The following is a 144,179-nucleotide window of genomic DNA, read 5'->3' on the forward strand; positions in this document are numbered from 1 at the left end:
ACGGCCAGTATGTTCTGTGTTGGGACGCCTTTCCGACCGTAATACGAAGTGGCGTACTCTTCCGAGACACTAGCCATCACGTGCGTGCCGTCTAGTGCACCGATGCAATCCTACACAACGCATCATTACGCAGAATATATAAATAAAAATTCATGGTATATGTCGCCACTGTGATATTTAAAATTATGTGAAACAGTCTCACCTTGAATGGCCGGTATCGCCGTTGCGATTGTAATTGTGGGTGGTGTAACATGCCCGGGGGGTACCCGCGCGCGTTAAACAGTTCGGACCCCCGAGATCTCTTTGATCTATTCTCACGAGTGCAATGTGAAACATAGATGAGAGTCCAGATTTGGCAACTTTTATTGAAAATCCATTTTATTGCAATTTTGTCAAAAATGGACTGCGTCATCAGATCTCAGAGTCGCCACCTAATATTTATTTTGGGAAAATTAGGAAACCCATAACTCGTGCCAAGGCCACTGTTCGTCGTAACCAAGGATGCTTGGCTCGGAACCTTAGGTATGAGAGGGGAAGGTCAATAATGAGCACCCCCGCCCACCCGATCAAAGATCGGCCTTTACTAACCATGATATGAATTTTATTTTATTTATATGTTCATGTTCTGATTAGTTAATAAATCCTAAAATTTACTATGTGAAGCATACAAGTATAGACTATGCCATTCATTTTGGAGTAATTTGATATCATGCATTTTGAAAGAGTTTTGACGATGTACAACCCAAATAAATTGAGTTTACAAGCATGAAAAATCAACATCATTCCAAATTAAGCGACACAACCTCCATCCACTGGCATTCATAGAGTTATATCACATAAGCAACTAGCCTCATGGTAGAATGCTAGACATAGTAAGAAAAACACACACACACGGGATGCTAAAGCATAAAAACTCACATGTTTGACGTCCCACGAACAAGCTGCAAAACAAAGTTAGTAAAATATGCATGATCTTATATACAAAATCCTAATGCAATTCACTCATGAGATGCAACTAAACATTCGGCTTCTAAAATATGATATGTGAATCATCTCAAGAACATGACGTAGCGCACATAATCACATAGGAATTGATTAAATCCACAAATGCAAACTTAGCCGAATCAAGATGCATGAAACATGGATGCAAAGCATAACTATGATGAAAAATAAATATGATGTTTATGTACAAATAAAGAAAGCGAGTAAAAGAACGGGATAGAAAGAAGAGGGGCGGGGAATTATTACAACATTTAAAGAATAATTACAAACCAAATTAGAGAGGGATGAGGAGAATATTACAACAAAATAAAAACCTCACAATACACTCAAAATAAAATAAATAAATAAAATAAAAGCTTCATGTTCTTTAGAACCGCCGGCGGAAATTGGTCAATATTGGGAGATTACGCCATCTTGTTCGGAAGAAGCTAACCGACCGGCCAAATAGGCCGGCCGGCGAACTAGGCCAAGCAAAACCTGTCTTGTTGCAAAACCAAGAAAAAGAACAAACAAAAAAATATGTAGGTGGCTCAACTAACCACTACCGATTAGATTAAAAAAGAAAAGAAAAATAAAAAAAAAGTGCAAACTCACAATATAAACCTAAAGCAATAAAACAAATATAAGATAGAACATGCAAGATTATAACGGAACTAATATGAGACTAATACACGAAAAAAAAATAAATAAATAAATATGAGGTAAAACATGCAAGATTACAACAAAACTAATATGAAATTAAAGTATGCGAATAAAAATAAATAAATAAATAATTATGAGCGAAACAAACCACTAGGATTATAACAACACACTATGAAATATAAAGTAAGAAAATAAATATGAGATAAACAAACTACTTGGATTATAACAAACACAATGAAATAAGAAGCAAGAATATAAATATAAAATATAAGAAAATGAAAGATTAAAAATTCACCTTCCAAAGAAAGATTGAACTTCTTGATTTCCAAACTTCCTCTTGATCACCCTCAAGTGTAGGAAGTGTGTTCTCAAATCCTCAATTCGAAATTATGGAGTTTATGGAGTTTGTGGTATGGAAAGTGGCTAACTCTCAAGTTTTTCTCACTTTCAATCACTAAACATTCTTCCTTATGATCGAGGCGATTGATCTTTGGCTATATCAGAATTTTTGGAGTGGTTTTGGTGTATGGAAATGAGGAATTTCAGTAGCTATGGAAGGTATGGGGTGTATATGGAAGATAGAAATATTTTTGGCTAAACAACTCAAATTTTCTCTCTTTTTTCACTCTTTTCTCACTCCTTTCTCTTCAATTTCGTGGTCCTCCTCCTCTCTTACAATATGATCATTCTATATAGGCAATGAGGGAGAGTAAAGGTCAAAAAGAAGGTGGGAGACAAGGTGGGAGACAAGAATGTGATAGGAGGGCAAATTTTCAAGGTGGTTGCATGGGATACTCCTTTATGGATGCAAACAAAATATCTTTTTGACTATGGAGGATGATTAGGTATAATGGAGGATGAGTGGATGCACTTGAATGGCTCAAAAAATGGGTAAATGGGTTGTCCCAACCGAACCAAAATCAAGAAAAATGGGCTATTGTTGTTTTGGGTCGAATCAACAAAATCTGCTTTTAAGCCCAACTTCAAATGGGCATATCTCCCCCATATGGACTTGGTTTTAGGCGGTTTTTTGGTCCAAATTGAAGCCCCAGAAGTCTACTTTCCAATGGTGGTGGCCTCACATTTAAATTCCAAGTGTACAAAGAGATATGCCTAATTTAGTGAAGGCTGTCTCGGGCTGGGTCAACAAAATCTGCTCTTAAGCTTAACTTCAAATGGGCATATCTCCCTTATTTAGACTTGGTCTAAGGTGGTTCTTGGGTCTAAATTGAAGCCCCAGAAGTCTACTTTCCAATGGTGGTGGCCTCATATTTAAATTCCAAGTGTACAAAGAGAAATGTCTGATTTAGTGAAGGCTGCTCATTTCCTTCTTAATGATTTGATACTCATCCTTTTCCTAAACCAGCTTTCTTTCATCCCCTCCTATTTCCTTCAACTCCAAACCTATAAAGAAGATATTTTTAAATATTTTTCAAAAATTTCACCTCCTTTCCATTTATTTCCACTTTGTCCTTACTCGGTTTACTGAAAAGTGCAATATTTTAATCGAAATGGGAGCCTCGGGACATCGTAGAAACATTTAAAAAAACATGTTTTGAAAAGAGGGTTTTAAGGTCTAAAATAGTTTGGCCAAAAAATGGGTGAAGGTTGGGATTAAAACTTAAATTCCATCTTTCTTACTGAGAATTTTGTGAGAAACACATTCTAATTGTCATCATCGGGTAATCAAAAGAAAGCGCCCAAGTCTTAGGGCCGGTCAAAAATGGGGTGTCTACAGTTGCCCCTCTTTGACAGAGCTCAAAGTCATTTCATGACGTGAGTGAATGTCAAAGCCCAAAGACGACCCTTTTGACAAGGCCGTAAGACTTGGGCAAGCAAACAAGATGCAATGCAAGTGGTTGAACCCGAAGGTTGCCTACGTATCCTTTTGCAAGGAATCAAACCAGCGTAGTTCAGGGGCAGAATGCAAGTGACATGCTCAAAATGCAGTTTGAAGGTTGGACTTACACGCTTCACGAAGCCAGTTGTTTGAAAATTCATGATTATGCAATGCAATACCATGCCCTGGAGTGATGATAAAGATATGAAGATGACAACAATGAAGAGGCAAGCTTCGTGCAAATGATATGAAATATAACAGGGGATGCATTGCATTAAATGTGCCACAAGATCACATGCAAATGTGTCACGGAGAAAGGGAAGGTTTTAACCAGAGAAAAACAATGGTGTAACCAACAGGCATACCTAACCGTATTTAATACAGAAAGGGGGAAGGTTTTAACCAGAGAAAATGACAATGGTGTAACCAACAGGCATATCTCAGCGTATTTTATACGGAGAGAGGGAAGGTTTTAACCAAGGAGAACAACAATGGTGTAACCAACAGGCGTATCTCAACGTATTTTATACGGAGAGAGGGAAGGTTTTAACCAGAGAAAATGACAATGGTGTAACCAACAGGCGTATCTCAACGTATTTTATACGGAGAGAGGGAAGGTTTTAACCAGGAAGAACAACAATGGTGTAACCAACAGGCGTATCTCAACGTATTTTATACGGAGAGAGGGAAGGTTTTAACCAGGAAGAACAACAATGGTGTAACCAACAGGCATACCTAACCGTATTTTATACGGAGAGGGGGAAGGTTTTAACCAAGGAAAATGACAATGGTGTAACCAACAGGCGTACCTAACCGTATTTTATACGGAGAGGGGGAAGGTTTTAACCAATGAGAATGACAATGGTGTAACCAACAGGCGTATCTCAACGTATTTTATACGGAGAGAGGGAAGGTTTTAACCAGAGAAAATGACAATGGTGTAACCAACAGGCGTACCTAACCGTATTTTATACGGAGAGGGGGAAGGTTTTAACCAAGTAGAAAATGACAATGGTGTAACCAACAGGCGTATCTCAACGTATTTTATACGAAGAGAGGGAAGGTTTTAACCAAAGAAAATGACAATGGTGTAACCAACAGGCGTACCTAACCGTATTTTATACGGAGAGGGGGAAGGTTTTAACCAAAGTAGAAAATGACAATGGTGTAACCAACAGGCGTATCTCAACGTATTTTATACGGAGAGAGGGAAGGTTTTAACCAAGTAGAAAATGACAATGGTGTAACCAACAGGCGTATCTCAACGTATTTTATACGGAGAGAGGGAAGGTTTTAACCAGAGAAAATGACAATGGTGTAACCAACAGGCGTACCTAACCGTATTTTATACGGAGAGGGGGAAGGTTTAAACCAAGTAGAAAATGACAATGGTGTAACCAACAGGTGTATCTCAACGTATTTTATACGAAGAGAGGGAAGGTTTTAACCAAAGAAAATGACAATGGTGTAACCAACAGGTGTACCTAACCGTATTTTATACGGAGAGGGGGAAGGTTTTAACCAAAGTAGAAAATGACAATGGTGTAACCAACAGGCGTATCTCAACGTATTTTATACGGAGAGAGGGAAGGTTTTAACCAAGGAGAACGTCACATCCTAACACGTTTCACGGGAAAGGAGTAAAGGTGGATTCGAAATCCAAACGCGTCTCACGCAAGTGGAAGAAGGTATGGTAGAATGACAAGGGGTAACCTCTACATGTAGAAGCCACCGATGCCGCTTTTCTTCCTGATCATATTCACAACTTTCCCTATTCTCCAACGGGGTGACAGACTAGGTTGGTTCAGTATCCAGAATTGAGGCGCATACATGCTACCTCAACCTATGGGGCTGCCATACAGATTTCAAGCCGGGGATACACCCCTGGGTATTTAAACCAGACTTTAGTCTCGGAAATTCCAAACCTTTTGCGTTCTAGGCATCGCCATTTGAACTCTAGTTTCCACCGTCGCAGTTGGTCTCCTAGGAACTCATTGCAATCACAGGCAGGTGGCTATACCAGACCATCTGAAGTCGTTCGGGCACGACAAACACCAAAGGAATTGCACCTTTAGAGGATTTAAGGTCTCCTAGACCATTCTTAGACCATTGAAGTCGTTCGGGCACGACAAACACCAACGGAATTGCACCTTCAGAGGATTTAAGATCTCCTAGACCTAGGGAGTGCACAAGATGGTGTGATGCGCAAGATAGTGCGATTAAATTGAAATTGTACAAGACAGTGCGATGCGCAAGATAGCGCAATTGAATTGGAATTGTGCGATAGATGCTTTATTATGCGTTAGATGCACAGAATGTAAGGAGGAAAGATGGTGTAAACACCAGGCACACCTGCTGTTTTTAACCGATTTGCAATCCTAACGCGTCTCACATGAGAGGAGGATGGTTGGTGTAAACAGACAGGCTCACCTGCTGTTTTTAACCGATTTGGGTGGTGTAAACAGACAGGCTCACCTGACTATATTCTAACCGGGGTGGTATAAACAGACAGGCTCACCTGACTGTATTTTAACCGGGGTGGTGTAAACAGATAGGCACACCTGACTGTTTTTAATCGATTTGAGTGAATGTGCAGAATAGCGTAATGCAGCACAATGCGGGTGCACAAGACAGTGCGATATGGGTGAATGCGCAAGATAGCACAATACGGGTGCACAAGACAGTGCGAGTGGGGGGTGCACAAGATAGTGCGATGTAGGGATGCACAAGATAGTGCGATGCGCAAGACAGGGCGATTGAATTTGATGCACAAGACAGTGCGATGCCCAAGATAATGTGATTGAATCTGATGATGCACAAGACAGTGCGATGCCCAAGACAGGGCGATTGAATTTGATGAATTTATGTGGTAGGTGCATGAAGTGAGATTATTGTGCGATAGATGCACAAAATGAAAGAAGGAATTATATGTTCGAACCAAATACCATATACATATACCATGTACAGACAAAATACATACAAATACGGCAATATACAGACATGCATGTACGGTATACATACATAGGTTCGGGGAATATTCTGTTTGCAGCCATCAACGGAAAGATACCGTTACTGAGAAGGCATATTCCGTTTGCTGACGTCAACGCACGTACGCAAAACACGCAAAAAAAGAAAGAAAAAAATGCAAAATGCATAGACACAGGGGTTCGACCCTCTTATCTCAAGTTTGGCCTTCGAGTCCTCGACCACTGAGCCATGCCACTCTTGTGACAAAATATTCAAACAAATATATATATATAGGTATACGAGACATATATATACATAAGACCAAAACAAAACAAAAGAAACATTTGTTTGTGGGGTTTGAACCCCTGACCTTGGGCTCAGCCTTCCAGCCTTCAATCACTGAGCCAAACCACTAAACCTAAGCCACTTTTGTGACCAAAACGTTCAAACAAATATATATAATACATAGATATACAATATATACACATATATGTATAAATATACAATTCTCCCGCCTCTCTCTCTGTTTTTGTCTCACTCTCTCTTCCGTCATCTTCTTCGAGCGTTGTATCTGGCACACGATTTCAACAATCGCGGCGCCTGACCGACAGGCTATCCCATCTTGCCCCGATTGTCAATGATCGTCTCGAGCCTTCCGCCCTTTTTGTTTTCTTCTTTGGCTTCATCCTCTTCTTAAGTTGAGGCCTGCGAAAGAGAGAGGCAGAGCAAAAGCCTGCAAACTTTCTCTGCCACCACTCTGCAACCTCTTTCTTTTGCATTACTCTCCTCTGTCATGGCCTCTTCACATGGTTCTCTCACTCTTTTTCCAGACCTGAACGAGTCCACGATAGAGATGACCAATTCTGACTCCCCTGAACCTCAACCACGGGCTCCTCCTCCTTCCCTTGTTTTCAACTTTCCAGCGATGTCAGTTGAACAAATCATGGCGGCACAGTCTGACATCGAAGCAAACTCGTATACGCTGAGGTCATGTGTGGAGACCGTGACAGCGGTCTCCAACTTGTCCCGTCGACTGCAGAACAGGATGTATGAGGTACATCGGTTAAATGCACAACTCTCCCTCCTCCAACGTATGTACAAAGACGCTCGGGTAGAAATTGGTGTGCTGAAAAAGCAGAACAAAGAATTGAAACGACTGACGACCTCCGTGACTCGATTCGGAGTTTCTTCGCACAACCAATTTGATGGCCGGCGAGGAATAATCTCCTTTGGAAGTTCTGCCAAGGCTGAGGCAGAGTCTTCAAAAGCTTCGAAGGAGTAAAGATGAAACGAGGCAGCTGATGGTAAACTGTGTGCAAATGAAGCTGGTTGTAATCTTCTCCGCCGAGTTGCTGCCGAAAAACTGAGAAGATGCTACTCTCCCTCTTTTGGTTTTCTTATGTTTGTTTGTTTGTTTGTTTTTTTTTTTTTTTTTTTTTTTTTTTTTTTTGGAGTGAGCACTTATAGCTTCAACTCCTTTTTGTACAACTTTGATCGGGGTTGATCCCTGGTATTTAATAAAACAAGTTTGTTCTACAAATCTGGATAACATGAATGGCACAACACTGAACATAAAAAATCATTTTGTTTTAAACTTGAAAATTGTTGCATTTTAGTGAATTCTGAACTGAATATTGAGCCTATCACTGACCAAAACACAAAACACAATCTTAATGAAATGAAAATGAAACAAAAACCATCCCAAAACACACCCTTTTGCGCTTGTCGGAGCAAAATGAACGCAAAACAGAGTAACACCGATCGATCGCCCGACGGAAAAAGATTGTCAGCGACAACTACTGTGCATTTTTTTTTGTGATTGCTTGATTAAGGTGACGAGAACTCGATAGTGTGGATAAAAGACAGAAAGCCTGACTCAACTGTGCCCCTAGTTCATCACTTCTCCTTTTTTTGTTTTTCCTTTTCTGCTAAAGCGATTTTGATCAACGTGAGAGGTAAATTAGCACACTTGTTCCATTTTCTACCTTGAAATCATATAAGCCAAATTATGAGCACGGAAAATTTTCTCTTTTTGGTCCAAAGAATGGTCTGAGTTTTGAAAAATGGAATAATTTTTGAGAAAATCAGTCAACTTCATTAAAAGTCCTCAAAATCTATTTTTGCAAATGACCACTACTCGATCAATATGAAATCAACCCTTGAGATGTACACTCGAATTCATCTTTTGACTGAACTCGTCTGAAGGAGAAATAGGACAACTGAATCAAATGGGGACGAGCCATTAAATATGGATAGCCGAGCCGAATAAAGATACACCAATCAAACATGGACGAGATGAGTGAGTTGACAAATGATTAAGGTCGAACTTCAAGATGAAGCTGCCTACGTATCCCAAAGATCGGAATCAGGCCGTACGTAGTTCCGGTTAAGGTTCACTCGGGTATTGACACTCTCCTTTTGTGCTCTAACTTTTGCCAAAGTCGCCCTTTCGGGTTTTCAACCTTGCGAGCTTTTCATCATTTTCATATATATCTTCTTTTTTTTTTTCTTTTTTTTTTTCTTTTTTTTCTCTTTTTTTTTTTTTTTTATATGCTCTAACTTTTGTCTGGGTCGCCCTTTCAGGTTTTCGACCCAATGAGCCTCTCAAGGGTAGTACTTCTTCAGCTTGTCCATGTTGATTGGTTGTGAAAACTCCAAACCATCCAAATCCATGAGAATGACTGCTCCTCCTGACCAGATTGATTTAATGATGTAGGGACCCGTCCAATTGGGTCTAAACTTGCCCCTAGGATCGTGAATAGGAGCTCGGTTGTCTTTCAACACTAAGTCCCCTTCCCTCAAATTCCTGGATCTAACCTTTTTGTTGAATGCTCTGGCAATCCTGCGTTGATACCCCTGAATGTGGTATAACGCCTTCAACCTTCGCTCATCAAACAAAAATAGTTCCTCAAATCGGTTCTGTTGCCAATCAGCTTCTGTTATCTGACATTCAGCCATAATCCTTAATGAAGGCACTTCCAACTCAATCGGCAAAACAGCCTCCATTCCATATACCAAAGAGTAAGGGGTTGCCCCTGTAGATGTTCGGATTGATGTCCTGTATCCCCAAAGTGCAAAAGGCAACTTCTCTGGCCAATCTTTATAAGTTTCTACCATCTTACACAGAATGTTCTTGATGTTTTTATTTGCAGCTTCAACGGCTCCATTGGTTTGTGGCCTGTAAGTTGATGACTTGTGAAAAGCCACGTTATACTTCTCAAGTAGAACTGCCACTTCTCCTTTGAAATGTGAACCATTGTCTGAAATTAATTCGTTTGGCACCCCGTATCTGCAGATAATGTTATTCTTGATAAATTTGGCCACATGTGATGTTTTCAACACTGAATATGACTGTGCTTCAACCCATTTGGTAAAATAGTCAATGGCAACCAAGATGAACTGATGCCCATTTGAACCTTTCGGTGTGACTGCCCCGATGACATCTATGCCCCAGACTGAGAAAGGCCAAGGCGAAGTCATGTTGTAGAGTTTTGATGGCGGGATGTTCACGCGATTGGCATGGATTTGACATTTGTGGCATCGCCTAACAAAGTTGATGCAATCACTTTCCATGGTTAACCAGTAGTATCCTTGTCTAAGGATTTTTCTAGCTAGCATTATACCGTTCATATGGGCTCCACACTCTCCTCCATGGATGGCTTCCATGATACGTTTTGCCTCTTCTTCTTCTACACATAGCTTGTGCATTCCTAGATGCCCTCTTTTATATAACTTATCTCCACAAATGACAAACTGAGTGGCAAGACGCCATATCCCCCTTTTGTCTTTGGTGTTTGCCCCTTGTGGATATGTACCGCTTTCCAGAAAATTCCAAATATCAAAGTACCAAGGGTTTTCATCTTGAACTTCTTCCGTTACGGCTATCATTTCATATGCGGGGGTGTACCTTTGTTCTATAAGGATCGGACGCATCTTGACCCCGACCGGTATATCTATCATCGATGCTAAGGTTGCCAACGCATCAGCAAATCGGTTGTTCTCTCTTACCAAGTGCGTAAAAGTCAGTTTTTCGAACCTCGGGATCAACATGTCCAAGGTTTGATGGTAGACTTTCATTTTTTCCTCTTTAACTTTCCAATCTCCGTTGGCTTGAGAGACGACCAAGTTTGAGTCCCCAATCACATCCAACCTTATTGCCCCTAGTTCCAGGGCTGCTTCCAATCCAGCAATGCATGCCTCATACTCTGCTTGGTTATTAGATACCCTGAATTGGAGTTTGAAAGCTAAGGGGATATGGGAATCATCCGGCGCTATGAGCAACACGCCTATTCCATAGCCAAATTGATTAGACGCTCCATCAAAGTACAACTTCCAAGTGTCTTCTTCTATCTGCATGACCTCTTCATCTGGGAATGAGTACTCCACATCTTCTCCTCCTTCAATTGGGTGATCAGCCAAAAATTCCGCTACAGCCCTTCCTTTGACAGATTTGCGAGTGACATACTTAAGGTCAAATTCAGAAAGCAAGAGTAACCAACGAGCTAGCCTGCCGGTAAGAGCTGGTTTCTCAAAGAGATATTTGATGGGGTCTAATCTTGAAACCAGAATTACCGAGTGAGCTAACAAGTAGTGTCTCAACTTCTTGGTGGCCCAAACCAAAGCCAAGCAAGCCTTTTCCAAGGAAGTATAGCGGATCTCGTAGTCAAGCATTTTCTTACTCAAGTAGTAGATGGCTTTCTCCACTTTCTCATCTGACTCTTGTGCAAGCATACATCCCATGGTTGATTCAGTCACTGATAAATACAAAATTAGCGGTTTTCCTGGCTCGGGCGGTGATAACACAGGTGGATTCCGCAGATACTGCTTGACTTCCTCGAATGCAAACTGACATCGATTATTCCATTGGAACTTCTTCCCTTTCTTTAGGAGACCAAACAGTGGTTCACAAGTCAAGGTTAGCTTTGAAATAAACCTCCTTATGAATTGCACCTTTCCTAGAAAACCCCGCACCTCTTTTTCAGTCATTGGTGGCGGCATTTCTAAGATGGCCTTAATTTTAGATGGATCAACTTCGATTCCCCGTTGTGTGATTAGAAATCCTAACATCTTACCCGCAGTTACCCCAAAGGTGCATTTTTGTGGATTTAGCCTTAGCTTGTATTCCCTAATTCTCTCAAAGAATTTCTTCAATGCAGTGTAATGGCTTTCCCGATCTTTGGACTTGACAATCATGTCATCTACATACACCTCAACTTCCTTGTGGATCATATCATGCAAAAGAGTGGTAGCAGCTCTCTGGTAAGTAGCCCCGGCATTCTTCAAACCGAATGGCATAACCCTGTAGCAGTATGTCCCCCATGGTGTGGTAAATGCTGTCTTTTCTCTGTCCTCTGGAGCCATGAGGATTTGGTTATATCCTGAAAAACCATCCATGAATGACAGTAAAGCATGTCCTGCAGTGAAGTCTACCAATTCGTCGATATGTGGCAATGGGAAATCATCTTTTGGGCTAGCCTTATTCAAATCCCGGAAGTCAACACAAACTCGAATTCTGCCGTCTTTCTTCGGAACTGGCACAATATTGGCTAACCAAGTAGGATATTCTGATACTAGCAAAAAACCAGCATTGATTTGCTTAGTAACCTCTTCTTTAATTTTTAAGGCCCAATCAGGACGAATTCTGCGAAGCTTCTGTTTGACAGGTCGGGCCCCAGGGTCGAGAGGGATCCTATGCTGTACAATCTCAGGGTCAATTCCTGGCATGTCTTCGTAGGACCATGCAAAAACATCTTTGAATTCTGTTAATAAAGCAACTAATTGTTCACGTTCCTCTGAAGACAATGTAGAACCAATTTGAATCAAGCGAGGATCTTTTTCAGTACTCACATTTACAGAAACAATTTCATCCACTAATGGCTTAGCACGCCTTTCTTCCTCCCAGTCGATTAAATCTTTCAAAGCCCGAGGGATTTCTTCCTCTTCGTTTTCATCAAAATTTTGAAAATTTTGGTCAATATTATGAACTATGGGCACAGAAAAGTAAGCGGAAATCACATCTTCATTCAAAGCCTCGGGCTCACAAGTTGCAACAGACTCAAAAGAGAAAGAAAAAGAAGACTCAGACATTTTAGACAAACTTAAATCTGCTTCTACCCCCACAGGCCCACCAAACTCAGACTCAACAGCCAATTCAGAACTCTCAATACAACTTTTTTCAAAATGCCAATTTATTTGTGAGCCATTCACCGCATCCATGATGAAGCTTGAACAGTCAGCAGGTACCTCTTCCCCGATCACGGCAATGGTCATATCCCCCAAATTCATCGGTTCAGCGTTAGTATGTGATTCTATCAGTAAGTCAGCCAGTGTTAGACCCAGAACTTCCTCTGTGCTGCTTTCGGAGCTGACCTCTCTATCTTGTCTGATGTCGATACTACGATCTACCCCCTCCTCATCACTGTCAGAAAGCTGATGATCGAAGAAGATCTCAAACCCAGGGTATCTCTTTTTCTCCACTTGATCAATCCAGGGCTCAGGGAAACCACAGAAAGGGAAGTCTTCTCCTTGGCGGACAAAGCGTCCGTTCAAGGTCCCACGAATTGGCTTATGAACTAACTCAAACTGCTGCCCGGTTCTCTTGGCCTTGATCCTCTCCCTGATCTCTTCAGTTTTCCTTTTCCAGTCATCAACTGTGGGTGCATACCCCAGTCCGAATGCATGTGGGTTATGAGGTACTTCACTGGCTGTAGTAATACTTTTCCTGCCACTTTGTCCCAATCCCATCCCTGGAATGTGACCTAGTTTACTCATGAAATAGATTGATTGGGCACTGACGTATACACCTTCATCTTCTGCCATGAGCGTTTGAACTAGCTGGGCCTCTGCCAATGTAAAACCTGATAGGAATACATCTTCTTCCCCATGCTGTATTTCTAGCAGTGGTGTTGTGACTTCTGGGGGAGGATGAATGGATGAATTTCCGAAGACAGTGGCAATTCCTCCGCCGTATGGGTACTTTACCAATTGATGTAATGTGGATGATACAGCTTTTATCTGATGAAGCCAGGGCCTTCCCAATAGCAAGTTGAATGTTGCGGGAACATCCATGACATGAAATTCAGCTTCGTGCTCAGATGGACCCACTGCTATTTGTACTTTGATTGTCCCCATCACTTCCCGACTAGTATTATCATAGGCCCGGATCAATTGAGTAGTGGGCGTGAAATCTGCCGGCTTTAGCCCGATTGCATAAGCAGTGCGTGTAGGGCAAACATTGATGGCTGATCCGGTGTCAATCAGAACAATCGGTATCCATTTCTTTCTGCATTCCAGTGATACGTACAGAGGCTTATTATGTCCCGATCCTTCTTGTGGCAACTCTTTGTCAGCAAAAGTTATTGCTGGGATTGTTTCTCTCGGGGTGATTAATGACACTAATTGCTCAGGAGTGGTGTCAATTGATAGCTTAGCCTTGCTCAACATTGACAACATTGCCTGTCGATGTTCTCGAGAAGCCATGAGAAGACCCCAAATAGAAATGTTTGCTTGGATCTTTTTCAGTTGTTTTAGAACCAGGTCTTCTTCTACCTCTTTTCCTTTTTCTTTCTCTTTCTCTTTCTCTACCTCTTTATCTTTGCCAGAGGGTTCTCCTTGGTCTAGATGTGGAGGCTTGAAGTAGCGCCCACTCCTAGTCAAATGATCAATTTCGTCTGCATACCAAGTCTCATCCGGCACATGGTTTACCCATTCATCATCAGTATGGGCCAGTTGTAGGTCATTATCATCCCACCATTCGCCTTCGTTGACTGAAAGGCAATTATCTAGCACTGCTTGAATCATTCCAACAGTATGCTCTAGCTGGCTTTCTGGTTCTTCTTCTCTTCCTTTGGACCTCTTTCCTTTGCCACATTTAACAGGTTTCCCGAGATCAAGTCTTTTTCTTTCAGTTTCCTCAGCAGAAGTTTCATCATTGCTTGACCAACTGTGACTGTAATTCTCCGGTTCCCACCATGCCCTCTGCACATTCTCAAGATCTAATTCTTCGAAGAAATGAAGATTAGCCAAGTCCTCCTCTGGGTCGGCCAAATCATCCAACCTCTTTTCAAGTACATCATCTCTGACAACATTGATAGAAAGTGAGTCAGGCAGATCAACCTCAAGCTTTAGTTGACCATCGGGAATAATATACTGGCTAGGATCATACTTTTTCTCTGATAGTTTGCCAGCCTCAAGCATAGGTACTACCACCATAGGGTTTTGGGGTTTTGGCTGGGTTGGAGGTGCATCCATCATGCATAACTCAATGCCTTCAGGAATATATACCTCAGGTTTTGGTAAATGAGTAGGTGTGATATAGATACTGGGGTTGAAGGTGGATGAAAGTGTATGGATGAGGTTAAGATGAGGAGGTGATGGAACTCTGTCATGGGGTGGCAACGGGTTGGTAGTGACGTTGGGTTTTGGCGGTTGTGGGGGAGCTATGACTTTATTGTCTATGAGATCTTGGATCTTATGTTGGAGACGAAAGCAACGATCCGTGTCATGTCCTGGTTGTTGGTGGAAAGCACAGTGTTTGGTAGGGTCATGTTTGGCTGGGAGAGGTTCGGGAAGAGGTCGGGGGTCCAAAGGTGTCAAGTACCCTCTTTTTATCAAGATGTTCATTGCTTTAGAGAGTGACATATAGAGAGGAGTGAATGTTCTACTTGGAGCTCGGGTTGTGTTTTGCAGGCCAGCATGAGCAAAGGGATCGGCTATTTTAGTGGTGGTGGCAACCAAGTTGATTTCAGAGGGTTTCACAGCTGTGCTACCACTGGTGGTAGTATTGGAACTGCGACCAAAAGGTTTCCGAACAGGTTCCTTGTCATCAATAATTCCCTGTTTGATGGCATCCTCTATCTGAACCCCTATCTCTTTTAAGTCATTAAAAGTGAAGAGTGGGAGGACTATCATTTTTTGTAACATCTTTCCATGTAGATTTCTGACTATCATACGAATTTGGTCCTTTTCAAGTGGTCTGTTGGTCATCATTGCTGCTTTTGCCCTCCATCTGGTGATAAAGGTCATGAAACTTTCATTGGGCTCTTGACGGGTGGCTTCTAATTCCCGAGTAGTCACTTCAATCTGGGTGTTATAAGCATACTGGGTGATAAAGGCCCCGGCTAACTCTTCCCAACTTTGTTTTACCGAGTCCTCTAACTTGGCGTACCAGATGGCAGCCACTCCTGACAAAGTTCGTCCGAATAAAGAGAGCTTTTGCGGACGAGTCAAACCCATAGGCTTTAAGACATCAGAGAATAGGCGAATGTGCACCATTGGGTCACCGGAGCCATCAAACCTATCAATGTGTGGCATTTTAAACCGTTCTGGCAACTTCACAGCTGTCTCAGTGTACCCGTCTTCGATGTCAGGGATTGAATTGACTCCTTGTGCCTTTTTGAAAAGTTTTTCCAACTTGGCCAGCTTCAACATAGTTGAGTCAGACTCAGGTGCTTCAGAGGGATGGAGCCCTCCCACTGGTTGTGGAAGAGGAAATGATCCTCCTGAAGTTTGTGCAGGAACCCTCAGATCTTCTGGTGAATTAGGTTCAGGAAACTCGTCAACCGGTGGAGGTGGAGGCGGAACTGGCTGAGTCACCGGAGGTGGTTGAGTAATGGATGCCCCAGATGAGCGTTGCAGTTCAGCAAGAGTATTGCCTTGAGCAGCAAGAGTAGTGCCTTGGGCAGAAACCGTAGTGGCAACAATATCCATGCTCCGTTGAAGGCCCAGTAGTATGTCTGCTATATTTTCTGGAATTTGAGCCATCACTGATTCTGGTGAGTTAAGTGGTGATGATCTAGCAGGTGAAAAAGGGGTATTCTGGACAGTTGATGAAGCTTTTGCTTTTCTTCGTGTAACCGGTGGCAAAGAAACTAACACTGGCTGACCCTGAACCAAATCTGTACTTTTGCAAAGTCTACCAACGCGGGTCCACAGAACTTGGGGGATATTAGACCTTTCGGAAGCTATAGTGCTCGACTACCTTGCTGAAACAAAATGGGACTCCCAATCAGAATTTCATCAGCATCCCAGCTCAACTGATTACTGCTAACTCATGTTGAAAAAAAAAAAAAAATTGAACTCAACCACACAAGCTGAAATGACTGAACCACTCATCTGAATCTAAGAATCCCCATACATTGCGCATAACACATAGCATGAAAGAGAACAAACACCCCTATGGGGGCTAGGGTTACCCTGTCCTAACTTTGAAATGATCTAGGGTTTCACTATTCAAACAAGCGGCATCATACATCCTAGAAATGGGAGAGCATCCTGTCCTAATTTTGGAAGGTACTAGAGCTCATTATATGTACAAGGTTGGCTCTACTTTACGGGTTGAAGCCAAGGTGACGTTACCAAAGAGTCCTTTGGGTCATAACCAATAAAGATCCCAGGAAATCAGAAGAGTCAAATAGCCTCTCTTCGGAGTCTGAGAACCTTAGATAGCAAAGCTAGATAGCAGGGCTACATAGCAAAGCTACCCTTTTGACAAATCTCAAAAGGTTACAACACAAGGCCTCAAAAGTATCGTAAAAATAGGTGTAGTGTCACAAAAAGCTTACCTGTGCTCCCACCAGTATCTGGGCAACACAAGGACTTGAAGTGCACCAATGTATGCAATGCAATGAACATATAATTGAAAATAAAGGTCATATCATGGAGTTCGAGTCAAGGTTTCATAAAATCCCCAGCAGAGTCGCCAGAAACTGTAACATGCCCGGGGGGTACCCGCGCGCGTTAAACAGTTCGGACCCCCGAGATCTCTTTGATCTATTCTCACGAGTGCAATGTGAAACATAGATGAGAGTCCAGATTTGGCAACTTTTATTGAAAATCCATTTTATTGCAATTTTGTCAAAAATGGACTGCGTCATCAGATCTCAGAGTCGCCACCTAATATTTATTTTGGGAAAATTAGGAAACCCATAACTCGTGCCAAGGCCACTGTTCGTCGTAACCAAGGATGCTTGGCTCGGAACCTTAGGTATGAGAGGGGAAGGTCAATAATGAGCACCCCCGCCCACCCGATCAAAGATCGGCCTTTACTAACCATGATATGAATTTTATTTTATTTATATGTTCATGTTCTGATTAGTTAATAAATCCTAAAATTTACTATGTGAAGCATACAAGTATAGACTATGCCATTCATTTTGGAGTAATTTGATATCATGCATTTTGAAAGAGTTTTGACGATGTACAACCCAAATAAATTGAGTTTACAAGCATGAAAAATCAACATCATTCCAAATTAAGCGACACAACCTCCATCCACTGGCATTCATAGAGTTATATCACATAAGCAACTAGCCTCATGGTAGAATGCTAGACATAGTAAGAAAAACACACACACACGGGATGCTAAAGCATAAAAACTCACATGTTTGACGTCCCACGAACAAGCTGCAAAACAAAGTTAGTAAAATATGCATGATCTTATATACAAAATCCTAATGCAATTCACTCATGAGATGCAACTAAACATTCGGCTTCTAAAATATGATATGTGAATCATCTCAAGAACATGACGTAGCGCACATAATCACATAGGAATTGATTAAATCCACAAATGCAAACTTAGCCGAATCAAGATGCATGAAACATGGATGCAAAGCATAACTATGATGAAAAATAAATATGATGTTTATGTACAAATAAAGAAAGCGAGTAAAAGAACGGGATAGAAAGAAGAGGGGCGGGGAATTATTACAACATTTAAAGAATAATTACAAACCAAATTAGAGAGGGATGAGGAGAATATTACAACAAAATAAAAACCTCACAATACACTCAAAATAAAATAAATAAATAAAATAAAAGCTTCATGTTCTTTAGAACCGCCGGCGGAAATTGGTCAATATTGGGAGATTACGCCATCTTGTTCGGAAGAAGCTAACCGACCGGCCAAATAGGCCGGCCGGCGAACTAGGCCAAGCAAAACCTGTCTTGTTGCAAAACCAAGAAAAAGAACAAACAAAAAAATATGTAGGTGGCTCAACTAACCACTACCGATTAGATTAAAAAAGAAAAGAAAAATAAAAAAAAAGTGCAAACTCACAATATAAACCTAAAGCAATAAAACAAATATAAGATAGAACATGCAAGATTATAACGGAACTAATATGAGACTAATACACGAAAAAAAAATAAATAAATAAATATGAGGTAAAACATGCAAGATTACAACAAAACTAATATGAAATTAAAGTATGCGAATAAAAATAAATAAATAAATAATTATGAGCGAAACAAACCACTAGGATTATAACAACACACTATGAAATATAAAGTAAGAAAATAAATATGAGATAAACAAACTACTTGGATTATAACAAACACAATGAAATAAGAAGCAAGAATATAAATATAAAATATAAGAAAATGAAAGATTAAAAATTCACCTTCCAAAGAAAGATTGAACTTCTTGATTTCCAAACTTCCTCTTGATCACCCTCAAGTGTAGGAAGTGTGTTCTCAAATCCTCAATTCGAAATTATGGAGTTTATGGAGTTTGTGGTATGGAAAGTGGCTAACTCTCAAGTTTTTCTCACTTTCAATCACTAAACATTCTTCCTTATGATCGAGGCGATTGATCTTTGGCTATATCAGAATTTTTGGAGTGGTTTTGGTGTATGGAAATGAGGAATTTCAGTAGCTATGGAAGGTATGGGGTGTATATGGAAGATAGAAATATTTTTGGCTAAACAACTCAAATTTTCTCTCTTTTTTCACTCTTTTCTCACTCCTTTCTCTTCAATTTCGTGGTCCTCCTCCTCTCTTACAATATGATCATTCTATATAGGCAATGAGGGAGAGTAAAGGTCAAAAAGAAGGTGGGAGACAAGGTGGGAGACAAGAATGTGATAGGAGGGCAAATTTTCAAGGTGGTTGCATGGGATACTCCTTTATGGATGCAAACAAAATATCTTTTTGACTATGGAGGATGATTAGGTATAATGGAGGATGAGTGGATGCACTTGAATGGCTCAAAAAATGGGTAAATGGGTTGTCCCAACCGAACCAAAATCAAGAAAAATGGGCTATTGTTGTTTTGGGTCGAATCAACAAAATCTGCTTTTAAGCCCAACTTCAAATGGGCATATCTCCCCCATATGGACTTGGTTTTAGGCGGTTTTTTGGTCCAAATTGAAGCCCCAGAAGTCTACTTTCCAATGGTGGTGGCCTCACATTTAAATTCCAAGTGTACAAAGAGATATGCCTAATTTAGTGAAGGCTGTCTCGGGCTGGGTCAACAAAATCTGCTCTTAAGCTTAACTTCAAATGGGCATATCTCCCTTATTTAGACTTGGTCTAAGGTGGTTCTTGGGTCTAAATTGAAGCCCCAGAAGTCTACTTTCCAATGGTGGTGGCCTCATATTTAAATTCCAAGTGTACAAAGAGAAATGTCTGATTTAGTGAAGGCTGCTCATTTCCTTCTTAATGATTTGATACTCATCCTTTTCCTAAATCAGCTTTCTTTCATCCCCTCCTATTTCCTTCAACTCCAAACCTATAAAGAAGATATTTTTAAATATTTTTCAAAAATTTCACCTCCTTTCCATTTATTTCCACTTTGTCCTTACTCGGTTTACTGAAAAGTGCAATATTTTAATCGAAATGGGAGCCTCGGGACATCGTAGAAACATTTAAAAAAACATGTTTTGAAAAGAGGGTTTTAAGGTCTAAAATAGTTTGGCCAAAAAATGGGTGAAGGTTGGGATTAAAACTTAAATTCCATCTTTCTTACTGAGAATTTTGTGAGAAACACATTCTAATTGTCATCATCGGGTAATCAAAAGAAAGCGCCCAAGTCTTAGGGCCGGTCAAAAATGGGGTGTCTACAGGTGGCTCCCCTGTTGCACTTGCTCAGGCGTAAGACTCCTACTATGAACCGCTGTGAACGGTATCATAACTTTCAAAACCTCATGGAAATGCCGTGACAATGTCTCCTTCGAGTGTTGGAACCGTTCTTGCAAATCTTTCATCTTCATTCCCTGCAAAGCACAAATGAAAATGGCTACCTTCTCTTCTAGCGGAACGCCATGCTCCCGCTGTGACAGTGTCAATCCGAAACTATGAAGAGTGTCGCATAACATCAAGAACATTGGTTTGGACATGCTGACAGCATCTTCAAACCGGCCTTGGTGACCGTTAAACAACTCATACATCCATAAACGTCCTGTAAGTATAGATGTATTTCGAGGCACTCTGTGATAATGGTTGTAGTAATATGTAACTACACTGTTATACGCCTCTAGGAAGTTGTGATCAGTTTCGACCACCATTTCCCGTGCAATTTCATCGATAGCTTCCCGGGCTGCATTACTGGGCACAGTGTAACTAGGACCTGCGTCGTCTGCCATTTTGGAAACCTATAACGCAGAATATACAGAGCCAAGCTGGTTTACCAAAATCTGACTTCGCAAGTACGAGGCTGCCTACCAAGAAAATTATTACGACTTTGGACAATGAAATAAGCAAATTGGGGCGAGGGTAAGAAAGGAGACAACCACACTGATTTGTGGTGTTCTCTAAAGAAATGAATGATGAGATGAGCAAAGATTGTGGTGAGACCTTTGAAGCTAACATGTCAACTAATTTGTGGTCTTATATAAAGAAATCAAAGATGAGCATACGCAAATATTGGGGTGGGACCTTTGAAACCAAAATTTCAACAAACCAACACAAACGGATTCTCTTCTTTGAAACCAAAAAATTGAGCATGCGTAAGAAAGGATTCTCTTTTTTGAAACCAAGATTGTGGTGGGACCGTTGAAACCAAAATTTCAACAACTTCACGTGGTGTCCATGCAAATTGGGCAACACACAAATTATTGGGGGCTTCAACAAAAAGGGGTTCTCTTCTTTTTGGTAATAGATACCAAATTATTGGTGTATATGAAACTGTGTGCTGGGCCGACAAAACATGTAAGAAAAACAAAAATCAATCCTCACTTGTCATTTTTCCATCACCCAGTTTAATAAAAATGGAGTATTCATTATAATATAAATAAATAGATAAAAACAAAACAACGGTTCGAATATCGTCCTTATATTTTTAACAACAAAAATTGAAAATTAGTGATAAATTATTACCATTTTTTGACCAAATTTTTTGTCTCAAAAAGTAAAAAAAATTTAGACCAAATTATTTTGTCCCAAAAAATCTATTTATTAATAACCTTTTAAAATTTGTCCCTAAAAGTCTTGTTTTTATTTTTCGGGACGACCCTAAAAATTATAAATTTAATTATTAATATGTATAAAACTTTTCGTTATTTTAATTTAATTTTTTAAAAAAGTAACCTGATGTGTAATCAACTAATTTCGTGCACTTCCTACCAAAACTAGTGACTTGTGTTTATGGAGGTTGTTTCCTCGCCTAATCAAAAGGAATAAAAAAATTACTCAAACTGATTTGAAACCAGTATATTATATTTGATTTGATTAATTTTGATTGAGATATCAAATATTACGTTTTCACAATTTCAAACCATTACATTATGTATTTGATTTGAATAATTTTAACTGAGATTTAAAATTTTACTTTTTCACTTTGTAATATGATAGATTTTAATACAAACTTTACAACTCTCTAGCAAGAAAGGTGAAGGTGAATCTCACCTCGTGTGATAAAATTATATCTGATTGATTTTAAAATTTTTGTTATTAATTTAACAAATTATAGATGGATGAGATTGACAAAGTGGTCCGAACCACCAAAAATGAACTCATCCATAAGGGCCGATAGAATGTATTTGTCATCACCATCACTGAAGTGACCAAAAATGAACTCATCCAAAATGGTCTATAGATAATGTATTTATGTTTCATCAAAAAGAAATGACAATAAACCTATTTGGCAGCAACAAGCATATACTACAATATCAACATCATCACACAAATATTATCAACTGATAATGTCCAAAAAATTCGACCAACAATGCCATCGTTTTGGGAATGAAGGATATTTGCCCAACTGTTTGTTCCAAGGGGGAGAAAAACAAAAGGTAACACACAAACATTACATGAGAAACATTACATCAATATTCATTACCAGCCACCACCCAAACATTAATAAAGAAGCAACACACAAACATTAATAAGGAAACACAAATTATTTGCTGGGAAATCTCAGAACCAGCCACCACCCATTCCGGGATTTGCTGCTGATGGGCCACGAATGCATTGCTCACGGGACTTCTTCGTTCGCAACCAAGCAATGACAGCCGTGTCTGTAGGAATCGACATCATTATAGATTGATTTGTAGGGTTGTCAAGTACCGATTGAGCAAAAGGAACTAGCGGGTCTTGCGGATCCAGCCCTTCCAGCGAATACAACCGTGTCATACACTTCTGAATTAGGTGCTATGCCGTATCTGCGTAATCATGTGAGATGCGGATTTGTCGTTGTTGTAATTTCACGGAGGATGCAAGGTTTTCCATACTACTCGCCAACAAAGAAGCTCCCTCACTCTGCCCTCTTTTCCGCTGTGGGTGTGTTGGGCCTGGCGATTTGCGTTTGTTCATGCCACTAGTTGGTGTGTCGTCAACGTTAATTCCCGACGACGCAGCGTGCACAGTTGCCGGCGTGCCATCCTCTTGTGCAACAGTGTGCTGCACAGTGTGTTCATGCTGCGCGGTAGGCTGGAAAGGGGGCAGCCCCCTGTTGTCCTCGCAGTCTTCGTCAGGCCCCTGCGAAGTACCGTCATCGGGTGCCACAGGTTCGAACGCTGCACCTGGTGTCCATGCATATTTTCCGGTTGCTGTAGCGCCTTCGTACACCCTTCGCATAAGGTCCATGTGCTTCAACGGTTTTGTTTTGAACTTGATTGCATTCTTGTCAACCTAGGAAAAACAACCAAAAACCCATCGGAAGAACTTCATGTCAGATAGTGAAACAGAGAATAATGGGGAGCAAACACAGGAAGCAAAGAAATAGGCTTATGTATCCATGTAAATGACGTACATAATAACGGTTATTTGTAGATTATTTATTAAAATAAAAAATAGATTGATTCGGTAGTCACATAATTTCAATATGTTTGTGTTAAAGAAATAGATAATGTAGCCCATAACCAACCTATTTGGATGATCTATTTTGTTCATTTTATGGACTTATATTTGTAGATTATTTATTAAAATAAAAAATAAATTGAACTAGACAGTCACATAATTTCATTATGTTTGTCTTAAAGAAATAAATAATATATTTTCAAAAGCATACCTTTTATTGGGTCAAAATGAGTACTATTATTGGGCGAATAATATTTTTATTAATAATTTACATACAGCGGATTCAAAGGAGCAACGGTTCGAATTATGAATTTGAAGGCTGTAGTGGGCTCAACAGAACCAACTAGATGGCTCAATCTTCTCCTCAGTTAACAGAGAAGTTAGACCCCATTACAAATATTATGTAAAAAATTGAAATGGAGATACAAGGTAATAAACAAACAACACGTACGGGTCAAAAAAAATTTCAAAGAAATACAAAAAGAAAGGCCTCTATGCTGATAAGGAGATATGAATTATAACTTCTTATTAAGGTACATAAACTCGTAACCAACGGATTAACTTATTATTTTATTTTATAGGCTACCTTATAAGGGAGTCGTTCGAGTATTTTGTCTAAAGTTTCTTACAAGCATTAAGATTGTGTTTAGAATATTAATTTAGAGAAGTAACTTAGAAAGAGGGGGAAAAAATGTGAGTGAAATGTTGTACTTTGTAATTCAGTGGATTTTGGAGAGAAAGTGAGTAGTAAGTTGAATATATGGCTTAGATATAATCATATAAGGCAAGAGATGATTATAGCGGTTTGAAATATGAGACTATGGTTCTAGATGTAGTAACACTTAACTTTTTTTGTCCCAATAAAGGATGATGTATAATAGTAGTTTTTGTTCTTCTTTGTGACCTCCCAAAAAGCAAAGAATCATTCACATTTATCAACCATTTTGTAATTTATCAAATTAAGTAAGCATAATGGAAAAATAATAATGTTAATAATCTAATGGGGAAAAAAATTAGGATAAAGAAAAGATGTATTCTTTCTTTATATTATTTCCATGATAGTGGAAAGTAATACTCTAGTCCCAGTCCAAAATGTTATTAGTTTAAGGTTCTAATCAAGTTTCATGTACTAATTTTATTTCTTAAATTATTATGTACATATAATAACATGAATTAGAGATTCCTATGGTGGTGGGCTACATCCACAAGGCTAAATTAGAGACACAGTACGAAATGTCACAATTATTTATGTTTAGACCCAACTAAAAAAACTAGGGTGTACGTAATAATCTACACAACGCGCCATTGAAAATAAGCTTAAGCATTGACAATACTAACGGTTTAAGTATCCATGTAAATGACGTACGTAAAACTCAATGGAAATGTTACCTTTTCGTAATGTGCCCACCAGTCATCAGATGCTTGTATCCAACCCGTGGCTTCATTGTAACTGATGCCGGTTGGCCCATGCCTGCTGTCCATCAATTTCGACCATGACTGCCAATCCTTTTTCAGCAACGCGTACTTGTTCTGCAGTTGCTTGACGTCATGCACCTTATTTGTACGGTCCAGAAAGCCCTTGCTTATAGCTCGATATCCATGCATTGTCATTGTATGGAAGCTCCCCTTGAAACCAACGTCCAACTCTTTGATAACAAGTTCCAAAAAAATCCGCACCGTGTCAGAGTCCCAAGATGCTTTATGCACGTTTGTGGATTGCTGCTGCATCTGTTTACTACCGCGTTTGCGCAAAGCTTTGGAAGGCGTCGACTGCGTTTGGGACTGCTCCATTTGCGTACTACAATGCAACAACAATTATGGTATATGTGGAAAAATTGAAGACATTGAAACTCATAATGCGAATAAAATAAAAAACATATAAACAATTGTGTAACACAAGCCTCCAATACAACCGTCTTAGAACATTGTTATTGTTTTTTTCATCGGCTCACACTACAGGTCTCCAATGATTTCCTCAAAATGTGTACCACAGAACGAACTCATTTGCGTAATTAAAAAGCAACATAGTGGACAATACAGAAACAACTTTACAACAGAAATCCTAGAGCATGTACCCTGGTCAATGGGATCTCTTCACAAACGAAATCAATGAACACTAACAATTGTATGCTAATCCGAACCTTCCTCAAAATATCTATTAGATAATGAACTTGTCTGTAAAACTAGAAGGTGATAGAGGACATTACAGAACAACTTTACCAGAGGAACCCTAAAGAATGTTTCCTGGCAATTGTCAATGGACCATTATCTCTTCACAAATGACATCAACGAATGCTCAAAACAATTTATATGCTACTCCAACCCCTTAATATAGGATTTTGGTTGCAATGAAGAGTGCCTTTAAACAAATATCTCAAGTATGAATATCACATTCCATGGCAGAAAACCAAATTCAATTAGAAAAGCTTCTCCATAAGAACAAATATATTAAAGATGGTAGGTCGTTTTTCAAAATATGATTCCAAAATTTCCATAAGATAAAAATGTGCCCAACCAAGACCCAGAAGGATCAGTGTCATTTTTTTGAAGTAGCTATACTTTATTTTTTGGACAGATGGGCTATAAAGGAATGCATTTTTACTAAACAATAACAAAATTTGCAAATCAGTATCCCAGTGGTTTTCTGTGTTCCATTTCTCCCACCCGCATCGTTTCCAGCAAAACTCTATGAAATAGAAAAAAAAAATTCATAACAAAAATAAAAAATTACAACAACAATCCGTAGACACACAACAATCACAACAACAACGTCATCGTCTTCCCTGAAGTTGGTCTTGTTCATCTTCAGAGACAGAGGGTTCAACTAATTGTGAACTTTGAACTGAAATCGTGGAGAGATGCTTAGATCGTGAAACAGATCGCCGAACCGAAATGAACATCTTATAACCAGATCTGTAGATCTGGTTTGGGTTCCGGATTCATAGAGGGTTTCGGTAGAGAGAAGAGAGGGTTTCGGTGTTACAGATAAGAGAAGAGAGGTAGAAAAGAGAAAAAGTTTTGGAACAAAATCAGAGAAAGGAGAGCGAGAGTGAGAAAATTAATTTGCGTGGAAAAGATGTTACCTTGTAGTTAGGGAGAAACCGGCCGGCATGGTGTAGATCTGGTCGAAAGTGATGCAAATCTAGGCGACGGATTGTCCGACAGCCGTCGGTTGCTGTTAAGTTGCGATCGAGTCGAGGTCAGACTTCCCCACGGCTGTTGCGGTGCTGGACGGTGAAGGCTACGACGGATCTCTGGCGTCGTTGGTGTGGATATCTCCGCAGACGGATTGTCCCCTTTTATGGCTATCTCGGCAGAACTCGACTGATACACAGAGAGAGAGAGAGAGAGAGAGAGAGAGAGAGAAGGGGATCTTCGGGTGAGAGGTTAAAAGGGTTGAGGAAGGAATAAAAAAAACAAGGGCAGAATAGTATTTTTACCCTCCGTAGGTCACACACAATTTTGGCCGCCCAAAACATGAAAGTAGGGTGAATTTTTGGCTTTTTTGATAACTTTTTGGCTTTTTGGCTTTTTCGCAGCATCCCAAACTTGGCCCAAGAAATGATGCAATAATCTCATTTAATCACATTACATTATCAAGAGGCATTTTCATCAATTCAATCCACATGCTCAAGTGTGATAAACCATTTTACTTAATATGGAATACAACATGAATGTTATAAACAATTAATTCAACAATTTATCAATCAAAAGCATTTCATGAGATGTATGCCAATATAATCCATATTCAAAAGATATTCAATAGGATAGATGCAATGTCTCTACAAACATATGATACTTCTTTTCATTTAGACATTGTTGATGGATCATAATCAACGAATTTCATAACTCATTCAAATATTCCAATGTGAAGCATATAAGCATGAAATTTTCATATTGAGCATATTCTTGAGATCATAAATGTACAATTCAAAATATAGATAGTATACATCTCAAAAACATGCTATGACATCAAAATTGATTCTACAAAGATATGACTCAAAAAGGAATTAACATATTAGTATGAAGTCATATATAAGATGTGAAAAGTATACTCACAAAAAATATTTATCACTTCTTATCTCTTTTTCATAGCAATGGATGACATGATATACAATGTTAATGAATACATGAATCATTCATATTCTAATAGGCATTCATCAAAATAATATAATTCTCATTTTTGAGTTCAATGAAGGTTTGAAAGAAACTAGCAGAACATGACTTAGCAAACTTAGTACAATTAGGTTGCATGGAAGCAATGATTAGACACAACCTACTGTACACAAATCACACCTTAAAGAATATAGAACTTTAAGCTTAAAAGTGTGTTAGGAGTTATACCTTCATTTACCTCTTTGGAATCTTCACCCATACATTACCTCTATTGTTCATCTTTGTGATTTTCATTTCATCATTCTTCTTCTTGTAGGAGCTGATTTTGCTCTTTAGATTGAACACTCTTGTTGTGCATTTCCTCTCGAAGTCTTTGGTGTTCTTTAATAGTTCACCTACAAAATATCTTGATTTCTTTCTTGGTACCCATACTTTATTAGGTCCATAGAAATTAGTCTCAAGAATATTTAATCTCATAAAAGGTTTAGGAGGATCAAAACCAATGCCTACTTTGTCAAAAACACATTTTTTATTTTCCAAGAAACTTGTTGAGGTTTTCTTTTCCTTTTACAAAATTTTCAAGAGTTTTGTTTAAATCCTCAACATTGTTTTTCAAAATGTTTTTCTCATTGGTAATAAACATAAAATCATTTTTCAAAGTAGCATTTTTCATTTTTAAAACATCTACATCATTTGAAAGAGAAGTAACTAATTTTTTTAATTTAGAATTCTCAACACAAACATTTCTAAATATGTCATGTAATTCATTGAAAACACTTCCAAGTTTAACATAATTAGAAATTACCTCATCTGGAGTGAATTCTTCTTCTCCAAGAGCCATGAGACACAGGTTGGCTACTCCATCATTTTCTCCCCAAATAACTTCTTTTTTGCTGCCATCTATCATTGAAAGTTCATGAGCCATGAGTGAGCCTACGAGTTCTTCAATGCCTAATTTTGTTAGGTCTTTTGCTTCTTGGATGGCTGTAACCTTAGCTTCCCATTCATTTGGCAAAGACCTAAGTATTTTTCTCATAAGCTCACCATTAGTATAAGATTTACCAAGAAATTTTAGAGCATTAATAATATTGGTAAATTTATAAAACATCTCAAAAATAGATTCAAATGATTCCATAGTAAAGAGTTCATAATCATGAATAAGCATGTTAATCCGAGACTCTTTTATTTAGCTAGTTCCTTTATAGGTGATTTCAAGTTTATCCCAAATCTCTTTAACAGTAATACACCCATAAATTCTATTGTACTCAGTTGCATCTAGTCCACACACAAGAATAAGTTTGGCTTTAGTATTAGCTTGAAGGAGTTTATAATCATGCTCATCAAACTCATCCTCAAGTTTAGGCACACTGATATGGTCTACTACCTTAGTAGGGATTTTAGGACCTTTAGTGATAATGAGCCACAAACCATAATTGGTAACTTGAAGATACAAAGTTATTTTTTCTTTCTAATGAATGTAATTACTACCATCAAAGAGAGGTGGCTTATTGCTAGTTTGTCCTACAACAGAGTAAGTAGAATACATGGTTGCTATGGATAAAAAATTCAAGATTGTTAAACCTAAACAAGAGCCCCAGGCTCTGATATCAATTGTTACCCAAAAAGCAATCTAAAAGGGGGAGTGAATTAGGTTTCTACAAATTAAAATTAATAATACCCCAATAAAATTAACTACTAGTACAACAAATTATTAATAAGCACAATGATGAACTTAGCAGTAAATGATCAAGCAAAATAACAATGAAGTATAACTAACGTACAAGGTAAATCAAATGATTAACTGTAGTGACCCTTATCCTCGTCTTAGTCATGTTCATGTGCATCTGCATGTTTTGTTTTGTTAAGCTTGCACTTATGGTTTGGACTTGTTTTGCCTAAAGTAAGGTTTCCGTCTTGTTTTGTACCTATGTGTTTTGGCTTGAGTATTGTTTGTATGTTTTGTCCCTTGCTTGGTGTGTGTAGCCGAGGTCATCTTAAGCCTAGGTCACGTCTTTGGACCTTTTACATCTAGGACCATCTTGGAACCACTTTGACTGACCTCCACCTTTACCCTGGCATATTGGCCGAGATGTTATCATCTAGGTCGAGGTGTGCATCACTAAGGCCGAGATATGTATCATCTAAGCTGAGATGTTATCCTTTAGGTATTTTAGATCTTTGATCCCTGCACCTGGTGATCTTGTTCCTGGACTAGTATGACCTAGATCGAGGTGTGGCACATCTAGGCCGAAATGTGACACAGCTAGGCCAAGTGTTAACCTTCCTAGTCAAGATCATTGAGACCTTACTTGCCGAAACCTTGTCCTAATCCAAGGTCCTTACCTGCCGGAGTGCCCATGTCACCTTACTTGTTGAACACCCTTGGTCATGCTTTTGTCTTGTCATTCAGTCACCTTTTTGAGGAAACCCAATCCGGTAGTGCTACGTGCCCCAGCAGAGGGTTAAGTCAGCCGGCAGTGGGAGAAAACATATCATTGTGTGTCATATTTTGCATGGTAGAGAGAGAAGCTCTAGGAAGAAGAGGAAGAAGTTCTTAAAGTGAGAATAGATTTTCAAGCTTGATCCTTAGAGTTTGAACCGTTGGATTCGTGTTTTGAGGTTAGATTCTTATTTTGCTCTTATTGTTTTTTATGTTCATCTAACTACATTGTATGATCTAGCATGATTCATGAGCCATGCATTGCTTTGAAATTCGGTTTTAGGAAGAGAAAATGATGTTCTTGTGTTCTTGAAAGAAAATCATGTTTTGATCTGAAAGTTTGTATCAAGATTCATATTTTTTGTGTTTGTTTTCATAAGATCTTCAAGTATGGGTGCCCAGATCCATATTTTCGAACTCATCTCATGAAATCTCAGATTTTGAATAAAGAAGTTATGATTTTAGCATTCATGTTCTTCATGTTCTTCAAAAGGAAACCCAGGTTTTCCCAACTTCATTTCCTCGAGTGTGGCTGTTGGGACCATACCTCGGCCAAGGGGTGTGGGACCTCAGCCAAGACCTGGTTGGTACCCAGCATGTTTTCCCCGAGATGAAAAACAGTGTTTTAACTTCCAGCATGTTTTACTTTGGCTTGACCTAGTTTTGAAAAAAATGCCGAGATCCTTTCCTGTCATGTAAAGCTTGTTCTAAGGGTGCATTTCATATCCATCTTTGAGCATCTCTTCTTGTCTTCTTAAAATGCATTCAATGAAATTTATTATGTGCTTGTAGGCCTTGGATCCTTACTTGTAATCCCCTCACCCGAAGAGCTATGTGAGTGGTATTTTTAATAAAATTATGTTATAAAGTTTTGATAAAACTTTGTTTCGTTTTGAAAAAGTATTTGATCAAGCATGAATGATTGTCCCTAGTTTTGTATCTAGTATTATATTTGTTTTGATGATATTCTGGAAAAGTCCTTAGTGTCAGGGGACTATAATGCAACTGCACCCTTGTTTTGCCACTGACGGTTTTTCGCGTGGGTTTGTTTGTCCGGAATGTCATCCCTTGTACTATATTGATGCTAGTAAGCATCCCTTGAAACTTTGAAAGATTTGACAGATGAACTTGGTTCATCCTTTGATTTTGTACAAGATATGCTATGTATTGTTTGGCAAAGATCTTGAATATCAGTCATGCAAACCTTTATTTCTGATATCATTCACTGAGTATCTAAGCTCACCCTCTATATATATATGTAGGTGACGAGCAGGAGGTCGGTGACGCCTAGATGTATTTTGCCTGATGTTTGGATTCATATTTTTGTTAGCATCTGGAAGATTATGCTTCTTGGCTTTGTATTTCACCTCTTTTGTATATGTCGACTTGAGAAACCTTTTGATCAAGATGTAATATGTACCTTATTTTTATCTGTATTCGAGTTATAGACCATGTTAAGATGTATGTCATTTCATTTAATCTATGCACAGCTCTTATGGACTAATTAGATCCAAATATATTGCTTCTGCACATGTAAGCCCCATATGTATACTCTGATTGTGTGTGAATCCTTATAAGTTGGCCTTTGGTAATTTCGAATTACTGGCCATCACGGCACCATTCTACTAGGGGCAAAATGAGGTCGTGACATTAACACATGAATATTAGATAGCTATAGCAGTAGTAGGAAAGTAAAGAGATTAGGAAAAATGAGACAAACAGATTTATAGTGGTTCAGCTTCAACCAAGCTTACATCCACTCCTCAAATTTCACTTGAGATTTTCCACTAACTTCTAGCTTCACATGGGTGCTATCAACCTCTTTACAAATGGAGCAATCCTTCACGGATTTTACACAGACTTCACAAGCCCAAACCCTTGCAAATCTTAGATGATTCACAACCACTCTCAAGATTTCAAGAACATAGTGTTTGCAACACTTTTACAAGATGCAATGGTATTTTTACTTTCGAAGAAAGTTTACAATAAATATCTCTCAAAGATAGATATATAAAATGAAACTTTGATTTTTCTATAAATCTCACACAGGAAATATGGGCTTAAAGCTATAAGGCTCAGTGTATAATTTCTGAGAATAGATGTGAGTGATTATAGATCAAAGAATATTTTTAAGTTTTTTGTAACTTGTTTACATTAGAGGCTTTGATATATATAATAAAAATTATAGCCGTTGTATTCATTTGAATTTAAAGCCGTTTATAGCCGTTGTAGTCATTTGAATTTATAGTCGTTATACTTCCATCATTACCAATTTGAATATCTTCTACTCCATCATTACAAATTTGAATATCTTCCACTTGAACATTTTGAACCTTTTGGCCTTTTAAGCCTTTATAGCCATTTATAGCTGTTGTACTTCCATCATTACTAATTTAAATATCTTCCACTTGAACCTTTTGAACCTTTTGGCTTGCTGCTGTGCTAGGTTGTTTGAACCTTTGTTTTGGGCTGTTTGAACTCTTGATTTAATCAAATATTAAATACATTATAATAACATTCAGGATAAAAGTTTAGGTGAGAAATAATGGGATAAAATAAATTTTAGATTCTATTTTTCTCTTTCAAATAAATTAAAACATAATTAAATAAATCATTAAAATAAATAAGTCTAACATAGATAATTGTATGAAAATAACGTGGGTGTTTGGGAAGTGGGTTTTTTTGTAGGTTTTTTAGTTGTAGAATATTATTGGAGAAATTTTTTTTTGTGTTTGGGAAGGTAGTTGAGTTTTTTTGTGGTTGGATGTGATGTTTGTGAGAGAAAAAATAAAACGATTATGGGGTTTAATGTGATATTTTGTTTGGATTTATTTTTTTGATTTTATAACCAATTTGTCTTTTAGTGAAAAAAAAAACCAAAAAAACCAGAAACAAACAAGCGATATACATATCTGAATTAATGTTTATTATAAATTATTGTGATATTTAGTTACATTTTATATAGGATAAATTATAAATACACCCTTGAGATTTACTTAAATTATAAATTATTCCCTATAGTTTTAAAAATTACATTATGTCTCCTAAGGTTTTTAATTTTATAACAATTAGGTCATTTTATTAATAAATCATTAAATTAATTAACAGTTTTTACTAATATTAAAATTTTATTTCAAATAATAATTCAGATAATTTTATTATTGTATAGGTGAACAGTTCGAAATTTCACTTTTTCAATTAGTCCTGTTAAATAAAAAATTCTGACAAAGAGGTATTTGTAATTTTCTAAATCACAGGAGGTAATTCGTATTTTAAGCAAATCTCAGGGGGTGTATTTGTAAATTATCCTTTTATTAATAAATCATCAAATTAATTAACAATTTTTAATAATGTTAAAATTTTATTTCAATTAATAATTCAAATAATTTTATTATTGTATAGGTGAATAGTTAGAAATTTTACTTTTTCAATTAATTCTGTTATATAAAAAATTATAACAGTAAGATATTTGTAATTTTCTAAATTACAAGAAACAATTCATATTTTAAAAAAAATCTCAAGAGATGTATTTATAATTTACCATTTTATATAAAGCAAATTACACTAATAGTCCCTATAGTTTAGGGCTCGTGTCACTGTGGTCCCTGACTTTTCAATTGTGACACATTTGATCCTGAATTTTGAATCTTGTTCCAAATAAGGATAATTGAAGATACCATTACTTAATTTCAAGGGTAAAATCATCAATTTGATAAAATATAAGTCAAAAAAATATTTTTAAAATTTTTAAAATTATTTCTACACTCCAAAGATAAAATTATGTAAAATTAATATATCTTTTAGACATTTATTTATTTATTTATTTTACCAAATTAATTTTTATTATATGTTTAGATGATGATTATGTAATGGGTAGCTGTTAAACTTTTTACGTGTAATCGATACATTTAATATATGAAATATTTTTAGTTTTGGTTTTTTTTTATTTAACGGATTGGTTTAATAATGATATCAAAGTTGTCGCCATATTTGACTTTTGGAAAAATAGAAACTAATTTAACTAAAACAAAAACAATCACTCATTACATGATTATCATCCAAACACATAATAAAAATTAATTTGGTAAGATAAATAAATAAATAAATGTCTAAAAGATTTATCACTTTTACATAATTTTATCTTTAGTTGGTATAAATAATTTTTAAAAATTCCAAAATAGTTTTTTGACATTTATTTTTTACAAATTAGTTATATTTTATCAAATTGACGGTTTTACCCTTGAAAAATCAAATAATATCTTCAATTGTCTTTATTTTGAATAAGATTCAAAATTTAAGATCAAATATTTTACAATTAAAAAGTTAAGAATCAAAATAACACAAGTTCTAAACTATAAGGACCGTTAGCGTGATTCACCCTTTTATATAATAGCGAGGGCAATAAATAATGAATTCAAATAGTGTTTGTAGTGCTTAGTAACGCCTTATTATCACAAGTATGCTTAAAAGCAAATATAGATTATGACTTAAATATAATTATAATGAAATTTTTATATTTAATTTTTAGGATAAATTATAAATACATCTTTTGAGATTTGCTTAAAATATGAATTGTTTCTTGTAATTTTAAAAATTACAAATATCTCTCTATCAGAATTTTTTATTTAACAGAATTAATTAAAAAAGTGAAATTTCTAACTGTTTACCTATACAACACTACATCCGTCCTAAAATAATAGTCCCCTTTGGGAAATTTAACTTTTTTTTGGTAGTATAATTATTATACTTTAAAAAAAATGATTTCCCAAAATTATCCTTTGATAGTACATTTTTTGATAAATAACAATGTCATAATTGTACTTTTATGTTATTAATGAATTTAAAAGAAGGGTAAAATAGAAAATTTATATTTTTTTTGTACTTAATTTTTGAAAATAGACTAATATTTTGGGACAATGAAAAATAGAATAAGGGATTAATATTTTGGGACGGAAGGAGTAATAAAATTATCTAAATTATTAATTGAAATAAAATTTTAACATTATTAAAAATTGTTAATTAACTTGAGAATTTATTAATAAAATGACCTATTTGTTATGAAATTAAAAATTTTAAGAGCATAATGTAATTTCTAGAATTACAAAGAATAATTTGTAATTTAAATAAACATCAGGGAGTGTATTAGTAATTTACCTTAATTTTTAAAATCCATCAATAATAGTCAAAATCCTATCATAATAAAATTTTAATGCATTAAAGTCAAGTATAAATTTTTCTTGAAAAATTTAACAAATATCACTATGATCAAAATATTAAACTTTAAAATAATATAAATGTCAATTTTTTATAAAAATTAATATTTTTAAAATTCTTTCATCAAGATTTATCAAGTAAAATTGATATTGACTATAAAATTCTTTAAAAAATAAAAAATTATTACTATTAAAATTGATATAAATAATAACAATAACATATTATTCTACTTGGTAGTTGTGTGGGTGATTTTCCGACCACACTGCCCGCTTAGTAACCAGCTGGAGAGCACTGGCAGAATAGATGGCACCTGACTGACCTGCAACAGAAATATAAGAATCTCGCGGTGGTTTCGACCACCCGGGGGCACTCCGACGATCAAGTCAGTATATCTCTCAAAGATAAATCAAGTACTAAACTCACAAGCTTGAGTATCAAAAAACATACCTTAGACCCATAGGGGTGTCTCTCTTTTATAGCCAATACAATCCTAGCCCCAATAGGAGCCTGGCCCTAATGGACTTAGGATTACTGCTAATCTGGGACTCCCAGTGGGATTAGGATAAACTCTCTAAGAGTCTTATCTTTACCCAAATTGAAGTCTTCTTCCAATCTAGGACTCTTGTCCATATCCAAGTTGAGTTCCCTCTTCATTCTAGGACTCTTGTCCCTTATCCGCTTATCTCGGATTCCGATATCTTCGGAGGCAACCTCGGCCTAGCCGAGATCACCTCGGCGTCACGACCAGGACACGTGGCACCTCGGCTGACACATCGGCGTCACCTTGCCACGTGTTGGTACTCAGAAAATATATCCCCACAACTGCCCCCTAGGTTCTATTACCTCGGCATTCTGAGGTGATGGAACCTACATTGTTCGTTCATCTGTGCCCCTCTGTCTGAGATCAAACTTGCCGACCTCAAAGTTCCCTGGACTTCGCTGTCCACTGGTGTCAAGAATCAAGTTTCATGCTTTCCAAGCTGCTTGAAATCGCACCTCCTAGCCGAGATTCTGGTTCCTTTAATTCGTAAACTCCAAGAGCTTTGCAACTGCTCCACTCACACTCTCTGGTGAGTTCCCGATTTCCAGTCACCTATTTGACTCCGACGATTTTCATATCGGCGTTCACTTCACTTTGTAGGTTCATAAACTCTTACTTTTTTATTAAGCTCAATCTTTCATAACTCTTCTGATTTACTTTGAATCTGTTTATTTGCCATCTATGGCCTTCTGTTCTCGTCTGTCTTCAATTTTTTGATTTCTTATTGCTAAAATGCCTGGAACTGTTCTTTGTCATATCCGCTTTCTGTTGCTAGCATCATGTCTGGTTCATTACTTTCTTGTTCTTCACATACTTACTTAGTGCCTGTGCACTTGGCTTTATTCTTGAACTTTGTCGTCTTCTTGACTATTTTTTTTCTTTTCTCATTTAATCCTCTAGCTTCTTCTCTTTCTAGCTCTTTTGCTTAAATCCGTCATTTGTTCCAAGCTTTCAAGCTTCTGCAACTGTCTTCGTTTCTCTCCTCCGGTGAAGCTTTACGTCATTATGTCATTGTCGTCAGACTTCGGCAATTCTTATTTCGGCTTCCCTCTTTCTGGTAAGCCACTGTTCCTCCTGGTTTTATTTCTTGTTGCTTTCCAAGAAGCTCTGCTTCATTGTTAATCACCATTGCTTGTTTTACCCGTTATTTCCAAATTATCTTCTTGACTACACACTGTTCACATATCTGTTGATTTCTGTCACTGTTCTTGGCTTGACACACCTGTGCAATCCTTTTGTCTTAATTTCCTGATAGCTTCATCACCATTTTTGATTTACGAATTACATTCTTGTTTTCTGTTTTCTGTGTCTTTTCCCAGATTTTTTACTTTCAATCCTTGCTTTCAAAACTTCAAGGTGCCAATCGCCAAGAAGAGCTTTGATCAAACTCTTCAGGAGGTTGATGCTGAGCTCGTGGCTGAGAAGGCTGCTGAGAAGTTCTTTCCAACTGTCTTCTGGGGGTGAGACATAACCTACCGCTAATGCCGAGTAGTTTGCTTCCTTCTTAAAATTGATGCCGAGGTAGCGGTAGAGAAGCTCCTCCAACTGACTGCCAAGGCTGAACCATTGTCGTCTGTCGAAGTAGATTAGTCCGACATTCTTGCTTTCAGTCCCTAGTTCTTTAAGGTCTTCATTTTTGTACTTGCCAACTTTCTCAGCTCTTAACAAGCTAGTTGGTCATCTCGGTTGATCATATCTTGGAAACGTCTTTCAGTGTTATCTCGGCTATACCAAACTTGTAAATTGCTACAAATTTCAACAAGTGGTAGACTTCATAATCTTCGGTTAACTCATTTTGTAATTTGCTCAAAAATTTCAACAAGTGTTAACATTCCTTGCTCCTTAATTATCATTCCTTCCCCCTACACCTTCTCTCTACCCCCTAATGTTAACGCAAGTTGTACTTAGGATCACATTAGGGAAGTGGGCTTCATGCTGTAGTCACAGACCTGATGTGTTCTTCTTTCGCCGATGTACTAAAACTTCTGGTATTTGATTCACCCCCTTTAGACCCTCTTTCTCTTGGCCTTTGCAAACTATCATCGCTGTTTCTTGAAGCATTTATTCCTTTTCACAATTCTGGTCACCATTTCTGGCGTGCATTTAGTGGTTCTAATCAAAACGACGTTTGCCGACATTTAACTTTGTGCACTCTTTAGCTTGTAAATTCTCTCAGAATTTCAACAAGTGTTAAACATCATTTCGGTTTAACTTCGGTTAAGTATCATCTCAGTTTAACTTCAGTTAAACATCACCTCAGTTTAACTTCGGTTAAACATCATCTCGGCTTAACTTCGGTTAAGCATCATCTCAGTTTTTGAAGTTTTTCCTTTTTTTGTCGCTTGTACTCTTGTACCTTTTTGTTCTTTAGATAATGTAAGCTCTGCATATGGCCGATGTGCCTCCTTGTTCTTCAATGTCTAATTCAACTTTCCTTCTCTGAATGAAGCGCTCTTCGTCGCCCTCCTGGACGAGGATTTTCTTCAGTGTCTCTTCATTCTTTTTGGCTGGCTCCTTGCCGACATCATCTAGGACCTCCATGTCCTCGTCTTCAATCTCTGCCTTCCCTGATTCCTGAATGTTGCAGGTAGTTTTCATTGCTGCCATGGAGCAATTCTTCGCCTACAGTTGATCCCCTCTGACTCTTTCAATCCCATGTTCTGTGGGGAACCGCAATAGTTGATGCAACGTTGAGGGAACTGCCCCCATTGCATGCAACCATCGCCTTCCCAAGATGATGTTGTAAGGTGAAGGCGTGTCAATCACGACGAATTCTGTTTTGATCTTCTTCTAACTGCTCTTGCAAGATTCTATACTTAGAATATTGTGCATGTCTTTCATACTTTGCCTCCTTTGTGCAATCTTCTCGGGGTTACATATCTCGGGTATAATAGCTACAAAACTTTTACTTCGGCAAGATACTGACCTGCAAACTTTTCATAAATTCTAACAAGTGTGAAACATATACTACTCAATGTTAACTTTGCAAACTTTTTCTCAAGTTTCAACAAGTGTTTAAACGGTGATCTCGGTCTAGCCTACTTGTAAATTGCTACAAATTTCAACAAGGATTAACATAACAAGTGTTAAACAATAATTTATTTGTAAATTGCTACGAATTTCAACAAGTGTTTAAACAATATACTTAGCTTTTACCTCAACCTGTAAATTGCTGCAAATTTCAACAGATGATCACATGTCGGCTTAACATTATCTCGTAAATTGTTACAAATTTTAACAAGTGTTAAGCATCTTCTCTGGTTTAACCAACCTGTAGATTGCTACAAGTGTGCAGACTATAACCTCGGCTTCACTTCGACTTGTAAATTGCTACAAATTTCAACAAGTGAAGAGAAACAGTAATCTCGGCTTAACTCCAACTTGTAAATTGCTGCAAATTTCAACAAGTGAAGATAAGGAATCAGCGTAACTCCAACTTGTAAATTGCTACAAATTTCAACAAGTAAAGATAAGGAATCAGCTTAATTCCAACTTGTAAATTGCTACAAATTTCAACAAGTGAATTAAGGAATCAGCTTAATTCCAACTTGTAAATTGCTACAAATTTCAACAAGTGAATTAAGGAATCAACTTGACTCCAACTTGTAAATTGCTACAAATTTCAACAAGTGAAGACAAGGAATCAGCTTGACTCCAACTTGTAAATTGCTACAAATTTCAACAAGTGGAGACAAGGAATCATCTCGGCTTAATTTCAATTAAGCATCATCTCGGCTTAACTTCGATTAAGCATCGTCTCGGTTTAACTTCGGTTAAGTATCATATTGGTTTAACCAACTTGTAAATTGCTACAAATTTCAACAAGTGTTAAACGCATTCTTCTTCTCTCTGCCCCCCCAGTGTGAACTTAAAATCCACTTGGGTTCTCATCATACATGTAGCTTCGACCTTGTCGCCAAGGTTTAATTCAAGCCGAGGTTGTCGGCCTTGGTTTCTCTATTGATCTTACTTGGCTCCAACCTGAGTTTGATTTTCGGCCTCGCATCGGCGAGCCGTTTCTCTTTTCTTGTTCTGATGCCTTTGTTCCCGGCATGTCCTCCTCGGCCCTAGCATACTTCTCAATTCTGGCCAACTTTAGTCTGATCTTGTGTGTTTCCTTTTTATCTTCTGGGATCTGAGATCTGCTCATTGTGCTCTTCTCTTCTCGGACTCAGGTGCCGAGATCTTATCTTCTAGAATCTTGGATTTGCTCACTTAGGTTGAACTCTCGTCTTCTCGGGCCTACTTGTCTAGGCTAAGATCATGTCTTCTCAGATCCGGGATCCAGGATCTGGAGTTCGGGATCTGTTCACTCAGGATGAGTTCTTCTATACTTGAATGTTATTTCCTTGGGAGCGCTCATGCCCCCATGTCTTTGCATCCCTTCTAGAAGGGTCTTCGTTCTTCCGCAGGTATCTATCCTTCCATACCTGGAGGTCATCTTCGTTGCTTTAATCTGTTGTCTTTGGTGCGTCACCTACCTGGCCGGCTTCTTTCACTCCGTGACTCTGGTCACGAGTTTTCTGTGTTGCTATTGTCTCCTTCAACGTCGAGGTTGATAGATCTCCTATTCCCAGCAAGAGCGTTGTCTCCAGTCTGATCCTTCTGTCCGTCATTGGCCATCTATTCTTCTTTCTTTCCCACAGACGGCGCCAAATTGTGTGGGTGATTTTCCGACCACACTGCCCGCTTAGTAACCAACTGGAGAGCACTGGCAGAATAGATGGCACCTGACTGACCTGCAACAGAAATATAAGAATCCCGCGGTGGTTTCGACCACCCAGGAGCACTCCGACGATCAAGTCAGTATATCTCTCAAAGATAAATCAAGTACTGAACTCACAAGCTTGAGTCAAAAAACATACCTTAGACCCATGGGGGTGCCTCTCTTTTATAGCCAATACAATCCTAGCCCCAATAGGAGCCTGGCCCTAATGGACTTAGGATTACTGCTAATCTGGGACTCCCAGTGGGATTAGGATAAACTCTCTAAGAGTCTTATCTTTACCCAAACTGAAGTCTTCTTCCAATCTAGGACTCTTGTCCCTTATCCGCTTATCTCAGATTCCGATATCTTCGGAGGCAACCTCGGCCTAGCCGAGATCACCTCGACGTCACGACCAGGACACGTGGCACCTCGACTGACACATCGGCGTCACCTTGCCACGTGTTGATACTCAGAAAATATATCCCCACAGTAGTAACGTATTATTTTAATTCACGGTAGCATATATCCTAACAATATTCACAATTTTTTTTTTGTTTTGCTTTGGGCATGTTCAGCGATATTCCCAACAATACCAGACTCATCACCTGCTTCACGCAACCTTGTCTTATTCAAGCTTCTTCCGTAAGGACATTTTCCAAATTAAATTAGTAATTTATTTCTTAAATTAGATTTAGTTTGGACAGAATTTTTAAATTAGGTTAAAACGTAATTGTGAATCACGCTCGCTCGAAAATTTTCTAAAATCATAAAAGCGTGGTTATAAATCATACTTTTAATTAAGAAGACGTTTTTTTAAGTTAATCATAAAATGTGATTTCAAACCACACTTTTAAGTAAAATAATTTTTTTTTTTTAAAAAATTTCTAACTACACTTTCTTAATTAAACTATATTATAAAAAAAACGTAGTTAAAAACCGTTATTTCAATAATGCACCAAGCACACGCACTCACAAACACAAACTCTCTCGCTCTCACTCTCTGACAGACACACACATGACTCCTACACAATCACACTTAATATATATATATATATATATAATATAAATTCTATTTCATAAAATTGAAATTAATATTAAATATATATAATAATAATTTATAATAATAAATAATAATTAACTATATAAAATGATTACTTTTTTATTTTAATTCTTAATTTTTTTTATTTTACTGTTTAGGAATAAATTTTTTATTTTATTTTAAGGTTTAATTCTTAAAATTTATTTATTTTTATTTTAGAATTTAAGATTTATAAAAAAAAATAAATTTTAAAATTAAACTATAAATTCTTCCGTATGGATAGATATGCAGAGAGCGAGGCATCGGAAATCTTTGTGGGGAAGAGAGAGAGATGACAATTCTTCAATTCAGTCTCGCTCTCTCTTCTTCTGCTGCTTCTTTTCCAGTATTGTTGGGAAGTAATTTCAAGATTCCCTCAAAATATATTCCCTCACTCTCACATTTCTTGAATTCCAAACACTCCCATCTTCTTCACTTACCCAATTCACGAGTTTCTGGAAGTCCCACCAACAAGTCAAGATTTTCCAAGTCCAAGATCACTTGCTCTGCCAAGTCTGTGGACCTAGAGGTGATGTATATGTGTTCATGTGGTTCTTGGTTCATTTATCATCAACACCCAACTTGATTTTTTATTTATTTTTTTAATTTTTTTGGACAGAGTTCTGAAATTGTTAAAGAGAAAAGTGTCTCTGTCATCCTTTTAGCTGGTGGAAAGGGCAAAAGGATGGGCGTAAGTCTCTTCTCTCTCTCTCTCTCTCTCTCTATATATATATATATATTGGTGTGGATTTCATATATACACATTGTTTTTAATTGTGGTTTGTTTGAATGGCTTCTTAAGAAATTGAATTATTGGATGTTTTTTCATTGAATTTGATTTATTGATTTTGAGCAGTTACTTAGTTCTACTTGTTGTAAATAGCAAAGTTTATGCTTTCTAAGGGTACCTCCAATCCTTGACTCAAACCTTTATCAATTTTAAATTTGAGTAAAAATCACTCAAAACACACTCCACTCCTTGCCCCAAACTTATATACTAAATTGAGTTTTACTCAAATCAAGAGAGGCTCAAATGTTTACTCAAACTTTTCAAGGCTGTTTTGTGGCTCTCTATTTTACTATGCCATTAGTGAAGCTTTTAGGGTTGGTTTGGGAAGTGGCTTTTTTATACTTTTTTGCTAAAATATGAGGTGAAAAAAATTGATCTGTTTGGTAGAGTTTTTGAAATTTAATTATATCCCTTAGTTTGAGTGTGTTGTTTGGTTATAGCTTTAGAAAATTAATTACACACTCACTTTTCAAAACACGTTTCAAAACATCCACTTTTCAATATCATATGTCACATCACTCAATTCAAACTCTTTTCAAAACTCATAACCAAGCAAATTTTTCACACTCAAATCATAATTTCAAAACACACAAACTCAAAATATAACTCTATTCTCAAATCATAATTCTAAAACTACCAAACACAAGGAAATGATTTTTTGGTTTTCTACGGAAAAAAGTGCAAAAAAATAAAGGGAATGGAAGGAATCTTTAACTTTTTTTATATATATATATATTTTTTCTTTTAGCTTTTTTAGTGGGTTTTTTTGGCTATTTTATTCTCTTCCCAAACAACCCCCCCTTCCTGGGAGTCTTCTCATTGTTGGAACCTCTTCTTCATTTTGAACTGCCTGAGCTAGATGACAAAGCTGAACTAGAAGGTACCTACCTTTTTTGATGCTATCAAAGTACCTCGCAATCTTTGCTTCCATTGCTGGGAAAGTCTTCCTCGGAATGTAAGTTGAAGCATTGAAGAAGTTGTCTCGCCAATCTGACTCTGGAATAAAAACCTTTTACTCAAATTTATGCTTAATTATGCCTTTGTCCATTGGGGTGGTTCATATCAAATGAAGCTTTTACTCAATTTTTTATTGAAATTTGAGTAAAATTTTGACTAAGGGCTAGAGATGGCCTAAACAGCTTGTCCTCATTTACTATTCATGGCAATTTGAAATATCACCTTATAACCTATAAGTAAATCTGTCAGGAGAAGATGGGTTTGCTAAATGGCCAGGAAATTTTATTGTTTTCTTGTTATCTACCTAGATTGATACTTTTCAGTACAAAAATAAAATTCAAGTGACTTCACAACTTTTGGTAGCATTTTTGTACAGACATTATTGCTATTTTCGAAGAAAATACCCATTTGTGGATTGAATGAATTAATCAGTGACTGCAAAATTTAAATTAATTCCCTTGTGAGTTACCACTTCCTCCCAAGTCTTCTCCACTTTATTTTTTTAACCTAAATCTCTCTCTCTCTCTCTCTCTCTCTCTCTCTCTCTCTATATATATATATATATATATATGTATATTCATCCTTACATGCAAACAAAATACCATAAACTTCCATCATTTGCTTACATGTGCATGACTGTGTTTCCAAGTCAGTACCCAATTTTGCAGTTCACATCTAGCATAAGATGTGCCATGTAGCAGGCAACAGATTGGAGAATGCCATACAGGGCACTCGAAAGATTTTGGGTTTATCAACTATGGAGGAATTTTCCATTAAAATTTTGCTATGAAGTTAAGTATTGCAATATCCGGCTACAAGTTTGAGCTTTGATATGCAACCCATGACATGGTGGAATTTCCCAAACTTCAAATTAGTTGGACTAGAGTTGAATATTGTGTGACAGTAGTCAGTAATTCAATATCTGGTCAATATTTTGATTTTGTCAGACAAGGCATATTTGATTGTTTGCTCCACCAAGGGTTATCTATTCTGTTGAGCATTGAATCTTTGAGCATGATACCTGTGTAGAACTTTTATATAAATGTAGTGGAAAGTGAACTTGCTCAGACTTATCAAGCCATCACAAGCAGCCAACATAGGGATTCTTCAATACCTAACTTCATAAGCTTCTGCATTGTAATAGAAGTTGAATCCTCTTTCCTTTCACTTTTTTTTTTTTTTGATAATATCTTGCAAAACAAGGGGTATTGATGCAGTTTTGACTTTCTGGGATGTCTGTGCTGCATGCATGAGTACAGTTGTTTTTATTAGCTTCACTAATTTTTTTTTTTTACTTGCTTTTAAGGAGAATGTAGTCATGGTTTGTATTTTGTGCTTATATATTTGTTGATAATTATATGCAAAACAATGTTTGCCAAGATGCTTATATATTTGCAAAGACATGTATATTTGTCAATAAGTATTCTTGAATTCTTCATTTTCTTCAGTTCTTGAATTTTCATCTGCCAGATGACGGTTTTGTTATGTTTGTGCGAATAGGCAAACATGCCAAAGCAGTATCTTCCGCTTCTTGGCCAACCAATTGCTTTGTATAGGTAACTTACAACAACTCAATTTAACTCTGGAAATTCTTATCCCCACTAATTGGATTTTGATTTAATATAGAAGAGTTTCCTATCACTTGGATGTCCCTCTTAAATGATTTATATATCATATCATATGTTAGTAGCATCCTTGAATCTTACAATGTGATACATAGAACTTGTTAAATCACCAATTGTTCCAAAAGCTTAAGCTGTTATGTTAGGCAAAGGGCCCCATATCAAGCTCTCCAACATCCTTCCTCACTTGCAACCCCTTCTTATAGATGGAGAAGCAATCACCCAAACACAATTCAAAATTTTTATTTTTTGGGTTCAAATCGTTGCCCATTGAGTTCAAAGGCAGAGGATTTATGAGTAGTGTTTGGGTACATTAAACCACATTGGTATGAATTGCCTAAAATGAATTTATTTTGTATACCTACTTATATGGTATGTCATGTCCTGCAGTTTCTACACTTTCTCGCACATGATTGAAGTAAAGGAAATCATCGTAGTTTGTGATCCTTCTTACAAAGACATTTTTGAAGGTGTGTAGACTCTTCATTATGGGTCAAGCAATATACATACATGTGGTGCATCGCCTTCTGATTGTGTTTGACTGTGCTGTCTATGTTTTACTTTCTTGTAGTGTTATAAGAGATATTCAAACTAAGTGGTTTGTCCTGTTCTCAGACATAAAAGAGAATATCCATGTAGACCTGAAGTTCACATTGCCTGGAAAGGAGAGACAAGATTCTGTATACAGTGGTCTTCAGGTGCATATATTATTATTATTTGCTATGATACGTGTTCTCTGTTTTTCGTGCAATATTTTTTATTTATTACAGTGCTATTTTTGTTAGCATAGTTGCTTAAAAATCATAATTGATTGCATCTGTCAAAGAAGAAAAAAATAATGAAAATAAAGAAAAGTTGATTGTGGTTTTTGAAGTGTGTAAGGATATCTTAGTTGTGCTCTTTTGTTTCATAAGTATACCTGTGTAGTGTCAGGATCTTTCCTTATATTAACTTGGTTGCTGAAATTATACTTGAAACCTATGAAGCACGGACACGGATACCAATACGGACACGGGACACGGCAATTTCTAAAAAATGGGGACACGGACACGGCGGGGGACACGGCGAATTTTATTTTATTTATTTTATATATTTTTATGTGTTATGTAGATTCATATTACATTTTTTCTAAATTAAAATTAACAAACACTAACATAGTAACATTAATTGAATAAACATAACCATTACATTTAAACAAATTAATAGATCATCCATACACAAAAAATTCACAAAAAAGTCATAATAAATGATAATAAGAACTAAGACGAGAAGGGGAAAACATTCAACATCCAACAATATTTTTCACAAAAGTACTAAATAAGAGAAGCAAAAGATTATTAAAAAAAAAAAAAAAAAGCCCTGCCGTGTCCCATGCCGTGTCCCCATATGGACATGTGTGTCCCTGCCGTGTCCCCTACAAAAAAATCATTAAATTAAAGGGACACGCCATCTGGGGTGTCCCGTACGTGTCCCCGGCATGTCCTTGTGTCCCCGGCATGTCCCCGTGTCGGACACTGCAATGGCACTAATTTTGAAGGGTCCGTGCTTCATAGCTTGAAACTGCTACAGGGGATGCATTGTTGTTTGCTTGAGAAATAAATTCAGAAACATTTATTTTTTAATGAAATTTGTCAATGGAGTTCTTATCTTTCATTCCTTCTCATGCTATTACAATGCAAGCTTTCATTGATGCCATGTGCTGTAAAATTCAAACCTGATGCTTAGTAGAGCAGTGAAGGTTTTTTAAAGTGGGTTTGTTCGCCACAGTTGTGGTCGCAGCATATCCCATATGAACTCTGTTGCTGATTTGACTCAGTTTCTGTCAATACTATGCAAAAATCAAGTGTAAGAAAAATTATTAAGATGTTAGAAATAATAAGAAAGCACATTATGACGATTTAATTGGTGATAGTTGCAAATGAACAACCTAGCACAGCTGACATGACAGAAGAGATAATTACAATCTTACGTGTGCCATTGTGTTTATGAGGATATTAAATTCTTTGCAGTCTTAAAAATTTTCTTAACTACTGTGAAAAGTAAACCATCTTCTGTCTCTACATTGAAGTTTATTTTGACAATTAAGTATTTAACCAACCCTAACGACCTTTCAACGTGACAAAAGGATTCATCTAAAACATTTTAAATGATATTGATAGGTAATGTTTAGTCACGGTTTGTTGCTATTATTCATGTTTTTAAATAGTTCTATACATTAATGTTTTTAAATAGTTCCATACAGTGTCCTCTACAACGTTATGACACCCCCATACAGTGTCCTCTACAACGGTCTGACACGACCATACAGTGTCTCCTATCCTCTTTTATTTTTTATGTATTTTCTTGTTTTGTTACTCTCTCCAAACTCAAGGGGGATAGGAACTAACAAACTTGAGTTTGGAGAGAGTAACAAAACAAGAAAATACATAAAAAATAAAAGAGGATAGGAGACACTGTATGGTCGTGTCAGACCGTTGTAGAGGACACTGTATGGGGGTGTCATAACGTTGTAGAGGACACTGTATGGTGGTGTCATAACGGTGTAGAGGACACTGGATGGCGGTGTCAGACCGATGTAGAAGACAGTTTATGGGGTCATGTCGGACCGTTGTAGCAGACAATGCTGTGACAGTTGTTGTGACAGTTTACGGAGTCTTGTTGGACCCTTGTAGAAACTAACCGGAATCAATGTCGGGACAGTTTACAGAGTCTTGTCGGACCCTTGTAGAAACTAACCGGAATCTATGTCGGGACAGTTTACAGAGTCTTGTCGGACCCATGAAGGAGCTAATCGGAATTAATGTCGGGACAGTTTACAGAGTCTTGTCGGACCCATAAAGGAGCTAACCGGAATTAATGTCGGGACAGTTTACAGAGTCTTGTCGGACCCATAAAGGAGCTAACCGGAATCAATGTCGGGACAGTTTACAGAGTCTTGTCGGACCCTTATAAAGTCGCACCCTCAAAAGGTGTGCCCAATCTATCAAAAGGCGTGCCATCAAAAGGCGTGCCCAATCCATAAAAAGACGAGCCATCAAAAGGCGCGCCAGACACGCGGTGATGCACGTGATCGACAGTGCGCGTGTCGGCCTCTTCGTCATGTTCTATATAAATCAATGCGGAGGCTGAGGCAGAAAACCTGCTAAAATCTTCTGAAAAAATCTTCCTTGCCTGAGAGAGAAACTCTGTAATACTCTGTAACCAACCCGTCTCTGAAACACTCAGCAACATGGCCTCTTCTTCCCGTCCAGCTACCCAAAACATGGCCTCCTCTTCCCGTGGGCTACTTACGCTCTTTCCAGAACTGAATGAGTCCACAAGAGAAATAACTGGTGCGGTGGCCAGTGAACCTCAACCAAACACCTCTGTGTTTGCTCCGTTGAACTTTCCGATGCGGTCGGTGGAGCAAACAATGGCGGTGCAAACTGATATTGAGGCCAATCAGTATACTCTGAAGTCATGCGTGGAAACCATGACTTCGGTCACAAATTTGTCGCACCGGCTGCAGAGCAGGACAAATGAGGTGCAACAGTTAAACTCCCAGCTGGCTCTGCTCCAACGCATGTATAAGGATGCGCGAGCAGAGATAAGCGTGCTAAGGGCAGAAAACAAGGAGCTGAAGCGGAAGGCCACCGTGATGTTCCGATTTGGAGGGACGCCATATGCTGCAGTGGAGGAGCAGGGAGTAGTGATCGTGCCCAGTGGAGTGGGAAACACGGAGGCAACACCGGCAAGGGCTGCTCAGGACGGAGGCAAAAAGAAGAGACCTGCGGCTGAGTAAAGAAGAAAAATCCCACTGTGGGTGTGGTTGTGTTGTTTGTGTTTTTTTTTTTTTTTTTTTTTTGGTGTAAAATGGTGATCGGGGTGAGCCCCGACATGAATAAAATGAGTTTGGTGTGCAGTTCGTCTTCTCTTCTTCTTCTTCTTCTTCTTTTTTTTTTTTTTTTTTTTTGTGCAAAGAAAGAATAATGAAAATAAGGTTTTGTGACCCACGGTTTTGTGAAAAACTGCAATGTTTTTTTTTTTTTTTTTTTTTTAATAATAATAATAATAATAATAGAATATAGTATAATAGTATGGTGGGAACAAGCCCACGAGTTGCTTTTCAAAAGATGGAGTAAAAAAAATTGAGTGGGGAACATGAGTGTGTGTGTGTATCTGCGGGTTGATGATGGAAAAGGGATGAAAAGAAAAAATAAAGAAATAAAAGAAGAAAAATAAAATGAGTTTGAAAAGAGAGAGAAATCGGTCAAGTGATGGAACCCAAGAGAGAGATTGGTTATCTTCTCCATTCAGGTATCATGTGTGTGATAGGAGAGGGAGACGAGGTGTTTGTTGACTGTGCCGACGAGGAACATGGAGATGATTTCCATGGCCGACGAGGAACAGGGAGACTTTGCCGTCAACAGCCATTGGTTGATCTCGGGGCCATCGCTGTGGACGAAGACGAGGCGGATGCCGACGCAGGAGAGGAGGACGAGGTCGGAGATGACGGAGGACGAGGATTTCATGGCGGCGGCACCGGATTTGACGATGATGGTCTTGCCACGAAACTTCTGGATGAAGGGCGGCGCCGGATTCAACCTCCATTTGTGCAGTATGATAACGTTCTTCCTCAGTTGGGTTAGATGCTGAGAACCCAAGCTTCCCTTAGTTACAGGACCCCCATCGGGAACCCTTTCTGTGCCACGGGATTGAATCAGACATCTCAGGATGCTGTCTATATGCAGTGGCCTACGGCTGCCATGATGGAGGCACAATCAGACGATCAATTGAGACAAGGCCCCTTAAAAGAGAAAATGCCCACAGTATACAGGAATGGCGCATTTTGTGACTAATTTTGCTGAGAAAGGTGATCCTGAATGTGAACCACCTGTCCAGAAGGGTGAAACTCCTGCACAAAGAAGGGCTAGAATCCACACATTACGGCTGGAGGAGGGTTCAAAAAAGGCTGCAGAAGAGCTTGAGAAATATGATCCAACTAACGACCCAAATATTTCTGGAGACCCATACAAGACACTCTTTGTTGCTAGGCTTAATTATGAAACATCGGAGAGCAAAATCAAAAGGGAGTTTGAGGCTTATGGCCCCATCAAGCGGGTTCGACTGGTTACAGATAAAGAGACAGGTGGATTTGGGCAATGATGGGAAGGTATGTGTAGAAAATAAGCGGCATAGGTTGAGGTCCGGCGGGCGGCCAAGGCAAGGTTGCCGCCCGCCGGTGAAGCGAAAAATACTAATTTCTTAACCTTGCTCTGATACCATGTAACAATTTATGTATTATTGATTGATATTGATTTGTTGTAATTGTTGAATTATTGAATGCTACAATGATTCCTATATATAGAAGAGTAGGTGGTAGTAGGTGGTAGATGGAGTAGGTAAAGTGGAGGTGGTAGGTGAAGTGGAGGTGGTAGTGGTGTAGTGGGTTAGGTTTAGTGGAGTAGGTGAGGTGGTAGTGGTGTAGTGGGTTAGGTTTAGTGGGTGAAGTAGGTGATAGGTTTTAACAGGTATCATCCCATACTTGAAGCAACTCTTCTGAGACATTCCTATTTGATTTGTGTTTGGCATGCATCCACAAGGATAGCCACAGTCTAATACTTCTAGCAAGCCAGAATGGTTTTCAGAAGTTTGTTTCTTGCCTGTAGTAAATTGATCGTGTACAATGTCTAAATGCTTGTGAATGTATTGGGTTGTAACCTGTGGGATTCGTTTGAATTAGTTTGTCATTCTTTCCATTTTTATTTTTTATTTTTTTTATCAACAACAAAATTAATTTTATTGACTAATTAAAAGGAAGAAATGAGGACATTCTTTCCAAATATTTATTAAACAAAGGCATTTTTCTATTGGCAAACTTTTTAACTGATACATACTGTTTTGTTTACAGGCAGTTGATGTAAAGTCTGAACTTGTCTGCATCCATGATTCTGCTAGACCTCTGGTGACCACTGGAGATGTCAAAAAGGTTTGCTGTCGGGAACTTTGTTCTACACATCTAGTGCTTTGAATGAAGTTGTTCTCAGAAATTATTTATTTGAAAAGCAAAGTTTCTAGACATTATGGTAGCTGTAGTTTTTCTTTTTGTAAGAGATAGATAGAAAAGGTTGCTTATCTTTATATTTGGCATCTGTATATGTGGTGTATATAGTTAGTCCTTAGTGTCATAACAACTAATTCAAGTTTGTTGCACCAACACGCAGCACAATTCTGCTGACTTAACATAAAAAAAATTCAATTTTCTTACGTTATTTTGTTGTGTTTTTATTAGATCTGCCACTTTGGCAGGGAATTCATGTTTTATGAAGTTAACTTTGTTAGGTATTTGACTGTTGTTCACTCATAACTCTGAGCTCTTCAGTTTCAGCCTAGGCTTATAATACCGGGCCAAAAAGTTCTATTGGATTTCTGAGATGTTCCCACTTTATGCATGAAGCATTGCATATTTCTGCTGATTTGTTATGTGCCAAGAGACTATAAAGGACGCTGAATCCTCAACAAACAGCGGCTATCAGTTTCAAAATTTAGATCATGTTTCTCTCCTCATAATGTTTTCTCATATTATAGTGCTTTTGTTTGTTCCTTTAGCTTTATTTTCTGTTCTTGTATTTTTACTACATAATTAATTGAAGTTCTGTTAAGAAAGATAAGGGATCTGAAATGCTTTTTCTTCTTTTTGATTTTCTGAGTGCACTGGATATGATTGTCTGGTTTACTTTGTGGATGAATGTGTTTGGAGAATATTTTGTCATTATTGGCCATCCTTACGATTTTTTTGACATGACTTTCACACTAATATAAGCACAAAATGAAAAGAAACAAAGTGATTTCAAAAACTCAAAACGCTATATTTAATTACATTGCTGATAATTGCTGGCATTTAGATGTTAAGATCTCACTAGAGTAGGAAGCATCAAATCTATTGCATCTTTGCTTACTTGTAACCATGTATGGAGATTAAATTTTAGTTGACGGAGATTCCATGTAGTGAGTGCAATTTAATTTGGATTTACTTGCTTGACATAACTAGAAAAGTTTTTATATTCATTCTATAGTATTTTTGTTGTAGTTATTGGAGGAACATGTTAATTAATGGGTTGTTGTGGTTTTTTTTTTTTTTTTTGATGATCTGGTGTCCAGGCCAGCTTACGCGCACCTCAACTAATCTTGGGACCTACACAAAGCGTCCCCTCCACGTGGATCGGGCAAATCTCGGGCAAAGCCTGCGGACGTGGCCCCAAGGAGCGGATTGCTCCTAATGGGAGTTGAACCTAAGACCTAAAGGGAGCACACCACTAGGCCAACCCCTTGGGGTTGGTTGCTGTGTTTCATGCAGGGATGGAACTAGGAAAAGACTACGAGGGGCCATGGCCCCCCTACTTTTGTGAAATATACTATTTGTCAAAATACTTTTAAAAAATATATATCTCATTCTTTTGCATTCTTTTCTTATTTTGTCCTAAAAAAGCTTTTTAATCTTATTAGAGATTGTTTCCATGGTGTTTGAATTTTTGTTTAATGTGTATATATATAATTTATGTATCATATTGTATATATATGTCTGTTTATGTATATGATGAAAAAAATTATTCGCCTTTTGGCCCTACCGATATTGAAATCCTGTTTCCGACATGGCATATGATTCCAAATATTTGAAGTGTAACTTAAATTATCCTGAATAGCTTTAGTTTTACTCTTTATTTCTTTCAGACAATTTTCCTTGACAGTTCAGAAATGTATCCTCAAGAATCAGATTTGCTATTTTGGGTCAGGTTCTTAAGGATGGTTGGCTGAATGGAGCAGCAGTACTTGGTGTTCCTGCAAAAGCTACAATAAAAGAGGTAATAATGTCAGTTATTTCTATATGTAATAGTTGAAGCTGGACTTCTATATGTTAAAGTCGTGCCAGGGATTGCAAATGTATATGGCTGATATTGAGAAATAAAACTATAAGCCACTATACAGGAAAAAATCTACATTGTATGCAGAATTCAAAAATGTATCAGGGGTTGGGTTAACCTTCCCAGTCACCCTACTAGGACTCAAAAAATATGTTTTTGTTGCGTAAGTTGGTTCCTTTACTACTTCAAAAGATTGCCAATTACTCTCTCCCCAAGTGCACCGTACTAGTGAAGAAAAGGAGCAGCAACTGATGTTGTGAAAACCCGCCATCTCAAACAAGGGCAACAATATAGATCAAGCCTCCTGAGCCAACCTACAACTTCTACAAAGGCTATTCTTTGATTTCCTTCCTTGCTTTCTTATGCATACCACACCAACTGGGGAAAATTTTCCTCTCTTCTTTGGTTATTGACTGTCTGAATCTTCCCAATGAATGGCTGACCACACAAATAAACAAGTCATACCAGAAGTTCCAACCAACACCTTGTAGTTAGATATCACCTCAAACTTTCCTGTTATATTTTGCTATTCAGCTATCTGTGCTAATATCAAATGCCATCATTTTATATGACTACAACTCATGTATTTTATGGCTGTCATCTCAATCTTGTATCACTATGACCAACCATCTTTACCGAATTGCTCTCTTCTTTTCATCAACTGCTACAGTGATCTTCACCTGATGTGAGTGAACAAGGAATGCGGCACCAGTTATTGTGCTTTTGAACTTCTCACTAGAGCCTTCACCTTGTCTCAGCATCCTCATCTAGCCACTAATTTTCACAATCATTTGTTTCTAGTTTTGTGATTTGGTATATTTTCTATTTGATTAGATATTGCTTTGCTTAAAAATGAGTGAACTGAGCTTCTTATTGTTAAATGGCAGAAAGGGAGTTGTTATGACGCTAACAAAAAACTGAAAGTTTGTATGTGGACTTATATTCATTAATATATTAGATACCTGTTACTATATTTTTTACTGATCAATGCAACTCTTGCATAATCAGTGGACAGCAACTTCATTGTATATGCAACATTTTCCGCGATAGACTTGTTGCATTGTCTACACATGGGAAATAGAAGAAATTATTCTGATAATCTACTGTCTCATAGTTTCCCTTTGAAATAGTTTTCATAATATGTATTGTAAACCATTTCAATTGAATGACTTTGACCTTTTTATCTATGTAATGAATTATGAAATTTATTTCCAAACTTCTGTGCAGGCAAATAGTGAATCCTATGTAGTAAAAACTCTGGACAGGAAAACACTTTGGGAAATGCAAACCCCACAGGTTTACTGTTGAAAACACTTGGAATTCACTTGATTCTTATTACCACAAATCTAGTTTTGAATTAGTGATTGACATAACTGCATTGTTTTCCTCTCTTTGTTTCCCCCAGGTCATTAAGCTGGAGTTGCTCAAGAAGGGTTTTGAACTTGTTAATAGGTTGTTTATAATTCTGTTGTTGTACAGCTCTCTGTTATTCTATTTGAAATTGCACTTGACCATTCCGGTTATTTTTTTTACAAATGTGCAGTAGTTTTTGGATTTCATGGGCTAGTATATTCTAACACATACCTGGCGTGTTTCTTCCTTCTTTGAATGGATGAGTAAACAAAGATTGAATCATGTCCAAGGTTTTTTTTTTTCCTACAAAGATAGCATTAGTATAATTAGATTACAACTAAAAGGGTTCGTTGCTACTCCATCAACTCGAATCCCTGATCTCCTCGTCACCACATCCTATGGTGTGGCTACTAGACCATTGGGCCAAACCCCAATGTGCATGTTCAAGCTTGATATTGAATTTTTATTACATGTGATTGGGATGAATATGTTGTCCATGTTTTTCTAGGCAGTCTACAGGAACCTAAAAATTCAATGTCAAGCGTGGACATGAAATGTCCTACATGTCTTTCTAGGCATTATATATTGTAATGAAAAACATTAACAGCAAGAATATGTGAATCATAAGTGTATACTATTGTAAATATTGCTTTTTACTGTGAAGATATTGTCAAGACCTTCCTAGTGCACTCAAGCAATGGGCTGAGAATTGCCATCTAATTATGATACTTGTTCTAAAGTTTATCAAATTTCTAATAATTTATTTGTAATAAAAAGATTGATATTCAAGTGTATCTGCAGGGAAGGCCTTGAAGTCACTGATGATGTATCTATTGTGGAGCACCTCAAACATCCCGTATACATAACTGAAGGATCTTACACCAACATCAAGGTAGTGAAATTTGCTCTATGATCTTGAGGGGAAAGGTGAACTAATAATTCAATACAGAACTGTTACCTTGTGGTTTCATACATGCAATTTAGACTCAATTCATTTTTTTCTCATTGTCTTGAAGCTCAATACATGACCGTGTTTTACTTTTCATTTATGAACTAATATGCAAAGTCTTTTATGATCTGCAGGTTACGACTCCTGATGATTTATTACTTGCAGAAAGGATATTGAATATCAGCTCCTCAGAAGCATCGTAGTAAAATTCCCCCCCCCCCTCCCCTCCCTGGGCAGATCTGGGCTGAAAAACACAGTTTTCGAAATTCATTTTTTTATATAGAGGGTTTTGGAATGAAACTACTTTTACTCATTGAAATGTTTCTAATGGCAGCTAGGAGAAAACAAATAAATGATAAAATTGATGGGAAAATAATAGTATGATTCTAATTAATGATGTCGAATTGTGAAATTGTTAAGTATAATCAGTAGTTGGTTGAAGTAAGGTACTGGGATCTTTATTGTCATGGTGGAAAGAAATGGACGAAAATTTTGTTGGAGATGAGATGCAATGACACGACCTGTCAATGTGGTAAAGCTGCGGGTTGGGCACTTTTAAGGTCAAACAGGTTGCAAGTAAACAAATATTCTTGATTTCCTAGTTTTTCACTTGTTTTGCAACTTTTTAACAGCTTAGAATCATAATTGTGTATTGCTTTCAATCTGATTATCAAACCAGTAAGCTCTAATACCATTTGAATGCTACCCAAATAGTAGCTATTTTGGGACTCTTTTTATTGCTCTTCATCCTGGGCCCTTATTTTGCACTTCTTAGGCTTCTTTCGTTGGGTTTTTGGTTAAAAGGAACTTGAGGCTTATTTCTGTTTGCCTCATCAAACAACAATAATCAACTACTTTTTTCATGTCATTACTAAGGTTTGGCAAACATCTAGCTAACCTGCCAACCTGTCCAATCAAGCTCAACTTGATCTCAAATGAACAATTTTAGTTCATCGGACAAACAGATGTGGGTAGCAAATATACAAATGCCAATCGACAAAACCTAATTGGATCGCATGGAATTAGATACTCTTCATATATAATGATATATAAATATTATTTATTTGTTCAATAAATAAAAAATAAATAAAACTTAAAAGCAACACTTCAGATTTTTCAGGAAAACTAAACCGGACTTCTCAATGTTTAGTCAAAAAATTAATATTCTCATAAAATAGGACTTGTTTTTTTCATTTTTGGTAAAATATTTGTTTAATCTACCAACCCAATTCACATTCACTTGCCCAACCCACTCAGTTGATTTAGAAACCATGAGTGATTAGATGTAGATGTGATTTTCTCAACTCGAACTTCAATCAGTTAGGTGACAGATAACAGCAATCCCCAATCACCCCTAGTCATTAATAATCCACTGTGGCGTGGCGTGAAATGTGTAAGAATTTGAAGCACTAGTGACATTTTCGTTCAGTTTCTCGTCAAGCACGACAAAGTAAATTTGTGTTTGTTAATTCTTAACTTAACAATCCAAAGTAAAACTACTCCTTGCAAAGAAGAGCAGTGTGATAAAAATCCAAACTAACTAACAATATCATAAAGCAATCATCTAAATTGCAAATATAAACCAAGCTTTTAAACTACTACTGAATAGACAGTTTCCATCCAGCCGACCATAATAGGTCATATCAGCTCCACTCATCCCATAATTACAGCCCTTAGCAGTTCGAGCATGAGCTAGAGTTGGTGCCCTAGAACAACTGAATAATTACCGGGTAGCTACATCAGGCACTGTCTGGAATCAGAATTTGTTTCCGGTCCATGAAACTGTGTTGTCCAATAGTTATCAATACAACCCTTGTTGTCCATAGCTAGAATCAGAATATGCCCTAGCAGCCCAAGTACTGAATAAATTGAGACATGCTTGGTGATCGAGAAATGGGCATTTCATCTCTGATCATGCTGCATATATACACATAAATATAATATGAACCGAAAATTGGAACATATGCCACTATTTCCCATTCTTACATCTTTTTCATTTCGTTCTATAGTCTATATGGAGCCAAACAAGGCCTTGATGATTTTTTTCTTTTTTTTTTCTTTTAAAGTTCATCCAAAATACTAGTAATGCAAGGAATTGTTCTTCATGGGGGAGAAGATGTCCCTTTTTCTTTTTCTTTTTCCTTATTTGCTTTCACAAAAATTGGCCGGATCTAGAGAACTGCAGGAATCCAGCTGCACAAACTTTACATTCTTCTCTTCAATACCCCGATTTCCATGAAAAATAGCTCTACACGAAAAGTAAATATTAAAAAAATATATTTTACGAAGGAGGAGAAACACATTGCTCTTATCCTCTGATTCTATTCTCAGTCTTCTTCGGCTTGGCACATTCTCCGAACCATGAAAATCGCACACCTTTGTCTGATCGAACAATAGTCCTTTGTTTAACCTGATTGCATGCATTACGTTTATAATATATGTATCATTTGATGAGTGAAACCAGTTCTAAACACATGGGGAAAAATATATAAATAAATAAAATTTATGTAACAGCATACCTTTGCCCTTTTATCAGGTTTGGTATTATTCCAACAGAAAAGGCCACTGCAACCCCCAGCTCCCGTCCCCGATTCGTATCCCCTGTAGAAACAACAAGACAAGCATATTGGCATTTTACAACATATAAAAGCCTACACACTTTGGCCAAGACTCATAAGACTCAATGTATCACTAAACAGCTATACCACACAAGTAATTTGAATGCCATAATTCAATATTTTGCTACGAAGTCCAAAATGGTTTTGCTAAATAAACAACTCATAAGAGCTAAATTGTGTATACACTAAGGCCATGTTTGGGATGTTTCAAAAAAGCTAAAAAGCCAAAAAGTTACTCAAAAAGTTAAAAAGTTAACACTATTTATCAAAAGTCAACAATTACGGCTGCACAACTCCCAATTCAAATTTTTCCCTACAAATCAATTTTTACAATTTTTTATTACACATTTTCCAATAAAAAGTCAAAAAGTTAACCCAAACATCCATATTTTCAACCTCAATTTTTTAGTCCAAAAAGACAAAAAGTGCACTTATTTAGTCTTCCCAAACTTGGCCTAATTATTATTCCTATATACCAATCAATATCATAAGTAATTAATTCAATAGTTTACTACCAAGTTCAAAATGGTTTTGCTCAAACAAACAAACAACTCGTAAGAACTAAACTTTATATACACAAACTATTATTCCTATACTAATAATTAAGATCAAAATTGTTATAATTAAGATCAAAATTGCTGGATTTATTCAGATATCAATATTAGGAAGAAGCACAAAGGTGTTGAGATGGTGTATGACTACTACATTTTCTTTTGCAAAAAGCAGACATAGTTGTTGACAAATTCATACTAATTCAGTAAAGAAGACATTAAAAACGGCTCAGATTTAGCATTTCTTTTCTTGAAATTTTATCTGAAGCCTATGAATCTTGTAAAATTTTTCAAGGCAAAAGCCCAACCAAATTCAATATCAATATGTTAGGTCTAGACTGCATCTTATAAAACTTAATTAGTTCATGCCAAAGAGTTTAATGTTTCATTTGTCAATATAAAGTTCTGTATGCTTAACGGAGGCGGTATATCAACCAGAAAATTAAAGACACATACTAGCAAACACACGTATAATAAATAAAAAGGATGTCAAGAACTCACATGCTCTCTTTGCTGAAATTGCCCAAAAAGCTGCTATCATGCAACAAGCTTGGTGAGATGGGGCAGTGATCGATCCTTTTACCAATCTGGTCCTTCTGGACTGCCTTTTCATCATTAATCTTCAAAATCTTGATTTCATGGTTTAATTCATTTTCCCAACGCTGGGATGTTAAATCCATGGAATTTATGGATTCCATCTGATTTTGAGGATATAAGCCTTCTTGAGGCAGGATTTGATTCTTATCAGGTTTCAAACGACTCAAAGATCCGGGAGTACCTTTCTCCACAGCCTGTAACCACGCAGTTTCTAACCTCTGCTCGTGGATAATCGATTCTATTCTCTGCACCGGAACCCTCTCCTTCGTACCACTTGTTTTAGTGTTCCCTTCTGCCAATGGGATAGGAGTATCATCAAAACTTCTACTAGATACTTTCAGCGGTTCCCGACGCAAATCAAGATCAGAAAGCCCATCCGTAGATTTTGAGCAAATTGCTTTTCTTTCCCTGTTAATCATCTCAGTTGTGTCCATCTGCTTCTGACCCAAAGAATCTAACAATGCAACTGTTTTCCCACTGTTTATGGAAGTTTCACCATCTGGCAACAGTATAATTCTAACCTCTACATTGTATCGCAAAACAATTTCAAATGAGTTTGTGATGCTGCTTAAAAATCTTTCGGCTCTGGCTTTAATGTCTTTATCCCCAAACGCAACATAAGCAATAAAAAGACCTGCAAACAGGACATGTTAGACACCACACAACAGCTTTGTAAATTGTAAGTGAAAGAATTATGTAACAAAACAACTGTCAACTAAAATTTCTAAGCAATGGCTTTGCAAATAGAAAATGAAGCTTAAAATCTTGTAACTCCTTGCTCTTGAAATTGCCAAGGCTCCGTTTAATTAGAAAGAACAAAAAAGAGGTGTGAAGTAAGAATGAAAGAAAGTGAAGTGAAAGAAAAGAAATGGAAAGGAAAATATATATTTTTTTGCAAACATTTGATTATGATGAAATTTTGGCAAAAAACAATTATAGAGAAATTTGAAATTTTAATTTTGGGTAACCTCTTATACAGATAAATTTAAAATTTCCTGTGTTTTTTTTTTTTTTTTTTTGCAAGAAATTAAAAACTTAGATATAATGCTAATATGGGTTGTACAAAAAAAATTAACCTTCTTGTAGTTTCCACTATTTTCATGCTAAACAAACTCAGCAAGTCTTTTTTTTTCCCTCCCTTTTGGTACACAACAGCTTAAGTATTGATGATAAAATGATGTTGTAAATGAACATTAACATAATATATGTCTCACACCAAATATTCTTCAACAAGTAGAAGATAAATAAAGCACGTAAAAGGGTGTCCTAACCTTCAACTTCGGAGATAGAGATGAGCTTCCCATGAGTGAGAAGCAGCTGCTGCAGTGTCTTAGAATGACATCTTTCAATACATCGCACCCATATATCATCCAACTTAACTGATTTTATGCATCTTGATATCAAACTACCGACCACAACATCATCGTGTGAGACAGCTGACTGATCACCACCATCATTCAAAAAACGGCATTGCGTTTGCTCAGAATTGATATTGGGACCATTAGTTAGTAGGAAATGATCCTCTTGATTGGTCAAATTTTGGAGAGCACCCTTAGGCAAGGAGGAAGGAGAAGTTGACTTTTGGGGGGTATAGTGAGAATCAAGCCTCTGCTTTTGGGACATAATAGTCTCTCTAATAGCACTAGATGGATCGTCCTCAGTTGTCTTTGAGCTCTGCCTCCTACTGCTTCCTGACTGAGTTGCATCTGATGAAGACACTGATCCTAGCTGTAATAAGGTTGCTGTGAACCATGTGGAACGCTCACTTGAAACTCTTAGCTGTTTCTCAGCCTCTGAAAGAAGCTTCAAAGCATTCTTCAGTCTGTCCAATTCTGGTTCAGTCACTGGAGAATATTCCAACCATAAAAAAAGGCTCCGAGTCACAGCAGTAAATATATCAAGTTACTTACAAATATAGGAATTCAAAATTGAACAGAAAAGGATGTTTTGAAATTTCTCTTAGGTTAGTGACCACAATAGCTGGTAAGTGTAGAATCTAATGATATCAAAACTGCAAGAAAGTCATTCATGCGTCACATGATATATAATCCATCAGAGATTGTGTGAGTTTTGACCTAGAATTGAGAATCCTATAATTTGTTCTATTTTCATTCGGCGCAAAAAAGGAATAAAAATCTGGGTCAATAAGGGCATGTAACTAATCTTACACGCTGACACAAACCACAATTCTATTAATTTGACTCCAATGTTGGTTACCAATCAATCCATGAACTAAATTCACGGCAGAACCCACAAATAATTGCAGAACTGATTAATTTATCGGTAAATAGTTAGAAGTCACCCAACTAAAGGCATTGCATGCTTATGGACAGTTTATCTCCATATTGATGGGAGATCTGCCCATCTCATGGATGCTGAATCCCCCATTGTGATCTGCATAGGATTGTACAAGTCTGCGTTGCTCTTACTAGAATTTAGATGAGTTCAACAGCTTTTATTTATGCTGCAGCTGCTTCATATAAAGGCAATTTAAAGCTTCCAAAGGTAACATGACCTGTCATTGTTACCTTATCTAGGTGGTCTCCATTGCAAACCATTGACTTTGAAATAAAAAGACGAATTGAACGCATGGACTGATATTAATATTGAACAACACCTTAAAATTTAGAAATCGACAATCTTCTATGTCCAAAAGCTTATAATATTGAAGAAAAAGCAGCATAAGAGTGAAGTGGGTGGTACTTACAACTTCTCCCACCAAAGGATGAATCATTGTACTTCGAATCTATGATTTGGTATGTTCCAGCAATGATATCCATAATGAGGGTGGCCAACTGAGACATCACAACCATTGGATCAACCCCCGAGTCCATTAACTCTCTGGCTCTTTTTACCGTTTCAGCAGTGTCCGATGACATGGCTAACTCTAATAGTTCCAGTAACTTTTCATCAGAAACCACCCCAACCTGCAGAAAACAAAGCAAATTAAACAATTTTAAACCACTTAACTAAACAGTGACTGAACAAAAAATAAAAAAATAAAAAATAATAACGCCCAACTAGTACACATTAATGTGTTTGGGAGGAGAAAGACTGAATACACACCTAACCTTTGGCATAATGCACAAAGTGGTGGTCCTAAGCCTTGTGGAGTTTCGGATTGACAAATGTAAAACAATAGTCATAATACTCATTAAAAAAAATAAAACAATTTGTGATGTTGAACGATTAATATGAAGAAAAATACACCACAATATATTTGCTGCCAAATTAAGAAGTCTACCCTATTGTATCATATTTTACAATGCCGTATTATGTTCCCGTTCCTCATCCTAGACCAATCAGCGCTCTAGGTAACATATCCGAACTACCAATCAGTGCTCTAGGTAACATATCCGAACTACGTTGGCTCATGCTAGACATAAAACAGCAAATTGGACAGAAGCCGTGAGGAGGATATTATTATGGAGACTCTATTTGGAACAAGTTCAATCATAAAAAAAGAGAAGCACTCAAAAGTAGATCATGTAAAGGAAGGATAGAGCAAACTTACAAGTTCATTCACAAGAGATGTAGTAATTCTCTTTCCAAGCAAACTCAACTGGTCTAGCATAGTTTCAGCATCTCGAAGCGAACCATCTGCATTCAATGCAATCAAATCCAGTGCATCTGCTTCGACATCTAAATTCTCGTCAGCAGAAATCTTTCTCAACCTGACCACAATGTCGTTATCCTTGATTTTGTTAAAGATGTACTTCTGGCACCGGGACAACACAGTACGGGGCACGTTGTCAAGATCAGTTGTCATGAATATGAACACAACACGTGGAGGCGGTTCCTCAAGAAACTTGAGCAATGCCATCCACGTCTTAGAAGGCAACAAATGACACTCATCAATAACGAAAACTTTGTATCGCAAAAACGCCGATGAAGGCCCAACTGACAAGTTTTTCAAAAGGTGCCTAACTCTTTCAATTCCCTTCTTACTGGTGCTATCAACTTCCCTAAGATCCCTGTTCTTACCAGAGATGAAATCCCCGCATTCTCTACACACCCCACATGGTTTAGTTTCTTCAGTGGCAAGACAATTCAAGGCAGCAGCAAAAATCCTGGCCGTAGATGTCTTCCCAGTCCCACGAGGACCTTGGAATAAATAAGCCGGGACAATCCTTCCCCTTGAGATTGCATTCATAAGAGATTGAACAACAATGTTCTGCCCAATCAATTCTTCAAAGAACATTGGCCTATATTTCTGGCTTAAGCTCCTGATATTTTCCGGTGTACTTTCCCCATCTCCTTCCCCATTTAGAGCTACAACCTCTAATCCTTCTTGACTTCTACAGCTAGCCGACCACCTCCTACCATCCAACCGACTCAAAGCCTCCAAATCTAACTCCCCAAAGTTTGTCGAGAGCTCATCATCACTATTTATAGACGAGCCTCCATGGCCATCACCACTATTGGTTAGCAATGGTATAAGTCCTCGAGCAGTCCTAGAAGCAAATCTTCTCTTTTTGGAACCGGATGATGATCCCCTACGTCGACTATGATACATACTTTGGCCACCACACAAAATGCTGCTTCCTTTTCTCCTCAAAGTATCAGAAAGCGAAGGCGAATAACAACTTCCACAAGCCCCTCTATGTTTTGGGGTTGACCTCTTTGACCAATAACAAGGAATCCCACATCCATTCCGACCCGAAAAATCCAACTGATCATCCACCTCATCATCCCCATCATTGAAGGACCCAGTTGTGGCATCCCAAGATCCAACTGTGCTTGGATTCCGATTCACATACCTATTGTAAGAACTTGTTGACAATGCCGGTGTACTATAAGAGTAAGACGAGTCCTCTTTTCGACTGTTTCTCAAAAATTTAGATGATGAGTGAGACCAATTCTTGTGCTTAAGCCTCGAAAGCAACGGCGAGGCAGCTGAATATCGCCGCAAATCCTCAGAGTTACAATAGTCCTCTGTATCATCAGATTGGGCAACCAGACTCACAGAGTCATCTCTACCCAATCCTAAAGCAATTTTAGGCAAACCCTCTAAAGCTTGCTTTGAATTCCTAGTTTGAACAATTTGTTGTCTTAATAAATTAGCTAAATGGGTATTTTTCTTAGATTTCTTCTTAATCGCATTACGTTTGATCGAATGAGTAAAGTTTGTGCCTTCGCATTTGAAGATCATAGAAGCATACCGATCAGCAATATACGTATCACTCTTGGAGTCTCCTCCTCCACCACGATTTCGCGCATCGCTCAAGCTATCTTCCATACTCTCTTCTGGAATCGAAGAAGACGATCCATCATTCCCATCATCATCACAATCTTCATCATCATCAAGCCGAGTTCTCTTCTCCGATTTCACAGTCGTCGATATGCTCTTCTCGCTCGACGATCTCTGAGTCCTCCAATTGTAGAGAAACACCTTCTTGTCTCTCGAATTGCCGCCATTGGTTTCGACTCGAAATGGGTCGGCGGTTATGCTGCTCTTGCGGTGGTGGTGGTGGTGGTGGTGGTGGTGATATTGGTGGTTGGAAGACGAAGCTGCTGCATTCATCGCCGCCGCGGATCTGGCGGAGCTGAGAGGGGACCGCCAGGAAGAGCATGTCCCTGGATCTCTCAACACTTTAGCAGCTTTTCTGATTTGGGTTAGTTCCTTCTTCAAATGTAGATTGCTCGGATCAAAACCACCGCCACCGCCACCGCCGCCGGCGCCGGCGCCGCGCATTTGTGACATTAGTGAAATTTGTGGGATTGAAAAGTTCAAACAACGAGGAGACTGAAACAGAGGAAACCCAGAAGACCCATTTTAGAGGTTCATTTGAGTGTGCTCTTGTTTTCAATATTGAAATGAGTTTTTGAGTTGAATGGAGAGATGAAGAGATGTGCAGATCTAGAGAGAGAGAGGAATGGGGATTCACATGACTAGGGTTTTAGAAGGAGCGGGCTAAAGAAGATGAAGAGGAGAGAGAGAGAGAGAGAGCTATGAAATGTTAATGATGATTGATGGAAACGGAGGACTTGAATGAAAATAGAGAAACTCCCTCCAATTCCGCCGAGACAAAACTTTCACACGCACGCATTTAGATTCTCGCACTCCTGTGTATTTGTGTGTTTTACGAGTGTGCTTAATGGGGAGTGTGTGGGACTAGGGATTTACCTCTTTAACTTTTGTCCCAACCCCAACACACGTTTTCACTCTTGCTGTCTGTTTGGATCACATGATTTGGTCAGAAAATAATGAGACAAGATTTATCACAAAATTTGTATTTGGCGTCATGGAAAATATTTGATACGTCTCTATTTATAAAGAAATGTATGATAGAAAGTAAATTGAAAAAAAAATGATAATTTATTTTTTTTTTATATGTATTTGAGTAGATGAAAATTTTTATAAGAAGATAATAAAATATATATATATATATATATATAATCAATGCATAGCAGAGAGAAATATGGACAAAAAGAAAAGATTTGTGAGAAAAAATAAATTTCTTTGTATATTTTGTAAGAAATTGTTAGCTTAACTAACAAGTTAATTTGAGTTGTTAATTAGCTTAACTTTAATTTCCAACTTTATAGGACACTCTATCTAAATAAATATATATATAAAAAAAAAAAACTTTTTCTTTTACTTTCTTATATTATCTATTTAAAGTCAAATTTTATTAATTTTTTTTAGAACTTTTTTTTCTTTGGCAAATTTCTACTCAAATTGTTGATCGAAATACAATCTAAAAGTGATGTGATTTGGTAAAAAATAAATTTTGTTGTAAAATTTTTATAATATCAATATGGTTCATTAAAATACAAAGAAAAAAAATCCGCCCATATTCTTTTTCACATATTTTGTTTTCTAACTCAGGCAAACATGATAATGAGATAATATAACTATTTATTTTCTTTTTACACTTAGATGATAAGTGCTTGGGGGAAGGATTTACCACACTCAGCAATGGTGGCGAATTGGCATGAACTAAAAGTTAGATTGCTTGAAAACCCTCAAAAAAGGAAGAATTCCGACTGTTAGTTGGTCAGGGGACTCTCCAATACTTAAATCAGTATGTGAATACTAACATTATGTTTGAGAACTTAGGAAAAGAAAAGAAATGATTACTTACGTAATAAGAAAAAAGAAAAGAAATGATTGTGATTTTTCTCCTTTTTGTTTGGATAAGGAATAAACAAAAGAAAAGAAATGATTGTGATTTTCTCTCATTTTTGTTTGGTTAGGTTTCATTAAGGGAAAAGAAAAGAAATTATTTTATGTTATATTACCAAAATAACCTTTTTATATTTTCAATCATTTTATTTCTTCTATTTTTATAGGGACAAAATTGATATTATGAAAATAGTGGTTTCTTTTCTCTCCCAATCTCTCAACTTTTGAAAGATTGAAAATGAGACTTATAAAAAAAATGATTTTCTCTTCATTTCTCTCCATTTCTTCTCATTTATCTCTATTTAGATTATCCAAACAAATAAGAGAAATAGATATCACTTCATTTCTTTTCTTTTCCCTCCAAATCACTCAATCCAAACATAGCGTAAAAGTTGAACGTAAAAGTGTAGATAGTTTTGTACCTTTGTTGGGTTGAGATGTTGTGCTTATAAGGGATATATATAACTGTAGGCGGCGGTTGAGAATTCTTTACCACTCCTCATGTTCGTTCTGTTTTATATGGATTCATATCCCATGTTCACGAATTTTTAAGAATGATAAGGTCCATGTTCATTGGGCTACACGTTGACCTCGTCTGGTTGTTTGAATTACCAATCTGAATCCAAAAGATAGTTTTAGCCTACGAGCTGCCTCTAAATCCTACTTGCTCCTGAAGTATTATAATGAATAATGTTTGAGGGCCCGAAATTAGGGGTTCGAATCTGGCTCAAAACCCAAAACGACGTCGTTTTGATTTTTTTTTTTTTTTTCTTCCTTTTCTTTTCTTCCTTTTCTTCCTTCTTCATTGAGTTGAATAGAGGCGAGAGAGAGAACACAGAGGCGAGAGCGAAAACACAGGTCGTCGGCGTCCTAGCTCGTCGGCCGATTTTGCAGCTCGTCCCTCGTCGCTCGTCGGTATCTCAGCCCCGCCTCCACCTCTGCCTCCGCCCGCCGCCACCTCCACCTCCGCCCGATTTTGTTGGCCCTCCAGTCGAGTTCTTCTTCTCCATCTTTTCCTCCTCTTCCTCCTCCTTCTTCTTCCCCCAAATTTCGAGCCAAATTCGAGCCCCTATATTCAGGCTCTGTATCATTACTGTATTATAATTCAGTCATTCCAATGAACTTTATCTTAGTTTGGTCACATGGCCTTGCTTTAATCATGTTCGGAAATTTTACCTCTCACAATAAGCCAAAATCTTTTATTTTCTTATCTCACCAGTTATACCGAATAAATATACAATTCTAATAGTTAAAAAACAATAAGTAAAATTTTATTTATTTATAAAAAAAAATGTATTATGTAGATTAGTTCTAAATGTTGACTTAAACTTTTGGGATAAACTAAGAAAGTCAGTTTATTAGCTTATTTGGATTATATTACTCTTCTATTTTTTTACACGTCTTTTCGTAATAATAAAAAATGTCAATTTATAAACCATATCCAAAACAACGAAATTCAAGAAAAAAGTAATAAGATTTTTATTCAATAACATAGTATATGATCCAGACTTTATTCTGAATAAAATTTTGGGTAATTTGTGGTACCTAGATTTTGTTGTTTCACTTTGGATAAGTTTCACTTAATTTTATTTTGATCTTCAATTTTTAATTGCAACAATTAAATCTTGAGATTTCATCCTATGTTTCAACTGATAATCTTGTGATTTTACCATTGAAAATTTGAGTGAATATTGAATATAAGAGATGAAAGTGAAACTTGAGTGAAAAGTTGTGTTTTATAATTTTTTTTCTAACGCTCATAAAACATGCTGACATGAATACTTTTCTGCTAAATATTTTTTTACAATGAGTGACAAAAAGATGAAATCAAAACACATGATAAAATTTGAGAGCTTACTATAATTAAAAATTAAAGGGTCTTAAGTTGAAAAGTGTAATTTGCCTTTTTACTTTTTTTTTTTTGGTTGCTACAATTACATTGCATACATCATTAATTGTAAATATATTTGTTAAAAGATGTAAGAAATCTTTTCATATTTTACCATTTATAGTTGATTTAAGTATAGATACTTTGATATTCTTTTTCTTCTTTTGTGCATTCATTACCACTGATGTTATGATTTTTATTTATTTTAATAAAAAATTTCAAAAAATTAATTATACATCTCAGCCAAATAAAATTAATGAAATAGATATTTGTGGGAAATGGTAATACAACTGACATATAAAGAAAATCTACATGAATTATGTGATGAAAATGGAAAGGAGAAAATGATGGATACTGCTCAATAAATATCCTAGTGGGCAAAGGAATGGTACAATGGAATGTGAATGGAAGAGTTGTTGAAGTAGAAAAATTATGAAGTATCTTCGTGGCATTACCCAACAGCCAAAGGGTTACAAATTATTTCTCATTAAAGCAACTTCTGAGAAATGTGTTATCTAAGCATTTAAATAGAAACTTGAGAGGTGGTGGACTGGTAAAAAATTTTAGTGTGTTAAATTCTAGGTCTCCTGATTGAATGCGAGCATTATCACACAAGGTTGATAGAATGAGCCTTCCAGATCTAGGTGAATTGTACCTAGTGTTTGGAATGTAGATTCGAATCACTATCTATAATTGAGTGACCCTGTTATATAACACCACTTAATGTGACCCCTAGGGCTTTGGCTTCCTTAGTTTAGCTTCCGTTCTCTTTTTTCCTTTACTTTTCTTGAAGAAAAAAATAAAAAATAAAAATTCACCACTTATTAATTGTCCAATAAATTCCTACAATGATCTTTACATTAATTCAAAAAAATAAACTTTTAAAAACCAAACCATTATGGCGTTGACATCGTGAATGTTCTCAAATGAAGGGTTTTGCTTGAATTTATTTGACAGATTTTTACATTAAATAAGGATTTCAGACAACCAACTTATAGTAAGCATATATATACACTTCTATTTGAAAGATCAGGGATCAATCAAACCTTGTGACAAAAAATGATATATTTTCCCTTGTTGTAAAGGCTCTTTATTAAATTAGTTTTTGGATTTTTACAGTAATTAGATTATGATTATCTAAATGTTATAATGTTCATCTTTAAAAATAATTTCCTATCAATTGAGTAAAAAAAATCCAAGAGTCAATACTCAATTTGACCATGAAATAGTGTGTTAAGATATGACATTACTTTCCATTGCAGTAGGATGACTCAATTTGATGGTGAGTTAAAACAAAGTACGATAGTATAAAAACGTTACGAAAAAATAAAGACATATAATAATATTATCTAATTATCCGGCTACCAAACATGTCACTTTAAAACATAGGGCCATGATAAATCAATGAGGTGAGGTAAAGGTATCAAATTTATTACTTTGTACGAATTTTCTTGGCGAATTATGAGTAAATGATATATAATAATAAATTTTTTTTAAAAAAAAAAAAGAGAGAAAAGGTATGAATTTTCAACTAAAACTTTCAACATTCCTTGTAAAATGTGGTTTTTAACCAGATCTAGCCCAAAAGACAGCTTTGACACAGCTTTTTTTTTTTTTTTTTTTTTTTTTTTTTCAAATGGTTGAAAGTACACAAATCTTTTGCATTAATATAACAAATTTTTATATAAAATGATTGTCAAAGTATAGAGAATTTGGTTTGATATTCACATAAATAATGGTCCATTTTCATATAATATGAATTATCTTGTCCTTTGTATTTGCAGTTGACAGGTAATGATGACATCAAGCAGAGGTGGTTTCAGTGCATTTTGACTTTTGCCAATTTTGCTTGTTGGGCCTCTTCTTCTTCCCAATTATTTGATATGGCATTAATGGTATGAACAAAAAAAAAAAAAATTTATCTGTACTTTCAATTTTTTTTTTTTTTTTTTTTTTGTGCATCTGAGTTCTTAATTTCTCATATTTCTTTATTTGATAACTTAGATTTACATAACAAATATCCTACATATAAAAGATTTATTATATTTAAAAAATAATCACCTTGCTTGGTTTCCAATTTTTCAAAACACTTTTCAGAAAATTTCACTTTCTTATTTTTCGTGTTTTTTTGTTTTTATTGAATTTTTTTAATATTTTAAGTAATTTTTTTACTTTTTAGACACACCTAACATAAATACACCTAAAAAGTAAAAAAATTGTAAAAAAAATCTTTTAAAAATTCACTAAATACCAAAAATACAAAAAAAAATACAAGAATTCAATACATTTTTTGTATTTTTATGTATTTATTAATTTTTTAAAATATTTTTTTACAAATTTTTTACTTTTTAGATACATCTAAGTAAGATGCATCTAAAAAAGTAAAAAAAAATATTTAAAATTTAAAAAATATTCATTAAAAACAAAAAAATATAAAAACTAAAAAAGTCAATTTTCAAAAAACTTAATCCAGAAAATTCAAACCAAACACAGTGAATATAACCCATTATTTGATATACGTTAAAATTATTGACAGAATACTGAATGAATTTGTTGAGATTTTTTTTGACCCCAACATAATAAATGTCATATGCATATATATCACTCATCATATGTAAAAATTAATTTTAATATTATTATAATGGATCATACATATACACACATAATTTATTGTATGGATCTAAAAATGATGAAATTTATTTAGTGACACGTATCATTTTCCTCATTTATAAAACGGCATATAAGGTCGACCCTTCAGACTAGCATAAAGTGGAAATTATTATTATTGAAATTTTATACAGTGTGCATATTTTATGATTTCAAGTGTGTACTCAATAGCAGATCTAGAACACGAGTAAAAAGCACAAATTATTTAGTTTTTAGAGGATACGGTGTAACGATTTGAATTTTTTACAAAAAGGCAAATAAAACTTTATTCAAATGCACTGATAGCTATTTTGATTCTGTTTTATTAAATGATGAGCAAAAACAAAATAAATTTGAATTTTCAACTTAATGATATTGCCTACAAGTACAAAACAAATTGTTCATTAAATATTAAAATCTGAAGTTGTTACCATCATAATCTCTCTCTACCAGACATTTCTTTCATCATGAAAAATAACAGGTTCATGATTCTAGATCAATTGTGGAACCTTGTAATCAAAAGAGATGATCAATCCAGAAAAATTCCCATAAATACTAACTTCAAGTATTGGAGTGTCTTTGGTCAGTACTTACTGTATCGATGTTCGATTGCTCTATTTTGTAAGTTGTTGACTCAGGAACTACTACACAAGATCTACATAATCAATGCCAATTTATGATAATTTTATTTTCTTAATCAAATTCTTAACAAATGTGCTCAAATTTTTTAATATTAGCATTTTATTTGCTACTAATATTCCAAACTCATACGCATCCATCCTATGTGTTAGAAATTGGGCGTCCATATGGCATGACTCTTAGAACTTTTTGAACCTTATCCAAATGGGTTTTGAATTTGAATTCAAACCTATTTGGATAGCTGCTCAGAATATATATCTATCATATCATGATATGGATAGATGATATAGATATCAAATATTATCTCATATAACAAATATGGATAAATGAGATAAATAGATTATATATCTGATATATGGGATATGGGTGATTAAGTGAAAAATAACGTATGTTTGAGTTTTTCCCATATACTGACTCTCTCCCAAAAACAATGATCAAAGCCATTTGCACTGTGGTTTGTGTGGGTGATATTCACTATTGTAATATCACCCCATTGCTGGGTTGATTGACCAGATTCAGGAAGCACGTGATTTACCCACGAGATCCTTCAATTCAGACTGTGTTTGAAAGGTATGACCATAATTTTTATTCCGCTGCGTTATACTTTGTTTATATTGGTATCAGAGCGTTAATGGATATTTTCGTGTTTCCTTTAATCATGTGTATATTTTTATATGTATATGTATACATTATATACATGAATGTTTGTAAAGGAGAAAAAAAAATCTACTTTTATTAGATTAAGAGCATAAATATTTTTTTATATTCATTAATGTCTTTTTTAATACCATAAATGGTTTTATTTTGAAAAAAGGAGTCCGGCAGTACAAAAATCGGACCAGAAAACACCCTGGAAGGCGGCGCGTGGTCTGCACGCGCCACCTGACGCCGTGAGCTGCTCCCACGCTCTTCCACGCGCTCCCACGCGCTCCCACGCACCGGATGCCCTGCCGACGCGCCTGCACACGCCATCACGCGCTTGTTAGCGGCGCTGTCCACGCGCGTATCCTCCGCGCCATGCGCGGGCACTGTGCCCTGAGCCGCTCACCGAGCCGCGCTCTGAGCCGCGGGCTGAGCCGCGTCGAGCTGCTCATTGAGCCGGGCTCGCTGAGCCGCACCGTTTTCCTTCGCCGGCTCGACTCGCTTGGCTACTGATGTATTAGGCGCTGTTTGTTTTGTTTTTAATTCTGAATCGCGTTAAATGGTCATAATTAATTCATTATAGATTTGTTTTATGCGTGGTTTGTACTGTTAGACTCATAATTAATTTTTCTACATTCTGTAAAATTTTGAAATTTTTATAAAAATAAAAAGTATTTTTCCTGTGATTATAATTCTGGTATTGCATAAATTATTTTCTGGGGTTGGAATTTTTATTGTGAACTTCTGAAAGGTTTTATTATTTACTGGTAATATTGTCTCAGTTTATTAGTTTCTGGATTTTTTATTTCTAATTTTATGTGTATTTATTAGTTATTTAAAATTTCAAAATATTTCAGTAAAATTCCAAAAAATTTCAGAATGATGTACATTTTAATTATGGCATAATCTGAATATTGTTTCTATTTATCAGTTTCTGAATTTTTTATTTCTAATTTTATGTGTGTTTATTAGTTATTTAAAATTCCAGAAAATTTCAAAATGATGTACACTTTAATTATGGCATAATCTGAATATTGAATACAGCATATTTTTGGGTTTTTAATATGTTGCAATTAAAGAAGCATGATTAGTTATTTTTTTTATTTTTTAAATGTAACATAGCATGTATTGATTGTGAATCTACATTATGATGCTATTGTATGGAATTAGAATTTTTTATCATGCTTTTAGGCATGTCATAGTCAGTGGGAGGTTATTCGGTTGAGAGAAATCTTTGTAGATTAACTCCCGAAAATCAATATTTTGCGCATAAATTAAATTGAATTTTGGATAATTGTCACCTGTGGCGCAAGAGATGATTACGAGCATAGCGGATTTTCAATCTTGCGACTTGTGTAATATTGTCACTATTTGATTTAGATTTTTGCAGCAAAATTATATTATGCTAATCAAATTAATCCCAATGCGAATTTCTCTCTAAATTGATTTAGCTTATGAAAGTTAATTGGTTGACCTAGACTTAGTAAAGATGTTCAAATGTGAACAATGTAATCCCATTCTTTAGATGAGCAAATGTCTTGGAGACTTTAAGTCAAGTCTTAATTGAGCCAAAGTAAGGAAACATGACTCAAAGTCGTCGTGGTTTTGTTGCCTTGTTTGGCATAATAAAAAGTAATGTGTGCGCTATGGTTAGCGGCACGCTACGTAGTTTTAGTTGGCGAGTTTTGGAGTTATGAAATTAGTAAGGCCTCAATAGATCTGTATATGATCTTGACTATTGAGCTGCGCGGATTGACTTTGTAATTTGACTTGTAAATAATGTTACATCATTGGATTAAGTAACATTCAAGAGTCACGTCATCCAAGAAATGCGAGCTTAAATAAATTAGTCATTAAGTGTAAGACAAGTAGCCAGTTTGAGTAGTGTTTTGCTCTCTACCCAATTATTGGGAGTGGATGGAGCAAAATTTCATGCACTATAATAGTGTGCATTGAAGTATCACTTGAAGTTAAAAGATTAGCACTTAGTAGCAACAAAATCTATTAACACTAAGTGAAAAGATTAGCGCCAAGTGGCTGCAAAATCTATTAGCATTGGCAACTTGTCTAAGTCTGGACACTTACTGTTTCCACACTTGAGTGTGAGACATGATGAGGGGCTTCTTTGTATGATTCCTTAGCTAGCCTAACGTTTTTGAATAACGTTTAGCACTAAGCGCAGACGTTGTGGCATAGTGATGAAAAGGTCAAGGCCGACAAGGTTGTTATGACTCTAAGAATTTGACGCATCGCTTGTGAGAGCATTGTGTTGAATTAGACTCTTTAGCCTAATTCGCGCTTAAGTTACTTTGGAGCTGTCATAGTTGATAGCTTATTCTCTCATTCTTGTGGATAGTAGAATTAATTACAAGTAACTATGAAGCGAGAAATAGATATGGCAGGAGGAGTATCGTCATCTTTCAACTAGATGCAGTAAAGTGTATGGAGAATAAAATTGACTTGAAGGTGCAGGGGATTAGCACTTACTAGTTAAATTTGTGACTTAGGCGCACTTGATATCTCCATGACATCCTTTTATGATCTAGTGAATATGAATTAGTCGTGAGTCATTACCTAATTGGGCCTAAACCTTTTAAACTTGTCTTCGAGAACTCACACATTAAGATGATTGGAGTTAGTTTATGACATTGGTCATGAACCAGTGACTTATTATACTTAATCACATTAATGAGATGATGACACGATGGTTTGAGTAGGCCTTTTCGGGCCCACTCACTTATGATATCCTGCTCTCATGTGAATGTGTAACTTTGTTCGCAATGGTTGCGCACGAGTAAGTAGGAAAGCCATAGAAGGTCATTTGTTTTGGCGCATGTCCACTATGATATTTGTGACTAGATATGTGTAAAGGTATGATAGCTAAGCCTCAATCTCGACACATTTATAGATTACGATATGCGTCTGAGTCAAGACTATTTGATCTCCCATAAGTTAAAAATTTTGAGATGATTTTTGACATAGCACATATGAGGTTGAGATCAATGAGATAATAGCTTTCGTGCCTTTAGTTTTGACCAAGGTGGCGAGTATCTATTTGAGTTATTTTAGAAAACTCTGTGAAGAGAGATAGATGCTTAGAAAATTGATTATTCCTAATACTCAACAACACAATGGTGTAGTAGAGATAAGGAATTAAGTATTGTTAATGTTAGGTGGATAATGGCGCAAAAATGTTTCCCAATTGGGAATTGCACTAGTTTGTTGCCTATATCCCTAACTAAGTGCCCTCCATATCAGATTTTACACTCCATTTTGAGTAATGGGTTAGCAGAGAGCCATCTATGGGCGATCTGTAACCGTTAAGCAGCTTATCTTTATTTTACTTCTCATAAGATTACGAAGTTAAGACCTAGGGTTCTATAGCGCATAATTGTATGCTGTCTTGTAAACACAAAGGGTTGTGTGGCGCATTATTGTATAAGGTCATGCAAACCCTCCGGGTCATGTGCATATAGGTAAGTAGCTTTGTAGTAGTGTAACTAAGTCACATAAAGTTTTATTAGTAAAGGTGACGTGAATAGAGTTTTTGGAACTCTATAAGATAGAGAATTCTAAGCATAGCGCTCTATGTAGCCTAGTTGAGAATGGAAAGAAATTTCCAATATCCTAGGGATAGTGGGAGCAATGTGCCTACTAATGGATTACTCCATTAGAGAAGAATACTCTACATTCTTAGTTGCGTGGTAGCAAATGTGAAAATTTTTCACGTCATCACTGGGTGATTGAGAGGGAAACATTCATGATTGCTCCGCAAGATGATAAAGAGCCTAGGATAATGCCAAAGGCTCTAGTCCCCTGTTTTTAGAAAGTGGATCAATGTTGCGCAGTTTAAGACAAAGTCTTTGAGGATTAACCATTTCTATAATTTGGTTGACTTTCCATTATGACGCAAAACTGTTCTAAATTTATGTGTAATTTGGATAGTCATTGTTGAGGCATAAGGCTCGCTAGATACCGAAAAGTCGCACTATTGAGGAAAGTGTAGACCATGAGAAGACTTCCTCATGGGGAGTGAGGTTATTTTGACTTAGGCTATGATTGACATAAGTTCGGAATATTGATTTGTGGACATTGTGACCCAACTTTCTCGTTAGAGAATTGGATAAGTAGATCCGTAGGGATTTACCTTCTGCTTTTATGGTGAAAAGTTAGGAGCGCAAAAAGGTTGCTAGTTCCAATAAATCTTTTACAGCCTAAAACAATTATCCAAATAGTGGTTCTTAGATTTCGTCAAGCTATGATAGGCCAACGATGATCGATGAAGACCACTGAGGCATGATTAATGGTCCAAAAGAAGTTTTTCCTTACTTAGTCATTATGAGCCAGGAATTTATAAGGTTGTCGTCATCTAAGGTGGGCAGTCCTCTATTTTAGATATGATGGACATGGGAGATGTAATTTATATGCTCGGATGTACGATCCTTAGGGATTGGTTTGGGAGAATTCATGTTTTGTCTTCGATGACTTACATAAGGAATATCCTAGAACGATTCTAGATGCAAAATTGCAAACCCATTGACTTACCTATCGGTAAAAACCAAAGCCTTAACTATTAAGTGAATCCTCGGATTGTTTTTGGGAGAAACAGATGACCTAGATTCCTTGATCTTTTCTTTATTGTAGGAGCCTAAAGGCGTATTCGGCATGATAAGTGTTATCTTTGGTAAATTGTCAACTGAGCTGTTTAGACATTGACATTGTTCATTAGACTGTGGATAAAATGCTTTACTAGTAGTATATTAACTTGCTTCTTGTAAGATTCAATGCGCTAGTTGGACGTATCTACGCTAGTTGGGCGCATCCAAAATGAACGCAAATTGGTCACCAAAATATCTTTAGAGAGGTAATTGCGCAAGAGGTAGTGATCTTGAACCATTTCATATGAGGCGCAAATGGTGGATTCCGTTGTATATACTTATCGCAAGAGGTGCTGATAAGGCTTATGTTTGGAATCTATAATTGCGCAAGCTGTGGTCATTTTTTTTAAATCGATCACTTATTTTGAGATGATGGGATGTTGACACTATTATGGTTTGTGCCATAATGATTAGCAGATGATGATATCAGCAGACAAGATTGGCTCACTCACACGAGCAATCGCCCTTGGCACTTGGGAGCGAGCAAGGATGAGACTAGTGATTTATTTTTATTTGGAGCCAAGAGAGGCTTAAATAATCCACTATGCATGTCGCCTTGGTTACAACCAAGATGAGGTCATGTTAAGGACCAAACATGGATGTTAGTACCCACTTTCCATGTTGTGCCTGTTATGATTAGCCAGATACGAGATCTCATTTGGCGCCTGGAAGGCGAGCAAATAGAGAATTCGGGTTAGGCGCTAGAAAGCGACTAAACTAATATCTGTACGGTGTATCGAGTATGACGTCACTCTTTATGGAAGAGTTACTCCACCGTAGCATGTATTCATACTATATGTGCTTGGCGACCGAGTAATGAGGTGAGAGAATAGATCCCTGTTTCCTCACCGTGTGAGTCTTACGTGTCATTATTGATATGACTTTCATTTATGCACCCTTTTTTTGACTTTTGACTATGTAACAAGGTAAGGGGTTGATGTTCTGCTACTTTGGTATGTTGCCTGCGGTCATGTATGATTCGGCCTTAAGGGACATTACTGGGAAAACGGTCAATCCTAAACTAAATGGCATGAGGGCAAAGGGAAGATCATCTAGTATTACACCACTGTTGTATATTCACTGCCGGCAACTCACATCGCTCTGTATGAGAGGCGAATTGAGTGTGAATATATTGCAAGAATTGAGAGGGTCAAACATGCTCTTTTTGAGGGATTAGAGATGTTTTTTGGACCGGTGTAATTAGATGGGTCTGTGGTATATGAGACACTATTTCTGTTCTTTTTGGGTTGATGTCTCTGTGCTGGCTCATTTTGAATTTTTAGTATAGAGCTCCCACATGCAGGTGTTCTCAGCAGTCGCACGGTGCAGTGGCTAGTATGAGATTGTTTATTTTTTGGGGAGATTGAGATAGAGACGTGGCAGTGTCATGCCAACTCATGTCCGAGTAGGAGATGTTAGAAATTGGGCGCCCATGTGGCATGACCCTTAGAACCTTTTGAACCTTATCCAAATGGGTTTTGAATTTGAATTCAAACCTATTTGGATAGCTACTCAAGATATATATCTATCATATCATGATATGGATAGATGATATAGATATCAGATATTATCTCATATAACAAATATGGATAAATGAGATAAATAGATTATATATGTGATATATGGGATATGGATGATTAAGTGAAAAATAACATATGGTTGAGTTTTTCCTATATACTGACTCTCTCTCAAAAACAACAATCAAAGCCATTTGCACTGTGGTTTGTGTGGGTGATATTCACTATTGTAATATCACCCCATTGCTGGGTTGATTGACCAGATTCAGGAAGCACGTGATTTACCCACGAGATCCTTCAATTCAAACTCTGTTTGAAAGGTATGACCATAATTTTTATTTCGCTGCGTTATGCTTTGTTTACACTATGAGTATGCAATAAGTAATAATAATAAATAAATAAATAAAACCCTATTTATTCAATAAGAGTCCAACTATTTGGAAGATCTTAATACCCTATGAGACTTTACAATGAAAAATGCAAATTGATAATGTACTTTATTTTTTTTTGTCAATTAAAGCTAGAACTTTCTTAAAGTACTTTTATAGCACTTATGTAGTAATTTATGGCCCTACTAAATTGTTTCTTTAAAAATAAGTTTATCGACACATAATTAAAATAGAAAGTGTATTAAGAACTCATTAAACATGATGAAGACATCAACCTATGAGAATATCTCGTGGGCCTATCATGCTAATATGTATATTTTTTTATACTTTTAGGTAAATTAATTATGTGCATATAGGCTTACTCTTTTTCCAATAATAATCAAAATCATGTAAATAATGATATAGATTAGTAAAAAATCATGATATATAAACATTTTTGTTTGAGTTATTAAGTATTTCTTTCTATATTCCTTTTATATAGGCACAATCACCACCATCTCATCTTTTTAATTAGCGTTAGATCTCTGTAAAATACATCTTGATAGTAATACTAAAAAATTGGCACAAAAAATAGGAATTCAGGTCTTCTATGGTGCACCGTATAGTGTCCCAAAATTACGTTTTGAGCCAAAACTTAAAAGAAAAAAGAAAAGAAAAGAAATCTCCCTCCAAAACGATATTGTTTTGAAACACTATAGGGTGCACTACAGGTAATACACTATAGAGGATCCAGATTCATAACTAACAATGTCAAAATTTGAAAACTAATGCCAACCTCGTTAAAATCCCCAACTATTATAATATCCGATTTGATTTGTCTCAAGTTGATCATCTTAATTTGAGAGAACTTTTAGACCTAATAAATTCATTTTGGAACTAATTTCAATAATTCGACTCATTCAAATAATAAGCATATTAAAACTGCTTTGAGTGCTTGTAGGTGAAGTCCACACGGATGCAAAAGTATAAACAGCACAATCTTTGCCCTTTTTAGGGCAACAAAATTTTTAATCAAACCATGTGAGTTTTCATTCTTAATATATAAAAATTTCTTCTTTTCCATATAAGCCAAGACCAACTTTTATGCTTTTACTGTTTGTGTTCTTAAATTCCATTTTGTCTCTTCATCTTGTAACATTGATGATGATGCTAAGTTATAATTCTAGTCAAAATGAAATATTCATTTGGTGTAGTGTTTTTCAATTTAAAGTTGATTATTAAAAGACAAAAATTAAAAACATTTCTTATTTAGCTTCCCAATAATTAACTTTTATTATTTTCCAAATTATTTTTGCTTCATAAATTGTATATAAATGTTGTGTTAAACACTCTGCCACATATTTTAATTTTTGTAAAACAAAAAAGTCGTACAAAATAATTTATAAATAAACTAATAAATCTTACAAGTTTTTTCTTACTAATGCGAATCCGTCACATTATTGTGAGCTCGTGTTCAGATTTTAAAATTTTCTTATTGCATGACACATTGATTAAAAAAAATTGTAAAACTTATTTGTTCACATAGAGAAGAGCTAATGGTATACAAAGTTTTCTCTTTTAAGATTGTCGCAATAGAAGGAAAAAAAAAAACAACAGAGAAAAATAAACAAGGGAAATTACCATCAAAAATACTTTCAGAAAATTATTATAGATTTATGAAATATTTTAAAAAATTAATCATTAATATTTGTAAAATTTACCATTCATCTGCAATTTTTTTTTAAAACTTGCACTAAATTGATATTTTTTCAAATAAAAATTCCATAAGCAAAAAGATAAAGGAATTGATGATGATGATGATACTACTTGTTATTTTTAGCTCTCATTATAAGGGAAAGTAACTTTCATCCACATGATTGGTTGATTGCATGTGTGTGGTCTTAATTTTAAGTCAAAAGACAAATTTAAGGTGGGAAGAAGTGGAAACACAAGAAATAATGAAAATAATAAATAAAGAAAAATGAGCCTGAGTTGTAAACTAATGATAACATTTAACAATAGCATCATTATCAAAGACATTTTTTTGGTGAAAAAAAAGTCCCTTTCACTGTGAGTATTGAATATATGTTGGAATTAACTTATCAATAAGTCATTTTAAGCTCCCACCAATCATGGAAGCTAATATAATGAATAATTTATAAACTTTAATTTCTTTTTGCATCACTCAACGTTAATTAGAAAACAACATTAAGACACTTTGCAAAATGTTTTTACACTTTATTTTAATCCATTCAACTTTATTAAAGCATGTTGAGAAAAGTATATAGGATATGGATCACTTGGCCATGTTCAACAAAGAATTAATTAATTATATGTGAAACAATAATGTTAGGTAGACAGAAAAATTAACGAAAACTTACTGATAAGTCTTATATATAAAGTTTAAAATCCATCTAGTTCCAAAATAAAATATTTGACCAATTAGTTTTATATATTTTCAATTGTTACTCAAAATTTTTTTTTTTACCACCGTCAAACTTCCGTCAGACGATCATTAGAGACTCGCTGAAATATTCAACATCACTGGGAAGTCGCTGGAATATCATCGAAAATTCGCTAGAATATCGCCGAAATGTTCTGAATGTCATTGGAAGTCGTCGGAATGCCTAGAATATTCGCTGGATGTCAAGAATATCATCGGAGACTCACTGGAATATCTAGAATATTGTCGAAAAAAGAAGAATAATAAATTGAAAAATAAAACTGAAAAAAATAGCAAAATGTACTAAAGATTGATAAACTGAAAGAAGAAGAAAACCTAAGAACAATAAACAGCAACAATGAAAAAAAAAATGTTATTTTCATTTTTTGCAGGGTTTAAGCAAATAATTTTTAATATTGATCAAACTAAAAAATAAGTTTTGAAACTGTAAAATATTACAGTTTCAAAGTATGATTCTATTAAGTATTTATCCTTATTAATCAAACTGAAAAACATGTTATGAAACTGCAAAATTTTACAATTCTAAAGAAATTTATGAAATTGCAAAATTTTACAGTTCTAAAAAATGATTTAATTCAGCACCAAAAAAATTGAAATTGTAAAATTTTACAGTTTTCACTACCTGTAATTAAAACTCGAAAATAACTTATTTAGAAATTGAAAAATTTTATCGATTATAACAAGAAAATAAAAGTGTATACTACAAAAAAAGTATTAAAACTGAGAGATTGAAGGAAAGAAACAAATATAAAGAGATGCTTGTACTCTGACAACTATTTTTTGGTTTAGATCCAGCCGAATCTAACGTAGATCTATTCAAATCTGATGTAAATATGAGTAGATCTACATTAGATTTAAATAGATCTACTCATCTTCTTCGTCGGAAATTCATCTCTTTCGCCGCCGGTGAGCACGAAGTAAAGAGTTGATGCTCGGTGGTTGCCTGTGAACCCTAATCAATGGTAATCGTCGGTTAATGGTGACTATAGATTAGAAAGAGAAAGAAAAAAAAATAAGGTGTGGTCGTGGTCGCCGCTGATATTAGAGAAAGAGAGATACAGAGAAGAAGCAAGGTGTGAGGAAAGATGAGAAGATAAATGGATATAGGACTTTCAGTGGTGCTAGGGACCCCCAGTGGGGGCACCCCCAGCACCCCTAGCAGGCCAAAAACATTTTTTTTTTCCTTTCCTTCCAATCACGCGGTGCCACGTGGCACTGGGGGGTCATTGGGGGTCACTGGGGGTGGGGGTCTCAAGCTTTATTCATAGGACTTTTGAATCTATCTAAAAGGTTTTAGGATTAAATAGAATACACACTTTTCAAAAAGAACTTGTGGGTAATTTGCCCAAAAATTAATATGAAAGGGGTTGTTTGGCATCTTTGATATTAGTATACTTTTTTATATCTTTTTTAGATCACATCACTTTTCTTCTTTTTTTGCATATCTTTTCGTAAAAAATCAAAATTTATATTTATTTAGATTATCTCAAATAATCCCTTAAATTCATTTTAGGTGTAATTTTTGTACATTTTTTGTGCACCTAACATTAGTGTATGCAAAAAAAAATGATTGATAGTTAAATGTAATATGAAGTAAAGAAGAAAATGGAGTAACATTGCTAAAAAAAAATGTTAAAAAATAATTCAGATCAAAATTAAGAGTCCTAAAACCCCTATGCTTGTTTAGTGGCATTTCCCTTCCGTTCTCTTAAAAAATGATTACATATAATAATAATAATAATAATAATAATAATAATAATAATGTTATGATGATCAATTTGTAATCTAAAAATTATCGGGAGAGGTTCATCTCCAGTCTACTATTAGGTCTAATGGGACTCACTACAACTCTTGTTTCAGTTATTTGAATAGTTTATTTTATATATTGAGTCTTATGTGTAGATCATTCATAAAAATTAAAAAAATTAAATTAATTTGATTATCAAAATCGCATTATTTCATTATATTTATGTTCAAAAAAATGGACAATAAACATAATTTTGAAAATAGACTTTCATTTTTTCAAAAATAAATATATAAAATTATACAATTATGATTATCAAATCATTTTTTATAATTTTCTTATGTAAATAATCTATATATAAGACCTGGCAAAATATAAACAAATTAGATTATTGAAACGTGTTCTGCAAGCCCAACAACACCATGTGAACTAGAGATAATTCTATCTCAAAACTATTTACTATTTCATTTGTCACTATTATGCTCTATTTTGCGAAGTAGGAAAAAAATTAATTTTTTGATTTTTTTTTACTTATTTTTTTTTTAAATATGTAAAAGAAAAAAGTAAAAAAATAATATAACTCAAATAAACTAATAAACTAATAAATTGACTTTTTTTTAATTATCAAAATAGACATATATTGAATTCATGGATCATACTATTCCTGTATGTTATCATTACAGTAGTAATACATAACAAATAAAATATATAATATCATAAAACATTATTGATATATGTAACCATATGGTCAACGAGCATGTAGAAAAAGATGTATTTTTTTATTTTTTGGAGGAAAATGATGATTGGTGATTAGTGCCAAAGCGGTACTTCTTCTATAATAGTTGATGATGAAAAGCAGCGCATGTGGTGAGGCCAACTCCCCCACACACACACACACACCCCTTTTGAGGCCACAAAACCGCTTCTCTCAATTACGTCCCTCTCAATTATATTCTCACCATCTATTTTTTTTTAATTATTGTTTTTTACAACTTTGACTAAACATATTATTTATCTATACTGTATATATAATAGAATGTAGTGCTGTTTTAAAAGGCTTCAAAATGTCATTCTAAAAGAAAAATGCTTGGGAGCACTAATTAGTGCTCCCACTAATTAGGTGGCAGTGGGTCCCGTCAGTAATGATGTGATGTTTTGGTCTTGGAATTGTATTTTTTTTTTTTTACTTTTTTAATGTATTAGTGCTATTAGTGGTGGTGTTTTTAGTGGGATGAATCATTTTTTATTCTAAAATTCTCATAAATTTGAAAAATACGTGGCACCTCTCTTTTGAGTTTATAGCTCTTTTCCTTCATTCCCAAAGACCTTCATAACAATAAAAACTCCTATCCTTCCACCTTTTTCTCCGACCCTACGTTTGTCCCTCACCCTCAAAGACTTTCACTCCCACTCTTCCACTATCCACAACTCCTATCCATAAAAAGTTGTCAACAAAAAAAAAAACAAAACAAAACAAAACCTATCCAAACAAATCTGTTACTCTCCTACCTCAAACAAATCTCTCATACCCTCAAACACTTTCAATCCCACTCTCTCACTATCCTACAACAGATTGATATATATATATATATATATATATATAAAACAACCCATCTATCCATATCCCCTTAAACCACTACTTCTAACAATCCACTACTGCAAATACATATACTTCATCTGTTAAAAACAAAACCTATCCAAACAAATCTATTACTCTCCTACCTCAAACAAATCTCTCCTACCCTCAAACACTTTCAATCCCACTCTCTCACTATCGTACAACAGATTGATATATATATATATATATATATATATATAAAACAACCCATCTATCCATATCCCCTTAAACCATTACTTCTAACAATCCACTACTGCAAATACATATACTTCATCAACTTCCTTCATCAGCAGTGAATGCCAGCAGTCCGCAATCCGCCATCGAATGCAAGTCTTGGTTTTTCTTTTTCTTTTTCTTTAATAATTTATTTTTTGTTACAAGCATTTGAGATTTTGTATTTTGACTACAAAGATTGCAGAAAATTGTAATCTCCAAATTTAATCTTTCATGTTTTATTTTGTTTTACAAAATCCAAAATATATATGTACATACTTGGCTTGAAAATCGGAAATATTATGTTTTGAAATGAAAATTCTATCATATTAAACATGATTTCAATTCTTTTGTTTTTCTTTATAGTTTTTAATTTAAGATTAAAATTTAATTATTTTCATTACTTCTTTAATTTCTTAGATTGCAAGAATCTATTAAATTTAATACTATATTTTGTTTATAATTTTAGTGGATAAATAATTCAATAAAAAATAAAGTTTAAGATGGTTAAAAGTATATTTTGATAGGTATTTGTAGTGTTTCATCAATAAGATAATGCAAGTTTACCATTATATTAACGATACATGTTAGTTTTATTTTTATTTTATGTTATGAAAAATAAAATCAATAATTTTACACAAAATACAACTAAATTTATTTTGGGTGGAGTAAGGGGAAATTAATTAATTTTATGTATATTATAAAATCATAACAATTATTAAGTTATTTGTGCATTAAACTCATAATTTTTTTAATTTTTTTTTTTTATAATTTTACACAACTTTTAAATTTACAAATAATACTCTATTTGGTTTGGAATTTTCAAAAATAGTTTTTTGAGTTTTCAATTCGTATTTTATATTTTTAGATCCACTTAATCTTGATATACTTAAAAGGTATAAAATTTGTACAAAAATCTTTAAAAGATTTATTGAATACAACAAAATACGAAAATGTATTGAATTTTCTTATTTTTTATTTATTTATTTATTTATTGGTGAATTTTTTTTAAAAAAAAAATTATATAAATATTATACTTTTTTAGTGTTTCTAGATTAGGTATATCTAAAAAAATTTAAAAACCTATCTAAAATATTAAAAAAATTACTAAAGAATAAAAACTTAATTTTCTAAAAAGTGAGTCAAATCAAAAGTTTTATATAAGAGAAACAAAATGATTTTAAAAAAAAATTGAGTACAATATATATGGACAAAAAATATTTATCCCGTGCATAGCACGGGTAAATGCTAGTATATATATATATGTATATGCTTTTAAAACACTAGATTTTTAATATTTTATTGTGTAACAGTATAAAAGGTAAATGAGGTGATTTAGGCCAAGTTTGGCATGATTAAAAAAAGATAAAAAGTTAAAAAGTCACTATCCTATTTAAGGCACATCATCTTATTTAAGTCACATCACCTCTCTAACACATCACTTCAAACCTAACCCAAATCCAACCCATATTTCATAAAAAGTCAAAAAGTGTACTTATTTAGTCTTCCCAAACTAGGCCTTAATGTGAACTTTTTACTTTATAATAAAATATTTAATAAAAATGAGTTTTATTTATTAAAATAACAATATCATATTATTTTTGTATATTTTTCTATATGAATAGAATTTTCTTATTTTTTTGGTTTACTTGAATGAATTGTAACTGTTCCATTCATTCCATGGAAATGTCTACTTTCAAATTTGATTCAATAAAAATTATTGAAAATTATATTACAAAGAAAATCAACCTTCACCATTATAAAGAAATGAAGATGGCAGATATTACATTACATGACATGACATAAATGATGAGATTCATTACTCATTATTTTGTAAAAGTGTAATGCTAATTGTAGCACTTGTATTCTTTAAACTATTGGAGAGCGTATTAAATTCCTTTATTTTTGTTTTGGGAGTCTTTAGAGTTGTTGTATTTTGGTTTTGGAGGAGTACGATTCGATTTAGACTTGTTGGGATTGTTCATTCGTGCTTATTTACGTTGAAAAGTTCTTTGAGAACTTGGAAAATTTGTTGTAGGGTCGATACCACAGTTCTGAAGGTCGACCCTTTTCTTGCCGTGTTGTTTTGGGTTACATTTTGAAATTTAGGGTCAACACCTACTAGTTCCAATGGTCGACTCTTGTCCTCTACACACATTAGTGTCTCAGCTTTTCTTTCTGAAGGGTCGACACGACTGTCTGAAAAGTCGACCCCTGTGAATAAATTTTCAGATTTTTGGTTCGATTTTGAGCTTTACTTTTTGGGGGGTTTGACTTATTCTTTCCTTTAACTTTAAGGCTATTATTCTACCACTATAAATAGGTCCTAAACACACTTTTCTCACGCATTTTTCTCTCTCTCTCTCTCTTTCTCTTCCCTTTTTAACCCGTGAATCCCTCTCTCTCTTAGAAACTTAACTTTTTTACATAGATCTCTAGATTTACTTGGTTAGAGGCATCTTTCCATCTTGGTCCTTTGAGAAAGGTTGCAGATCTTATCAAGGACTTTCTTTTGATCCAATAGTTTCATGGTTTCATCGACTTTGGTTTTCTTCGAGTTCTCCTCTTCGCTTCAAGAGGCAGAGTCTATTTCTTAAACTCAATATGAGTTCGGTAGCATATTTGTGCCGTATTTTGTTATGTATATTTGGTAGTCATGTGGTATGAGATTTACCCTTATTATTTGTTATTTCAAAAGGTCTATGGATTTAGGTGTTTTGGGTTAAACTTAGGATGTAAATGTTGAAATGTGAAAGAAAGATTTTTCAAAAGAGTTTTTGAACAAGGTTATGATTTTGTAAAGTTAGTTGAGATATGTTGACATTGTGACTTTCTTTTACTCAAAAGTGATTTTGAAAGAAAATGAGGTTTTGTAAAATTGGGGGATTGTTGGGTTATAATTTTGCTATTACAGTTATTTTTAGTAATCAAAATTGCATATGGATCTCTAAAAGTGGAAAAGCCGCAATTTGTAGACAATCCCTACATGATATTGTTTTGGGAGTTTGATTGATTTGTGGTAAATGGTTTGGTTGGAAAAAAAAATGGTTATGGGAATTTGGAAGTGGGTGTTGTTGCTCTCTTAGAAAATATATCTATATGGTTATCTTTTAATTCTTACAATACAGATAACTGTTTTGGCTATCGGTGGAAGTTAGCATTGTCGTGTGTTTGAAATTGCATATAAATTAGGCAATTTGAAATCATTCATATCATGGAGCATGTAATGGATTTTGGAAATTGAAACTATATGTTTTAAAAAAAGATTTTGGAAATTCTTACACTATGTTTTGGAACATTTGCATTATTTTGAAAAAATAATATTTTGAGTTACATGTATTGTACTATTAAAAAGGGTAAATGAAATGGTGAATCTAGGAGAAAATTGTTGTTACATCGAATAAGTTGGCCTGTATGTCTAAGGTGAAAGTCTTGAAAACCGCGCATATACATGTGTGTCGATCCCGCAGACGAAATTTCTGTGAAATGGCAATAGTAGTGCTTGTACTGCCTACGTTTAGATGGATCCCGGCTTACGGTTTCCTCCAAACGAAATTTCCGAGAAAGATTGTATTTTTTTTGGAGATTTACCCATTTATTTACTATTATGTTGGTTTCGGCACATGATGTTTGGAATATGGTTTTAACAAGATATTTGCTACTGTTTAGCGATGAATTCACATTTGATTTAGTAATGTATTTGCTGGTCGGTATTGAGATACCGGGATTGATTTTTTTGTAAAGGAATTTGATATCAAACAGATGATTTGAACTCAGATAACGTTTTAATTAAACGTAAGGTTTTGGTAATGGGAAATAAATAATTTTGTTGAGTAATAAAATAGATTTTGGAAATGCATTTGGGCATAAACTACTAATAGATCCTAATAGTTGGATTTAATTCCTATCAAGTCTTATTGAAAATAAGTCTTTGTAAATTGTCACTAAAAATAATTTTTTTGTAACAATATTTTATATGTGTCGCTAAAAATTAACAATAGTGACTTTTTTTATCATGATTTTTATAAATTGTCATTAAAACTTGCAATTAGTGACATTTTTTTTCATAGAACCTACTAAACAATAAGTCCACTTATTAGGACCTACACGTAAGTACCCCTATATGTATTGCATCATGATTATTTATGCTGGTGGAGCATGTTTTGTTTTTAAAATATTCTCTACTGACTTTATGCTTACCTTACGTGGCTGAATTTTTCTTTTCTGGTGTACATATATGGATGTGGATTGTGATGTGAAGTTATGTTCGAACCGTGTAGGGTGGTTCAGTTATTTGTAGGCGAAGGGCCATTTATGTTATTTATTGGTTGTGTGCCATTCTTTTATGTTAGATGTAAGCCTCAGGACGTTTAATTTGATTTTATAACATCTGTACATGTTTTAGTCACAGAACATCCATTCGACTTAGATCTTGTATCTAGGAATGTATAATATTGGATAAACGCATATATGGTGTGGCTATATGATATTCATTTGCATGAAAGTTGTTATCTATTGTTCATCATCAAGTAATTTATTCACGTAAGTCGGACCTTGTTAATTCGGGGCATGACACTAATGCCCCTAGAAAGTTCTTAATGAGTTTACTTTCATTAAATTCATCTTGAAATTTGTTAAATACTAGTTAATAATTAGTTTTATGTATAAAAAAATATAAAATATTATTTATAAAATATTGTATATAAATTCAAAAGTTAAGAAAATAATAAAAAATAATTAAATGCTAACTAAAAACTAAAAAGTTACAAAAATCATGATCAATAAATATAATTATAAATTCACCTTAACAAGTATTCCAGAGACACTCATTAACGTTAGTTTTTACGTGGAAATCTTAAATTATTAAGAAAGTGATCCAAACAATACATATAATATTAACATAGGGGAATTTCAAACACATGATTCATTAGTCAAAGGTGAGTATTGTATGGAATTAGGATCAGCAACGCTGGAAAAAAATATGGTGGAATCTAAATCCATTTTAGGTTAAGAAAATGCTCTATAACACATTCCAAGGTCACATGCTTTTTTTTTGAATAGTCCACTTGAATATATATTATTATTAAAAGTGCCATTATTATATTTTTAACAATAAAATTAAATATTTTGTGATAACATATTATTCTTTTGAGACTAAATTTTTTATTTGAGAAAATAAAAATTTTTTGGACCAATTTATTTTGTTTGTGAAATGTATTTATTAGCTTCATTTTCAAAATGTTGTTGCTAAAAGTCTTTTTCTTTTTTTTTTTTTGAAAAATTGTTAACAAGTCTAATCTAAGGAGGGTATAAGGCATTAGGTCCAGTGGATATTTTTTATTGTTGAGAGATCCACCCTTTGTGAAATAGTTTAGTGAGAAGTCATTTTATAGGTTTTGGAGGACATTTTATTTCTAATTTTATCCCTTAATTTATCTGTTAACTTTTTTTCTATCTGTTCAAATTTATATCTATCTGTTTAATTTTTTTCATGTATGTTCAAATTTATATCTATCTGTTCAAATTTTTTGCCTATCTATTCAAAATTTTCCCTCTATTTGTTTAATTTTTTCCCTTATCTGTTGAAAAGCTATTTTTTAAAAAATTTCTATCTGTTGAATTCTATCTATTTGAAATTTTTTTTCTTATCAAGCATACATCCACTATTTGTTGAAAATTATCAAGCATATATCAACATTCTATTTGTACAAATTGATTTCACACACAGATTTGCACAAATTGGTTTCAAAATTTTATTTTATCTATTAAAACTAACAATACAACCAAGCATATTTGTTGAAACAACTATTTATAATCCATAGGCCAATCAAACACTCTTAACCAAGCATTATCTGTTGAAACAACCAAGCGTTATCTGTTGAAGCCAGCACATAATTATTGTAATCTATTTCATCATCTATATCATTATAAATCTATTTGTGATATAGATGTGGTTTAATCTATGTGTTTAACAACAACAACAACAATCTAAACTTACATTACAAATAAATAAATAAATAAATAAGAACAAATCAGAGAGAGAGAGAGAGATATGGGACATTGCAATCACTATATAACTATAGATCTATTTGTGATATAGATAGACTCAGCCTTGTCCAGCTCTATATGTGATACTCAGCCTTGTCCAGACCTATTTGTGATCGACGACTCCACAATGACTCAACCTTGTCTAGATCTGATGACTCCGACTTCAAAGAATCTCGATTTCAAGGGCAAATCTAGAGGCAAATGGCGGGAGAGGAAATGGTCAGAGAGGCGGATGACACCAGAGTTAGATTGGGATTGGAGAGTGAAGAGCTTAACGACTATGTTAGATTCATCGTCGGATGAGGAGATGGAAAAGGAAGAAGATGAGGAGAGTCTCAGATCAATTCCACTTACTGAGATCGAACATCAACTCATATCTGTTCCATATGACCTAGGGTTTCGACCATTATCTAGCGAAATCAAGATAGTGAATATTTATAGATCAGAGAGTGTGTTTGATTGCGAGAACTTGAGGAACCTCAGACGTGGAGATGACAACATAAGGTTAGGGCTTGGTGTCTCTGGATTAGCCCTAATATAGAGAGAAAGATTTAATAAGAGAGAGAGAGAGAGAGAGAGAGCAATTCGAGGGATTTTGTCGTTGGATTTGGGTTTCGAGAAGAGAGACGATGGAGGAACGAGAATCAGAGATCTTACAACAACGGAATGAGTGGTTAAGGACGACGACGACTTAGTAAAGGTCAACGACTATTCTCTGCCAGCAGTGAGTGTATTGGTAGTAGTGATGTCAGAGAATGAGGAGAAAGAGAAAAAGAAATAGATGAGAAGAGGAAGAGTGAGACAGAGAGGTTTAGGGAAATGGGTTTGAAATATGGGTTTGAGAGATTAAAAGAGAGAGAGAGAGAGAGAGAGAGAGAGAGAAATGGGTTTCAAATTGATCTCCAAATATTTTTTACAACAAAATTTTCATTTTTAAGAACAAAATAATTTGGTTCCTAAAACTTTTATATGTTGTAATGACATAGAAAAAGTAACGAATATGCCACATCGATTATTATAAGTATACTATGTGTGGGTGTTGATTTCTGACCATACAACGAAATGGAGAACTCAACTGGAGAGCACCGGCAGAATAGATTAAGCCCGAACAACCTGACACAGAAAGAAAAGAATTCGAAGGTAGTTCGTCCACCCGGGGGCACTCCGACGATCAAGTTAGTAATAGAATATCTCTCAAAGATAGCAAATTGTGCTTAACTCACAAGAAATAACTTATTGCTCACAGTGAATTACACATATTTGAGACCCACGGGGGTGCCTTGCTTTTATAGCCAGCGCTGACCTAATCCCTGTAGAAGCATCACTTCAGTGGACTCAGGTTCAATGCTTATCTTGGACTCTCAACTAGATAGGGATAAACTCCCCAAGAGTTTTATCTTTATCCAGATTGAGGTCCTCGCCTGTTCTAGGACTCTTCTCCCTTATCCGCTCATCTCGGATTGCGGCATCTTCACAGATAGCCTCGGCCTAGCCGAGATCACCTCGGCGTCAGGACTAGGCCACGTGGTACCTTGGCTGACACTCTAGCGTCACTTCGGCCACGTGCTATCATTCTCAAAATATGTTTCCACAACTGCCTGCCCCTAGGTTCTATTATCTCGGCAACCTGATGTGATGGAACCTATATCACCTATTTGCATGCTATCGGCCAAAATTCATTCTTCCCTTCGACAGAGATCATGATTTGTTGGTTTCAAATACCCAAAGACTTAACTGTCCATCTTTATCAAGGACCAAGAACCAAAAACCAAGTTCTTTGAGTTCCTTAACCGAGATCGTTCCTCCAGTCGAGGTTTTCGCTTCATTAAATCAAGAACTTTAAGAGTTTTATATGCTTATGAGTTGTTATGCGCGGTTTCTTTTTTTCAACTGTTTTCGCCATGTGTCCTTTCCTTATTAGTTCGTACCTGGCACAAGCTATCAGGTCGTGTCGCTTCTACGCATGCCGCCTAACAATCGCGTCGTCCAAGGCATTTCTGTATGGTTTGTCGCATTTTCGAGTTTTTAACAACTTTTTTCTCCCTCCGTCTTTTCACTTTCACAAATTCAATTTGTCTAGTCTCTCTCTCAAACACTTTTTCTCTCTAACATTTCACTTCCAAACCGCCATTTTTCAAGCTTTCAAGTTCTGCAACTGTCTTTTCCGTCACTGCCGGCGCATTGTTCATCATTCGACTCTGATCGTTCAACTTGTTTGACTCCAGCGTATCTCACTCCGGCTTTAATCGGTAAGTCTCCCGATTCCTTTTTATTTTAATTTTAATTCTCCACTGCTGTTTACTATTCTTGGCCATGCTCATATGACTTCCTTTTGAATTTTGCTATACGCTTCCCCTCACACCTGTTTTTGTGGAATCTGTATATGCATTTGTAGTTGTTCTCTGTTTCTATGTTCGCGCTTTGGTCAACATTTCTCATTTCTTGAATATGTTTACCATAACATAATCTGTTCTTGAATTTGAGTGTGCGTATTGCTTCCAGTTTTTGTATACTACCTTGCACACACTCACTTATTGTTCTGTGAATTTATGATTTTTATGACCCTTGATTCTTGGTTGCCTTCTTGATTTTTGAATCATGCTTGTTTTTCTGTTTTTCTTGTTGTATTTTCAGATTTTTCCCTCAATTCCTATTTCTGTAGTTTCTAGGATTGGGATTTGCCTTAGAACCTTGTTCTTTAGGAAAATCGAAATGAATCCCTCTTAGATCTTCAAAAACCCTTGCACTAGTGCATGTTTAGATGTTAGTCGAGGTATCCAAACCTATATCCATCACTCTGTTGCCCAACCTCTTCTTGCCAAGATAATGGATATGTTCAGGTGAAGGGTAGACACCCCAGAAAAACTTGAGCATTTTAAAAGAAAGTTTTCTATCCCAGCCGACGTCCAGATTAGGTAAGCTAGGGAGGAGGACTATATCATGCCAGATAGAGATTTCATGCCCTTCCCAATGGTTACCTTTATTGAATACGGACTTCAATTTCCCCTAGACACTCTCTTTTGTGAAATCCTTCACTATTACAAACTTAACCCCATGCAACTTGCCATAAACTTATATAGGGTTATCAATGGCATAATCGAACTAGCACACCAAGAAAAGGCTAGGATCACTTTAGCTGACATCCAATTCTATTATACCATGTGTGGCCTTAAGTCTGAAAAAGGCTACATATACTATCTTAAACCCAGATCCACGGCCTTCAAACTAATAGCCGACCTCCCAAACTCCAACAAGGGTGCTGGAGATGATTATTTTATCGTCTCGGGTAACTGGGAGTTTGCTCCTGATGACGATCTTCATCTCTGTCCTTTACGCTGAGCAGATTTTAAAGAGGGTGATGGTAAAACTTAGTCATCCTATTGTAATTCCCTTTTTGGTTAAAGCTTGCCAACTCATTCATCTCTTACTAATGATTGCTCTTTGTTTTGGTTTTTTGCAGTTCTTCCTCAGCCAGCCAAGGGATTTCGGCAATCATACATCAACTCTTGGATCTTCCTATGCAAAAACGAAAAGCCCCTTTTCTATTGAATTACATACCAACATACAAATAGGTTTTTCCCGACGTCTCTCGCAGAAGTCAAACTCCACCGTCTGTCTCAACCCCTCCAGTCACCTCTTCAGCAAGAGCTGATTAAGCTTCCTCTTCTGACCCAGTTGAGTTGCCGTTAACCTCTGCTCCCCAACTTATCCCGATATCCCAATGCCGATGTCATCGTCGTGCCGCAGCAAATGTACCAACAGGCAGAACTCATAGCCGCAAACGTCAAGATTCTGAAGCGTCGGCTTACGATCCAGCAAACCCACCAATAGCCTTGCCAGCAATCCATTTTGGTACCAAAGTTACCCTCGCTGTTACTGCCAAAGACATGGGCTGAAAAGCCGTTGTTGAGGGCCTCCTGGCCGACTTGCCAAGAGTGGTCACTGTTGCCTCTTCTTTACCATCTCATTCCCAACCCAAACAAAAACCAAAAAAGGTAAAAAGGGCTAAGGCAAAAGCCTTTGGCACGCAAATTGAATCTGAAGATACAGTACCAATCTCCAAACTCGCCGAAATTGAGAAAATAGCCTCTGCTGCCGAAAAGAGGCCTGCTGAGGCTGATCCAACTGATACTGCTCGGTTAAAGAAGCCGAGGTCCGAAGCTGCAGCAACATCGGGTGCATTTAAAGCCGATGAACCCTGGGCCCCAGCCATCACAATTGGGGACCAACCAATCAGGGTCGGCAACAGTGCCATTGACAATATCGAGGTCGGTGTCGCTCTTTCCACAGTCGTTCTTCTCCCAACTGATCTAAATCTTATGGCCGAGATCACGGGGTATGAAAATTTTGCTTTAATGATGCAGCACTTTGTTCTGGTAAGTCTTCAACTATTGTCTTTTATGGGTTTTTACTTCAAGTTCTCATACTTCAAAATTTTACTAACTTGTTCATTCATTTTCTTCTAAGCGATCCAGCATGCTCATTCCTTTGCAATGAGAGTCGAGGATTTGAAGAAGAAATTGGTCCACAAGACCAAAGAGGCTGCTAGCTTCCTCACCTCCTTAAATAACGCCGATGCCAAGATCAAAGTTCTGTTGGATCAATCCAAGGCAACCAGATGAGCCTGAGACCAGGCCGAGGAAAAAGCTGAGGTGGCCGAGGCTGTAGCTGAAGTGCTAAAGTCTGAGATCAAGGATGCCGAGGCCAAAACTGCCAAGGTCAAGGCAGAGCTCCAAGAAGTACTGGTTACGAAGGAAGCCGAGATCAAGGCGACCAACGAGAAAGCTTTCTCAGAGGGGCAAGCTGCAGTTCGTGATGTGTATAAAGATCAAGTCAACCAAGCATGTAACCGAGGCTTCTATCTCGGCTGGACTATAGCTCTCAACAAATTATCTGTCCCTACGGACTCCAACCTCCGAGATGTTAGCAAACTCCAAGTGCCTTTCGCTCAAACTTCCAAAGAGTCAGACGGGGAGGCCGGCAGAGAGGAAACCGACGCAGAGGATGCCAAAAAAGAGGAGGGGGTTAATGTTGGGGCCAAGTCTCCAACATTGAATGATCAAGTCTTGGACTTGACTCATGATGAAGAAGACTTGGTTTCCAAGGCTGCCTTTCCTAAACAAACAACTTTTGAGGCCAAGGTCAGTCTAGTCGAGAAAAGCTTAGAACAAACACTTTTGGAAATTAACGCCAAGATAGCGGCAGAGAAGGAAGCCACCTTGTCAATCGAGGCCGACACAACGCCAACAACCGAGGTTGAGCAATCTGAAACCAATGCCCACAATTCCATTGCTTAGGAATTTTGACTTTGAACTTTACTTTTGGATAGTTCGTAATTTTCTGTAACTTTTGGACAAGTAATCCCTTTTGTCAGGACAAAATACCTTTTTTGTTTCTGAACAAGTTTTTCCTGAATGAATGTTTGCCTTCTTTTTCCCTAAGTGTTGAATGCTTTGCTTCATATATGCTTCATTGCTTTCCTTCTATGCCTTTCATGCTTTCATACTTAGAATATTTTTTGTATTCCTCCAAAGTACACCTTAACTTGTGTAATCACTTCGGGGTAAAGTACCTCGGATATGAATATTGACTGTTTGTCTCGATCAACACTTGAAAACACCTCGGCTAACACTTAAAAAATATTTCGAATATATATTTTTTACAAGTGATGTTTCTCTAAATTTATTCAGTCAAGTATTGCTCCTTTATTTCCACTTACTGTTTTCTATCAAGACTTCACCCTTCCAACCTTGACAACTTGGTTGGTCACCTCGGGTAATATGTATCTCTGATACATCTTTCATAATTACCTCGGCTAACTCCAACTTGTAAATTTCTCTGAAATTTCAACAAATGTTAAGCCCATTTTAACTTGTAAATTTTTCTAAAAAAATTCAACAAGTCCCAAACTCTTAAGTTAATTTATCATTCTTGCTTCCTGTCCCCTAATGTAAACCTAGTTCCATTTAAGTTCACATTATGCGTTTGTCGCCGAAGTCAGACTCAAACAAAGACTAACCGAGGTGTTCACCCTTGGTTTCTTAGTTCCATTCCGAGTTTAGCTTTGCTGACATGGCAAGTCTCGGTTAATTCAACTCTATTATATGCAAGTATAATTCAACTCTGCCACATAATAAGTCTAAGTTATTCGTCATGTTTCATTCAGAAATATTGCCAACTTAGTTAAACTCTATTATATGCAAGTATAATTCAACTCTGCCATATAATAAGTCTAAGTTATTCGTCATGTTTCATTCAGAAATATCGCCAACTTAGTTAAACTCTATTATATGCAAGTATAATTCAACTCTGCCATATAATAAGTCTAAGTTATTCGTCATGTTTCATACAGAAACATCGCCAACTTAGTTTAACTCTATTATATGCAAGTATAATTCAACTCTGCCATATAATAAGTCTAAGTTATTCGTCATGTTTCATGTAGAAATATCGCCAACTTAGTTCAACTCTATTATATGCAAGTATAATTCAACTCTGCCATATAATAAGTCTAAGTTATTTGTCATGTTTTATTCGGAAACATCGTCATAGGATTAGTTAGTTCTATCGTACAAATTTCAAATTCAAAAATCAAACTAACATTTTATTATTACTACAGCTAATAAAATTATGACATAAACTTTACAAAAACAAAAAACTAATGATAAAAAAACTTCAAGTTGCTAGTGTTCCAAGGTTTTGGCAAGGCTTTGCCCTCAGTGACTTCAAGCCGATATGCCCATTACTGGCAACCGAGATGATTTTATAAGGCTCCTCCCAGTTTGAGCCAAGTTTTCTCTCCATGGGATCCTTTTTGTTGCCGATGACCTTTCTCAGGACGAGGTCCCCAGCCTTAAACTCTCTTAGGTTAACCTTCTTGTTGTAAGCCCTAGCAAGTTGTTGCTGGTATGCCCCCAACCGAATTGTTGTTCTCTCTCTTTTCTTCTCCAGTAAGTCTAGATCTCGGGCTAGGGAGGCCTCATTAGTCCAATTCTCTACTCCCTGGGTCTTGATCCTAATGATGCTGACTTTTAGTGGGATAACCGCTTTAGTGCCATAGGCCATGGCAAATGGAGACTCCCCGGTTGATCTTCTCGGCGTAGTCTGATATGCCTAAAGTACATTGGGCAGCTCTTCCACCTATTTTCCCTTTGCTGCTTCCAGCCTCTTTTTGATCCCATCCAAGATAGTCTTATTGGATACTTCTACTTGACCATTGCTCTGAGGGAAACTTGGAGTAGAGTAGTAGTTCTAACTTTTATACTTTGCACAGAAGCTTTTGATTAGTTTACTGTCAAATTGTGTACCATTGTTTGCTACTATTGCCCTTGGGATCTCAAACCTGGTGATGATGTTCTTGCATATGAAGTTCTTCACATCAATATCTCAAATCTTCGCAAGGGGTTCAACTTCCACCCACTTCGTGAAGTAGTCAGTTGCTACCAGCAGAAACTTTCTTTGCCCAGCTGCTTGGGGCAGTTGTCCAATAAGATCCATGCCCCACTGGGCAAATAGCCAAGAGATGGATACTGGGTTCAAATCTATTATTGGTTGATGTATCAAAGGTGCAAACCTTTGACACTTATCACATTTTCTGACGTAGGCTTCAGCATCCTTTTGTATGTAGGGCCACCAATACCCCTAAGTAATGGCCCTATGAGCAAATGATCTGCCCCAACATGGCTTCCACATACTCTTTCATGTATTTCATACAAGAAATCTTCAAGTTGGGAGGGATGCACACATCTCAAAAGGGGACCAGTGAAGGATCTCATGTAGAGATGGCCATCTGCTGTTAGGCTAAACCTGGCCGATTTCAACCTGGTCTTATGTGTCTCTTTTCGGTCATCTGGCAGCTTGTCATCCCTAAGGAACATCACTATTACATCCATCTCCACACACATTGCTTCGTACTCTGTGATTAGTGGTTCTACACTTGAGCTTGATAAATAATCAACCATTATTGTCCTTGCCTCCCCTGATTTCATTGCACTAGCCAGGTTAGCCAAGGCATCGGCATGGCTGTTATCATCTCAGCTAACCTATTGTAGCTGACAATCTTGGAACAATGCTAGCAGGCTAACAACTTCTTTAACATAGGCTATCATTCTTTCATCTCGAGTTGCATACTCGTCTGTTGCCTGATTCACAATTAGTTGGGAGTCACAGAAGGTTACCACCTCATCGGCTTCCACTGTTGTTGCTAGCTTTAACCCTACAATCAGTGCCTCATACTCTACTTCATTGTTTGAGGCCTTAAACTCCAAACGAATAGATTGTTCTAGCATTCGCCCATCTGGCGATACCAACACTACTCTTGTCCCCGCTCCTTAACTGTTTGAACTTCCATCAACAAACAAGTAAAAGAAGTCGCCGATGTAGATGTCATAGGGCTTTAGTTTATCTTCTTTCTTTTGTTTTGCTTGAGTGGGGTTCTTTGGCCTCAGCTGGGTTTCTTCTTACTCTCTTGGGCACCCCAAGCCACGGTTCACTAGAGTCCGACATGGGATGGCACCAGGTGTGAACTTGACCACAAAGTCGGTCAAAACCTGGCCCTTAATTGATGTTCTGGGCCTAAACTCTAAATCATATTGGCCCAACATTACTGCCTATCTGGCTACCCTGCTTGTCAGATCTCATTGCTGCAATAGGGACTTCAAAGGACGCTCAGTTAGTACCACAATCTTGTGGGCTTGGAAGTAGTGATTTAGTTTTTTTGAAGCCATCACCAAAGCTAGTGTCAACTTTTCCAGGGGTAAGTAGTCTTTGCACTTGCTAGGGTTTTACTCACATAGTATACTACCCTTTGTTCTCCTTTCTCTTCTCTAATTATCACTGCACCTACTGCATGCTCTAAAACTGCCAAGTATAGGAACAATTCTTCTTCAGGAATTGGATTTGACAGAACCGGAGCTGTTGTTAGGTACTTTTTTAATTCGGCCAAGGTGACTTCGTACTTCTTTGTACACGAAAAATATGTGGCTTTCTTTAACAAACTAAAAAATGGTTTACACTTATCAGAACTTCGGCTGATAAACCTATCCAAGGTTACGGCCCTTCCAGTAAACATTTGTACTTGTTTTGTGGATGTCGAGCTTTTCAGGTCAAGGATGGCCATGATTTGGTCTGTACTTACCTCGATACCCCTTCTGGAAACCAAGTATCCTAGGAACTTACCAAATCCAACTCTGAATGTGCATTTCGAAGCATTGAGTCGGAGTCCATATAGTCTCAGGATATCAAATATTGCTTTCAAGTCAGTCAGATGATTCTCAGGTTCTTTGGTCGTCACGACCATGTCATCAATGTACACTTCTACTGTCTTGCCAATTAGATTTCTAAACATCTTGGTTCCTAATCTCTGGTAGGTTGCTCTTGCATTTTTCAACATGAAAGACATCACTCTGTAGCAGTACAGCCTTTTTGGGGTAATAAATACAGTCTTCTCCTCATCAGGGGGATACATTGGTATATAGTGGTATCCCCTGTAAGCATCTAGAAAGCTCATCATCTTATGTCTTGAAGTGGCGTCTACTAACTGATTAATCTTGGGCAGTGGAAAACTGTCCTTGGGACAAGCCTTATTCAGGTTGGTGAAATCAACAGAAACCCTCCACTTGCCGTTCTTCTTTTTCACTACCACAGTGTTGGACAGCCAAGTCGGATAGTTCACCTCGCGAATGGCTTTGGCTTCCAGCAATTTCTCCACTTCCTCCTCAACGGCCTCAACATGCATTAATGTCGGCCTCCTCGTTCGCTGGATGACTGGTTTAGCCAACCTGTCTACATTGAGCATATGGCATGTGACCTCATGGTCAATGCCTGGCATCTCGTATGCCATCCAGGCAAATACTTCTATGTTGGCCCGTAAGAAAGCTTCCAACTCCCTTTCCTCATCCTCGGCCAAGCCTAAGCCGAGAAGGAAGAAGCGCTCTTTATCCCCTTCTTAGACCAGAATTTTCTTCAAGGCTTCCTCACTTTTCTCGGCTGGTTTTGCCGACATCATCTATAACTTCCATGCCTTCATCTTTAATTTCTGTTGTTTCTATCTCTCTCACATTGCAGGTAAATTTCATTGCTGCCATGGAGCAATTTTTTGCTTGCACCTGATCCTTTCTAACTTTCTCAATTCCATGCTCTGTTGGGAACCACAACAGTTGGTGCAACGTTGAGGAAATAACTCTCATTACATGTAACCATGGTCTTTCCAAAATAACATTGTAGGAGGAGGGGGTGTCAATTACTGTAAACTCTATGCTTACCTTCCTGGTGCCTGCTTGCACCTCCAAATTTATTGCTCCCAGGGGCCATGTCGGCGTTCTATTGAACCCGATCATTGGGCTGTTGGACTGCTCCAAATCATCTTGATGAAGGCCAAGCTCCTTGTAACATCGGATATACATGATGTCACAAAAGCTGCCTTGGTCGATCAGAATGCGCCTTACCTAGCATTCCTCAATCTTAAGGATCACTACTAGAGCATCGTTGTGTGGATATTGCACCATGTCTAAGTCTTCCTCAATAAGGACACCATTGGCTCTTGGCACTCGTTTGTCCTAGGTCTCTTTTGCTGGACTTGATATACATGCTGTAAGTGTTTCACCTTCTGGGTCTATTTTCGTATATCATTCTCATTAACCTTCGAGTGGATCACATTGATCACCTGAGGTTCTGCTTGTTGTGGTTATGGTAGAGGTGGTGCAGACGGTGCTTGGGGCAGTCTCGCCTGCTCTTCTCTCATTCTAGCTTCATCTACTAGGTCCCTCAAGTGACCCTGTCTGACCAGGTCTTCCAAATGCATCTTCAGGGCTTTATATCCTTGAGTCAGGTGTCCATCTTCATTGTAGTAAGCATAGTGCTTCCCAAGGCTTCTCTCTATAAACTCACCAAGAATCTTCTCCGGCACTCTATAATACGGTTGGTTCCTGATCCTTTCTAGAACTTTATAAATCGGCATCCGAAATACAGTGGTGACTGCCTGTGTAGCCCTCAGCCCTAATTCTTTCCTGTTAAATACAGTATTACCTCAGCCTCTCTTTGGCGAGCCGTTTCTCTTCTCCTGCACCGGCGCCTTTGTTACTGGCGTATCCTCTTTTGCTCTGGCATATTTCTCAATCCTTGCTATGAGCTCCTCCATACTCTTTGGTAGAGTCTTTGCCAATGACTTCCGAAGCGTGCAATCATCTTGTAGGTCGTTCTTAAAAGACACGACCGCTAACTCCTGGTTGCATCCTGATATTCGGTTGAACACCTCATAATGCCTTTTAGCATAAGCCTTGAGGCTTTCACCCTCGCCAATTTTCAGAGCCATTAGGGAGTCTACCTTCAGTGGCTGCAACTTGTTTGTAACAAACGTAGCCACAAACATTTCGGCCAGGCCTTCCTAACTCCTCACAGTTCCTTTCGACAACTTGTGAAACCAATCCGAAGCGATTTCCCCAAAGGATGAAGGGAAAACCTTGCATAACAACGGTTCATTCCTGGTATACAAAGCCATTGAATTTAAATATAAGTCGATGTGAAAGTTTGGATCGGACTTATTGTCATATATTTGGAACCTCGGCATATGGAACCTTTTTGGGGCCTCAAACCTATCTAACTCCATTGAAAACAGTGTTCTCGGCTTGACGGGGGATGTGACCTCGGCATTCTGCCGCTTCCTCTGGAGGAAGTCCTCAAATCCTCCTTAGTAAGACCAGGAGCTCAACTGTCAATGGATTTTAGCCTTTTTGGTGTGTTACTTTCGGTGTCGTTATGTGTCCTCTTGGACTTCTTTTTATTCACTGTATCGAAGCAAAGTTCCTTCCCCTAAACGTGTCGTTGTTCTTTGACATAAGTTCCCTTGGTACAAGGCATCTTCTGAGACTCTCCTCTCACCGACTCTTTTCGCCTGGCATCCCGTGAAGGCCAATGTGAGTGTTCTTTCACCCTGTTATGCTGAGAGACTGTTGGGATTGCTTTCTGCCCCCTTTTCTGGGTGTCGTTCTTGGCCACTAGAATTGACGTGTCCTTCAATGGAAACGGTGATTGCATGAAGTTGTTCTGCATCATGAAGTTGACAACCGATTGTAGGTTTGCCAACTTGTTTTCCATTCCCTTTATCTCGCCGTCCCTCCTCAGGCATCTATCTTTCCATACCTGGAGGTTGCTTTCGTTATAATACTCATCTCGGCCTGCTTTCTTTGGTGTGTCTGCCTCTTGGTCGACGTCCTTTTCGTCGGGATTCTAATCTCGTGGTCCTTCATCACTATTTTCCTCCTCCATGTTAGGATCGGCATGTTTACCACTCCCACTAGGGATGCCGTCTCCAATCTTCTCTTTCTGTCTGTCGTTGGCCATCTATTCTCTTTACGTTCCCACAGACGGCGCCGAATTGTGGGTGTTGATTTCCGACCACACAACCAAATGGGGAACTCAACTGGAGAGCACCGGCAGAATAGATTAAGCCCGAACAACCTGACACAAAAAGAAAAGAATTCAATGGTGGTTCGTCCACCCGAGGGCACTTCGACGGTCAAGTCAGTAATCGAATATCTCTCAAAGATAGCAAACTGTGCTTAACTCACAAGAAATAACTTACTGCTCATAGTATATTATGCATACCTAAAACCCACGGGGGTGCCCTACTTTTATAGCCAGCGCTGACCTGATCCTTGTGGACTCAGGCTCAATGCTCATCCTAGACTTTCAGCTAGATAGGAATAAACTTCCCAAGAGCTTTATCTTTATCCAAATTGAGGTCCTCTCATGTCCTAAGACTCTTGTCCCTTATCCGCTCATCTCAGATGCCGACATCTCCACAGATAACTTCGGCCTAGCCGAGATCACCTCGGCGTCAGGACCAAGCCACGTGGCACCTCGGCTGACACTCCGGCGTCACCTTGGCCACGTGTTGTCATTCACAAAATATGTCCCCACACCATGTTATTTGGTAAACAAAATATCTATAAATATAAAATAAAGCTACACGTATTAGTTGGTATGGTAATCAATGTATTAACAGATGATATTACATAGTTTTATTAGCTTTGAGTCTTTGTAATTTGTATAACGGATAGATCCATAATTTTGAAATTGTATTGCTATAGTATGTATTGGTTTTGGCTTTTTTGTCTTTCGAAAGTTAAAAATGTAATTAGAGCGTGCCAGCAAGGATCAATAAGTTCTTACAAAAATAATAAATGCCAACTAATTAATCAAACAATTACTTCGTGATCCTTTTAGCCTCAATGAAAATGACTTTTACTGGTGACTTGTTTTAGGAGAAAATTCAGAAGAACTAATCACAAAAGTAAAAGAAAGAAGGAGAGAACAGTGTCAGAAAATAATTTTCATTAAGTAAACCAATGTTTACAAATGTACTTTCACACTTCCACAACCTCGAAGGGGATTACAGCATAAACAGACTAATTTAGAACTACTCCTAAGAAACTGAAATGTAGTGCGGGAAATAAAGGACAGGAATGTAAGGATCTGGAAAGTAAATAATTGGAAAATGTAAAGTAAAATAGACCGACTTTTGGATTTGGTTCTAGGTCCTGTAAATGTAGCCAACAATGGTTATATATAGGAAAAAAATTCCAGTAATAACTACTTGATAACTACCTAAAACTACCCATTCTTCCACCTTCATTCCCACAATGCCACATATCCCTCCATGTTTTCCACTAAGTCACTTTGTCCATCAAATTCTTCTCATGTGCTTTAACTTTTTCCACCTTGTCTTCCATGTTCCACCATGCAAGACCACTAACTTTGTAACTTCTCTTAACTCCTGATTGATCAAAAAAGTGCCACGTGTCCTGCAATAATAATAGTAATCGGTGTGTATAGCACCATTAATAAATATATATTGGTTTGGGTTAAAGAACTAAGCTTAGAATCAACTAGATAGAATCGAATCAACCCAATGCATTATATATAAACATTTTTTTTAAAATAGTTTGTAGATTTTTTGGGGAGAGAATCACGTGATTGGTTGTAGCAAAACTCACCATAATAAATATAAATAACCAATTATATATGAACCAACTTAATTGAATCGGTCATTTTTAATAGAATCATGTCATACAAATCAATAAATTTTATGAAATTTTCTTAATACTGATATAATAACACTTGTCTTTTTTTTTTTTGGGTACAACGGAATTAAAACAACAAAAGAGGAACTAAGTCCTCATTCTACCCAAGCCTATCATATCAGCAACAAGCAACTCTCTTAACTCAGCTGGTGGATCATTCATCACCAGTATTTCTTCAGGTTGATTGGCTCCCATTTTTGCCAAAAGATCAGCACACAAATTGCCTTCTTTCCATACATGTTGCACAGAGCATTCACACCCTCTGAGAAGAATCTGGGCATCCTCCACCATGTTCTTGAAAGGGCATTTGTCCCCTGGTTCTTCTTGTAGCAATTGCACTACCTGTTCGGCATCGGTCTCAATCATGACTTGGTTCATTCCTTTTTGTAGTATGACAGTCAACCCTTTGTATATAGCCCACAATTCAACTTCTAAACTGGTTCCACTGTGCAATTTTTCATAGTAGCCACACACCCAAGTTCCTCTTTCATCTCTGATTAGGCCCTCAAATCCTCCATCGCCACCAACTCTTCTGCTGCTATCCGTATTTAATTTTAGTCTACCTGCAGATGGAAGACACCAATTAATAACTCTGAATGCAGGTCTGGTCTTGGATATAAAATGAAGGAATGCTTGGTTAATCTCTCTTGAGTAATCCAAAATAAATTTAAAACTCTCTTGACTTGGAGTAGATTTTTGTTCAAAAACCATTAAATTCCAATTCTTCCAAATTTTCCATAAAGAAATAGTAAAAACAGATTGCCAAGAGATGGCGTCGTTAAAAAGTTTTTTATTTTTAGCATTACTCTTTAGCCAATCCAACCAAGGCATCTTCATCATATCTCGGTACCAATTTTGATTACAAATAGCTAGCCACACTTCCTTTGCTTTGAAACAGTCCCTAAAGAGGTGTGACATATCCTCTACCCCACAACAATTAGGGCATTTAGGATCATCAGTCAAACCCTTTTTTAATCTCATTTGATTTGTAAGCAATTTCCCATGGAACACAGTCCAAAGGAAGCCTTTGAGTTTTTGGGGTATTCGCATCCTTCATAACCAATTCCAATCCTCCTCATTCTCAGTCTCACCAAGGATGAGGTTATACACAGATGAAACAATGAAAGAACCAGTAGGTGATCCCTTCCAGAGGGGACTATCCATCTCCAAAGTACCAGGAAGAGGATTATTCAAGATCAAAGATGCAATATTAAAAGTACATAATCTGTGAACTTTGATCTCATTCCAACTGCCATCAGAATTAAGTAGCTCACTCACATTATTATCAACATTACAATTATTGTGTAGGTTTTGGTTAGTATTGGATTCAAGGTCCATAAAAGCCTTGTCTCCACACCACCAATCCTTCCACACATTCACATTGTTCCCATTACCAACAGTCCATTTCACACCCTTTCTGAGAATGTAGCAAGTTTTCATAATACCTCTCCATAAATGAGAGGCTCTTTTGTTGTTACGCCAATCATACAGAGAGGTGCCTCTCAAGTATTTGGTTTTGAGCAACTTACACCACATATCACCTTCGTTACTAAGTAGGTTCCACCCTAGTTTAGTTAACAAGGCCAGATTTTGATCTCTGGCCTTTTTTATGCCTAGGCCACCCTGACTTTTCATTCTACACACATCATCCCAATTAACAAGGTGAATTCTTTTTCTTTCCAAGGTGTCACCCCATAAGAAGTTCTTGTTCAGTCTGTCAATGCCATTGCTTACTCTTTTAGGAATAAGCATAGTTTGCATGGTGTAGGAGGGTATGGCAGAGCTTATTGACTTAATGAGAGTAGCTCTGCCAGACATAGATAACAGGTTAGACTTCCATCCTGCCAATCTTCTCTGCATTTTCTCCATGATGTCATGAAAATGTCTTCTATTAACTCTGCCATGAATGAGTGGGACACCCAGGTATTTCCCTAACTCAGAGGTTAGAGAGATACCACATTTGGTGCTCAGCTCCTTAGCCCTCCTTCTGTCAACATTAGAGGAAACAAACATCTTGGATTTATGGGGATTAACCCTTAATCCAGAGATATTGCAAAATTCCTCCATAACAGTCATAATTGTGTTATAAGTTTCCATAGTAGCTTGGCCAAACAACATGAGATCGTCCGCAAAGAACAAGTGAGTGAGGCTAGGACCACCTCTAGTAACTTTTATCCCCTTCCAACTCTTGTTCTCAGCCTTGAAGCTTATCATGCTTGATAGTCTCTCCATGCATAAGACAAAGAGGTAAGGGGATAAAGGGTCACCTTGTCTCAAACCCCTATGGGGTTGAAATTCCTCAAGATGTTCCCCATTCCAAATAATAGCAGTCCTCACAGTAGTAACACAACACATAACAATATCAACGAAGTTTTTATCAAAATCGAACTCGTCAAGGGTTTGTTTTAAGAAATCCCAAGAAATGTTGTCATAAGCTTTTTCCAAATCAACTTTTAAAATCATGCCCCCTTGCTTCCCTTTTTTAAGGTTTAAAGAGTGAATGATTTCTTGAGTTATGATTATATTATCACTAGTGTTTCTTCCCAGTATGAAGCTACATTGATTGGGTCTAACAATTTTACTCAGGAAAGGTCTAATTCTACTAACAAGGATTTTAGAGATAATCTTATAGGTCACAGTACAAAGACTAATAGGCCTAAATTGTTTGATGCTCTCCAAATTTTCAACTTTAGGAATTAAGGCAACAAGAGTTCTGTTAATCTCTACAGGAATATGCTTGTTGTGAAAACAAGTTTTAACAAAGTCACAAACAGTAGGACCAACAATAGACCAGTAGTTATGATAAAATATAGCTTGAAACCCATCTCTACCAGGTGCTTTGAAAGCACTAATATTTTTCACAGCTTTCCAAACCTCCTTATCAGTGACATTACAAGTAATAAGTGCATTCTCAGTCTCAGTCAATTTATTATTCCCTAGATTGCTCCAATGTTCAAGAGTACTAGCAGTGGATTGACTAAACAGATTTATGAAGAAAATAATGATCATGGTTTTTAGAAGGATAGGTTGGTCAATCCAGATGCCTTCCTCATTTTTCAGAACATCAATTCTTCTTCTTCTCCTTTTGGTCAGAGTTGTAAAGTGAAAGAATTTAATATTTCTCTCACCCTGGGTGATCCAGGTAGCTCGGGATTTTTGAAACTACAGCAGTTCTTCCTGATAGAGAATTTTGTTATACTGATCAACAAGGTCCAATTCTAAGGTGTGGAGGCTATGGGAATACATATTGGCTTGGGATTTTTGTAAGCCTTCAATCCGCCCAAGAAGCCACCTTTTTTTGCGAAAAATATTACCAAAAACTTCTTTATTCCAAACACTGGCTTCATGAGCAAGATTTTCAAGCTTACTTAAAAGAGAAGGGTGAAGATTGGTCTAGCTCTTAGTAACCACAGATATAAAATCATCATGAGTAATCCAAGCAGCAAGGAATTTAAACGTCTTACAAGTAAGATTAAAAGGAGACATACCTTGTGTGAACACCATCATAGGGGAATGGTCAGAATATGTGCGAGGCAAGTTGCGAACAGCTCCATCAGGAAAGCTAGTTCTCCACTCCGTATTACACATAGCTTTATCCAACCTAACCATGGTATTAGCCCAACCTTTCCGGTTATTAGACCAAGTTAGCCTCGGTCCTGAGCAGCCTAAATCCATTAGCTTACAGTTACTCATCCTCTCATTAAACTTTCTGCTTCTTCTGTGATCTTGACTCTGGCTCAGATTTTGATTACCAGTGAAGCTCCTTTTTTCATTACTGGTGGAGAAATCATTAAAATCCCCTGCAACTAGCCAAGGATCAGTCATATTCTGCGAAATTGCTTCTAGGTGCTCGCAAAGCTCTTCACGTTTGTTGTTGTTTGGGCTTGCATAGACAGCTGAAAGCAGCCAATCTGGGAAGTCATTCCTGGATATAGTTGTTGTAATCAATTGGGAACTAGCCTCAACTACTCTAACATTAACCACATTTGGATTCCAAATCATCCAAATGCCTCCACTGCGGCCAATCGGATCCACGTGAGCATAAACAGTGAAGCCCATGCAATTAAAGAACATTCCCATAGATGTAAATTTCACTTTGGTCTCCATAAGAGTAAGTAACTCTGGTTTATGGATTTGAACAAGTTCTTTCATGGTTCTCTTAAACCTTTGATTTCCTGCCCCCCTGCAATTCCAGATCAGCATATCCATGGAAGGTATGGTATGGCTTGGTATGGGGGACTGATCTTCAAGAGCCAGATAGCCCTTCACAGCTTTGTGGTTTTCTTCCATCGATTTTATGGGGGATATCATCACATAGTGCCGATTCTAACCTGCCTCCACTTGCCTCCATGGCTGGATTCGCACTTTTACTTCCTTGTTCCATCCTTCTGAGGCGATGAGGTGAAACATTTCTTTCCCTGGTGTAATGGCCACCATCACTCTGTCCTGAATCAATGTATGTTTCAGTGTTGGTAAGTTCTCCCCTTCCTCCTCCATTTTTGTCTGGCGGTTCTCTGTGTTGGGGTCTATTAATGTTGGTTTTCTTTTGGTTGGGTTCAGAAGTGTTGATGGTGGTGGGCAAGGGGGTTTTGGATGGTTGAGGTTGATCAATGCTGGTGGTTATCTAGGTGGGTGGTGTGATTATGGGGTTAGTATGGGTAAGAGTAATCTCACTTGTCCCTAAGACTGTCTTAGGATCGCGTATCTTCATGTCAGCTACTGCTGCTTTGCCTAGTCTAATCTCATCCGTTTTGTTTTTTCTTTCCTCTTCAGTGCTTCCTCTCATTTCCTGTTTCTCACTATTTGCTTTTGCCTTATACTTGAAGCATGTATCTAGGTGGGCTTTCCCTCTATGAGTTTTTTCCTTTCCTGCATGGGCTGTGTGGCCTTTAGAATGAGCTCCTCCTTCTTTGAAGACTTCAAAACTATTGCTACGTGGAATGGGTTGCTCATTTTGTATAGATGAGTTCTTTGGATTCTTTTTTCTTTTGGACACTGTCATCCACGACCCAAAAGTTCCTGGGTTGGCCTCCAACTTTTGTGTTGCATTCTTTGACTCTGGCCTAGTGTTAGTGCTAGTGTTGGTTTCCAGCTTCTGGTTGTCTTCTCCATTTGTTCCTTGTGTCTTCTCCAGCATCTGTATGGGGATCTCTTGGCAAGCTTCCCTCCGGTGTCCAATCCTGCCACAAGAAAAACATAGTGAGTGTATGTGCTCATACTCAATGCGATATGTGTATTTACCTATCGAGAAGTGTGAGATCAGAGGTTTCTGAAGATCCATCTCTACACAGACTCGTGCATATTTCCCTCGTGCTGCCATTGCTGTGTTGATGTCTATTTTTAGAGGAATGCCCAGAACTTTTGCAATGTGATATAGTGCCTTCTCATTATAATACTCAATGGGTAAAGTTGGGAACCGCACCCAGATTGTAGTGATATCCTCTTCTGGTTCATCAGACTTGAAGTCTTGCTGCCACTTCCTTACCGTCACGTAATGGTCCATCACAATCCAAGGTCCACCAATGAAAACTTTCATGTAATCATCTACCATATCAAACTTGACAATGAAAAATCCATTACCTATATCAAGTGCTTCAAAATCAGCCTGCAATCCCCAAATTTTTGTCATTTTTACCATAAACAATTTGTAGCCAATGCTCATCCCCAGCAATCTCACGATTAAACATTTTTTCCACGGTTCTCTGATTTTCTGTAGGAAAGCTTTGGGGATTTTAACTTTAGGAACCCATCTCTTTCCTCATCCATTGGTTCGTCTTCTACTTTAGAACTCTTTGCAGTGGATTCATCCTCCTCGTTTGATGAAATCTCTTCCACATCGCACTCGAAGTTCTTCTCATTTCTGCTTTCATTAAATCGCGATCGGGGGAGGGCTTGTTTAAAGGAGCGAGAAGTATTATGGTTGCCCTCTGTGATTTCCATCTGATCTTTGTCTGCAACTTCCTCCCTCCCATTAGGGTTTATAGCTTGCGATGGTTCTGTTTCAGCACTGTTTGCCCCTGATTCTGTAATCCCCAACAAGTATTCACACATCGATGCATCCTCTGGGACAGTGGTGCTCTTGATTTTTTTTGTACTTCGGATGAGATGGTCCTTCTCCTCCATTGAGCAACCATGTTCATCCCGTTGGTCTACCAGCCTCAGAGCTTCGTCAACGGTCATTTTTTCCTTTCCTGTTTATAACACTTGTCATATTATTGAAACAGATCTTGTTTTAGTTTATAAAGTTTAAAATTTATTCGTTTGTATAGCATTTTCTTTAATGATAATGCCACCATAATTTATTTACCAATATATACTCATACTTGTTAAACACTAATAGTAAAAAACAGTGACCATTCAACAACCAAACCAACTCATTTTGTTTGGTAAGCCCAAGTAGTGTAACATATTATTGTGATAAGTCACAATTCAAAGTTCTTTTTCAATTTCTTATATTTATTATTAATGATAATAATATTAATAGCTGTGTCCAAACAATAAAAGACAGTTTGGGAAATCGTCTATATCTCATTTGTTTGATGATGATAAATTAAATTGATTAATATTAATAATTCAACAGACAACACTAAACAATAGTAGGTCCATCACCATATATCACTGCAAATTATTTTGACTTATCATCTTCAAATTTGAGGTGATCAATGAATCTACGTGTGTGTATATATGTATATATATGCATGCATGCATGCATTTAATTTAATTTTTTTAAAAATAAATTTTGTGGGAACTAAGGAAGGACAAAGGAGAAAAACATCTGGAGATAGGCTGCTGCTACAGTGTTTGAATTAATGCAATGCATGTGCCCAGTGAAACATGGGCTCCAACTATGTATATGGTGTGATTTTAGATACCATATATCAAAAAAATGGTAAGTTTGCTATTGGGAAATTCTATAATACATATCTTAAAATGTGCAGTGTAATATATATATATATATATATTTCAGTTATGATCTTTTTGTAATCATTGGTTACAATTTAATATAATGTTGAGTGACTCGTTTGGGTATTAAACATTTTATTTCGTTAAAAAGGATCCATTTCGGTCCTCTTTTGTTATAACTGAAAATAGTTTGATTATGACACAAAGAAGTATCGACACTACACAATAATTTTCATACGGCAGTATATTGTAGAATCTCCCAACATTCTATATCGGGCGGTAAGTAAGACAATTTTTTTGTGCGAGAATGATAAATATCACGTGGTATCTTTCTCTGTGGTGATTGGCTTGCAAAGCTTCCATTATATCTATGTTGGGTACTAGAAAAACAACAATGTCCATATTAATTTATGATTTATGAAAAATATTACAAAACAGTGTCGTGTTTCTCAACACGTAAAATCATCTAATGATCAGTAAAGTCAATTTTAATGATAAGTAAATTAACAAAATTTATTTCAGTTTTTGAAAAAACCAATATCCAGTTTTACTCCTTATCAATCAATGATTATTTTTTCCCTAATTGACATGTAACAATTGAGGATGATTTTTGGGTAAATTAGTTATTTGCACCATGGAAAAATATGTGACACGTCACAATCTAACAATTGGATATTAGATGCACCTTTATGGTTTGGTATATATGTCTAGAGTGGGAAACTCCTATTTTTCCATGTCCTCATTAATTGAGTGTTCGTACATTGTCCTCAGAAAATTATTTAAGATAAAGATTTTATTAATGTGTATTTTTAAAGTATATATCAAGTAAATTTTAAATGATTGTATATTTTATTATTTTTTGAGTAAACACATAAAATTATTTTTGAAAAAAATTATAAAAACATCCCACTTCTTAAGGGTTAACACTTTTCACTCATATAATTTAACTTAAATTTAACTTTGATTCTTATTGTTTTAATTTGAACAATTTGATGGTCACTACAATTAAAAGTTCAATTTTAATTTGGTCTTTTTGTCTAAATTTTTGTTTGTTTTTTTCCGTGTGCACTTGAAGAGACTGACGAATGTCCCACAATCGTTAATTATAACTTCCAATATAAATGGAATGGGCAAATTAAAATTAAACTTTAATTGTAAGGATCAAATTATTTAATTTAAAACAATAGGGACTAAAATAAGTTGAGTCAAATTACAAAGGTTAAAAATGTAATTTATCCTTTTGAGAAACATTGAAAAATTTCAAAAATTATCTTTGTACAAATATGAAATCGATATATCCTTTGTTTGGGAAGATGGGTTGGGTTGGGTTGGGTTGGGTTTGGGGCTATTTTAACCACAAAAAGACAAAATAGGTTTTTTAATTCAATCAGATAAAATATCACATCCAGCCTATAATCATTACATTATTTCTTTCACAAAAAGTCAAAAAAATCAAAAAACTCATCCCAAATGAAACTTTTTAATCCCTGATTAAAATTGCCAAAAAACGAAACCATTTCCCAAATGAACCCAATAAAAGAAGATGTGTGTCTTCAAACTATTCATTGCTTTATTTTTTCAAACATAAAAAATGGAAACAAAAAAATTTGAAATTTTGAAAATGAAATCGCAAGAAGTACCAGTGTACTACCAGCGATTGGATCCTGGTAGACAAGGCCTGCTTTAGGGTTTAGGCCCACTTCTGAATGGCCCATGCCATCATTAAATTGTCCATCTAAATATTATAAAGTCAAAATATAACTCTGATTGATTGTGAAAAAACATCATGAAAATTTAATTACTTGCCGTAGTTGTGGCCCAATGTAGGGCCCTTTATTGGGCAAATTACCCACAATTCTTTTAAAAAAAATATATTCTATTTAAGAATGGTTTGACATGTTTTGAATAAGTGTATTTTTTAATTTTTTATAAAAAAAAAAAGTGTAAAAAAATAGAGAAAGTGGATAGAAAAGTAGAGAGGAGATATTGATTGATGTGACCCAAATAAGTCTATATATGCACACACAAAAAAATGTACTTTTTTAGTGCATGTCAAACACCTACTTCAAAATCTTTTAGATAGATCTAAAAATCCTATACTCATTTATCTTTTCTTCTTTCCTTACACTTTGTTTCTTCTCTATATCTCTCGTTCTCTAATACTAACCACGACCACACCGTCCTTTTTTCTCTCTCTCTTTCTAGTCTACAGTCATTGACGATCGGCGACCACCATTGATTGGGATTCATGGGCAATCATTGAACCCCAACTCCTTATTTCGTGCTCGCCAACGGCGAAAGAAATGAGTTTTCGACGAAAAATATGATAGATTTACTCAAATTTACATCAGATCTAAGTAGATTTACGTTAAATTCAGCTAAATAAGATAAAAAATAGTTGTCGGAATACAAGTATCTCTCTATATTCGTCTCTTTCCTTCGATCTCTCAGTTTTAATACTTTTTGTACTATACACTTCTATTTTCCTGTTATAATGGAGAAAATTTTTAAGTTCTGAACAAGATGTTTTCGAGTTTTAATTCCAGGTGGTGAAAACTGTAAAATTTTACAGTTTCAATTTTTTTTGTTCTGAATTGAATCAATCATTAGAACTGTAAAATTTTACAGTTTCATAACTTTCTTTAGAACTGTAAAATTTTGCAGTTTCATAACATGTTTTTCAGTTTGATTAATAAGGATAAATACTTAATAGAATCATACTTTAAAACTGTAACATTTTATAGTTTCAAAACTTGCTTCTCAGTTTGATCAATATTACAAATTATTTGCTTAAACCCTACAAAATTGAAAATAACATTTTTTTTTTCATTGTTGTTGTTTGTTATTCTTAGGTTTTTTTCTTCTTATTTCAGTTTATCAATGTTTTTATCACAGTTTACTATATTTTTTCACTTTAATTTCTCAGTTTATTCTTCTTCTTCTTTCAGCAATATTCTAGATATTCCAGTGAGTCTTCGGCAATATTCTTGACATCCAGTGAATATTCTAGACATTTCGACAACTTCCGATGACGTTCAAAACATTCCAGCAATATTCCGGTGAATTTATGATAATATTTCATTGAATATTTTGGTGAGTCTCCGATGATCGTTTGACGAAAGTCCGACGGATGTAGGAGCGCCTTTAATTTATTTTATTTTTAAAAAAAAAATGGAAAATTTACCCATAAGTCATAGTTTTTGAAACGTTAAACCATTTAGTCCTAAAAATTTTCTTATGCTCCATTTAGTCCCATTTTTACATCAACATGATGTGAATGATGTAAATGATCTGATGTTTCATTCTATAATTTCAAAATTTATTGAAACCTGATGAACATTAGATGTTTTTCATCCTATATTTTCAAACATTATTGAAATTTGATGAACATTAGATGTTTGAAATCCAATGTTTGTAACATGACTCTGATGTTATTAACATTGTATCTGATGTTATTAACATTGTAATGGGACCTTTCAGTCTATAAGAAAACTTTTAGGACTAAACAGTGCATAAGTTATTAATTTGGGATTTATTGGTGTATCCCCCAAAAAAAATTTGGTAACAATTAAAAATATAAAAGACTAATTGGTATAAATATTTTGTTTTGAGATTAAATAAATTTTAAATTTTATATATGAGACTTATCAATAAGTTCCTCCATTGTTTCAGTTTTGAACCTATTTTTTCAAAAAATAAGGGATTGTTTGGGATGACCTAAATAAGTGTACTTTTTGTCTTTTTACGAAAAAATGTGTAGAAAAATAAAGAGGTGGTGTGATGAAAAAAAGATAAAAAAATAAAAAAATAAATTATTTTGTATATGCCAAATTTAACCTAAATTAATACTTAAAATACACCTTCTATAGGACTAACATTAAAATCTGTACTCGGGAGTGTAGGAAAGTCACACATTGGTCTTCGGATAAGTGCAAGTCGTGTTTTAATATAGTTTTTATTAATTAAAAATTAAATTATTTTTATGGAATTAAATTAGAATCTGACAATGTCTGTGAAAACACGTGAGTTTCATTTGTTTTTGGTTGAAAAATTTTTAAAAAAATTTAAAAAGCGAAAGAAAAAATATGTGTAAAATTAATAAAATTTAATTATATTTTATTTACACTTTACTTATTTTTTTTATTTTTCTTTCTAAATCCCTCAACTAAACACGTTATAATAGTTACTAATAGAAAACACACATATATATATATATATATATATATATATAACACTAAAATCCTAATCTAATTAGTAAACTATTCTAATATTATTTTGGAGAAACAACATCAAATTTCATGCTAGTATTATATAACTAGCAGTTCAACCGCACAATGCACGTGCTATTTTTTCCAAAAAAATATTTGATGGTACATTATATGTTATAAAAAATAATTTTGATTCTAATTTAAAATTAAAGTATAATTTTAATTATTTAGTTTGATAATATTAACACTATCGTTCTATAAAATTATTACTTGAATACTTATATATATTAATTTTAGTTAAATTATTTGTGTATTTTGATCATTTTAATTATATTGTATTATAAAAGTGTAATTATCATATAATAATTTTGTATATATATATATATATATTAAATTATAGAATAGTAAAGTAAATACCCATTTTGATATTAAAAATAATAGTTAAATTAAAAGAAGAATTAGTAACATAAAATTAAAAGTAATTCTAACTATTTAATTTTCTTTTATATTTATTTGAAAAATAAAAATATACAGAAATAGATATTATATAAATTTATTTAAAAAATTAAATATAAATATGTTGTAGTTGGATTATTTAATGATTTTATATGATATATATATATATATATATTAAATTATAAGATTGTAAAATAAACACTCTTAGCCTCCGTTTGGGAAGTGGGTTGGCTTTTTAGTTTTTTTGGCTATTTTAGCTTGGGCTAAAAAGCTTAGTTTGAGAAAGGCTTTTTGACTTTTTGGCTTTTTTAACTTTTTTTGTGAGAGAAGAGTGTAATGATTATGGGTTGGATGTGATGTTTTGTTTGTTGTGCCTAAAATAACCTATTTTGTCTTTTGTGGCTAAAATAGCCCCAAACCTCCTTGCCAAACGAAGCCTTAATTAAATTAAAATATCAACTACATAAAAGAAATTTAATAATAACTAACCAAAAAGAATCACATAAAAACATCTAAACCCTAAAAGAAAAAATAATAAATATATCTAAACGATAGATACATTTTAATGCGTGAAATGATTAATTATTTGTAATATGATGTCAAAACATAAAAGAACTTACTATTCAACAATTGAAAAAGTAACTCAAGCAGTAAATCCAAACTATAGAGGTTTCTCGAAAGTATAATTGTTGTATATGTTTTTCCTCTTGTGAGTTATAATTATATAAAATAATGTAAGAAATGAAGTATAATTTCATACATAGAATCACCATAACATTTAAACAACAAATTCATAATATAGAATAATATAAAATTGATATTTGGTATAGAATAATGCACGAAAAAATAAGAAAGAAAAAAAAAAGGCAATTTAGTATTGAAAAAAATCCTAATACCCTTAAAAGAATTAAGAAGAAAAATGTGAAACACAAAATTGGTATTGGATTTGTAAATTATCTCAATCTACCATGAAAAACATATGAAAAGAAATACTTATCAAATAGAGTCCATATAAAATAGATAAAATTAGTATAATTTAAATTCAGTTTGGATTTGTGTATAATTCTATATATAATTAAAAAAATACATGCTGACATGCCTCTCTTAAAAGAAAAAGAAGAAAAAAAAAAAAACCTTATAATGTGATACCTAAATATGAAAAAAAAATATTGCTTTTAACATGTTAATATTATGTAATTAAATTTAGCTAAATAATAATAATTACCAATTATATTTATGGGACCATAAAGTTGTCGGATCCACATACTTTACTTTTACTTTTTAAATTCAATAATAAGTTTCCAACCAATCTATTGGTACACCATCAATTACATTGCATAAATGAATATATGAGTGTTTAAATAATTTCTAAAAGTTTTTTTTTTTTTTTTGTCATCAGAGAGTGAATCTTGATGTCCACTTTACAAAAATCCCTAACTATCTTACTTCTCAATCTTAGGCCATTTTGCAATTTATTGTTAAAATCTACGTTATATCATGAAAACGCGATTTTGAATTCAAATTGTGTTTTAAAAACACGATTTCAATAAGTTTTATAATAAGTTAATTGAAATCTTTTTGTTTGTTTGGTTGTTTGTTTGTTTTAAAAACATGTTTTTAAGAAGGGTATGGCTTCTGTCCAGTTCGGGATCGAACTGGACCGTGATGTTGGGCCTGTGGAGGCCTACCACGGATCCCGTTTTGATAATCTGAACCGTTTAATATGTGGAACTCGTCGAGTACTATAGGCTTGTAAAAAATCACGTTGATCGGATATCGATAGCTATATGATCAAATCAGTGTCGTATTAAAAAAATTGGACGGTGAACAAATTAATAGTTGACAAAAAACTGTTTTGATTACGTAGTTATCGATATCCGATCAACCTGATTTTTTACAGGCATATAGTACTTGACGATTTCTATATATTGAACGGTTCAGATTATCAAAACGAGACCCGTGATGGGCCCTCACGAGCCCAACAGCACCGGACTGGACAAAAGCCATATCTTTTTAAGAAACCAGTGGACTTTTGGAAATAAGCTAGAAACAATAAAGGGTTGTTTAACATTGACTTAATATAGCTACCTGTTTTAGCTTGAGATTTTTTTAACTTGATTTTTTTAATTTCGTTTGATTTTTGTTTTAGGACTTCTTTTATTTTTGTGAGAGAAAAATTATAATAATTATCGATAAAAAAAATGATATTTTGTTTTTTTATGTTTTTTTAGTTCCAAAATCTTAGCCAAACGAGCACTAAAAGCACAATCAACTAGCCCCAAGCCCAAACTAACCTGAATTTGTGAGCACTAATGAGGGATCCCCTCTTCAAACAAAGGGAGCATTTCAGTCATTTTGACATTGGCAGTTAAGTTAGTTATGGACATAAACCTTTCATGCCCACATTACAAACCACATTCCCATGTCACATTTGTTCACCACTTCACTGAAAGTAAGCAATCTGCACCACCTGAAACAACTCCATGCACAGATCATTCATCACCACCTCCACCACCACAACCACTGGGCAGCCCAACTCCTCGGCCACTGCACGTGCCTCCACGCGCCACCACTTTATACCCGTCTCATTTTCGACTCTGTACCGCACCCAAATGTCCTTGTCTTCAAAAACATCCTCAAATTCTACTCCCAATTGGGTGCCCACAATGATGTGATCACTCTTTTTGGGCAAATGCAAAAAAATGGTGTGAGGCCTGATGTGTATGTGTACGCCATCTTGGTCAAATCTGTTGGTAAAGCTGCCATTGAATTACATGCTCATTTGTTGAAAATGGGTTATGGCTGTGATCGCTATGTACGCAATTCGGTCATGGGTATGTATGCGAAATATGGGTCGGTTGAGATTGCACGTAAACTGTTTGATGAAATGTGTGAGAAGACTGTTGTAGATTGGAATTCCATGATTTCTGGGTATTGGAATTGGGGATATGAAGTCGAAGCGTGTCAACTGTTTGAATTAATGCCTCAGAGGAATGTCATCTCTTGGACTGCGATGGTCACTGGGTATTCGAAGATGAGGGATTTCAAGAGTGCGAGGCGGTTTTTTGATGAAATGCCTGAGAAAAGCGTCGTCTCATGGAATGCAATGATCTCTGGTTACGCTCAAAATGGGTTTGCCGAAGAGGCTATAGGACTATTCCATGAGATGGTGAACGCGGGGCTTCAACCAAATGAGACAACATGGGTTGCTGTTATTTCATCGTGTTCATCACGTAGTGATCCTTGCCTTGCAGAATCACTTACCAATATGCTGGATGAGAAGTGCATACATCTGAATTACTTTGTCAAGACAGCGCTTCTTGATATGTATGCAAAGTGTGGAAGCCTCAAGACTGCTAGAAAAGTTTTTAATGAGTTGGGTGTCCATAAGAATTCTGTCGCATGGAATGCAATGATTTCGGCATATACACGTGTTGGTGATCTGACCTCGGCTAGGGAGCTCTTTGATACGATGCACGATCGGAATGTTGTATCATGGAACTCAATGGTTGCGGGTTATGCTCAAAATGGGCAATCAGCTATGGCACTTGAACTCTTCCAGGAAATGGTCACAACCAAGGACTCAAAACCAGATGAGGTCACTATGGTTAGTGTTATCTCAGCTTGTGGACATCTTGGCGCTTTGAAATTAGGCAATTGGGTTGTGAATTTCATTAGCGAAAACCAAATGAAGTTAAGTATTTCAGGGTACAATTCTTTGATTTTCATGTACTCCAAATGTGGGAGCATGAAAGATGCCCAAAAAGTTTTCCAAGAAATGGCAATGAGGGATGTGGTTTCCTACAACGCATTGATCACTGGATTAGCAGCTCATGGGAATGGTACTGAAGCTGTTGAACTAATGTTGAAGATGAAAGATGAAGGAATTGAACCCGACCGCGTAACCTATATCGGTGTGCTAACAGCATGTAGCCATGCTGGATTATTAGAACAAGGCCATGAAATCTTTGAATCGATCAAAGATCCAGAAGTCGATCATTATGCGTGCATGGTTGATTTGTTAGGTCGGGTGGGTAAGTTGGATGAAGCAAAGACATTAATTGAAAGAATGCCAATGAACCCACATGGAGGGGTCTACGGGTCACTTTTAAATGCTAGCCGGATTTACAAAAGAGTTGACCTAGGGGAGCTTGCTGCAAACAAGCTTTTTGAGCTAGAACCACAAAATTCTGGAAATTATGTTTTGCTTTCAAATATATACGCTTCTAAAGCGAGGTGGGAAGATGTTGAGAGGGTCAGAAAGGAGATGAGAGAAGGGGGAGTGAATAAGACAATTGGATGGAGCTTTGTGGAATACGGTGGTAAGATGCATAAGTTCATAGTAGGAGAGAGATCACACAGACAATCAGATGATATTTATCGCTTATTGGGAGAATTGAGAAACAAGATGAGGGCTTTTGGATACATAGCTGATAAGAGCTGTGTGTTGAGAGATGTTGAGGAAGAAGAAAAGGAAGAGATGGTGGGAACTCATAGTGAGAAATTGGCTATTGCTTTCGCTCTACTTGTTAGTGAAGAAAAGGAAGTGATCAGGGTGGTGAAGAACCTAAGGGTGTGTTGGGATTGCCATATGGTTATAAAGATGATTTCAAAATTGGAGAGAAGAGAGATTGTTGTCAGGGACAACAATCGGTTTCATTGTTTCAGTAATGGGTTATGCTCATGCAACGACTACTGGTAAGATGTCTGGTTGTGTTTTTTCTTTCATTTTTAGATTACTAAGTTTGTTACATAGTTGTAAACCCAACCACTATATAGAGGAAAATTTTATATTCATTCTCAAGCATTTTTCCCCCTTCCCTAGCTCTTTTTGAGAGCCTAACACCTTGCTAAAGCAATTCATGACTAGAATCTTTGTCAGCTGCAATACAATGATAGCTATATGGCATCTAAGAGTGGAATGGTGCTTAAATTTTATTACTGTGAGGAAATACAATGACAAAAAAGGTTTGTACCCAATGCACAAGGCTTCTTATGGCAAGGTAACAAGAAAGATAATGAGTAATTGGGCATTTCAAGCTCCAAGCCGCTACCTGTAAAAAGTCGTGTGCTTGTAGAGTATGGCTCAAGTGTGCACAAAAGTTTCTCAAGACTCTTCAAAGCTCACAAAGCAAGACAGATGTCACTGAAGGGAGAAGGGATACCATCCAAGCAAATGGGTCTGCACATTAGAGATGGCCTCCAACACCATGTGATAATTTATGAATGAGTTTCATAGTTTTGTTTGTGAGGATATCTCTCAATGCATATTCTGTGTCTTTCTTTGCATGCATCCCCAGGGTTAAAACAAAATACATGGCTTCCAAATGACAGCTTATTCAGGAAAGAAAGAATAAAAATCCAAATATTGCAAGAGGCATTACAACCTATGTATATATATATATATATATATATGATCCCATCTCAATCATAGCATTCCTGTTATGGTGTAGTGGCAGCAGCAGTTGTAGTGATGGTGATGGTTGCAATAGCACGGTGGTGGTGGTTGTCTGGTGGAGATAGGTGCCAATTTAATTAACCATTGATTGAATGGGTTTAAACAAGTTTTTAAGTGGCATAATTGGATATGATTTGCCACCTCTAGGATGATCCCATCTCAATCATAGCATTCATGTCACAATGACACACTATTATAAACATGCAAGAAACATCTCTCAATATTAGCCTCTTCATTGAAAAAATTAAGAAAACTACAGCAATTTTCATTTTCTGGGGGCTAAAAGCTGAACCATTCTATTACAATATGAAACTGCCCAAGCAAATGCAAAAACATGGGTATGCATTATCCAATCTTGATCATGAATAAAAGCAGTGCATGTTCAATCAAACACAGAATGATAATGCACAAAAATTTCTTCCTAGCAACTGCTAAAAGCACAATTCCCAGAAAAGACTTTAGACAAACATGTAACATAAAAGAGTAGCATACGTTAAATCCCATCAAATCCCACCAACAGACATTCTAGTTGATTAACTTTCTAAGATGGGCCATCATCGTCTTGCCTTGTTTCACTTTAAAAAGTCACCAAAAAAAAAAAAAAAGTTCTAGACTTCGTCCTTTTTAATTTATTGATGTTTTTAAACTCGAGCCCTCTTGCTACTGCAGCTAGGGCACTTGTACTGCTTGATATGCTCGGCTTTTGCAGGTGTAATCTTCACACATTTGCCATGGAACCATCTCTCACATATGTCACAGCAGATCCAAAATTCATCGTTGGCATAGTTATCCCCACAAGCACCGCATAGTGTGGCTCCCTGTTCATCGTCTTCTTCTTCTTCCTCCTCCCCACTGTCATCCTCCTCTTTAGGTGGAGGAGGAGACATCTTTACTGCCTTAGGCTGGGGTGGCTCAGACCGAGACTGCTAAAAGAAAGCAGCCAAACAGCAAAAGACAAAAAAAACTTAACACAACAAAGAAGTAAACATGCAGAAAACTGAAAATAAAAACATTCAGCCACTTCTTACCGTCTTCCCACTTGATTTGCTTTTGTTACTGTTGTTTTGAGCACCGGATTGGTCTTTTGGCGGCTTAACATTTCCTGTCACAACTTCAAATACAGTTGGGAGTTCATTTATCATCTGGAAAAGTCTCTTCCTGTAAATGTCAATTCCAACAAAGATCAGAAACAACTCCACTATGAAAGGCTTTCTTCCCAACTTTATTTGAGACAAATGTCAGTAGTATGTAGGCTTGTTCCTCGATCATTACTAGGGCATCTAAATCATGTATGCCTCAAAGTATGTTCCCCCAACAGGAAGTTTTGAAATTTATGTGATTGGTATAAACACAATGGCAGAGTGTCCTCCCACATTGCATGATCATAAGCTCAGGTAGAGTCTAAAATCTTATCAGGACTTCAAAAAGAAGAAAACATGACAAGTTATGTACTCAATAATGCAACTTATTTGTTGAACAAAAAAAAGACTCCATTGCCAACTGAAGGATCCTATGCCACCATTGGCTGAACCTAACTTTAAGATAATTACCGGAGCAAGTAGAAGTGTAACTCAGGACAGTTGGGGAACTGCATGCAAATGTTGCATGAGATTATAAGATCAGCCTCTAAAACTACGAACATTTCATATTAGATTGTGTCTACCTGAGGAATGTAAGATTCAGATTTATACTCAAGAGACTCATATTTTCAGTCAAACATGTGTTACTATGACTGCCAGGCTCTGGGTAACAAGGCAGGCTTCCAAATTGAAACTTTTATATGGATTGGCCTCTTTCCTTTAGATATCATATCACAACAATATTGAAAATGATGGGGGATCATGAAGGCATTAGATGAAGATAAATTGAAGATTAGGGATTCAATGATTTAGTTTGTCACATTTTATATTATTAGGTTTATTAGGATTTAGTCATTGAAATTTTATTTTTGGTCATTTCAAATAGGGTTTTCTTGAATGCCAATAAATAGGCCTTTGTGTAATGGATTTATGAGACTTGACTTGATAGTGAAGAACATTGAATTGAGAGTTTTTGCTAATATTTAGGGCTGGTTTGGCAAGTTTCAAAAAAGTCACTATCATATTTAAGTCACATCATCTTATTTAAGTCACAACCTCTCTAACACATCACTTCAAATTCAACCCAAATCCAACCCATATTTCACAAAAAGTCAAAAAGTGTACTTATTTAGATCATCCCAAACAACCCCTTAGTTTCTTTTTATTTTCTATTTCCTTTGGTTTCTTTTTCTTTGGTTTGTTCCACTTTCCTCCACAATCTGGCATCAAAGGGTTTTTCTTCAAGTCTCAGATCAGAACTTCTTGTTAATACTGAAATCAATGGACTCCTCTACCTTTATAAGGTTTCAGTCCAAGTCAAAGAACTTAACTAGCCACTTCGGTCATGTTTGATTCACAAGACTAATAGTGAAGTATTAATAACCCTATTAAATTAGTGTGGTATTTACTATCCAATTGGATTAATATCCATTGGATTAATAATCCCACCCCTACCCCATTACTAATAATCTTACAAATTTGTTGGATTAATTATCCATTGGATTAATAATTCTAAACCAAAATGTCAAAACAAACATAAGATAATTGGGCCCACGGATTAATAATCCCAATCCCATGTTCTAATTCACCCAATCAAGCATGCCCTTCAAGTACATACGTTTCCAATACAGAAAATTCAGAGCAGTGGTAACCGACGCCCTCCAAAAGCTTATATAATATTAATTTAAAAAAACAAGAATGAAGAACCATATCCCTCCACTAAATAATTCATAGTTGCAAGCTCAACTAAAATTTTGTACCACTGTGGCTAAATAATCTAATAAGTCACTAACTCTTCATACATCACATGAACTCAAGATCCTCGCATGATATAACATGGATTCAACCAAAATAGCATAGAATTGTCTTCGGCATACAATCAACTCAAGATTACATCAAATCCTAAAGGAAGTCAAAATACTTGTTCATATGAAACCAAACCAACTGGCACCACAAACAGCACACAAGCACCTAATAAAATAGACGAACCATGTAGAAAACATGAAATTTGGTTATTGGAAGTGCAGTCAAAGAAATACGACAGTTGTTTTTTTCTCTTTTATAAGGTTATAACTTTTACCATTAGAAGGCACAAAGATGCACAACCAATGTGCATGAGATGCATATGAAGCCAAAATGCATACATTAACATAAAATGAAATGGTAAGCTTCCTCCCCCCATCCCCAGGAAAGAAAAAAAGAAGTTTGTTGTCTAACATTGACATCAAGTCCTAATTCATGGACCAATCAAACTTACAGAAGCTTTTCTCTTTTCCGCCCTTATATATGGAACTTAATTCCTAAGGAGACAATGCCATCAAAGAATGAATGCACTACACAATATGGCAGCCCTAATTGATCAGAAATCCCCCATTGGCCACAAATTTATGTACTAATGCTACATAAGAGAATGAAATTATTTTTCAAGGCAACGGCACCAAAAATAAAATAAAAGGAACACATACCGCAAGGAGAATAACCCTCTAGCAAAAAAAATGCCATCACCAATCTTAATATGTCAAAAAAGAAGAGATGGAAATGAATGGAACCAAAAAACACCACAATGCTAAGCTATGAATTCAACACCTGAAAATGTATATATATATATATATATATAAAGGCTCTAATTTTTACTAATTTCATAAAACATACTTGTTACACCAGTATCAGTCAATGTCAGGATGTAATAGAATGTAAGAATATGTTAGTGTCAGAACTCAAGCAGAAATGTTTTTCGAATACTTTTGTATAGAATTTCACGCTCACAAACAAAGAAACAGGCCAGGAACATGACAGGATAATCCCCATTTAGTTAGGGATTTCCATGGAATAAGGGCAGGATGAACCACGTTTTGTATGCAAGTACATGAACTAGACATTTAAAACGCTCTGGTCTACAAACCCTCAGACAAACAATAAAAAGGGAAAGCCCTTTTCATTCCCTTCACGTCCATAGGTGTTAATAACAAAACATCTAAAATAACAACTCTAAATACAAAAATAACAGTTTCATGGAATTCACCAATTGCAGTGCTATATATGTGGGTTCATCAGTGTCAATATCAACTGTAGATTAACTGCCTTTTTGCTCAAGGTACCAAGTATTACTTAACTGCACAAGGGATGGAAATGTTTGATGAGGCTACATACAAATACAAGGTAAATGAACAAATCAAGTGGAAAAAGGCAGACTGAAACAAAATCTATAGAAGGCAACTCTTTATCAGGAGACAAATAAGATGTTAAAAGAAAGAATTGATAAAATAGAAGCAGCCCAGCAAAACAAAAAAAGAGCCATATATTCTTCCCCACACTCCCATCCCCGCAAAACAACAGGGAAAAAAAGGTGCAAACATCAGAGCAATTGAACTATGCACTATAAAAATCATGCATGTTATCAGATGCCAGAGATTTTGGTACAAGATGGAACCATTCATTACAAAGAAACTATGAGGAGATCTGCCAATTCAAGTCTAAATTTTGATAAAGAATATAATCTTCTATAACCAAAGTACGTGTATAAAAAATAAATAAAACCTATAACTGAACATGAGTACATTTGAAGACAACTGAAGCTCCATAAGGGCTATAACCAAGGGTGGATGTCTGGAAAATAGACAATGGACAACAAAAGAAATAAGCACAATAAAAAGAGTCTAGGTGTAGCACCAGTGCAACACAAATATGCAAAATGAAAAATAAATGGAAATGTCCGGTGCATTGCATTTTAAACAAAGGGAAGAACAAAGTAAGATAGGATAAGCTGTAGCAAGTTAAATGATTCACAAATGAGAGAATTGGGAACTGAAAAGGGAAAAAAACAAAAGTACAAGGGCATAATAGGAACGGGTAAGAAAGCTACATAACACGCAGCCTAGTAAAATACTGTCACCCTAAATGTCCTGCAAATAGAACCACATCAAATGACTAATGCTGCATATCAACTATTCAGAAAGCAAACTGTATATACTTCTAATAATAATATTTTTTGGGTAGGTTCTCCAATAATCTTGATAACAATCATAATCATCAAGAAAGTGATGGCAACAACCAAAATTCAAACATTTGACCAGCATGCCTCACCAAAAAACATATGGAAATCTAACATTCCAACAAGATATGAAAATCTAGAATATCCCATTGATTTTCAGAAAAAAGTATTACCTTTCACTCTTACCAAACCCAAAGCGTGCACCAAAATAGAACGCAACAGCAAGCAACCATGAATCGCTATGAACTGCAACAAGTGATAACCAGTCTTTCTCTTGCATTCCATCCCTCGCAAAGTTTATACCTAATGCTGGCTCGGGAAGCTCAGGAGGCACCTCCTCAACAGGCAGGTTGACTTCCCATGTCTCATTTGGAAGTCCATATAAACACAAATTCTCCTTATCTGCAAGAAAAACATCATGGCTCAGACAAAACAATGTACTCCTCTATATAACAAGAATGATGCCCTTTTCCACCCACCAGCATATTCTTTTGAAGGTAATACAACAATGAATGTATTGTAACCATGAAATGCATCACCGGAAACTATAGAATATTATATGGAAAATGTCATTGTTAAAGAAACTTTGGTTTCTCATAAAAAATTATTAATAATAACAAGAAACATTGGCCAACAAGGACAATGTTGCATTGCTGCTTTAAGCAATGAAACCTTCTCTAGCAACAAAGACAGCCGTTTTTCTAAGATTTAAGAGAGAAGCAATACGTAACTTGAGTAAGGTTCAAGTCATCTTAAATCTTATAGTGCCAATTTCAGATATGTCCAACAATAAGCACAACTAACAAAAGAAATGAGCATTTAATATATTAAGCACTCAAGTGTATGGTAATCATAATTAGGGTGTTAATCTTATGACATATGTTACAACACATAAAAATTGTAAAATAATAGAACTAATCTACTACCAAATAAAACAACTATATGAAAATGGATAATCAGAATCAGAGCATCACGCATTACTTCAACAACTTGGAACATTGAACCAATACTGTTTCAGGGATAAAATTAATGAAATTGTTGAGAGAGCATTTAGAAAGCAAAATAAATAAATCACAATGTTAGGTGGTTACAAAGCCCAAGCCTCATAAAATAGTAAAATTAGTCACAATCATGCTCATCCTAGCTCTCCACTCTGCTTAAAAACTCATAACAATCATTGTGACACAATAGCTACACCAGCCAAAGGAGCATAATTTCCAATCCTTAGCTAAGGCACTTAAAATGTTAGAAATTATAATGTATTTATTATAGAACAGACTATGAAGCACACCTCTCCGGAGGGCAAGTACAAGTGTCTAACACGCGCTGGACACACTGGGACAATTAGGACATGCTGGGATACACTCAGGAAACGTTAAGGACACACTGAGGACTATTTTTTAAAAAAAATAAAATAAAATAACTTTAATTTTTTTTACTAAAATAGCATACTTAAGGTTGATAAATTTGATAAAATTAAATATTTGACATAAAATACATATTAAATATTTAAAAATATGACACATAATTAACATATAAAATTATATGTTTTGCACGTGTTCCCAACATGTCGTGTCCTGCATATTTTGAAAATTTGTGTGTCCATGCATTCGTGTCGTGTCATGTGTCCACGTCCATACTTCTTAGACTGCAGAGTATAGACTAGTACACCACTTGTTGTACCACTAAGACCATCTCCAATTCTTCACCTTTTCAAATTGATGAAAAAGTGCTCAGAAATCATCTTTAATCCCTTTATCAAATGTCATCAAATCAAGGGAGAGTCATTTTTTCTTCAGATCCTTTGTCTAATTTGAATTTGATAAAAAAAATTGTTTCTCCCTTGAATTGATGAACATTTTATGAAAAGATTGAAGATGATTTTTGAGCATTTTTTCATCAAATTTAAATTTGACGGAAAAAAAAAATATAGTTTTAAGGATTGGAGATGCTCGAATACACTTCATATCTTCTCATACTAAAAACAATCAAGACATAATAAGGGTCATAATGCATAATGCTTCTAAAATTGATGTTCAACACAACAGTTCACAATTACAATTAGAAAAATCACGTATGGAAAACATGCACCTTTTTATGGAATCCAAGGGAAATGTAACTGTTATTCTAATTATCAACAGTAACAAGTGTCAATTTAGAAATAAATCAGACATTCAAAAAGAACATCATTTACTCTCCTCAAAAATGATAAAGTGAATCACTCTCACTAATGACAGATGCCGTTAGAATCAAATCTCCGACAATATGTTAAGTTGGCCCCATGTTCACAAATATGACAAATTAAAGTAAGTTTAGAAAGTTCTTATTTAGTCCCAACTGTGTCGGCAATGATACATTTCATTCTCCTGATAAGGACACATTTCATTCTCCTAATAATAGATATTCAATGACACATCGATAAGATTTTCAGCTCCATTTGTTCAAAACATTCTACTAAGCAACAAATAGAAGGCAGCAATCACGTAAACAATCAAAATAATATAAACTCATATAATAAAAAAACCCAGAAAACCATACAGATGCAAAAGTCAGCTAAGAATTTTATCTGCGGGGAGGCACGGAGAGAGAGTGAAGGCGAGCCCTATAAACCCACAATTCAACTCTTTCCAGCCTATGAAATAACGTTATTATCATCTGAAAACAGTGAAAAGCACTCAAATTTAAAAACTAAAAGCACAGTTAATATCAGTAGTGGCTCTAATCAGTATCTGAATTCACACACACACACACACACACACACAAATATATATATATATATATATATATATAGAGAGAGAGAGAGAGAGAGAGAGAGAGAGAGAGAGAGAGAGAGATTAAACCCATGAAGATAGGGAAAACGGTAAGGGACTCACCAGGATCGCACTGCTGATAAAACTTCTCGACTTCTGCATATCACAATTAGCAAAACCAAATAATTATGAGAGAGAGAGAGAGAGAGAGAGAGAGAGTAGGTGATACATACATATATACATATGTGAGTGTGTGTGGGTGTATATGCATCTGTATACATTCAGAAAATCGAAGAAGGAAAGACGAACCAGTGGTGAGAGCCTTGATCAAACCAGTTCTTCTTCCTTTGAAGTCGGCGAACACTTCTTCTACAGTCCTCGGTATCGGATGCGGTATCCCCTCCATTCTCTCTCCTCTTTTCTCCCAAAATTCAAATGCGTATATCAACAGACCAACACAAATTTCTCCAGAAACTAATGCTGGTTTCACCGAATTGCAAAACGAAATCAGAGTAGAACATCCAATTAGGGTTTTCGATGAACTAGGGTTTCTCCTTCATGCTTCTCAAATCTATATAAACATATGTGTGTGGGGATACGAAAAAGGAAAGTAAAAGAAAATTGATGATATTTTCCGAGAAAGGGTGAGAAAATTTGGGATGTGATTGAAGAGGGAGAGAAAGAGAGGGAAGGGAAAGGGTTTTAGTTTGGTGTGTCTTTGATTTCACAATGCCTACAAATTCAACCATGTATGCGTGTGTATGGAGGTACATAAAATACTTATATAGGAGTCCTAATTGGAATTGGTACCTACGTGGCAGGAATTTATTGGTTTACATAAAGTTCAATTAGTAGAGGGACCCATATTTCTGTTTGGAAATTTACATGAAATTGATGGTGTGATCTACATTGAGGACTCGTTTTGCATAAGGTTGTGGTTAAGATAGTCATAATAATAATAATAATAATAATAATAAAATAAATTAAAAATTTAATAAGATAAAATATTATATTTAAATTATAATTATTTTATTTTATATTTTTATAAAAGTTAAAAAATTAAAAAAATTCATTCCAAATGAAATTTTTTAATCTTAAATTAAAATAATTCAAAAAATTAAAAATTCAAAAATTAACCCACATCGCAAACGAATTCTTAATGAAGTTTACTTGTAAAATTAATCTCTATATTAACTTTTTTGAGAAATTTTTTAGACACAAAATTTAAGGCTTCGTTTGGGAAGTTGCTATTTTAGTAGGCTATTTTAGGGTTGGTTTGGGATGTCCTAAAAAAGTGCACTTTTTGACTTATTGGTGGGTTTGGGTTGGGTTTGGGTTGGGTTTGATGTGATGTGTTAGAGAGGTGATGTGATTTAAATAAGATGATGTGACTTAAATAAGATAGTGACTTTTTGACTTTTTGGCTTATTTAGTACATGCCAAACTAGCCCTAAGTTTTTGGCTATTTTAGTAGGCTAAAATTTTTGTGTTTGGGAAGATGATTGGATTTTTTTGTGGTTGGATGTGATGTTTGTGAAAGAAAAAGTGAAATGATTATGGGTTTGATGTGATATTTTGTCTTATTAGCTATTTTAGCCTATTTTGTCTTTTTGTGAATTTTAGCCTAAACTAGGCTATTTTTTTTCTTGCCAAACACTCCCTAAGATTGGTCTATTATTTATCTATTTGTGCATTATGTTATGCGAAGTTTTTTATTTCGTTTTCTTTGATGATCGGAGTGTTCAGATCAATTTACACATATTTCGACTAATTTTGAAATCTATACAACGTACTTCTTCTATATAAATCAGATAAATCTTGAACAAATTCTGCAGACAGCTCCGTTTGGAAAGAGCTAGATTGGACTTTTTTTTGACTATTTTAGTCACAAAAGACAAAATAGGCTATTTTAGTCACAAAAAATAAAACATCACATCCAACCCATAATCATTACATCATTCTCTCACAAAAAAAGGTCAAAAAAATCAAAAAATTCTTCTCAAACCAAACTTTTTAACCCAAACTAAAATAACTAAAAAAATTAAAAAATCAAAAAACCAATCCACTTTCCTAACCAACCCAGAGTTGAACACTGAAAAAAAACACATCCTCAAACCCTACCTACGTTATGCCCGCCAGATTAATCCTTTAAATTTTATGTGAAGTTGGTCTCACATAAATTCCTACCCTTCACTTTCTATCAAAGTGAGAATAAGATCGCGAGTTTCATGATTTTCATGTTTGAAATGAATTGGAATAAAATTGTAATTCCTAATTATTCATTTTGAGTAAGGATCATTTAAAATGTATTTTTAGATTACTATTGTATGTTCAACTTTTATAATATTAAATATTTGCCATCCAAAGACACAAACAGTAACACTGTGTTTGGTTGGAGGATTTGAGAAGGGATTTGGAAAAGGAAAGGGAAAAGTTAGGTGAAATGGAAATAAAATGTACCTACATTTCACCTAGTTTCACACACCTTTTTCCTTTCCTTTTTCAAATCCCTCCCCAAATCCCCCAACCAAACACAGCATAAGAAAAATTACTCTAAAAGGCACAAACACTATTTTTCTTTCCTTTTTTTTTTAGAAGAAGACGGTTGATAGATAATGAAAATTGTAAAAATTGAAATGAAAGAAAGAAATATTAAATATTTTTTTTTCTTGTAATCATTTGAATAGATGCAAAATTTTGTAAGAAAATGATGAGAATCACTGCATAACAAGGAGTTGTGGAGAGAAATATAGACAAAAAATAATAATAAGAAATCTTGTCAAAATATGTAGAAAAAAATAAATTTTTCTATATATTTTGCAAAAAATTGTTACAAGCTAATTTAATTTCCATCTATTGTTACAAGCTAATAAATTTTTCTATATATTTTGCAAAAAATTGTTACAAAAAATTGTTACAAGCTAATAAATTTTTCTATATATTTTGCAAAAAATTGTTACAAGCTAATAAATTTTTCTATATATTTTGCAAAAAATTGTTACAAGCTAATTTGACTTGTACAAGAAACTTTAATTTCCATTACTTTCTAGGACTCTTTATCTAAATAAACACATAACAAATTATTCAGCAAGTTTGGTTTCTATTTTCTGAATTCACTTTTTTGAAAATTGAGTTTTATTTTTTTGTTTTTAGTGAATGTTTTTGAAATTTTAAGTAATTTTTTTTTACTTTTTTATATGTACTTTACTTAAATGTATCTAAATAGTAAAATATTTGTAAAAAAATTAATAAATTAATAAATACATAAAAATATAACAAAAATGTACTGAATTTTAGTTTTGTGTGTGTGTGTGTGTGTTTGGTATTTAGTTAATTTTTTAAATATTTTTTTTCACAAATATTATATTTTTTAAGTGTATTTATGTTAGGTGTGTCTAAATTTTTTTAAAAAGTTACTTAAAATATTAAAAAAGTCAGTGAAAACAAAAAAAATACGAAAAATAAAAAAGTAAAATTTTCTAAAAAGTGAATTCTGAAAACTGAAACCAAACAAAATTTTTTTTTTTCTTTTATTTTTCTATATTATCTATCTAATCAATCTAAGCCTAAGAAAAAGGGATAATTACGAGCAAGGCCCATTAAGTGGACTTAAATATCATTTAGTCCTGTTAACCTTTTAAATGCACCAATAAATCCTTCATTACCTATATTACCCTCATTAATTTATTACTCCTCATTAATTATATCTTTTTTTTTTGTTATATTCTCTTTCTTCTATTAATTTTCTAAGAAGCTTTTCTTTTCTTTCTCTCTACACTATTTCTCTAAAGAGCTTCAAACCAGCACCGTCTACCTCCACCGTCGCCATGGTTATCCACCGACCACTGTTTCTACCACCTTATTGTTCGATCACCTCCATCGTTCACCAACCATTTCTATCATTTTTTTTTATCTCCACCATCATCAATCTACACTTCACCATTGTTGATCTATACTATACAACCTTCAATCTACACATCATCGTTATCGATCCACTACTGCTGTTACCTATCTACAGCGTCATTGTTCAGATATGGCCATTTACAATGTCGATCTAGTATTGTAGCCATCTTCACCGTCAAGATACGGCCATTACATGGTTGTTGGAGCTCTTCTTGTGAGATCAGGTCTCTTTCTCTTCCTTTATCTTTTTCTCTTATCCTCTCTCTATACTATGTGATAAATCTCCATGAATTTGTTGGTGAAGATCTGATTAAACCAAATCTATTGTTTGTGAAATCTTGATAAATCTATAGTGATAAATTTATTAGTCCTACACTTTTTTGTGAGTGTAAATGTATGAATGTGTTTGCGAATGAATATGTAAGTGAATGTGTATGTATATGAGTATGAGTGTAAGAATGTAAAAGGGTACTAATTAAATGGTCTGGTTATTTATGTTAACATTTATCTCTATCTCCCTCTATCCCTCGTTATTTTTCTTAAACCAAATCAGTTGCAATCATGGTTTAATATATCAATGATAAATTTATCACTGAATAATCTTTGATTCTTGTATTGATTAGTGATGGTGATAATATATTCAGTGATAAATTTATCAGTGAATGTGTCAATGCTAGTAATAAATTTATCATTGAATCTGTCTTTGATTTTTTGTATTGATCTGTGAATGTGAAAAATGATGAGAACTTCTGGTAAAGGTTTCTCATTCCCCTACTTTATTCTCTTATTTTTATTTATTTATTTCTTTTCTTTTTCTCTATTGTCGCCACCAGATCTGAGGAGGTGGTGGCAGTAGTGACGCATTTGAGATAGAAAATGGTCAAAAAAATAGTCGAAGGTAGTTGTTGGAGGTCAATGGTGGTCGTCAATAGCTATAAACGATGACTAGAGATGGTCGCTGGCGGTCAAAAGTGTTAGTCAATAGCCAGAGTTGGCCTTCGATGGTCAGAAGTGATAGTCGGTAGTTATCGGTAGTAAGGTACCATGGCAGTGATCTTATGTGTGGTAGAGAGTATTTTGGAGATATTGATAAATGAAAAAATAAACATGACTTATAGGTTAATAAGTCCAGTTAATAGGACTGACCCGTAAGTATTCCCAAGAAAAATAATAGGAATTCAATTTCATCACTTATTTCCTAGAAATCTCACATTTTTAAAAGAATATTAACTACTTAAATAGTAAAAATTAATAATTAGGCCCATAATATTTAACACTTTATACTTTCTTATTAAGAATTCATAAAACTAAATATTTGAATAATATTTATGTAAATTCCTTTTAAATTCCCATTCAAACATAGCTTTAATTCATTGTACTTGCATGATACAAAAGTTAAAATGGTTAAATATTGTAATTCATAGCTAAATGACTTTTGTTTTTGAGAGCCGCTACATTCACACAAAAACAGTCCCCTCAACTGACATGGTGTGGGTTGGCAAAAACAGAATCTCAATTACCTTTGTCGTGCATTTGTTTCACAAGACCAAACCTCTCAACAAATACTATTTCTCTCTCTCAAATGAACTATCAACCAAACCTAAACCCTTCTCAACAAACTCTCTATTTCTGCTATCTTCAAACAAACCACCAACCACCATTTACAACCACCACCGACGAGCCGACCACCTATTCTCTCTCTCTTTCCAGTGGTGACTCTCTTTTCGGCGCAAGTCTTAGGTAAGCTTAGATTCAACAAATGAAAAAAAAGAAAAAAGAAATTAAGGGCTTTGTTTACTAGTTAATATTGATGGCCACCCAAGAAGGCCCAGCTCATGACAAGGTCTAGCCCACAGCCTGGGTTCTAAAAGCCCAATAACTCTGAGAAGCCAGTGCTGGGCCAAGACCACTAGTGTTGAAACACCTGTTAGCTAAGGAATTAGCCACGTAAGCAGACAAAGATCCTGCAAAGTTATTACACTCACATTAGTTATTTAATGAAGCCAACATAGCATTAAATGCGGGGAAGACCCCTCACACTGGAGGACGCAGAATCACCATGAACGATGTCAACTAGACTATAGACTTTCGGCCAACAAGACAGCTGGGAATGGATAAGGAAATGATGAGCAAAGGATATAAGGAAGCTCTCGAGACGCGATAAACGTTAAGTTCTTCATCCCTTATTCTCTCTCTTTCTCTCTATAGTCAATCTACTCTACCCTAACTTGATCGTTGGAATGTCTATCAGGGGGACTACCTCCCCCCCCCCTTTTAGACTCTTTTTGTAGGCACACTTCGTGGACATCAAAACCAGCAGATCCGTTAGAAGTATGGATCAAACCGACCCGTCCTCCCTAGGAAGAAACGCATCATCAGTTGGCGCCCTCTGTGGGAAACATCTCTGGTCGACAGTTGTGTTCATTGTCACTGGAGGGAATCCCGTTATCACCCATCTCCTACATCAGAGTGGATGGTCACGATCAGGTCCATGGCTTCCCAACACAATGCTGGTAACCCCAAAGCCGAGTTCTCCAACCCAAATAATCCACCTCCATATTTCGCAGAACTCACCAACAACATTAATCGTCTGATCGAACAGAATCAAGCCTTGATCAACACTTTACTCCAGCGCGACTTACCTATCCCTCTTCCATTACCACAAATAGTCCCCCCGTACTCGGAACAAAACCACAATCATCACCAATTCCCACCTCAGGTGTCCCATGGAATATTTTCACATTTCGCCCCGCGGCCCCAACCGTCGAATCTTGACGGTCTACACCTCCCTCTCCCAAGTTTGCAGCTCCGCCAAAAGGGACCACTGCCTTTCTATAACCATCCTCCATCACACCACATCACTACCCATGAAGGTGAGGCCAGCAGCGTTCAACCCTTGATTCATGCTTATGGGAATAACGCCCCCGTTTGAGATGAAGAACTGCGGGCCATAAAGCTTTAGCTGCAAAGGGTCATGCAGAACATGCAACACAAACCTTCATCTACCGTCAACTCTCCTTTTACTGCTTCCATCAGAGATAAAGCTCTTTCTCCCAAGTTCAAAATGCCATCAATTGACACCTTCGATGGTACCACCAATCTGGTCGACCACATAGAAGCATATCGGACACTCATGATTCTCCATGCCTTTCCAGACGAAATCATGTGTCGAGTCTTTCCTGTCACGCAGAAGGGGTCAGCGCGCCTCTGGTTCAGCCAGCCTCCACCAGATTCTGTCACTTCCTTCCACTAGCTCAGTGAATCCTTCTTGAGCCATTTCATCGGCGCTCAGCGATAGTGACATCCTGCGATTCAACTGTTAAATATCCGACAAGCAGAAGGAGAGTCGTTGCATAGCTTTGTCACCCGTTTCAATGTCGAGGCCTTACAAGTAAATAAAAATGATGACAAGGTTATTCTCACAGCCTTCATGGTAGGCTTGCACCCATCAGATTTCCTCTTCTCTCTTTTCAAGAACCCCCCATCTGCCATGGCCACCCTTCTTGCCAAAACCCAAAAATACATGAATGCTGAAGGCTCTCTGACAGCTCTCCAAGACTCCATATCCAAAACTCCACCCTCCAAGGACAAAAGAAAACAACTTGAGCCCAAGCTCTCGCAATATACACACCGATCCCCTCCATATACAGACCGACCTGCACAGTCGGACCAACTAGCTCCTACTCATTCACCTGGCCGGTTTGAACGATACACCTCTCTCAATTCACCTATGAAGTAGGTTCTGAACCATATTCAACCCGACTATAACCTAAAGTGGCCTTAACCATCAAGATCTCCCTCCAACCGGCGAGATCAATCCAAGTATTGTTGTTTCAATCAAGACCACGACCATAACATTGAGGAGTGTGTCAACCTTATAGACCAGGTTGAGGATCTGATCCGCCAGAGGCGTCTCAGTCGATTCACGGCAACTTGTCCCTAGCAAAGGCCTAGGACTGACCCCCCAAGGCACAATCGCCGACACACCCCTCCCAGGCAACCTGCACAACATAGACAAGATGATAACCGGGCACCACAATAACCCTGAGTACCAGATGGCCCTACCCTTCCGTTAGGCGAAATCAGGGTCATTACCGGAGAGCTTGCGTGCGGCGGACCATCTCGGTTGGCAGAGCGAGCTGAGCTCAAAAAAATTAGACAAGGCTCCGATAAGGAAGTAACAACGGTAAACTGATGCCACAAGCAACCTAAACAATGGTCTGAGCCGATCATCTTTACAGAAGTGGATTGCACAGGTGTTCGATACCCTCATGACGACCACCTAGTTATCTCTGCCCTCTAATCAAACTACAAAGTCAAGGGAGTTCTTGTCGACAATGGCAGTTCCTCAGACATCATCTTCCTCAACGCCTACTGTCAACTTAAGGTTGGAAAAGAAAAGTTGTTACTCTTACAAACCCTTTTAGTCAGCTTCACTAGAGACTGCGTGACCTCCTTAGGCTCCATCGACCTTCCAATCACCATCGGGGAGTATCCACGACAGTCTACTAAACTCTTCACTTTCCTTGTTGTCGACCGTCCTTCCGTTTACAATATCATACTGGGATGTACGGCTCTCAATGTCTTCCAAGCTGTAACATCCACGTATCACTTGGCTATGAAGTTTCCTACTGATCAGGAGGTCGGCAATGTGAGGGGTGAATAGACGGTGGCCAGAGAATGCTATGTCACCTCATTAAAAGAGGTCAAGTTGAAGGAGGCTATGATCATTGAAGGCCTTGATGTCAGAGATGAGGATGAACTAGTTAGAGGCGAACCAGTGGAAGAACTAGTTGAAGTTCCCATTGACCCCGCATATCCAATGAGAACGGCTAAGATTGGCAGCCAGCTGTCCTCTCAAACCAAGGTCGATCTTACGACTTTCTTAGCCGAGCATAGCATCGTCTTTGCTTGGACTCATTCGGATATGCCAGGTATCAACCATTTTTTTATTACTTATCGCCTCAGTATTGAGCCCCAATTCTGACCATTTCACCAAAAACAGCGCATTTTCCATCCAGAACACAACAACCTCATCGCCACTGAGGTGGACAAACTGTTGAAGGCCCAGTTCATCAGAAACGTGGACTATCCCCAATGGTTATCAAATGTGGTCTTGGTTCGCAAAAGTAATTACAAGTGGCGACTACTCAGACCTCAACCGAGCTTGCCCCAAAGACAATTACCCACTTCCCAGGATAAATATGTCAGTCGACGCAACTGCAGGGCATTAGATGCTTAGTTTCATGGATGCTTTCTCAAGCTATAATCAGATCTTAATGCATACGGCTGACCAGGAGCACACCTCTTTCATTACCGACAGAGGAACTTATTATTATCGAGTGATGTCGTTTGGGTTGAAAGCTGCAGGAGCGATTTACCAACACCTGGTTAATGCCATTTTCAAGAACCAGATAGGTCGAAATATGGAGGTCTACGTCGATGACATACTCATCAAAAGCAAACTCTCCTTCGATCACTTATCAGACCTACGTGAGACTTTCCAAGCCTTGCGCAAGTACCAGATGAAGCTGAATCTAGAAAAATTTGCCTTCAGCGTGGGGTCTGGTAAGTTTTTGGGGTTCATGGTCAACTACAGAGGTATTGAGGCCAACCTAGAAAAGATCAAGGCCCTAATAAAGATGTAGTCTGCTAGAACGGTAAAAGAGGCTCAGTGGCTTACAGGCAGAGTAGCCGCCCTCAATCGTTTCATATCAAGGGCCACCGACAAGTGCTTTTTGTTCTTCAAAATACTTCAAACCTCTTTCGATTGAAATATTAAGTCTGAGGAGGCATTTCAACAACTCAAACAGTGCATGACAAATCCTCCCATCCTCTCTCAAGCGATTGTAGGGGAGACCCCTTTCCTTTATTTAGTTGTCTCCCACACTGCAGTCAGTGCGACCCTCGTCAAAGAGGATGGCTCAGTCCAGCGCCCGGTTTATTATATCAACCGCGCACTTCGAGGGGCTGAACAAAATTATCCCTTATTGGAAAAGATCACCCTAGCTTTAGTCATCACCTCCCGACACCTCCAACCTTACTTTCAAGCCCACTCCATAGTGGTTCTCACTGACCAACCTTTGAAGAAAATCGTGCAACAACCAGAGTTGTCGGCTGACTCATGCAGTGGTCTGTCGAATTAAGCTAGTACGAAATCTCTTACCGACCCCGAACGGCTATCAAAGGCCAAGCCATCACAGACTTTATCTTGGAGTTCACCAATCTCACCCCAAACACACACCCTCTGCCAGCACACATCACTCTTGATACAAAAGACCCCTACTCCTGGACTCTCAGTGTTGACGATTCATCCCACAAAGAGAGTAGTGGAGCAGGTCTAATCCTCACCACCCCAGAGGGTGAATACTTCAAATGAACCCTTCGTTTCCTATTCGCAATGAGTAGCAATTAGGCTGAGATGAGGTCCTTATTGCAGATCTCCGGCTAACTAGAGACATCGAGGTCGAACATCTCCGAGTGCTCGGTGATTCCCGCTTGGTGGTTGGATAGATAATTGGTGAGTTTGATGCCAAAGAGGCGGCCATGCACTTATACAGGGACATCGCTCTTTCCCTTACCCGCCTCTTCAATAGATTTCACATCAAGCATGGCCCTAGGTCAGAGAATTCCTAGGCAGATAAAATGGCATAGTTAGCGTCAGCAGACCAATCAGACCTCCGCCACGGCGTCCGAATCGAATACCTAACCCACCTCGCAAATTCACCAGATCAGTAAGCGATTCATCTGTTCCAGGACAAGCCTATCCTATAGGCCCAGGACATTATCACATTCTTAAAATAGGGAATACTACCTGCAGATAGACAGGATGCTACCATGGTCAAGGCTCGGTCGTCAAATTATGCCATTGTCGGTGGCATCTTGTAAAAGAGGGAATTCTCACGGCCATACCTCAGATGCCTCAATAATGATTAGGCCACTTATGTCATGCGAGAAATACATGAAGGAGTTTGTGGCAACCACTCTAGGGGATGGTCTTTGGCTCGTAAGATTCTTCGCATGGGCTATTTTTGGCCCACGCTCAACTAATACGCCATCGGCTTTGTGCTTAAATATGACAAATGCCAGTGTTTCACCAATATTCCATGCCCCCCCAACAAAGCTGATCGCGCTCAACAACCCTTATCTTTTTTCCAAATGGGGCATCGATCTCGTAGGCCCCTTGCCGACCGACTGAGGCCAAGTGAAGTTTGTTGTGGTCGCCATGGATTTCTTCACCAAGTGGGTAGAAGTAGAACCCCTTGCCAAGATTACCGAGCGGAATACCACTAGGTTCATTTAGCAGTCTATTATGTACCACTTTGGGTTCTCTCAAGCCATCATCTCCGACAATGGCAAACAGTTTCACAACACCAAATTTAGAGCATTCTGTGACAAGCTCTACATTAAGACTTGTTTTTCTTCCCCTGGCCATCCTTAAGTCAACGGCCAAGTAAAAATCACTAACTGCTCTTGTGACAGCCCTCACCACTGTTTACTGATAATACTACTGATTACTGCTAAACTGTGACTGAACATGATTAAGTAACTGATTTGACTGACATTCTGAACTGATTGATTGAGTGTATTAGTTTAAACGCATTTCTATCTGTTTGATTGTTAATTGATCTGCTCATGTTTTAAGTTTGAACTGTAAATTGAAGGTCTTATCGGCGGTCGAATCTGAAATTGATTAATGTTTTATGCTAATTAGAATTTACATGATTTTATGGTAGATTTGATTGAAATTTGATTTGGAATGATTAAATCAGATTAAATAATGTTGAATTACATTAGTTGCATTAATTACCAAAATGCCATCTAGTGGACCACTTTTATTAACATCTTGAGGCTTGAACTACACACTTAGACACAACTTTTCTTCAGCCCTTTTCTTGAGCCTAAACCGTGTGAGAGGAAGAGTGAGAGAAATTGGTTTCAACTAGGAATTCTTGCTTGAACTTGGAAGAATTGAAGAGAGGATTGCATAATTGAGCTTCTAGACTTGAAATTGAAGACCTAAGATAGGAGAATCATCTTCTTGAACTTGTATTTAAGTAGTATCTTGCATGTTTCATGGAAGTTTGGTGATTAGAGTCTAGAATTGGTTCAACATGTTGAATTAAAGCTTAAATCATGCATGTATGTACATGTTCTAGCATTTGAGGTTGTTTTCATGGAAATTGTTATATGCATGTTCATATCTTGATTATAGTTCACGAATTCATCATGTTTTTGGAAGTTTCGACTCATTTGATTATGTATTGGAAGCTTTGATTTCAATTGAACACTTGCATGTCGTATGTTCATCGTGTTCTTGAAGTTTATTTGAAATTGTGTTTAATTGACTCACCTTTGGGCTTTGATTTTGCAAATTGATCTTCGAAACATGTCATATTATGGGTTTTAAAGTGTTTTCCAGAAAATTAGCCCAAAAGGATCAAATTTGAAGCTTTAAAAGTTGAATTTGAGCTTGGAGGTTCAATCTGGAAATTCCAGATTTTGGACCCACACTCGAGCGTAAGACTTCACGCTCGAGTGTACGCTCTAAGTACATGCATCCCGCTCGAGCGGGGGGAAAGTAACGCTTGAGCATGAAATGCGTGTATCCAGTACTTTTCATATATTTATAGTCCACTCGAGTGAAGGAATGCACGCACAAGCGAGGACTTATGTCTCACGCTCGAGCGGAGGTCGAGCGTCCATCGAGCATGAATTGCATGCATCCAGTACTTTTCATGAGTTTATAGTCCGCTCGAGCGAAGGAAGTCATGCTCGAGCGGAGATCCTTTGTCTGCATGTCCACTCGAGCGTAGAAAACCACGCTCGAGCGAGACCCCTATTTTCTGAAAATTTTGAAAAGTGTTTTTAAGTACATCTTTACATCCTCATTTCATCCTAAGCATTCCTAGGCCTAGTTTAAGGCATCTTAATGAGGATATTGATGTAGAACCACACCGAGTCAAGTTAGGGACTAAATCATTGATTCCCAAGTATGTAACTTAGTGTGTGTTCATTTTGTAACTGTGTAGGGTTAGCATCCGAGATCGCTCTAGCCTATCTGTAGCCCAGTGCTCTGTGAGTAACAATGTTGTAAAGATATATTCAATCATGAATATTTTCTGAATGATCAACTGTATTGCTTTCTGAAATGATATTTCTTACTGAATGAATACTTGTCCTATTTGCGAACTGTATTCGTGTCATCCATAGCAATTTACTGTTACTGTACTGTACTGCTACTGTCACAGAGATCTCTATCGGTTTTCATGTTTGGAACCACTACTGTTTACTGTTATGATGGCCATCAACTGACTGTTCGGTCTGTTAAGACCTACTGTACTGTTTGGTATTGGATGTACCACTTATGACTACTATGATCGAATAACTGATATACTGTTCAAATGACTGTTTTAAATACTGAAAGGATATTCATTCCTAACCTCTTTACGCATATGTTATTCACTGGATTTTAGCTCACTGTTTATATATATATGTAGGTGTCCAGGCACCGGATCGGAGCTAGGAGCGTTGGGTTAAACTCCCTTTTTGTCAAGCCAACCAACGTGCCTCACTGCGAGGTTCCAAGTGTGTTCAAGCTTAGGCTTTTTGGGGTGTCTCAGTTCACCCTTCTGTCTCTGTTTTGTAATACTGTATAGACTTGTGCTGTACTGTTATGGTAGGGATTTGGTCCCTAACCTGAATGTCTGTATATGATGTATGTACATACTGCTTTTGTTCTGAATGTGAATGTGTTATGAAAAGTCTTTTTGCATACAGACTGTCGCAGCTCATTGGACATCTTTCATTTACTGTTTTGGCTTCCACTAACCCCTGTACTCTGTACTACTGTTATTACTGTTGAGTAGGCCTTTGGTAATCACGGATTACTGGCCGGTTACAGTGCTAAGCCCATAGGGGCGGGTTTGGGTCGTAACAGCTCTCTGTTGAAAATCGTTAAGACCAGGTTAGAGGTCATCAAGAGACTTTGGAGAGAGGAGTTGCCGAACGTCCTCTGGGCCTATCGGATGATAGCCAGAACTCCGACTGGGGAGATCCTTTTTCACCGCCGTCATCCCCATGGAAATTGGCCTTCCAACACCTCGGGTCATCAATCTCGATCCCTAACTAAACGACGAACTTCAAAGGGCCGACTTGGACCTCATCGAAGAACTGCAAGAAACGGCCGCCGCTCAACTGGTGTAGACACCCCATTTTTGACTACCTTCAAGACTTGGACGCGACTGATGGTTTTGGAAGTTGGACAGTGCAAGGGTTTAATTTCTTCGGCAAGGAGAGAGAGTCGAATCTCAACTTCATACCTTTTTTTTGGACCAAAATGATCTTGATCAAAATATTTTAGTCTTAAAACCCTCTCTTTCAAAACGTTTTTGAAATAAAGTTTTTACGATGTTCCGAGGCTCGCATTTTGTCAAATGTTGCGCTTTTCGGTAAACCGAGCAAGGACAAAGTGGAAATGAACAAAAGAGAGATGAAATCTTTGAAAAATATTTCAAAACACCTTACTTAGGGGTTTGGAGTGGAAGAAAAGAGGAGAAGAGGGAAGAAATCCAGTTGGGGGAGAAGATGGGCATGAACCGTTAAGGAAAAGGCAAGCAGCCCTCGCCGAATCGGGCCTATTCATTCGCATACTTGGAATCAAGCTATGAGGCCACCACCGTTGGAAAGAAGACTTCCGGAGCTTCATTTTGCACTCAAGAATCTCCTAAAGCCAATTCCGGACGGGGGAGATATGGTTGATTGAAGTAGGGCATCACTCCGGTTGGACCGAATATGCGCGGATTCACCAAAACAGGCATAACTTTTTCCACAAGAGGAATTTTAATGCAAGGTTTACGCCATTGGAAAGCTAA

At 36.3% G+C, this 144,179-nt stretch overlaps 6 protein-coding genes and 1 long non-coding RNA gene across 10 annotated transcripts; 2 read left to right on the top strand and 5 right to left on the bottom strand.

The window, feature by feature from the left end:
- Window positions 1-1,221: 1,221 nt before the first annotated feature.
- On the bottom strand, window positions 1,222-2,309 carry LOC145820081 (uncharacterized). Its single transcript, XR_014361018.1, has 2 exons — window positions 1,940-2,309; window positions 1,222-1,479 (listed from the first exon to the last, which is right to left on the bottom strand). It is a non-coding gene; the product is annotated as an uncharacterized LOC145820081 (long non-coding RNA).
- Window positions 2,310-9,010: 6,701 nt separating this feature from the next.
- LOC145820082 (uncharacterized) lies at window positions 9,011-19,222 on the bottom strand. 2 transcript variants are annotated; one of them, XM_082914663.1, is made up of 2 exons: window positions 18,853-19,222; window positions 9,011-16,434 (listed from the first exon to the last, which is right to left on the bottom strand). In XM_082914663.1, exon 2 carries the CDS (start codon window positions 16,211-16,213, stop codon window positions 9,056-9,058), a length of 7,158 nt encoding a protein of 2,385 aa, XP_082770789.1. In that variant the 5' UTR covers window positions 16,214-16,434; window positions 18,853-19,222; the 3' UTR covers window positions 9,011-9,055. The 2 variants fall into 2 exon arrangements, 1 of the variants encoding a protein (XP_082770789.1); XR_014361019.1 differs by lacking the exon at window positions 9,011-16,434 and adding an exon at window positions 18,135-18,392.
- A 22,306-nt stretch (window positions 19,223-41,528) lies between these two features.
- Window positions 41,529-55,737, top strand: LOC114323769 (2-C-methyl-D-erythritol 4-phosphate cytidylyltransferase, chloroplastic). Of its 2 annotated transcripts, XR_014361041.1 has the most exons (12): window positions 41,564-42,093; window positions 42,184-42,255; window positions 44,812-44,867; window positions 45,324-45,403; window positions 45,549-45,631; window positions 50,824-50,901; window positions 52,706-52,774; window positions 54,062-54,130; window positions 54,240-54,286; window positions 54,378-54,477; window positions 54,989-55,079; window positions 55,271-55,737. XR_014361041.1 is itself a non-coding variant. In XM_028271439.2 (11 exons), the coding sequence occupies exons 1-11, from the start codon at window positions 41,857-41,859 to the stop codon at window positions 55,337-55,339; spliced, it is 951 nt and encodes a 316-aa protein (XP_028127240.2). In that variant the 5' UTR covers window positions 41,529-41,856; the 3' UTR covers window positions 55,340-55,737. The 2 variants fall into 2 exon arrangements, 1 of the variants encoding a protein (XP_028127240.2); XM_028271439.2 differs by lacking the exon at window positions 54,378-54,477 and having other exon boundaries at window positions 41,529-42,093.
- Window positions 55,738-56,565: 828 nt separating this feature from the next.
- On the bottom strand, window positions 56,566-65,149 carry STI (AAA-type ATPase family protein). The gene is made up of 6 exons (XM_028271438.2): window positions 62,417-65,149; window positions 61,610-61,829; window positions 60,174-60,746; window positions 58,807-59,536; window positions 57,656-57,737; window positions 56,566-57,546 (listed from the first exon to the last, which is right to left on the bottom strand). The coding sequence occupies exons 1-6, from the start codon at window positions 64,604-64,606 to the stop codon at window positions 57,445-57,447; spliced, it is 3,897 nt and encodes a 1,298-aa protein (XP_028127239.2). The 5' UTR covers window positions 64,607-65,149; the 3' UTR covers window positions 56,566-57,444.
- A 39,495-nt stretch (window positions 65,150-104,644) lies between these two features.
- LOC145813994 (uncharacterized) lies at window positions 104,645-108,847 on the bottom strand. Its single transcript, XM_082910471.1, has 4 exons — window positions 108,046-108,847; window positions 107,686-107,734; window positions 105,649-107,534; window positions 104,645-105,120 (listed from the first exon to the last, which is right to left on the bottom strand). The coding sequence occupies exons 1-4, from the start codon at window positions 108,845-108,847 to the stop codon at window positions 104,645-104,647; spliced, it is 3,213 nt and encodes a 1,070-aa protein (XP_082766597.1).
- Window positions 108,848-118,367: 9,520 nt separating this feature from the next.
- Window positions 118,368-120,998, top strand: LOC114323770 (Pentatricopeptide repeat (PPR) superfamily protein). Its single transcript, XM_028271440.2, has one exon. The coding sequence runs from the start codon at window positions 118,547-118,549 to the stop codon at window positions 120,824-120,826; it is 2,280 nt and encodes a 759-aa protein (XP_028127241.2). The 5' UTR covers window positions 118,368-118,546; the 3' UTR covers window positions 120,827-120,998.
- A 797-nt stretch (window positions 120,999-121,795) lies between these two features.
- AL6 (alfin-like 6) lies at window positions 121,796-130,212 on the bottom strand. 2 transcript variants are annotated; one of them, XM_028271441.2, is made up of 5 exons: window positions 129,712-130,212; window positions 129,526-129,558; window positions 126,826-127,054; window positions 122,611-122,740; window positions 121,796-122,508 (listed from the first exon to the last, which is right to left on the bottom strand). In XM_028271441.2, the coding sequence occupies exons 1-5, from the start codon at window positions 129,806-129,808 to the stop codon at window positions 122,224-122,226; spliced, it is 774 nt and encodes a 257-aa protein (XP_028127242.2). In that variant the 5' UTR covers window positions 129,809-130,212; the 3' UTR covers window positions 121,796-122,223. The 2 variants fall into 2 exon arrangements, with proteins under 2 accessions (XP_028127242.2, XP_028127243.2); XM_028271442.2 differs by having other exon boundaries at window positions 121,796-122,505; window positions 129,712-130,163.
- Between the last annotated feature and the right edge of the window lie 13,967 nt (window positions 130,213-144,179).

The sequence above is a fragment of the Camellia sinensis genome, chromosome 2 (assembly GCF_055761805.1).
Source record: "Camellia sinensis isolate YWXY chromosome 2, ASM5576180v1, whole genome shotgun sequence".
NCBI classification, from domain to species: domain Eukaryota; kingdom Viridiplantae; phylum Streptophyta; class Magnoliopsida; order Ericales; family Theaceae; genus Camellia; species Camellia sinensis.

Excerpts from the sequence above, each read along its gene's own strand:
- LOC145820082 (XM_082914663.1), bottom strand. The coding sequence starts at position 16,213 with ATGGCTCAAATTCCAGAAAATATAGCAGACATACTACTGGGCCTTCAA.
- LOC114323769 (XM_028271439.2), top strand. The coding sequence starts at position 41,857 with ATGACAATTCTTCAATTCAGTCTCGCTCTCTCTTCTTCTGCTGCTTCT. Across the intron at positions 45,404-45,548 it reads TTACAAAGACATTTTTGAAG|ACATAAAAGAGAATATCCAT; the intron begins GTGTGTAGACTC and ends TCCTGTTCTCAG. Across the intron at positions 50,902-52,705 it reads CCACTGGAGATGTCAAAAAG|GTTCTTAAGGATGGTTGGCT; the intron begins GTTTGCTGTCGG and ends ATTTTGGGTCAG.
- STI (XM_028271438.2), bottom strand. The coding sequence starts at position 64,606 with ATGTCACAAATGCGCGGCGCCGGCGCCGGCGGCGGTGGCGGTGGCGGT. Across the intron at positions 61,830-62,416 it reads CATCTCTTGTGAATGAACTT|GTTGGGGTGGTTTCTGATGA; the intron begins GTAAGTTTGCTC and ends TGTTTTCTGCAG. Across the intron at positions 57,738-58,806 it reads AATTTCAGCAAAGAGAGCAT|GGGATACGAATCGGGGACGG; the intron begins GTGAGTTCTTGA and ends TTGTTTCTACAG.
- LOC145813994 (XM_082910471.1), bottom strand. The coding sequence starts at position 108,847 with ATGGAAGAAAACCACAAAGCTGTGAAGGGCTATCTGGCTCTTGAAGAT. Across the intron at positions 107,735-108,045 it reads TATGATGGTGTTCACACAAG|GAAGAACTGCTGTAGTTTCA; the intron begins GTATGTCTCCTT and ends ATTCTCTATCAG. Across the intron at positions 107,535-107,685 it reads AGCTACCTGGATCACCCAGG|TCAATCCACTGCTAGTACTC; the intron begins GTGAGAGAAATA and ends AAATCTGTTTAG.
- LOC114323770 (XM_028271440.2), top strand. The coding sequence starts at position 118,547 with ATGTCACATTTGTTCACCACTTCACTGAAAGTAAGCAATCTGCACCAC.
- AL6 (XM_028271441.2), bottom strand. The coding sequence starts at position 129,808 with ATGGAGGGGATACCGCATCCGATACCGAGGACTGTAGAAGAAGTGTTC. Across the intron at positions 127,055-129,525 it reads TTATCAGCAGTGCGATCCTG|ATAAGGAGAATTTGTGTTTA; the intron begins GTGAGTCCCTTA and ends TTTTTCTTGCAG. Across the intron at positions 122,509-122,610 it reads GCAAATCAAGTGGGAAGACG|CAGTCTCGGTCTGAGCCACC; the intron begins GTAAGAAGTGGC and ends GCTTTCTTTTAG.